Raw genomic sequence first — 128,120 nt, 5'->3', positions numbered from 1 at the left:
TGCCTGATCGGCCCCCGTCTAGTCTGCCCGTTTCTCCTGCTGTAAAGACTCAAACCTTCATCAGTCGTCGGTCTCGTCTTAGATTCAGGAGCCATATGTCTAAACCCCCTGACTGCCTCCTTAATCCTCTTTTGTCTCTTTTAGAGAGCACTAGTGCTTTTGCCTATAGCACATATTTGGGAAGGAGGTATGCAAAATATGTTTAAATTAATTAACTCCCAAAGTACCAGCGGTCAGGTTAAAGTACTTTTCAAACCTACACTCGTATGTTCATGTTGAGCTTTAATGTTAGTGGGGTCCTCGGCACTATGTTAGCATGTCTCTCCCATTCTTCTCTCTTTTCACTCAACACCCAACTCCAAAAATCATTTATATACATAGCCCAGTCTCCGCACACACTCCCCCCTTCACCCACTCGCCCCTGCGCTGCCATCTTCTCATCTCTGTCATTTATTCTCAGCCTGAAAAAAAATTAAGGGTCCCCACTTATGCATTGGGGTCACTGTGCTGATAGGTGGGCACTTGCAGGACGAAATGTGCCGCTAAACAGACTGGACGAACGTGCCCCTATCTGCCCTATTCCCACCCATTTAAGAAGAAACAATGAAAATATGAATCCACTCCCTTGTGATTTCCCGTCTGGATTATTGCAGTTTATTGGTCGTTTGGAGCTTTTTGCTTAGTTTTTGTCCGATTCGTGCGGGGTCTGGCCTCGTTTTTCTGGGTTAGTGCGAATTGCCAAATCTACCAAAATTTGGTACATTTGCAACATAGTATCATTGGAATATAGTAACATAGCAATTTAGGTTGAAAAAATACCTTAATCTATAAAGTTCAACCCTTCTACATATCATTCCTGCTTCTGATCCAAAAGAAGGTAAAAAAAAACCCCTCCAATTAAGCTATTTTTCGAATTTTGCCACTTCTTGACTCCAAAAGGAGATCAGATTTATTCTTGGATCTGGAAGCTCTGAAATATTACTGTTTGTTCTCTCACTTCTAGCCCTGTCTCTTCTGCTTTTACCCATTTTGAAGGCATCCGTTGTATCTGATAGAACCTCCTCTCTTGGCGGTGGATTCCGTACCTTTACTGCCCTCACTGTAAAGAATCCCTTCCTTCGCTGTGTATGAAATCTTCATACGCATCCAATATCGCGAATGGACGTCTGATCTGGAATGTTCTGCTCCTGTCTCTCGGCCCCCGTCTTACGCCGGGTTCCTCGCTTCATCCCCTCCTCTGTGTCTCCGCAAATATCAACAAACGCTAGACAGATATTGATGAATTTATCAGCATTTACGTTTGGTTTATTTCATTTTGGGAAGAGGAGATTGGCCCTCAATGAATGAATTGATGTTTGAATTGGACTTTGATGAATTAACCGGCGTGGAGATTCGGTTTACCTTTCTTTATGGTTAGGTAAAGTGGGAGAATCATATGTATAAATATCATGACAGATATCCCAATCATGTATCATGTGATTAATATATATATATATCTATGAGCAGAATCTGTTTATGGTATAAGGGCAGAGGGATCTGTTTTTCTCCTATGGTTGACTAATCGGATACATAGTTAAATAATCTATTTTTGTATCCCATTACGGTTAGAATTAGCATATCTAGAGAATTCTAGCAATAAGATGTAATTTTCTTTCCCTCCTTTGGAACAAAAGGACCCGAAGGTTGCGCGTCTCCAACGGGAAAGGGAAAGAAAATAGCAACCGCAGAGCCAAGTGACTGAACGCGTGGAAAGACTTCATGATTTATTCATTTCAGTTCGCTCACTTTTTGATTTTTCTCTCTTTCCCACGAATAAGTCAAAAACATGCAAGAAATATAAATTCAGAAAGTTAGAACATACTTTTATCTGGTTATCGCTTTATGTCACCATCTTGGCAATCAACGACCATATATATAAATTATTAGGAACTTGTGCTTTGACGCGTTTTTTTCCCTTGCAGTTCTACATATAGCCACCAGGGTAAGAAACGTAGCGTTGTTACAATAGGGGACGGTGAAAATATTTAACATTTAATATTTAACTAACATTTACATGTACAGGCATTGTTTTCAGTGGGTTTAGGGACCGCCCATTGTCCTTAAGGGGTTAATGGACTATTCCCCGGGGTAGGGAACCCAGATCTCTCCATCTTCTGTGGGGAGTGTCTTTCTGAGGAGGCGTGGCCAGCAGCGAGCGGAGGCAGGCATAGCCATTAATGGGGCAGGGCAGCCTTTAGTGGGCGGGGAGTAGGAAGAAAAGTGGGCTCCTGGAGAAAGAGGAGGCTGACCTGGAGACTCAGGGAATCAGTGCTTCACCTAGAGACTCCGAGGCAAACCTTTCATCGGAAAGCAGCCATATCTCTAGATTGTAAGCTCCTGTGAGCCGGGCCCTCCTCACCTGTTGTCTCTGTTAGTCAATTTGTTATGTTACATACTACTTGTTATGTCCCGTCTACCCATTGTACAGCGCTACAGAATTTGATGGCGCTATATATAACAATAAATAATAATAATAATAATATAAGTGAAAGAGCAGCAAAACTCCTGCTGAGATTTCAATCAAAAAGAGATCAAAGACGCAAAAGAGACGCTGTACTGTTAATTAGAATTAACCCCTTAAGGACAATGGGCGGTTGAAAAACATTGGTCCCATCATCGCCATCGCTTTACAATGACGTCTCAATGTATGCCCCCATTGTCACTACCAGGAAGAAAAATGAATTCCAAGATAAACGGGCGACCCCCGAAGACGCTTCCCGTCCGTGTTTTTGGATGATCAGCGTGTGTTTGCGTAGTAATTGCTTAATTGGAGACGGGTAGAGTTAACGCCGTCTCGCAGAGTGACAGATTGCCATCCCGCCGTTCTCAGTACGTCGCAGGACCTCCTCGCGACTCGTTCCACGCAGAGCCACGAGAAACGAGTTGCCGAGTCCAATTTCTTGATGCCAGCGCGATATCTGAATCCTTCTCCTTTCCCACTGCTTAGAACAGAACTATTAGAAGAACAAGACATTAAAATCTCATTAAAAACAGCTGGAACGCGGCATCGGAAGCTTGCGTGCTTTATTTGGGTAATATGATACATTAACATTTCCCGTTCATCGCTTTGATGGGCGAGCGCGTGACAGACGACATCTTTGTTAGGTACCCTATGATGATATTCGTGGGAGATTTAAACACCTCTCTGCTTAGCTAAACATATTTGGCGCCGTATGTCTTCTGTTTGATTATTCCGGCAAGTTTGAGTCATGTTTGTTTCGTCTTTAAGATTAGAAACAAAGCAACTTCATTCAAACTGAGATGAATCGGCCTTCGCCTTATCATGAAATTCACTGCTGGTCGTTGATTGGTTCAGGTGGCATGTATCGGGGTGGAATAAGGGAAAAGGAGAGAAGTGCCGTGCGTCGGGAGCTTCGTGAAATGCGTTTCCGTGGCCGATTTGGCAATCTGCCCCCTGGTTTTTCAGCAGGGGGGATTGCCGCCCCCGGGAACCTGACGCCTTACTTGGCCTAGGCCAGGACACGTCCCTGGCTATACTCACACGTAATATACATATATGTTCCAGGTCTGTATAATGTTTCTAAGGGAATCGCGGACTGGTGGCCGTTTCTGCTTTTATAATTCCCGACCCCCCCTTTGCTTAAATTTCCGGTGACCGTTAAATGATCAGAAGCACGCGGACGCGCGTCCCACGGCACGAAGTGGAAATTTACTTGCACTCGCTCGAATAGCGAATTCGGATGAGCAGAAGGGCCTCCATTAGAAAGCGCGATGTAAACGGCGCACCTGGGTATCTTCCCAGCGTCGCCGGCGGTCTCTGTGTCTCTCGCTCCAGCACTTCTAATTTGGAAAGGAACGCTTCCATGGTGCGGGCGTCCTGAGGTTTCGAGGGGTCCCCTCCATCGGTCCTTAACGTCTTTAACCATCCAACTGCCAAAGAGCATGTGCTTCCCCTACGGCAATCAAACCATATGTTATTATCATTATTACTTTGTATTGTTTTATATAGCGCCATCATATTCCACAGCGCTGTGCAAATTATGAACAATACACCATATGCAGCAAAATGGAATCATAGTACCTCGCTCTAAAAAGAAACAAATGGAGAGGCAAAAATCCCAAGTAATTTCAAATAATAGATCCCAATGCGAAGCCGGGTGCTGAGCAGAACAGTACACTGTGCTGTACATATCGGGTACATCCAAATTAACCCCTTAATGACAAAGCCCGTACATGTACAGGCTCAAAATGCATTGTTTTCAATGGGTTTAGGGACTGCCCATTGTCCTTAAGGGGTTAAAACAATTCATTTATAAACATGGTGGCCACTTTTGTCCAAAAAATGTCACCCGTGTCTTTGTTTTGGGATGTAAGAGCGAGATGACCCTGACAATAGGCCAGTCGTGTGAAGACCTTGACTTGACCTTCAGTTGTGACCTTGCTTTGATCTTGTCACTATTTTTTTTTGCCTTTGACTCTGACCTTCAGGATCCCGCTTCTATGTTCCAAGACCCCCTGCGGCCAACCTCCGGGTGAAAAAGGCAAATTTCTGCGTCACGCCGGGAAACCACCCTTCATCTCGACAAATTGCTACAAAATAACTTTCTTTTCTAATGATATCTTTTTAAAATTATGTTAAAATGTTCAATGTTCTCAATTAATGAGGAGGAAAGTAGGAGTTACAATCATTATAAGGGGGGAGAGGAATGACACACGGGGGTCCAGCAGACATGTAGAGTAACCGAAAAGTTGGCACCAGGAGCAGATCCTATATTTGTCACCCCCTTCACTTTAAAAACATAAAAGCAGCCCCAAAAAATGTAATGTTTGCAAGAATATTTATTGCACAGATTTGTAAAGTGCTTTGTCCCAGATTTTCTTCTCCTTTCTGCACCCCCAGGACTCTCTTATCTGTTCCCTGGCACTGTGAACGCTGGCGCATGAAATCACCGGCACTCAGCGTGTTGCCCAGATCGCTCGTTGCCTGCCGTTCCGCAGCGTCAGCACAGACGTGGCACACCGACGGAGCTCGGGGGTCCGCAGCAGACGCAGACAGACCTGCAAGTCCGCAGCGGCAGGACTGGGGTTCACCATCCCGAGGATGCAGCCTGGTAGTCTGTGCCAGTTTGCCACCCCTCTGATGAGCGGCACCCGGGACGGACTAACCCCCCCCAAGTACACATTTGCTGGGCACAGAGATAAGCGGCCTGGAGCACTTCTGCTGTCGGTGGCAGCAAGGGGATAAGATTTGAATGACAGGAGCACGATTTGAGGCCAAAAGTAGACAACAATGGGTTAAGTGCTCCCTGTCGCTCACCTTGTTCGCTCTTTATGCTCTTATATGTGTGTGTGTATGTTTGTTTATGTGTGTGTTTGTATGTATGTGCATGTGTGTGTGCGTGTGTGTGTGTATGTGTGTGTGTGTGTGTGCGTGTGTGTATGTATGTATGTATGTGTGTGTGTATGTGTGCGTGTATATATGTGTATGTGTGCGTGTATATATGTGTGTGTGTGTGTGCGTGTGTATGTATGTATGTGTGTGTATGTGTGTGTATGTATGTGTATGTGTGTGTGCGTGTATATATGTGTATGTGTGTGTGTGTGTGTATGTATGTGTGTGTGTGTATGGGGTGCACAGAAACCTGTTTTGACATAGATGTTCACATCGTCCTCGTGTAAATTCTCCAGTCTATTTGCTTGTATAAAGCCGCTATTGTCAGCAAAAATTGTCATTCCATCAGAGGCTCATCTCTGCCCCGACGCCCCCTGTGACCGTACGTTCTCCTTTCAGACCACCCCACGGAGTTACGAGCCGCGTGTAACGGGATCATTAAACTCCTGCGCACAATCATAAGGTAGCCTGGAAAACACGGGGTGCAATTTCAAAACCGTCTCCGCTGTAAGCCTTTTAAGTCAGATCCAATCTACCTGTCTCGTAAATCAATTGAGCTACCCGCAATAAAACCCGTGTAACGGGGAAGGTTTGTAACGGCTACATTGTTCCTTCTTGCATTTGTTTCGTTCGGTTATTTTAATCTGGACACAAACACAAAGACCTTCTCATCCGGCTTTGGGATTAAAAAAAATAGAAAAACTGTCTTTATCACCCAGACTGGCCCGCTGACTCATTAAGGCCTATGGGGAAAGGGACTTCATTAGCATAAGTAGGACTTCATTAGCATAACTAAAAAGAATCAGCTCAGTGTGGTGTTTGCGTTTGGAATGTAACCAGAATATCATCAATTACAACTGCGACCTCCATATAAATCTATTGGATCAATATGAGCTCAAACCAGTTCTATCCAGTTATACACTAAGCTGCTTTACACCATACTGGTTTTTAAAATTAACCTCTTAATGACTAAGCCCGTACATGTACGGGCTCAAAATGCATTGTTTTCAACGGGTTTACGGACTGCCCATTGTCCTTAGGGGGTTAATGAAAAATCTAAAATTTATCATGAGACTTCCCCTGAAGCGAAAAAATGACAATGGAGGTAATATCAGATGTTGTGAGTGCTCTTTGCCTAAAAGTTTCCTGTTTCCAGTACATATAAAAATGCAATAATTTGGTAGAGTTTACTGGCAGAACGGCCCCATCCGGCCCCTGTCTAGTCGCCCGTTTCTCCTGCTGTAAAGACTGAAACCTTAATCAGTGGTTGGTCTCGTCTTAGATTCAGGAGCCATATGTCTATCCCATGCGTGTTTAATACCCTCACTGTATTACCCTCTAACACTTCTACTGGGAGGCTGTTCCACTAAGCTACCCCCCTTTATTGTAAAAGCTTCTTTCATCATGTACATGGAAAGCTGTAATGTTCAGAGTTGCGCTGAAATTAACAATTACACTCCAATGGAATGTTTCCAATAGCAATAATATCTACATTTTATTCATTTTAATACAATAGATATATTATTCATTTTAATATATTTTGGTTAAAATGGACTCAATAGATCTTTCTTCTTTGGCTCCCCAGAATCTCAGAGTTATTCTACTGCAAACTCATTCCTTAGTGAATAAAACCCAAGGTCACCAATTTAGGTTTATTGTGTAACAAGAATTATAATAATGGCATGGAAAAAATCTTTTTTTTTTTTAAAAAAAATGAATTTAACCCTCAAAGGGTTAATGATCAGTTCTGGGCCGTATAATCTAATAATCTGGTGCAGTGACTGTCCTGGCCGGCGGTGACATGCGCGGAAGGCAAGGTCAGCGGCGCCCTTGCAGATTACAGCACTTTGGGCGAATTTCCGAATCTTTCTATTCGTCTTCAGGCTGCACGTCAGCTTTCATCGCAATCCTCACAACGACGCGGCGTCATCTACAGAGTCCACGGGGACCATGCATATATAATAATAATAATACTATAACGTGATTATTTAAGGCAACATTACATCTCTATTCACTCCCACTGATGTTATTTATTAATAGAATCATGACTAGTTATTACTGTATACAGCGCTGGGGGTTATATTACTGTATACAGCGCTGGGGGGTTATATTACTGTATACAGTGCTGGGGGTTATTACTGTATACAGCGCTGGGGGTTATATTACTGTATACAGCGCTGGGGGGTTATATCACTGTATACAGTGCTGGGGGTTATATTACTGTATACAGCGCTGGGGGTTATATTGCTGTATACAGCGCTGGGGGGTATATTACTGTATACAGCGCTGGGGGTTATATTACTGTATACAGCGCTGGGGGGTTATATTACTGTATACAGTGCTGGGGGTTATATTACTGTATACAGTGCTGGGGGTTATATTACTGTATACAGCGCTGGGGGTTATATTACTGTATACAGCGCTGGGGGGTTATATTACTGTATACAGTGCTGGGGGTTATATTACTGTATACAGCGCTGGGGGGTATATTACTGTATACAGCGCTGGGGGTTATATTACTGTATACAGCGCTGGGGGTTATATTACTGTATACAGCGCTGGGGGGTTATATTACTGTATACAGTGCTGGGGGTTATATTACTGTATACAGCGCTGGGGGTTATATTACTGTATACAGCGCTGGGGGGTTATATTACTGTATACAGCGCTGGGGGGTTATTACTGTATACAGCGCTGGGGGGTTATATTACTGTATACAGTGCTGGGGGTTATTACTGTATACAGCGCTGGGGGTTATATTACTGTATACAGCGCTGGGGGGTTATATCACTGTATACAGTGCTGGGGGTTATATTACTGTATACAGCGCTGGGGGTTATATTGCTGTATACAGCGCTGGGGGGTATATTACTGTATACAGCGCTGGGGGTTATATTGCTGTATACAGCGCTGGGGGGGTATATTACTGTATACAGCGCTGGGGGTTATATTACTGTATACAGCGCTGGGGGTTATATTACTGTATACAGCGCTGGGGGGTTATATTACTGTATACAGTGCTGGGGGTTATATTACTGTATACAGCGCTGGGGGTTATATTACTGTATACAGGGCTGGGGGGGTTATATTGCTGTATACAGAGCTGGGGGTTATATTACTGTATACAGCGCTGGGGGTTATATTACTGTATACAGCACTGGGGGGTTATATTACTGTATACAGTGCTGGGGGGTTATATTACTGTATACAGTGCTGGGGTTATATTACTGTATACAGTGCTGGGGGTTATTACTGTATACAGCGCTGGGGGTTATATTACTGTATACAGCGCTGGGGGTTATATTACTGTATACAGCGCTGGGGGTTATATTACTGTATACAGTGCTGGGGGTTATATTACTGTATACAGTGCTGGGGGTTATATTACTGTATACAGCGCTGGGGGTTATACTACTGTATACAGCGCTGGGGGTTATATTACTGTATACAGTGCTGGGGGTTATATTACTGTATACAGCGCTGGGGGTTATATTACTGTATACAGTGCTGGGGGTTATATTACTGTATACAGCGCTGGGGGGTTATATTACTGTATACAGCGCTGAGGTTATATTACTGTATACAGTGCTGGGGGTTATATTACTGTATACAGCGCTGGGGGGTTATATTACTGTATACAGCGCTGAGGTTATATTACTGTATACAGTGCTGGGGGTTATATTACTGTATACAGCGCTGGGGGGTTATATTACTGTATACAGCGCTGAGGTTATATTACTGTATACAGTGCTGGGGGTTATTACTGTATACAGCGCTGGGGGTTATATTACTGTATACAGCGCTGGGGGTTATATTACTGTATACAGCGCTGGGGGTTATATTACTGTATACAGCGCTGGAGGGGTTATATTACTGTATACAGCGTTGGGGTTATATTACTGTATACAGCGCTGGGGGTTATATTACTGTATACAGCACTGGGGGTTATATTACTGTATACAGCGCTGGGGGTTATATTACTGTATACAGAGCTGGAGGTTATATTACTGTATACAGCGCTGGGGGTTATATTACTTTATACAGTGCTGGGGGTTATATTACTGTATACAGCGCTGGGGGTTATATTACTGTATACAGCGCTGGGGGGTTATATTACTGTATACAGCGCTGGGGGTTATATTACTGTATACAGCGCTGGGGGGTTATATTACTGTATACAGCACTGGGGGTATATTACTGTATACAGAGCTGGAGGTTATATTACTGTATACAGTGCTGGGGGTTATATTACTGTATACAGTGCTGGGGGTTATATTACTGTATACAGAGCTGGAGGTTATATTACTGTATACAGTGCTGGGGGTTATATTATTGTATATAGTGTGATCCAGAAGCCATATGCCTATCCCATGCACTATATTAACCTTTACCACTTCTGCTGGGAGGCCGTTCCATTTATCTATCACCCTCCCAGTAAAGTAAAACTCTCTTTCATTCCATCTAACCCTCTGACCCTCTGCTCCTAACATTTCCCCTCTGAAATAATATAAAAATATTTATAAATAATACAAATATCTCTGCATTAAATTCAGAAAGGCTGCGTTTCAAAGCAGTGCCTCCGGTGCTGAACAGGTTAAACCTGGGTGATTGACAACTCTGCACACACCCCCTGACCTCAGCTAAGAGTCCGAGATCCTGGGGAAGGAGGCGGGAATATGGAGGGGCTGCCACGCCCCCGGTCTCCAAGGCAACATTCGGAAGCGTCTGGGAGCAGGAACTGTGCAGAAATCACAACACAAGAGAAGCATATACTGTTTACACCTATAGAAAATATACATACCGAGCCCGGCTTTATGACACTGCCTCCTAATCCACTAGCAACCAGCATGGTAAGTAGGGTCCGATGATATATATATATATATATATATATATATATATATATATATATACCTATACATTAACAGGTTTATCTTTAGTGTTTCAAACTCTTTTTGTGTGTTTTTTATATATGCATTTATAAATATATTTATTGTATTGTATTGTAAGAACAATGGATGGAATCACATAAACTGATAAATTACATAAATAAAAAAAGTTACATAAACTTTCAAGACTTCTGAAGTCTCTTCCCAATATGAAGAAGAGACCTCTGAGCTTATGTAGCATGAGATATTTTTCTATGTTAGCCTGTCACATTTACATATAAAAGCAGCAATCAACTTCATGTTTGTGTATTATACAGAATGTATTTGCCAGATAAATAAGTGTACCCGACATAACAGAAATTCCTATTTATTTATTTTTATCTTTTATTAATAAATCATTTATTATAGGTATACAGCATATATATATATATTTATATATATATATATATATTTATATATATTAAACGAATATATATTAAAAGAATATATATTAAAAGAATAAATATTGCTTCTTGTTGAATTGGAATTATTTAGATGCCCCAGAAAGGTCCCTGATAACACGGCATACATTTAGGAATGCTATAGGAACTACGGTATATTGCTACCAGATTCCTTCCAGATCCTAAATATATATATTTAGGATCTGGAAGGAATCTGGTAGCAATATATATATATATATATATATATATATATATATATATATATATATATAGTCTTTGGTACCAGGAAGGTTTTTCCCCAATTAAAATAACACATGTTCATCAATAACACATTTTTTCACCCCAATAAATGCCTTATTAGCATAGTAGTCGGTAAAAGAAAATATAAGCTATAGCATGAAAGAAAGTAGAAGGTTTAAATGCTGGCATTGATTTATCTATTTTTTACAAAACGAATAAAGTATTTAAAATTGGGCAGGAAAGAGATTAATCGTGGTTTTCACAACGAGCTTTAAGATGGTAAAAAAACCCCCCATCTTAGTTGTTTCGAAAATACATTTGGGGAACATAAGACGCCGGGCAATTAAGAAATCGGCGGATAATACAGTAACGGCGTTTAAAATGATGCAGGAGTTGAGCGGATCGGCCTCGGCCAAGATAGTGAACTAAAGGCTTATTTTTATTGGGCCGATGACCCCCCCATCGTTTACAGAGGACACCCAGTTAACGTATGCATTAGATTTGAAGTAATAACCGTTTCTGTACTGCAGACCACAATTTTTTTTTCTTGTAGATATACAAATTTACCACCAGATTTGTAGAGAAGTAACTCGCACCTTCTTCACCGGCTCCCATTTCTTCCAAATCACCGGAGGACGGCCCCGGGGCTCGTTCTGTTTTATAGGATCTTTTATTTCTATGAAGGTTTGTCTGGTGACTTTAAGACGCGACGTTGGGTTTCCTTGGCGGTGTTAGAAATCCCCGTGTATTTGCCACGCGGATCCGCGAGAATTTAAAGGGACTCTCAGCTGTCCCCCGCATTAAAGGGCAGACAATGACCGGAGCGTCCCTTTATGTTGTGTTGTAAAGGCTTTAGATTCCCCCCCCTTATATCAACTGTCAAAAATACACGTATAAATGAATACTGTAAATCACCATAGCATCTAAAGCTAATATATTTATGCGTCTGTATGGGTTTTATACATAGAAACAAACAAAGGAGTTGATTTACCAATAAGAATGCCGGCTTGTTAAAAAGAACCCATATTGGATCAGAGATAAAAAAAAAAAGGATACAATCCGGCAACATTAATCGTCTGTTATGTGACATTCTGGAGATATATTCTGGAGATACATTCTGGCGATATATTCTGGATATATATATATTCTGGAGATATATTCTGGAGATATATTCTGGCGATATATTCTGGATATATATATATTCTGGAGATATATTCTGGAGATATATTCTGGCGATATATTCTGGAGATATATTCTGGAGATACATTCTGGAGATACATTCTGGAGATACATTCTGGAGATATATTCTGGATATATATATATTCTGGAGATATATTCTGGAGATATATTCTGGCGATATATTCTGGATATATATATATTCTGGAGATATATTCTGGAGATATATTCTGGCGATATATTCTGGAGATACATTCTGGAGATACATTCTGGAGATATATTCTGGAGATATATTCTGGATATATATATATTCTGGATGTATATTCTGGAGATATATTCTGGATGTATATTCTGGAGATATATTCTGGATATATATTCTGGAGATATAGTCTGGAGATATATTCTGGAGATATATTGATCGCCTTCTCTTGTCTAGGAACCAACACGCATGATGAACATCAACGAGCAGAACCCAACACGCGCAGCAGAACTTCTCTCCCGACTGCAGCTCCGACCGGAGAACTCTGATGCGCTCCAGATGGTCTCCAGAAAGAGTCTGACTCATAAACAAGCTGTCATCGCTAATGGAGTCAACAACGCTCCAGTGAGCAATCCTTTTGTGTCAAGACATAAAAATGTGTCCGTCTAGATAACATATTTGTTTGTGCCTAATAAACGAGGCAGAGAGGGAACAGTCTTTGCAGCTCTTTACTTATTTCAGTTATTGCATGAGAGAGAGATAGAGGGAGAGAGAGAGAGGGAGAGAGAGAGAGAGAAAGGAAGAGAGAGAGAGAGAGAGAGAGGGAGAGAGAGAGAGAGAGAGAGAGAGAGGGAGAAAGGAAGAAAGAAAGAAAGAGAGAGAAAGAAAGACAGAGAGAGAGAGAGAGGGAGAGAGAGAGGGAGAAAGGAAGAAAAAGAGAGAGAAATAGAGAGAGAGAGAGAGAGAGAATGAAAGAAAGAAAGAAAGAGAGAAATAGAGAAAGAGATATAGAGAGAGAAAAAAAGAGAGAGAGAGAGAGGAGGGTCTATTGGACGCTCGCTTTGATGCACTTGAGTGGAGCTTGACAGTCGTCTCTCGGTTATTGTTTGGCCACCATGGGTTCGCGCGTGGAAGACGTCTGAGTCCTTAGAAAATCCTCCGTAGAAGTTTGTGATACTTTTTACCTCGCAAAATATTCATAGAACAAGAAGCAGGGTCAGTGCTGAAGACCCCTCAGATGACAAACGTATCTGGAGAGGAGGACTCTGAGGTCTTGAAACCTTTTTTTGTGACTCTACGTTGTATTTGGAGAATATCACAAAGTATAACAGTCCTCAAAGGACCCCATTCTGCCCCGGGACTCATAGGACAAGGGTCAATTCTCATGTTTGTGGGATACAGGAGTAATGAAACAAGAATGTATTACATCAGAGTAAGACTCTGATATTGTTCTGATGTCATCACGACTGGAACGTTGTAGGTAGCACTCATGAGCTGTTAAAAGAACCAGGGTCCTCCAAAAAGATATATTGCCATAACATGAGAATTATAAAGCCTTTTCCTTCAAGTCTTTGATTCTGGAGCAAAGCTTCGAGAACGTAGTCTAGTTATCATATCGACCAATGGAATGGTCCGGTTAGTAAGAACGTTTCACTGGTTGCTATAGAGAGACGAGCATTTTTTTTGTAGCAGTCTGCGATAGAGAGCACTTTTTACACACTCACAGCACAACCTCTTCTTGTGTGCTGAAGACTCCCACCTACTGGTGGATGCTGGGTACTGCACTAGAACCTCAATATTTGCACATGTAGTGGATAAAGTCTGCCTTAGATTTAAAAGAGGAATAATTAACACGTTGGAGAAATCTTTCAAAGTACCGTGAAGGAAAACCAAATGAACAGGGATAACGCGGATATCATCGTCTAGGGGCATCATTATTTACTGATTTACATAGCACCAACATATTCCGCAGCGTTGTACAACAGGCAAACAGGACATAGTAAGTAATCACATATCCATTTGGATAAAAAGGATAGAAAAGGAGAGGAAGGCCCTGGGCATAGAATATATTAATGGTTTGCCAGGGATTGTGCAATCTCGTTGGGTCGCTGATTTGGAATTAGGGAATAAAGACGACATTCTAACGTATTTTCACACTTCTGTTTTTTTTTTCTTAAAGGTTTTTATCCCCAAACCACCATCTGGAAACCTGGCCAAGTTCCCCGACCCGATCGATACCTCCGTTTACAGAGGAGACCGGCGGAAAAAAGGGCTCGGGAGGGGAAAAGGGGAGAAAATAGAAACCAACGTGTAAGTCGGACTGTATTTTTAAAGACGAATCACAGGATGGGGTTATCTGAAAAGGCGTGTAGATACTCAGTACTGTTATATGCCCCCTCACCCAAATATAATGATCAACGAGGGTCTATCATATACGACCCGGGGTCAGCTTTCGGAGCGGTTGGTTTCCAGATGGGATTTTTCATATTCTTAAAAAAAAAACCTTTAGAGGGGGTAGTCTGAGTCCTTTGATATATTTATCATAAATCACTAATTTTACCATTTCCCAAAGTCCTATATATTTCACTTAGCCTTACAATGGCACAACTTGGCGGTATTGGTATCACAGTAAGTAGCTATGATGTAATAAAAAAAGGTAACAGGGTTTAGGTCCCCCCCCCATTAGGCCATCATAGAATGCTATCCCATACTAATTTAGGGGCCACCCCATCATCCCAGAAATATAGAAATGCTTAATTACATCACCTTTTATTCAGAAAGCACCACTGTGTTCCGTAGGTTTTAAAGACGCTGTTCCGCCTGCTCTGTTGAACCTAAAATTAAATTCAGCATTAGAAAAATTATTCCTAATAAATGTTAAATGCCAAACCCTTAGCAGGAGTAATTCTCCATAATAATTGTAATTACCCCAATTTTGCTTTATTTGTACTATTTCAAATATACTAACGAAGTGCAGATAAGGAAAAAAAAGCCTCTTTAATTACTTGATAATTGCGTAAATATTGATGTGTTCAGACTTACATTTTTCATTATGTTTTCACTAATCCTAGGAGGCATAAAAAAGGCCCGATAAGCAACACCGGCCCCGAGAATATAAAGCCAGACCCGGACAGAAGAACGAGAGACGTGATGGATAAAACAGAAGACAAAGCCCCCCCGAGACCGGCCCGGCTGGCCGGAGAAAGTCAACAAGATACTGATGGTGAGAACATGAAAGGGTTTATGGGTCATCCGATACAAAGCAAAGTCACTGACTACTAGCCATTTTCCAAACCTAATGTTATCCAAAATGCTTTCCTTTTGTGAGGCCCAGATCTCGTCATATCGTTACATTTTAGGTATAGCCAGATCTTATGCTTTAGAAAAGAAATGTCCGACGTTATCCCAGGACCAAACCTTTCTTTCTCCAAGTAGGGAATGTACCCATTCTTTACGGCAACTATTTGGTCAATAGCGGCTAGTATTATATGGGCTATCCCTTTAATTTCCTTTCTTTATTTAAAGAAGAGGTAGCCCTGGCATTGTTCCTTTAAACGCACTATTTGAGATTTAGTTGTGAAGGGTCTCCGCTGAGGGCCTACGATGGGGATGACCTGTATAGAAGAAGGATCTTTGGGGTATTTTGGTGGTCCTTACATGACTGCTAATTTATACTCAGTGGACAGAGGTCAGGGTGTAAATCCCACCTAAAGCCATTACTGCTTTAGTCTCTCCAGTGACTGCGCATGGAAATGCAGATATACATGAAGGGTTCTGCCAGTGGCCCAAAATCTTCAGAGCATCTTAGGGGACACTTGCCCTCCTATCCACCTTTCTAGCCTTTCTAGACCCAGACTGGGTTTAATGGCTGAAAATCCGGCTAATTTGAAAACTTCTTGTTTTTTTTTTGGATACACAAAGAAACTTAGTAATGTAGGGTATGTGTAAAATAAACCTTAATGTATCTGTTATACAAATGAACGTTTGGGAAATTAAAGGGATAGGCCATATAACACTAGCCGCTGTTAGACGCGATCACTTACAGTCCGTTTAACGTCTTGTCGTGCCAGATGACAGCGCCATATCCCACATCATTAAACTGAGAGCTAAGCTTGGATGGGATACAGAATTACACGAGGACATGTCGGAAACCCAGAGCGTGCCGGCTTACAAATACAAAAGGCTTGTAGAGGTAAGTTACATATTGGGCATATATCATTTTATATATATTTTAACAAACATATAAGCCATGGGACCCTATACCAAAGTGTAGTTATGAGACCACCTCAAAAGAGCATTTAAAGTCAAAGCCTTACGGACCGCCATTTACTCAGTGATGGCAAGTGAGTGTGATTGAGGGAGGTGTTCTGTGTGATAGGTGTGATGAGAGTGATTAGAAGATTTTTTTTTAAGAATCAGCTTATTTCTGATACATTCCATATTAGTACATAATAGTATAAAAATCTGGTAATGTTGGGAAAAACATCTATGTGGAACAGCACCTTTAAAGCACAGGCCGTGTTCACCAGCTTACCCGAGCTTTGAGTTTCCCCACTAGAGTGAGTTGAGTGTGCTGGTAGAATCCTCACAGCCTTTATATGTGTGTCCCTGAAGGTCACACTCAGTCTTGAGTTAATGATGATGATGACGGCATTAAGATAAATAAACAAACAAATAAATAAAAATTATTTCTGCAGGAGAAAAAATCCTTTCAAGAGGACAAAGGGGATTTTTTTTACTGCCTCCCCAGAGATTACGATAATCCTAGCGTTCGGTACGACCCGTATGATCTCCAGGTCGTTCCAGCGGCCACAGCTGTTGATTCCGGCTCGTACTGGACTATAAGCGCATCACACGTCTGTAAGGTAAACATCAACATCACTTTATTCCACCTTTAAGGCTTATTTGGACACATTCAGTGAAAACAAAATTATTGCAATAAAGCAATTTTATACAATTGTTGAATAGCCATTTTTATTACCTTACAATAACCATTTTAAGATCTTTTCTATTTCGTGAAGGTCCATTTTCCGTAGGAAGGGCAACCAGCTGTTTCTGCCAACTAACCACTTTGATTGATATATAGTATGGGCTGGGCATGCCAGTGAGTGACTCCACCCATCAGTATTGGCTCCGCCCCTTCTTGGATCCCATATGGTACAAGAGTGGGAAGGTCAACCAGGGACATTCGCTGGTTTGGTAATCATTTTATACATGGGTGCAGACAGTGGAAGACCCGCTCCAGATACAAATAATTATATTAAATATTCATGAGTCTATAGTTCTGTGTTTTGGCCAAAGCACCATAAACTCTTCTGCAAAGGGCAAGTCGCCACATATATAGTGATAAAAGAAGTGTAATGAAAAAGGATTTTTTCCAGGGGGGAGCAAAATGTTATCCCCACCAAAAAAGAGGGCATTTAGAGGGTAGTAAACAAGGGACATAAAGGCTTGGAACCCAAATATGACACTTGGTGGTCTTGCAGCAGTTTTGGTAACATTTGGCACTCAAAATGTCATTATTACATTTTTCATGATGCTCAGCCAACCAAAGGGATGGAATCATGAGATGCTATGAAAGCTAACCTTGGGCTCTCCAGCCGTTGAGTACTCATTTTACCATGATGCATACCAGACTGGCTGAGAGTCACGGGGAATGTAGTCTCAACAGCTGGAGTAATAACTAACCCTAGCTGCAATATATTTTTAAAATAAATTACCCTGTGTCTGCAGCCTGCAAGCTGTGTCTCTGTCCAGGTGGGGACTCTGTGCCTGGCAAGGAGCAGCTGCCAGAGTGAAAGAGAAGAGACCAACTAAAGGGGGGGGGAAGAGAGCAGACCAAACCACTCTGACAGCAGGGGTGTACTGAATTAAATAAAAGCTTTTTTGCTGCACTCTACTGACTACCAGGTGTTTTGTCTGCTCTCTATGTCTCGTTAACATATACTCCCTCCCCTGCTACTGCAAGTGCCCCCCCCCCCGGATGCCCATGGCACTTGGTAACTCCAGCTACAATGAACACAACAGAGAGAGATTACACCCACACTATGGTACATTGAGGGTTAAAACGTGATTCTCACAATGGAACAGAAAAGAGCATAGCCGGCGAGTTTTGTGCCAAACACAGGGTTTTACTGATTTTTCCATGTTTTCCACATTTGTTTTTTGGATACAGAAGTTGGCCCCATACATTCCTGCCACGACAAAACTACCAAGCCTGCCGTTTATATTAAGTACTCCCCATCTGCTTAGGCAATAGGCACCTGTACCTGTGTTTACCATATAATCCTGTGCGTCGTAGAACCAGAATCTCTAAAACTGAATTTAGTCTATTAATAAGTGTTAAATTAAAGAGTAGGTGGAACAGCACCTTTAACAGCTCCATACCTCTGCTTTTCCATTTAAACACGGTAAGTTTGTTGCCTGCTGTTGCTATACATTACAGAGACATTATGCTATATCCTTTAATTGAAGTTACGTCCGATAGCGTAAAAGCTTGAACGTCGATGGTTTGGTTGAATCCCGTATGAATTGTCCATCGTAATAATAATTTGCTGAAGTGGGGTTCACGTGTTGCTTTGAAGTACAGAGTATCTCGGCAGTGAATAACGTTTCAGACGTGACTCGTGAGTCACGTTCTTTCAATGATATGTGACGATAATCAAAAAGCTAAACCTCGCCGGGGATCGAGGGCTTGAGATGAAAAGCTTTCCATAATCTAGGAGGTTACATTTTGTTCGCGTCTCATCGACTAGGTACACACGGCGTCGGAGGGAGAGATTATGGACGTTGCGCCTCTCAACGAGTGGATACATGAAAGGGCAAATTACCACGCAATCAAGGATTTCAAAGTATTTTCGCAGTGCAGGTAAGAGGAGAGGATTACAAAGTTCCGCTTCACGTGCGCCGGATTTTCTTTCTCGATTAGGTCGAGCCGGCTGTGAGGTTTTATTTATTCTGTTAAGAAAAAAAGAAAAAAACGCCACCTGGACAGTTATTTTTCTTCTGATTTTTAAATAAGAAAAACGTGACGAAAAAAGTTTAAGGGTAGTGACGAAAAATGAGAAATTATTCAGAAAATGGTAAAGCAGTTGGCTTTGAAAATTCTGCTGGAATGGAAGGCAGTTAGGAGCTTCATTTAGACTTGGAGACGTATTCTATAAACCCTATTTGTGTGTTATAGAGTGGAGGGGTAGTTAGTGTGGATGGAGGGGGTAAATTAATCCCCGTGTCAAAAATTGCGAAATTGACAATAACACCGATAGATGTTAACTCATACTGAAGAGGGTCCTGCTCTCGAGAGCTTACACTTTATTATGGGGTTGGGGGGGCAAATAGAGAGGGGCTGCTTTGATTCTAGCGAGGATGCTGTGGAATAGTTACTTCTTCAGGCTGCAGGTTGAGGGTATTAGTAGTGCCGTGCATTACAATACATTTATTTACACCGATCAGCCATAATCTTCTGACCGCTGACAGGTGAAGTGAGTAACGCTGATAATCTCGTTATCATGGCACCTGTCGATGTGTGGGGGGTATATTAGGCAGTGAGAGAACATTTTGTCCCCAAAGTTGATGCGTTAGCAGCAGGAAAAATGGGCAGCGTAAGGATCTGAGCGACCCTGACGAGGGCCAAACTGACGGCGAGACAACCGGGTCAGAGCATCTCCAAAACTGCAGCTCTTGTGGGGGTCCCCGGTTTGCAGTGGTTGGTGCCTATCAAAAGTTCTCCAAGGAAGGAAAAACGGGGAACCTCATGGGCGGCCAAAGCTCATTGATGCACATGGGGGGTGAAGGCTGCCCATGGGGTCAAATCCAACAGACAAGCTACTGGAGCTCAAATTGCTGAAAAGGTTATTGCTGGTTCTGATAGGAAGGAGTCAGAATATGCAGTGCATCGCAGTTTGTTGTGTATGGGGGCCGCGTAGCCGCAGACCAGTCAGGGAGCCCATGCTGACCCCGGTCCTCTGCCGAAAGTGCCTACAATGGGCAGGTGAGTAAAAGAACCAGACCACAGAGCAACGAAAGAAGGTCCCTTACCAGGAGAACATGGTGCACCAGGATGCATCCATGGGGGCCGGGCCTCGATGGGTCAGGGCTGCTTGGTGGCAAAAAGGGGACCTACACAATATTAAGCAGGTGGTCATAATGTTATGGCTGATCGGTGTGTACATAATCAGCGGATTTAGTAACTTTATTACGACGGGGATAGTGGAGGCAGGGATGGAGCAAAACATTACCTACTTTTGCAGCCTCCTTGAGTTCTATAGAAGCAGAGAGCTAAGATATTATTGCATATCCCGGCGCTCTACTTTGAGGTGGCTGCGTGGGATAGAGGTCATCTACTCAATGGGACAGACTGGGAAGATCTCCTGATCTCCAGAGCAACCCAGGGTCACCACTGCTTGCCAAACCAGGACAATGGTAGAGCTTAGGGAGACAGTGCCCGACAACCAGGACTGTCCCTCTTAAACCGGGACACGTAGAAGGTATGTCTGTGTGTTCTCCTCAGCAAGACCCAGACCTTAGCGCCATCAGTAGAAAAAGTCTACAAATTGTTGAGTGACATCTCAAAATCTGTGCACACCATATATATTTCTAATCCCGTCCTGACTTTCAAACCATTAATAATTATTTAGGATTTAAAAAAAAATCCAATTATTAAATGTAATGTTTTATTATTTAAGTCATTGGGTACTATTTTGGGACAGAAAAAAAGTAAAATATACCAATATATTTAGTGGCAAATATATGTTAAATAATCTATGTCATTTATTTTTTTCATATCTGATTTTATCCCCACCCATTCATTTGATAAATTTTTTTTTCCTTTTTATTTTAATATTTTTAAACTATTTATTGTAATAAGTGAACATTAAAAGTAAATCATTTTAATAAAAAAACAGAAAATATAAAAAAATAGTCAACCGCTTATGAAGAACTTTGGATGTGAATTATGAATTCTAGAATTATAAATAATCTAATTACGTTTTTGGTTTTTTTTTTGTCCAAGGTTATGGAAGGCATTTGCAGTTTGGAAAAGAAACGTGCGCAGAACTAAGACGAATAACAGCAAGTATGTCGTATTGAGTATCTATTACAGATTATTAAACAATAATTCACACAATGGGTTTGTATTTCCTTTTGTTGACTGCCATGACGGTGAATAATTTATATTATGAGTTACCAAAGGGTCGCACACTGTTGTGATGTTTTATGTTATTACGTTTCACCCTAACCTCCCCGAGGGATTTATTCCCATACCAGGGAGTTGGATTAAGTTGGAAACTTTAGCTGGTCTCATTCCGCTTCCTCTTCTCCCAGGGCAGTGATGCTCCAGCGGCTGTATTTTGCAGACGAGATGTTTCAGGGATGTCTCCTGTATCTCCAGTCTATGTGCCAGGACGCTGTGACCATACGGGGTGACGATACGTGTGAGGATAAGAGGATTTTGTTAGTTAAGGTAATAACGTTTCAAAAAGATAGCAATACGTCATCTGACGGCAAAGTTTCCTGTGTTGTGGGATGAATGGGTTAAAGAAAAAAAAAACTAAAAAAAAAATCTAGCCCCTTACCTTGCAGTCCATCAGGTAGGTGAGATGAGGTCCATCCAATGCACCCTTGGACAGTGAAAATCACTTGTTATTGAGACTTTTAGTAATTAAAGTGACATTAACACTCAGATGCACAGAGGTTTTTATATAAAGGTGGGTTTTATACCCCAAGAAGGTGTTTATTTCATTTTCACCCCAATCACATGGGGAGAAACTGCAGAATGTTTTCTTCTATCGGTTTTATTAAATTTATTCCCATCATGTTAATGGGTTGTCAGAGGTTATTGGTGAGCTTTATGCCATCAAAGTATTATTAAACACTTTAAATAAACAGTATAACACGTTGAATCACTGTTTAACCCCTTAATGACAAAGCCTGCACACGTACAGGCTCAAAATGCATTGTTTTCAATGGGTTTAGGGACCGCCCATTGTCTTTAAGGGGTTAAGGATGATCCTCATGGGCGTGCAATACAGAAGCATTTTTTTTATTGTATCAATGGCCAGAATTGATTCCAGAATTGACAGAGGGACGTACAGAAGACCAACCATGGCCACTGGGGCTGGGAGGTATATTACATACAAACTACATGCAGATAAATCATTAACCTGTTCATTTCCAGCTTGATGAGTTCCGTACCTACTCCCTGGAAGAGTTCTGCGATGTCCAGTCCCAGTCCCAATTTATCGCTCTTGAAAAAATCCAAGCACTCAGAGAAAAAATTGTTCTTTTAATCGCCCAAACGTGTCTGAAGGTAAGATGGAAATCACGTGTAGAAAAGATGCAGTTTCATATCTCCCAGAAATTCAAATCGAATAAGAGGGATGCACTTATTTTAACCGTGCGGTTAGGGGGCTTTACCCAGTTTTTATGTGACATTGTGATGTATTGCTATCTACTTATGTAACCAAGTGTAATTTGAATGATTTCAATGATTTTTGGCTGTTTCTATACACATTGCAGTTTTTAGGTCTGTAGAACCCACTGATACCTTCATAACCAGCAAATATTCCATATTCCAAGCTTTTAGAAAAGAGGGTCATCAGAAGGAAAAAAGGGGTACAGAGATGAAAATGAAAGAAGGACTGTCCCTCCAAAACACAGACACTTGGGAGTTATGAAAGTTATAGTGTTTAGTGAAAATTTAATGGGTTGGATTTGGAAGTTCTGAGGATCTGATATTTTTTTGGCATCGGAACAATTCACATTTGTATCTGTGTGTATACATATATAATATATATATATATATTTATATACCGTATATATAATATATATATATATATATAATTTGAAAGCAGTAACTGTGTTTAACCTCAGCAAGTTGTTGGATATTTATCTGGTGCAATTTTTATTAATTATTATATGGCAGATAATACAGGGGCCGTGTATTGGCCCACGACATAGTAACTCAAGTCATATTTTTCTGTTTGCGTTATAGGTGGCTGAATTCGAAGGGATGGGACACCTCTTTTGTGTCGAAGGCGCCATCACCCCTAAATATACTGAGCTGTCCAACTGGCGAAGACTGCAGGAGCGGTTCGGGAGATTTTTTAACCTTACAGATGCCATCTTCCAGGAGATGCTTCGATCGCTGGTGATCAACTCTGTAAACACGCTGCTAGGATTCCTAGAAGCCTCCAATAATGTGACTTCAAAGGACGAGAAAAAGAATACAGAATCTGGGTAAATAACTGCTACTAATTAACGATTTCTTTTTGGATTGCCTTTTGAACAATCAGGCTGTTGTTGCGTTCAGCTAAGATGGAATTTGAGGTCAAACAGCAACCGATAGAGCATTCATAAAATAAAGCAGAATAAAAGGTTGGAACAGCAAAATACAAAAAATGTTATGTTTGACTTTTTTGCATCTATATTTCTTGAGTTTTGTTAAATTAATCGTACAATAATATTTGAGTCAAGACTAAAGTTGACTTGCAGACGTTGTTAGATTGAGTTGGCTTAAATGGAGTAACTAATAATCTATTCACAAAAGTCAACGTGACCAAATGTCAAGTTAACTTGGTTCTAATGCCAAATCAAGTTCCGTGGAAACCACATCCGAGATCGCAGGTGGGTTGAAAGATGCTCCAATTTGGTAATATCAGCTAGACTTCTCTGATAGCTGGGACCATAGTGAATAGACCTAGTTTTTTTATATTTCTAATCACTAAGAAGTTCAGTGGTCAGATGAGTTAACTCGACTGTAGTCACATGCCCTCACTCGTACAACGTACAAATTCACTTGACTGAGGTAGCGTCAATGTGGTGCCCTTCCTTCCCCCCAAATTATGACAAACCCAACACCTTAGAATTAGATTGTTAAACCCAACCACTAACTATATCGACCCAGCTGGCACAGACGTCAAACCGTAACACTATTGCAACCACCGACGTCCCATGCATGGCAGCCCTTGTCACCACCTGATTCACCAAGGCACAAGCCCAAGGAATGCCCTGCCCTTAAGCCGAGGGCCTGTGCACTATGGGTTGAACCAGACCTGAAGGTGGTTAACCCTTGCTCCATGCCAGCCAAAGAACCAACCTCAATTGTACAAGAAAAAAGGGGCAGGAGGGAGGGAATGCTGGCCAAGGCCTGTTAAGTTAATGCTCTAGGTGGGGGTGGGCTCACATATATATATATATATATATATATATATAATGTCCCCAACCCCCAAACTAAGGTGACAAGCTACATCTGCACCTATCACCCACTAGCCCTGACTGTCAATCACTCCCTGATTGACGGCTCTTTGTTAGTTAACCCCTCAGCCATGTGCCCCTTTTGCTCCATTCTTTCGCCCGGGGCTTTCTAAAATGAGAGTTGTTTATGATGTCATAGTAGTACTTGCAACTTAAAGTTTTGCAAGTTTTAGGCAAGGGCATGTGAGTTCAATTAACTAATACATATAAATACATATAAATGCATTTGAAGCAGATACAAATATAATAAATTAATTAAATGAAACAAAAATACTCATACCGTGGTCCTAAAGAGTGAAAAAGTGAAAATCCGTGCCCAGATCAGCAACCTATATATTCTGAGTTTTTAAATGTCAGACTCAAAGCACACATTGATCTCCTTGGTTTACAAATAATATTTTTTTTACAGTCAGGAACGAAAGCAAGAAGGTGGATATTCTTCATTGCTTATAAAGGAGGAGAAGCCCCCTGAAAAGAGAGCGCCACCGCACCCGGCCCTGTCTGAGTCTGATATTGTTAAGGTGGGCTTTTCATAGAGGAACATTCAATGCTCAGAAATAAAGAGAGTGCGCTGGGCCTGTTAGGGTCTCCCATGCTTCGTCACCGTACACATTTACAGGGGTTGGAACTTATTTAATTTCCATGGCATTTTCTATTTTGATTTGGGTTTTGGGGAGAAATCATGTTTTTGGGTGTTTTTGTGTTTTTACTGCCATATTTTGCTATGTGATATGCAGTTAGCCTTCAACTTGCCCTGAACAAAAATCTAGGTGTAAGTGTAAGCTCTTTCTAAGGCTGGCCCCTAGATGTAAATGTAGCAAACGATTTAAACAAAAATGTCCGGCCCTCCCTAAGGGAAAAATGTGCTCTGACCCCTGGCACTCGAAGCGTTAATAGGCTTTGCCACCAGCCGTCCTGAAACATATATTTTCGGGGTATTTTATGATAAAGAAATGTATAATAAGGCTGCTCTGGGTGATTCTAGGTGCTGAGTGACATCAAAAGGAACGTCGAAAATAAACAGGAGGCAGTGGCGGTGTTTGAAGTGAACCTAATCCTTAACTCTCATCATACCGAGCCAGGAGAGCTGTCTGTGCCATCCTCAGCTTCCAAAACCGACAAGCCAGACACGGAGGGGCACGCCGAGGAGCAACACGTAACTTTCACGCTAGAACCTGGCGAGTAACCACGTGTGATATTATCATTATTTCATATAAATGAATTTCGCTATAAAGAGGGGTTTTTTTGTAATTATGTGTTTTTTGATCTTTACAGTGTTCTCCACAAAACCAAATCTAATTTTCTATTTTTTTCTTAAAAAAAAAAAGAGAAAGAGTAGGAAATAACAGCGTATATTTCAAGTCTGGACAGCTTTTGGTTGTTGTTGCACTAGAACTCCTCCTATTCTACATGCTTGCGGAGTGTGATAGGTGTTGCAGATCAGCCAACGTTACCGGCAGGCATGGACTGGCCTTTTGGCACACTTGGCCAATGCGTCGGTGACTTACCTTTGACAGCGTGAATAGGAAACGTCTTCCACCGAGAGCTGATCACCCACTCTGTGATGAGCAGCGAGCATCTGCTTTTTGCCGCATGATAAATATCTATTCTGCCGGCAGCCAAACCACTCGTCGGCCCTTTGGTTCCCCAAACAGATTGGCATTTCTGATGGACCATTTGTTGCAGAGCCTGTTGGGAGATCGCTTTCCACCTCATTAAAAGATAAAAGAGAGCGCAGTCCTACAATCCCCAGCCTGCGCTGGAGCTGTCCAGGGCTTAATAAAGTACTTAAAGTATTTAGCATGTATTAGTATATAGAACAAACTTTATAATATCCCAAGGTATTGGCTGCCGGTAGAAGCACGTAGAGAACGACTGACTTTGCTGCCCTTTTTTAACCCAAATCTGCTTCCCTGGCGCCTGTCTATCCCTATTGTAACGGACTTCTTCCGTATATTCATCTTGCCAGACAGAGTGATCATTTGCACGGTGTGTGCGCACTGTAATGACTGCAGATCTTGGCTGTGTCTTAGAATTTGATTTATTATATATTTAGAATGCTTTATTCATTATAATTAATTATAGTTTTATTATTATTATGATATATTTATAAAAAAGAATGTTGAGAAAACTGTCCTCGTCAAGCTGATTCTCTAAACAGCAAAAGCCTTATAGATGTCTTAGGCGCATGGTTTTGACTATATGTACTAATAACTCAACATAGACTGTTAAACAGTGGGGTTTATTCATTAAAGCCGCAGTTCCAACATGTCTCCGAAGAAATTCGGAGGGATTTTTCTATTCATACACAAAATTAGCTGCACACGCTCTCACTCACATTCTCTCTCAGACTCATATTTACTCTCTCTCTCACATGCTTTCATTCACTCTCTCACACTCTCATTCCCGTACTCTCACACGCTCTCATTCACTCTCTCACACTCTCATTCCCGTACTCTCACACGCTCTCATTCACTCTCTCACACTCTCATTCCCGTACTCTCACATGCTCTCATTCACTCGTTCACACTCTCATTCCCGTACTCTCACACATTCTCATTCACTCTCACTCCCGTACTCTCACATGCTCTCATTCACTCTCTCACACTCTTATTCCTGTACTCTCACACGCTCTCATTCACTCGCTCACACTCTCATTCCCGTACTCTCCCACGCTCTCATTCACTCCCTCACAATTTTATTCCCGTTCTCTCACAGTCTTATTCTCTGTCTCTCATGCTCTCTCTCAAAGTCTCCCCACATACGATTCGAATCTCTGAATGCACCATTTTAGTGAATATACTCGTTCTGTCTAATGCAAGCTAGTTACATTCTTAATTCTGAGTTTTGTGCTTCTGGGTATTTTTTATATTAAATTGTAATTAATGAATATTTTAGGTTCGGAAGAATCTGTTGATGATTTGAACGATGGAGAAACGCCAGAAAGGTAAAACTCTGTATGCCGGACCCCCTCCTATTATGAGTGGAATTTGGCATCTTCAGATTTGCCCTCAAGTTCTAGGTCTCACTGATCATTACTGGGCCTCTAGCAACATCCCTAGAGAAGAATGTGGGGCAGTATTAAAATAGTAATTAACTAATTATATGTCTTCCTTGCAGATCATCGCCTGTCTGTGTACTCCCAACAAAAAGCGAGTTCGAAGCAGGCATGAAAGGCATTGTGAATGGAATGGAGCAAACAATAGGTACGACGACCTAAAATTAGAGATGTTTGTTCTTTTGATGATGTCATGTTCTGCCCTTTGATGTCGTAATTGCTTAAAATATTTCAAGTTTGTCTTAACCTTCTCTCGACGTTAAGGGACGATCTGCTGAACATGATGCTTTCCAAAGTACATAAACGCGCAGATTCTACTCTCTCCCGTACTTTAACAACCAAGGTCCTCGGAAACTCATAATTTGGGCAATTGGCAAGCAGGAATGTTCTCTCATTGAAACCAAAGGGAGCTTATAATGCGCATGTACTTGGGGATTTTGTTTAACCCTGCCATTTAGGAGACCCAGCCCTTTCAGCTGCCCTTTATTGGTTGATGCCAGACGAGCCCCCTGCCGGTGACCAATAGAGTCGCTCTTTATGGACCTTTAAATCCTGGCGCCATCCTACGGATTCCCGTTAACCCCCGAAGAGAACCGGCAAATATTTGTTCCCAACGTGCGTAGAGTTAAGATGTAGAATCGCATAAGCTTTCAAGATCTCAGAGGTCCCTTCTTCAGATGTTACCTCTGACATTTTACTCTGTGAACGCTGGCCAGGTAAAGAGTATTACGAACTGGATGTTCTCCCTCTGGGACCAGTATAGAAATATACCCCATTATGAACCCCATTTGTGGGGTTCATAGAGTGTAATATCGATATATAGTATCTGCCCCATACCGGACTGCATAACCCTGCTTAACACTCTACAGTGTGTCTCAGCCCTCTGGCGCTCACAGGGTTAAGACTTTGTTTTATGCTCTTTTGAGTCATTATTTTGAGAGATGTCTGCATTATATTTAATATAAAGTGTATGCGGTTTTGCCCTCCAGCCGGCTCACGGCAACCCCACCACATTCCTTTTTTTCCGGCATGGGTCTCTTCATCTTTGTTTTGACGTCGGGCCCCGGAGCCTGCAGTATTCATAATGTACGTGCCTCAGGATCCCTTTGTATTAGCCATAACAGTCTTTGCGTTGTCCTTTTTAATGTATAACTGATCACTAGTTTTATTTTCATACCTTTGTACTGCATTATATGCCGTCATTCCCACCGCTTACGCTGGGCGCTGCTGGGATTCAATATAACCCCCCAACATTTCAAATGGCCAAAGGTGGGCAGTTGTGTTTATTGGGGTGCCATTAGACGTACGGATGGGGTAGAGCCTTTTAATGTGACTTTTTAACACCCCAAAAGCTACTTTGCTCAAGTAAGACAGAATCATGGGTTTTATTGACACAATTTTACTTCTTTACACATTATCGGGGCTTTTAGGGCTGGAGAACCCTGTGAGACCCTCATACCCAGCAAAAGATTCCGAGCTGCTACCAAAGGGAGACAGAGGGGTGTGGGTCCCAAAGAGGGACTGCCCCTTCTAAATAGGGACACATGGGAGGTATGAGGTGGTGTATTAGGCTATTATTATTGCTTTGAAAGCAAGACTCTGGGTTTTTTTAGTTGAATCCTGAAGAGAGAGAGGGGCGGCGTGAACAAGAGCCTTAGTGGCACCTTGCTTTAAGATGGGGCGGAGTAACGGGTGACACCGAGGCGGTGAGCGTGTGGAGCCGGGGTAATGACTGCACCCTTTTCATACCCCACGTCTACGCGTTCAGTCACCTCGCCACCTGGGTCACTGTTGGGCACGCCAAGCGCCCAGTCGGGTATTTCAGCACTACCTAATACCACCCTAATACCATCTTCTGACCCAATTAGTTTACTATTAGGGGAAACACGATCACAACCACAAGGCAAAATCCCATGGAATATATCTTTCTTTCAGCATTAAATCCTGTTTTTTCTAATTTTGATCCAATAAATTCCCTTTATCTGCAGACCTGGAGCCGCCGTTGCTGTCAGTCATCTGATATTTTGGGTGACTTTCCCGGCTCAAACACCACACTGAGCTGATGCTTTATGACAATGCTAATGAAATCCTGTTCATTGAAAAAAAACCTCCATAGATTTTCATGAGTCAGAAGGTCCCTCTGGATGATTAAGACCAAGTCATTCTATTGTTTCCCCCAGGCAGTATCATAAGGAGTCGGGGTTTTTGTCTAGTAGATTGGGTCTCAGATAGTAGGAACTCGTACAATTGGCTGATATGCAGGCAAAAACTACAACTTAAAAAAAAAGTATTTTAATGCAAAATGACCACTGGTAAAATGTGTTGCGAGCTCTCCCTTAAAGTTCAGAATTTCTCTAATTTTCCCAATTTCCATAATCTCGTTCTTAAAAAAAAAGTATGCAAATACAACGCTCCTATCCCATTTTTTATTTTCACATTTAATCAACAAAAATGCTCGGATTCACAAAATGGTCGTAATTTTTTTATGCTGTCATTTGACAATATATCCCATCTGTTCATAAAACCTGTGAGTCATCAAAGTGTCGTCTGTTTGCGATCTGTATGGCTCATACCCGAGTAACGAGACGCCAAAGGCGAGATTCAGCCATCGACTCTCATGTTTTATGCTAAATCTGCCAAACTGAATACGATTTATTGGAAGAATCCCTGGATGTACACAATGGGTCTAGTAATAAAAGACAGAGAAAGATCCCGGTACCCCAGACTGTTGGTACGCCCAATAAAATGGCGGAGCTGGCGGCCTATGCTTGGGGTTGGACTACGAGCTCTTATTATATATATTTTTTTGTTTTGTATTAGGTAAGGTTGTTTCTCTTAGCAAGGAGCCTCGTCTTTCCATATTCGGCTGTCACATGACCAATATTAATAATGAAGGCTCTCCGAGGGACCCTAAATGGAGCTCAGCGAGTGGTCAACCTACCTGGCCTGACTGTGAGCTGCTTCTTGGGCTGGACTCAGAGTATCAAAGCAAGGTATGTATACACCGGCTAATGAGCTGGAACCATGTTTCTGTACTTCAAATGATATGCTGCACATCAAGTGGATACACAGAGCATGTAATGTTCTTGTTTTAGCTCGTAAACCCTGTATATGTATTTAGAAAATCTTCTGAAGTTATTTTTTCCTTGATGTATATACAATACTGTTCCAAAGTTTGGGATCCCTTAGCTGTGTTCATGGAAAACAAGGAAATTTCTGTCTGTAACATAATTACAAAAGGGTTTTCTAACCATAAATTAGCCTTTTAAACTTAAACTTGGATCAGCAAACACAACGTGCCATTGGAACGCAGGAGTGATGGGAGTGATAAAGGAGTGATGGGAGTGATATTGGGCCATTGGAACACAGGAGTGATGGGAGTGATAAAGGGCCACTGGAACACAGGAGTGATGGGAGTGATAAAGGGCCTCTGTACGCCTATGAAGAGATTCCATTAAAAATCAGCCGGTTCCAGCTACAATAGTCATTTAGAACATTAACCCCCTCTGCGCTGGATTTCTGTTATTTTAATGGACAAAATTGGCTTAAAAAAAGAGGAAATTTCTACATGACCCCACACTTTTTGATGGTAGCGTATATACCAACAAAATCAATGGATGTGGTTATTTTCTACTTTTCGCTCGCAGGTTAAGGACATTGTCTCAATCGTTTATCTTTCAATGAAAGATGTGGAAACCTACAGTGAACATTTTATCCAATATGGCGCCATGGTGGGCACAGCTCAGAAAGTGAAAATTAAAATTGGCTCACAACAAACAGCCTTGTCTCCCGACGATTTCCGGAACGTTCTCTCGATGCTTAAGGACTTTATCAGCGAATGTAAACGGATGAGTACGGACAGACGGATCCGCGTTTTTAGAGTTAAAAGTCTGGAATATCAGACGGAGTGCCTGCAACATCTGCAAGCTGCAGTGGATATGATTCGTGAATCCTTGCCTGATGTGGCGTATGCAAAGAATATTCAACTTTTGGACGTAAGTTTTGAGTTTTTTTCCCCCTCTTATTTCTTATTACTTGAAAACGATATATATATATAAAACTATAGAAGCCAAGGTATTAAAATCATTGGGTGTTATGTCCTGAATGCATTTCTGATGCAAAGATTAAAAAGGATTCTTGTCACCATAGAAACAATTGGTATGATCCCTTCCATTGGTATGATCCCTTCCATTGGTATGATCCCTTCCATTGGTACGATCCATTCCATTGGTATGATCCCTTCCATTGGTATGATCCCTTCCTTTGGTATGATCCATTCCATTGGTATGATCCATTCCTTTGGTATGATCCATTCCATTGGTATGATCCCTTCCATTGGTACGATCCCTTCCATTGGTACGATCCCTTCCATTGGTACGATCCCTTCCATTGGTATGATCCATTCCTTTGGTATGATCCATTCCATTGGTATGATCCCTTTCATTGGTATGATCCATTCCATTGGTATGATCCCTTCCATTGGTACGATCCATTCCATTGGTACTGCCATGGTGGAAAAACACCTTTGAAACTTTGTATCAGAATCACTTTTCTTATACATATTGCCCTTTGTCTAGCAACCTTTTGTGAAATCTTCAAGAGGCCTTAACCGTCCATAGTAATTTTGTTATTACATATATATATATTTCATTATTTATTATGTTGTTGTTCGAATTGCTTTGTTTATGTGTTTTAGGTCATCCACAAAGCACTGAGAAAGCTTAGCATTGACCTAACAGGTGTGGAGGACTTCGTCGAGCACCTGACGTTCCTTGGTCAAATATCTTCCGAGCTTCCATCTCTAGAGAAGATGTACAGCACCGTTATCCAGCTGTATTCTGTGGCAAAAGACTACAGCGTGCGCATTTCTTCTGAAGAGTTGGCCTTATATCAAAGCCTCATCCCGAGCTTCCAACACCTCAAATCATCTGTCCTATTCTGTGAAGCAAAAAAGGATGAGGGCATCGTCAAATTCAGTGGGGATTTGGACAAGTACATCTCAGACTTGCACTTTGAGTTAATGGAGCTTAAGACCAAGGTATGTACCCGTCTTCGGTGGCTCAGTTGACTGGTGTACTGTAATTCAACCTGTTCTAAAATGCATGCGCAATATCATTGTGTGGGGTGCTTTTTGTGCTTCTAGGTGAGGAACCCAGTACTGCTTCAGAGTGATACATTCCCACCGGAAGCTAAAGAAATAATCTTAATGCTCCTGGAAGAATTTGACGTTCTTGCCAGCAAAGCCCGGTGTTACTCGACCTACCAAGAGCGCTTTGGAAGTTCAATGACTCAGATGAAAGCTAAGTTAGCGGATGTGCTTCATTCCCAAAAGAGCTCAGCCGGGGAGGTCAGCAGCCACACGGTTAACGCAGAAATCACGGAAATCGAGTGCGACTTGAGTTTGAGAAAGCTCCTTTGGGAATCCGCGGAAGAATGGACCAAACTCTCCGCGGAATGGAAGCTTACTCCCTTCGATCAGCTCAACGTAGATGTCATACAGAGGGATGTTAGTCGATTCAGCCATACGTTATTTATGCTGGAGAAAGGTATGAACCCTCACAGATGTCAACCAGTCCGTTCCTCCATGTTGATATATCGGAAAGTCGGTGATCCTTTGTCATCCCGCACTGGAGGGTCATTGGAATTGTAGCTCCTGCTGTTACATTGTTACAGTTTAATGAAATGTTACTTTCTTTATGTGTTGTATATATTATTATTGTTTTAATAGAATTTTAACAAAGTGTCAATTCTTTTTATTCTACGCCAGGTTTGCCGGCAAATGACATTGGGTCAAGGTTGAGACAATCGCTTCTGGAGTTCAAACAAAGTTTACCTGTCGTGGTGGCTTTAAGGAACCCCTGCCTCCAGGACAGACATTGGGACGCGATTCATAACGCCATCGGACGGCTGATCACTCGGGATAAGGGCTTAACATTGGGAAGTCTTTTGGAGCTTAAGGTATATATATATATAAACATCTTTATCTAAAAACAGTGGATATATTGTATCTGTTTTACTCATTATGTATTTCCTACTGTAATTGCATTATTATTATTATTGATTTATAAAGCATGTGCCGCAGCTTTGTCCAATGGTCATCAGAATAATGAAGGTAGCTACACAATTAACATGTTAGAAAAAAATACGTTTTTAAATAAGTTTAAATAAGTCAATATAAACTGAATAATAAAAAATAATAATAAAATTTTTTTTAATTAATAATAATAATATTAATATTAAATAAATAATATATATTATAAATATATAATGTCGTCCTATTTTTTTGTCTTTTCTCTTGTTTCCTCCAGTGCCAAGCTATAATATTTTGGAAAATGCATTTAATTAACACAATTCTTTTTTTATTTTTTTTTTACATTTTTGGAAACTGCCTTTTGTCTAAATTATGAGCATTCCAAATGGCCCCAAATGACAAATTTTTGTTTACTTCCAAATTAATATTCCAGATCCAATTAAAATGTAACTATTCAGGCGTACTTTGTTGTGTCATATGCAAATTTCAACTCCCCTTCTTGTCACCTGATGTCCATTCAGTAACTTCATATATTTTGATGATGTCATTTTTCACTTCTTATATCCTTTTAAAACTATATCCTTGCGTTTAGTGTTCACTTCTGCTGATGACATCATTTTAATAATTTATTTTTGTAGATATTTCAGCATAAAGATAAAATTATTGAAACCTCTACAACTGCTACGAACGAAGCTACCCTGGAGGGGATGCTGAACAAAATCATTAGTCTTTGGAATAAAACCGATTTTAAGTTGACTGCGCACAAGTCTGAACTTTCCGAAGTACCGATTATTGCGTCCGCCGAAGACATAACGGCTCAGCTAGAGGAATCGCAAGTCATAATTTCAACATTAAAGGGCTCCCGCTACACCGGACCAATTAAGGTACTTGATTACTTATTTTTAAGTGTTCCTCAGCCCAGTATCATTGCCGCATGAAATTGAACTTTTACCATTCTGTACACAGAATAAATCCATATAACGGCGTTTACAGATTAAAAGAAGCAAAAGTACCGTATATACACACCCATTGCATGCAGGCATCGAGGGGGGTCTCGAAATTTGCATGAGGACATTAATTAGAGTCATGTGTGCAACCAATGAGAAGCCAGTATGTTAGAAGGATCATTTCCCATTGGTCAGACTTATAGAGAAGTAGTGTATGTGCCACCAAATGTGGCCAGAAAACTCTCCCCACTTTTCTCCCCCTCCTTACTCTTTCCTCCTATATCTCCCATCCCTCCTATCCCTTTTTCTTTCCTTCTCTCTTCCTCCTCTGCTCCTATTTACTCTCCCTGCATCTTTCTTCCCCCTTCTCTCTCTCTCTCTCCTCCCTCTTCTACTTGTCTCCTTTCTTCTCTCTCGCTCTCTCTATCTCTCTCTCTCTCTCTTTCTTTTGACTCCCTCTTCTACTTGTCTCCCCCCTCTCTTTTGACTCCCTCTCCTACTTGTTTTCTTTCTCCCCCCCTCTCTCTCTTTTGACTCCCTCTCCTACTTGTCTCCTTCCCCCCTCTCTCTCTCTTTTGACCCCCTCTTCTACTTGTCTCTTTTCTTCCTTCTCTCTCCCTAACCCCCTTTTCTCTGCCCTCCTCCTCTTTCTCCATCACTTCTTACCATCAGTCACCCATCCCTACCTCTTCCTAAACATTGCTAGTGAAGCCTCACCCGACATCAGTGACAATTTCCACACTTAGAGAGAGACGAGAAAAGGAGCGATTTGCATGAACTTTGCATCCGTCAGTTTCCCCAGAATTCGGAAATTGCCGGCTCATTAAACGGGGCGCTGAGAAATGTGACGTTCCCAAAAATGAATTTGTACTTTTCTCTTATTTTCCAGAACGCAGTTGCTGAATGGGATCGTAAGTTAAATCTCTTCTCTCGCACAATGGAGGAGTGGATGATTTGCCAAAAGAATTGGCTTTACCTGGAACAAATCTTTCTTGCATCTGACATTCAGAGGTTCGTCAATTCTCTTTATCTATAAAAATAACAATACTGAATACCGGGGGATGCATTTTCTACATGGCGTTTGTTTCTCTGAAAAAAAATCCTTTAGTAGCCCAAAGTAACATAGTAATTAAAAATAAAAAAACCCAACATCAAGTTCAACCCGTCTACCGATTCTTCCTGCTTTTTATCCAAAAGAAGGCAAACCCCCCAAAACTAAGCTATTTTTTCAAATGTCGCCACTTAGGGGGGAAATTTCCTTCTTGACTCCAAACACCAATCAGATTTCTCCCTGGATCCGTTCTCATCTATCAATGTTCACCCTATAGTTTATAGCCCTGTGTGCTCCGTATCACAGAGCTTCTATCGTGGTGACTCAGTAATGGTGGTCATTGCAATCCGCCAACAAGCAAAGAACTTTGGGTTATGTTGCGCTGATGACCCAAAGTCAATGACTTTACAAAGAATCCATAACAGCGGCAGAGATGCTTACATTTTGCATCCCCCCAACATTTCGGGGGTCCAAATAGTTGTTGGGGTTTGTGGCCGGAGGCAGGCAGAGTCACATGGAGAGGTGGGTATGGTTGGAGGCATGGCCACCTGCCCCCCTTACCCAAAAAGCCACCTCACAGCACCCGACCTCGGGCTCCATTGATTCTACTGATCCCTGGGCTGGTCATGGGAGATCGGAGGATCCCCCAACCGACCCATGATCCCCACTGCCTTCAAACTGCGGGACAGTTGGGCAGATACCTGGGACAGCAGGACACTGCCCAAAAATCATGACTGTCCATGTAAAACCGGACACTTGGGAAGTATGATAATGGTTTAATGCTATGTATGAAAAAAACATTAAACAAATGTCGGACATGAAGAGGACGGACAGCTGATTACATCAGAGAAAGAACATTGTGATGCTTAACTGTGATCTAAAAATGGTGATTTTTTTTTAAGTCATCTGAAATCTTTTAACTAAATATTACGTTTCTCTTCTAATTCGGTGCAGCTACCTCAAAAATCTCTTTTATATCTCTCCCTGATCCTGCATTTACTGTCAAAGATGTGTATCTTACTTTAAGCATTTTATTTATGTAAAATACAGATTGCCTGTCGGAGGGGGGGGGGTGTTACAGGCAGCCAGATTTCATTTTCCCTTTTCTTTTTTTGTGTTACATTGTAATTTTGCGAGATTGTTATCCATTAAGTCAGAGATGTCTTTTAAACTCGGATACGACGCGGAGTTAAAACCGACTATAACCCTCCAGCTGGATGGTGCAATTCCTCTAACACCGAATAAAATCCCCTGTCGGGGACACGATGATCGAGTCAAATGGCAGTGAATGATGTCATAATACATTCTGTGTCACATTTTACTCGAAATCGTGAAGACTGGAAGACAAAACTGATTCGGTGTCGTTTGATGCATTGCTCTGCCAGACACTTTACAGAAATCCACCCCGTCAAACGCAAAGCTGCCGCTGAGTCTTCGGTTTTAAAGAAAGACAAAAGGAAAAAAGGCTAGAGGGATTATTTACTAAGCCGTGAACTTGCCGATGAGTTGCGGTGAGATGAAACAACTCATAGACTTATCAGTGGATTATTCTGAGCCAAACGGTTAGCATTAGCCCTGTATAATGCATAATTAAATGATCTATAAAAAAATTGTGCACATACAGGGTCAGCTCAGCAGCCATGGACTGGCCACCTGGCACATTGGTTAAATGGCCAGTGGTCCTCTGACCTGATCTGCGCTCCAGCGGCTGCATTATTATAAAAATCTATCTATCTATCTATCTATTATCTATCTATAACTATTTATCTATCTATTTATTTATCATCATTCTATCTATCTATTATATAATCTATCGATAACTATTTATCTATCTATCTAATCTATACATCTATTATCAATCTATCTATTTATTTATCATCTATCTATCTATCTATCTATCTATTTTGAAAAATACTTCCACAAAACAGGGTTAAATTGACTCTTTGGATAATATGTGTGTGGGGGGTGGCATTTATGATTTGGAATACACCGCATTTATCATATATATAGCCTTAGGTAAAGCATTCATCATAATACAGAGTAACAACCGGCCTCCTCGCTTCTCGGTGATCCTCTTTGAGTTTATGTGTTCTGAAAAATGTAAAAATTATTTCGAATTCTCAGATTTTTGTTTTCTCCATGGGCGTTAGAGTGAATTACAGGAAAAAAAGCAATAAAGAAAAGTACGCGAGGTCGCGTGACACCCAGGGCTAAGCGGACATATTGTATATTTTAGTCTGCTTAATGGGGCAGTAAAGGCTGAGAACAAATCACCTGTGCTATAAATCACAATTCTTAAAGATTTCTGTGATATAATTCTATATAGTGTTTGCTATAAATCTCAATTTTATAGGTGATGTAATTCACCTATTTTTTTAATGTTTGGGAAAACTGAAAGCATGAAATTCTACAAAAAAAAACAACCCCACCACCACCACCACCACCACCGTGGACTTTCAGGATGCCCATATGGGCCAAACTTCTCCCACGTTGTATGGAAGGATATGTACCCGACTTAGTTTGGGTCACCATAGGCACAGCTCAATTTATTAAAGCCGCTCCTGACCTACAGAGCCCTTGACTACTTAGTACCCCCTTATATACATCCCTAACCGCCGTCTGTGACCTTTGTCTCTGTTCTACCATCATTACCTCTTCTCGCTCCCGTAATGAGGATTTGCCCCGTTCCATCAGACTTTCTCCCCCGTATGCTACTTTAAAAAGCTCTCTGACAGCCTAGCTTTCTTCCTAACACTCTCAGCCATCATCCTAATCAAGCCGTCTGGACGACCAACAGCCTCAAGAGGTCATCCTGACCCGACCAAGCCGTCCTCTCCTACTGTTACCCCTCAACCACCGACTAGATTGTAAGCTCACAAGAGCAGCCCCTCTTCTCCTTTTGCCCCAGTTTGTTAATGTCCGTGACATTAACAAATGGTGCGTTATAAATAAATGTAATGTAATGTATGATGTCATAGCTTGACGCTCCATGCGAAGCAGCACCATTTATAGATGTATACCTACCTGGGATCTCTCTGGATTTCATCCGTGGCCTTCAGAAGTATGTATTCTAATTATTCTAAATAACCAAGTGCTGGTTGGATAGATCAGCAGCTTACTCACCATCCCTTAATGAGAGCAACATACGACCAATGAAAAAATTGAGAGCTTCTAAGAAAATATATTAAAAAATGTTAAGCGAAGATCAAAGACCAAATAAGGTTTGATGTTTTTACAAAAAAAATGTGGGCCAAACGCTTCTTATGGGCTGTGAAATTCTACGCGTCTTTGTTTCTGTAACTTAACGATTGCATCCTGTCGACAGGCAACTCCCGGCCGAAGCAAAGCTGTTCTCCCAAGTAGATCGTTCTTGGAAAGAGATAATGAGCCGTACCATGGAGCGCCCAAATGCTCTTAGAGCAGCCACCGCTCCGGGCGTCCTGGAAGTTCTACAGAACAACAACGCTCATTTGGAGAAGATTCTAAAATGCCTGGAGGTAAAAGTTCTGATTGGACGAGATTTCTGCTCCCAACATTGTCATCTCCTTCCAAGTTGACTCATTCTTGCCTGTTTTCCATTTTAATTCTACACAACTGTCAACTCCTTGACTCGATTATTCAAAATGGAAATTCATTCATGATGAGGACTTCTTTCTGAGGTTACTTCTACAACATTGTTATAGAATGAAGAGTAAGAAGCCTTAATGTTGGATGGATTCCCTGAAATAATTTAATAGGGGTTTTGATAACTTTGGGGAAGTAGACTAAATAAAAAGTGTATAGCTATTTGTGGGCATCAACTCAAATATTAACTCAAAAGTATTGTCTCCATGCAGGTGACATGAAGGCTTCCTAACAGAAATGATCCTTTAAGGTCCTCCTCTATTTTGTGGGGACGCTGTTCCTTCTAGATGGGGAGTTGGGGGGGGATTTTTGTCCTCGCAGCTACATTGTAACAATCAGTAATGGAGATGATGAAGGCTCTTTAAATGCCGGCCACTATTGTGTTTTTTATACTTTGGAATCTTCTCGTTGGAACAGATAAATGACAGTGAGTTTCTCTCTCGCTTGGCAGGACTTTCTTGAAATTAAGCGCAAGGTTTTCCCAAGGTTTTACTTTCTCAGCAACGACGAACTTCTTTCCATTTTGGCCGAAAGCAAGAACCCCAACGTTGTCCAGGTAACATCTTTGGTGTCCGACAAACACTCAACACACTCAGCTGGGGACCATTGCGTTAAACGCATGTTGTCTTTTTCTTCCTTTTTTTGTGTCCTAGCCCCACCTGGTGAAGTGTTTCGAGAATATATGCCATCTAGATATTGAATACCCTCTAAAAAGCCCCCCAGAGGTGGTGTTGATTTCATCTGCGGAAGGAGAGAAAGTTCCCATGCCTAAGTATATTTCATTCCAGCTGTCTCATTAGAACGAGCCGTAGCTCTGTGTGAAATGTATAATTACTCGGGGGGTCTCTGTTGCAGGAATGTGCGGATAAGAGGTCCAGTAGAGCAATGGTTGGGCAATGTGGAGAGCAACATGTTTGACATGGTGAAAAGGTAGGTGGCCTTTCCTGGCTTGTAAGACTCTTTCAGACATCTGTATGTATAACACAGTAACATAGTATCCTAGGCTGAAAAAAGACACAACTCCACCAGGTTCTACTCTACTGTCGACCCAGAAGAAGGGAAAAAAACCCCCACATTGAAGCGATTTCCAATCATGCCTTAAAAAAGGGAAAATTCCTTCTTGACTCCAAAATGGCCTCTGATTTCCGGGCAAAGTGTTGTGTTTTCTCATAATAAAGTGGAATGTATTCACTAAATGCGGGGTTCATTGCAACTTAACAGCTGACATTCTATTAACAACAAATCCCCAAAATGAATCCAAGCCAAACACATGCTCTAGTAAAAAGAGTCCCATGTTATAAAAGATATTCCGTGCAAGCTCAGTGTACCCCCAATAGATTTATACAATTTCTGCCAGATTACTCAGTTAAAAATGTATTTGAATGAAACCAAGATTTTGCAAGACTTTTTTTTCCCCCCAGACTTGTAAAAATTGGAGTCGCGGAATGGGGTCAGTTGGAATTTAAGAAATGGGTTCTCGGTCACCCAGGTCAAGTTGTCCTCGTTGTGGTAAGTGGAGGGACAGAACATATTCTGAGTCTGATGTACATGTTATATAAAACGTGTGGACTGCTGAGACCTTACTACATCCCATATATTTATCATGCTCACTCACTTCTAAGCGCCATGCACTTACACTCAAGGAACAAGCTAGTGTTAGTTGGCTACTGCAAGAGTTATATTTTAGGTGGCATTTGTATGGGGGCATATCTATCATGGGCATCATACCTGCTCGACAGCTATTCCTATTATCCACCACCCTATATAAAACACATACATTTTAACCCGTTCACACACACTAATTTAAATACCGTATTTGCTCGATTATAAGACGAGGTTTTTTTCAGAGCAAATGCTCTGAAAAATACCCCTCGTCTTATAATCGGGGTCGTCTTCTAATCAGACCTCAAATAGAGGTCTGATTAGGAGACTAAGATCCAGATCCCCCGCACCGCTGCAGGGGACCTGGATCCTCCTGTCTCACCCCCCCCCCCATCATACACACACTTACCGGTGCTTCCTGCTGTGTTGCCGGGGCAGCGGGTTGACGTCTACGCGATCCGCGTAGACAACGTCCGCTGCAGCCGGAAGGAGGTGTGGCTAGCAGCGGGGGTTGTCTGCGTCCGTCGCGTAGACCTTCCCCGACTGTCAGATATCAGAGCTCCTCGCACCGGTGCCGCACCGGTGCAGGGAACTCTGATCTCTGACAGCGGGGGAAAGTATACGCGACGGACGCATACAAACCCCCGCTGCCAACTCCACCTCCTTCCGGCTGCAGCGGAAGGTGACGTCAACCCGCTGCCCCGGCTGGAAGCACCGGTATGAGAGGGGTGAGAGGGGAGAGCGGGGGGAGAGGGGAGAGAGGGGGGAGAGAGGGGGGAGAGAGGGGTGAGAGAGAGAGAGAGTGTGTGTGTTAGTTAAATGGGGGTATAGGGTGTGTGTTAAATGGGGGCATAGGGCATTTCTGGAGTGGCGTTAAGGGGGCATTTAATAGAGCACTCTGCCTCCTGAAATGCCTTATACCTCCCTATATGGCACTCTGCCCCATAATATGCCTTTTAACCCCCTAAATGCCAGAGTGGCATATAGGGGTATAAGGCATTTCTGGAGGCAGAGTGCTCTATACAATGCCTTTTAACTCCCTTAATGCCACTCTGCCTCCTGAAATGCCTTATACCTCCCTATATGCCACTCTGCCCCATAATATGCATTTTAACTCCCTAAATGCCAGAATGGGATATAGGGGTATAAGGCATTTCTGGAGGCAGAGTGGCACATAGGGGGTCAAAAGGCATACCATGGGGCACAGTGGCATATAGAGGGTTAAAAGGCATATCATGGGCCACAGTGCCATATTGGAGTGGCAAGCCTGGGGGCAGATGTGCGTAACTGGGGGACAGGTTGGAAAATACAAGAAATAAAAACAAAAAAAATATTTTTCTCAATCATAGCTTTTATTAAAAAAAATAGTTTACATGAATTAACATTTACTGGTAAAACTTTTTTCCTTTGGGGTCGTCTTATATTCAGGCTTTTTCTTTTTTTCCTAAGTTAATATTCGGATTTTGGGGGGTCGTCTTATAATCGAGCAAATACGGTATTTACTTGATATGTAGTCATCTTCTTACATTAGAGAGCCTTGAACGCAGCCTTGACATTTTTTTGACGATGCACAATATTCAAAAATACTAATTATTTTGTAATAAAATGCTATTTATTTTCCTTCAGAGTCAAATAATGTTCAACAAAAACTGTGTGAGGGGCTTTGGCTGCGCCGAGCCAGAGAAAGCATTACGCAATGTTCATGCCGACATGGTGAACCAGCTGGGGGAGCTGGCCGAGATGGCAGCGGACATCCCTCTCCTCCACCAGAAGACCACCGTAGAAGCCTTACTCACCCTGTATGTGCACTGCCGGGATGTTCTAGAGGAAATACAGAAGAAGAAAGTCTTTGATCCAGAAGACTTTGAATGGATAAGGTAGAGTTGCTCTGGCTGTTCCACCTCGTGATGCCGTATAGTGTATTATATGGAGGGGATATCTTTTCAAGTATATATTATTCCAGCTAATATTACCGCCGATCAGTGTGAAAGCATTGCAGGTAATTCCGTAATATACAAATCAGGATGACCTTTCATTTTTGTTCTAGGCTGACATAACGCCTCCATTTAAATGTTTGAATTTTACATTATTGGTTATCGGGAGGTGAATACAAATTGGCATTCGTGTGCCTCTTTAGCATATTATTTGCATCTTATTTTATACCGTAGTTTGCACTCCTCTGATGTCAAATTCATCGTTTGTAACATAACTTTAGCTCATAGAAGGCATTGCTGAGTTTCGCTTATTGCACGCTAAGGGAGCTGGACCTGGAATCCCATTATAACTGCCAAAAAAAAGGATATGGTCAGTGCACTTAAAGGGTTAAACACATGATTTAAGCTGAAAATGAACCTATTTTGAAGGTGTCGGTCAGCCAAGCCTTTTTGCACAAAGCCTGACCGGTATAAAGAGCACTGAATAATGTATAGAGAGATCACTAAAGGGTCTCATGCGGAATCTGCCCCAATATTGTTTGGGCAAATGTAGGTTCTCTTCCATTTGTTTTCCTCCTTCTTTATGTGCAATTGCCCCCCCCCCCAAAACAGATACTGGCTTCTTGCACGATGCTTCCTTAAAGGGTTAATCTAGTCATGCTACACAAATGCTGGTAGAGCTTCGCGTATATTAAAATGATGGAGCTGATGTGTTTCAGACGGCTCCGGTACGAGTGGAACGAGCACAACAACTCGTGCTACGTACGCCAAGGACGTGCCTCGTTCTTCTACGGCTATGAGTATTTGGGCTGTTCCTCCCGCCTGGTTATTACGCCCCTCACCGACCGCTGCTGGTTGACTCTGACCACCGCTCTTGACCTACATCTCGGAGGATCACCGGCAGGACCTGCTGGTACGGGGAAAACGGAAACCGTCAAAGATCTAGCCAAGGTGAACCACTGGCCAATGTACTGTCACTACCATCCCCAGGTGGGGAAAGCGGTACTTGGTTCTTTCCATTCCCCTATAGGACCTGCCCCTATGCCATGCCAAGAAGCAGGAGAGGGAGATCTCCAAAAAAAGTTCCCTTAAAAATATCAGTCGCTAGCCTGCGGTAAAAGTTAGTAGTCAAACTGAGAACAGTGTTTAGCCCATCAGATGTTTCTTCCTGTTTTTCTTATTTGTTCCATATTAGAACGTTGTGTGGAAACATCTCATCTCCACCTGGCTTCATTTAGTTTCTCCAATCAAACCCAATCAAAGATATTAAGTTATAAAGTAAAGCTACAAAAAGAAAAATATAATAAGAAAAGGAAACATTGTATACTAATGCAAAATGTATCTCAGGGATATGTAAACCATGGCAACCAGTACAGACCAGTAGATGCCTGCAGGAGGTCCCATTAAGCATTAGAACTGCAAAGAAAAGAGGTTTAATGTGTTGGATCAAAAATATATATTTTTCTAGGCAGACATATTTAATCCTGAAATAAAGCTTCTTAAAAATGTGAAACCTTCCTAGATTTTTATTGGCTGTTTAGCAATACAATATATATATTTTTTACAGAATTTTTTATCACTCACATCCACATTTTTTAATATAATGCAGTGACCTTATTTCTATTTTATATTTTATATTTTATATTGCAGGCTTTAGGGAAACAGTGTGTCGTTTTTAATTGTTCAGAAGGCTTGGATTACAAGGTAATGTAACATTGCATATACGTATATATTAAACTAAGGACATTAACCCCTAAAGACAATGACTCCACAAACCATAATTAATAATTCTAATTATAATATTCAAGTGATGTTAGCAGTATTCGTTGCCTGCTCCGACTCCCCGACAGTACGGGCACCGGCAGCGTCCATGTCTCTCGGTGGGATTCTGTTGTAAGTGACGCTCCAGATAATACTCAAAGGCTTAAGATAATAATTAAGCAAACGTTACTAAGTAAGACAGCCCATTGCTTGTTATGAGGTTAGCTGTGAGTGAACTCCATTGCTGGGTTGGATTTCCACCTACGCAGCTGCTGGAGCGTCAGCTCTGTGGGCAATCCGTAGGAGTGGGCACAGATTCCGTAACATTTCTAGATACTATGAGTTACAGCAGCCTATAAACCTGCTACATTCATGTGATTCTCTTCCCCAGGGCCGGCCCTACAATGGAGCCGAGTGGCGGTTTGCCGCCCCAACTGCTTTTTTTTTTTTTTTAAACGGAGGAGAGAGAGGGGCGCCGAGTGTTTTTCGCTTACCCGCTCGGCGCCCCTCTCTCTCCTCTGCGAGCCCTCTAGCTCGGTCCCGGTGCCGGCTTGCAATGCTGAGCGCCGGAAGTGACGCCAATGTCCGGTGCTCAGCATTACAAGCCGGCACCGTGGCAGAGCAGGGAGACTCGCCGCAGGACTGTGTAAAGGTAAGTACAAAATGGGGGGATAGATAATGGAGTCGGCGAAGTTTAAAATGCCGCCCCCCCCCGGCGTCGGCGGGGGGGCGGCATTTTAAACTTCGCCCCAGGCAGCATTAAGTCTTGGGCCGGCCCTGCTCTTCCTTCCTTTGATTAAATCTGATTGGATCAATCAGCTTTTGTAATATAATTCATATTCTAGGTTTACGAATTATCCCTTACTTTTCATTATCTCCAAACTGTCTGGTGGCCATTACACTTCTGCATTCGGATTCGTACAATCTTCGCTTTTAACTAATTTTGCCTAATTCTTGCATTTGTACGAACCTTTGAAAACAAGGAGCTAAACCTTCAGAATACTCGCTTATTCGTTTGTCTGTACAAGAACCAACACCGCACAACATAATCCCTCTCAGTAGAGGTCAATCAAAAAAAAATATTTCGAGACATATTTATAATATCATATAATATTTATAATCTGAGACCCCAGAGTACTGCGGAGAGCCCGTTAAAAATATTGCACCCAACTTTGGGTTGAAACGGAAAAACCCTCCGAATTTTCATTGTCCAAAAAGGAACGTGCCAGAAAAAGGAAAGGAAACGTTTGTCCGAATGGATTTTGCTCGCCGTGCGGCCGTCACACTAATAATATTATACGTTCCGTAAAACTTGCATTAGTATGAGATTTTTTACAGAAAAAAAAAAGCTTCCTGCAGGGAATTTTGTAAGTTTTAAGAAACTTTATCGTGCCGATGCCGACATCCCCAGGAGGGATGTCTGGAAGAATTTCTTCATTCTGCGTCTAGTTGGGAGAATAATATCATACATTCTCCAATATCACATCGTTCATAATATATAAATACATTTGTAATTTTATATTTTAATGTGACGAGTCCTGCCCCAGTTCCGAACTGCACTCTGTATCATTAAGTATCAGACATTGAACTTGGAATGAATTAGTTATTAAAGTTTGATTATTAATTAAAAGAGGAACTGTCAATTTCACAGCTTTTGGAATGGCAGAATTTAATTATATTATATATATTTTTTAATTTTTAATCAGTATAAATGGAAAGTATTTTTTTTTTGTATTTTGTCATTTAAGATGATGGGCAAGTTTTTCTCGGGAATAGCTCAGTCGGGAGCCTGGTGTTGCTTTGATGAATTTAACCGGATTGATATGGAAGTTCTTTCAGTAACCGCATCACAGATCCACGCAATTAAAGCAGCTAAGGACAGTCAAGCCATGAGGTAGACAACCGGTTTCCTGGAATATACATTGAATTAAATGTAGAATTTCACTTATAAGATTATTTAATGGACAGGCATATGTGTTTTTCCAGGTATCCATAAAACAAGTACATTTAGTTTAAAAATAAGCTTGTTTTCTTTACTGGTGTCGGCTGCTCATCAGCCGGAAAATAACAGACTGTAAGTTCGAAAGAACAGGGCCCTCTTCTCCAGTATGTCTTAAAGTGTTTTAATGTTATTGTCATTTTAAATTGTCTGTTAAATATTGTCATAATCATAATAATAATAGTATTATTATTATTATTAATAATAATAATTATTATTATTATTATTATTAATGTATTATTATTTTATTATTATTATTATTTTATTAATTTATTATTATTATTTTATTATTATTATTATTATTATTATTATTATTATTAAAAAAAAACCTCCAGTGATAGCATCATGACTTCATAATGGGTTCCCTTTAGTTTCAAGAAGAACAGAAAAAAATAATTTTCATAATAATAATTCATTAATAATAAGTTAGAAAAAACCTAAAAAAAAAAATAAATTAAAGTAAACCTTTAATAAAAATAGAAATAATATGTAAAAAAAATAAATAAATAAAAGTTAATACTAAAAGAGGATCATCAGAGTTTCCTAGTTTGGAGATAGATCCCTATGGTGTAGGAATTTCTAAAAAAAAAAATAAAAAAATCTAATAAAATACAGTTAATTTTTTATATCAATTATAAACTATACATTATTTATAAAAACAGCCTCACAAATTATCTTGCACTTGGATCCTAGGACCAGCAAGCCTGGCTCCATCTACAACAATTTTTACTTATTTTATATGAAATTTACTGAAATCATTGCTTTTCCGCAGGTTTGTATTTGAAGGAAGAGAAATCCGTCTGAATCCGTCTTGCGGAGTCTTTATTACCATGAATCCGGGGTAAGCGCTGGAGAATATAATCTCCTGCCATAGAGAATTATAAATGCTTCTCAAAATAAATTATGCATTATGGATTTGAAATTCTGCTCTAATGACGAGTGTACCGTTATCCCTTGGGTAAAGCGGAATATTCTTTTCCGTGACGCTTTCATTATTTTTACCATTCAGGTCAGATGTTTAGATCAAAACTACGTTCGTGAGTGACAGATATTTTAAGTGGAAGAGTGAGTAAAAAAATCTAAGCGCGTAGGCCTTTCACTCGGGATTGGTGGAATCCTGCCGTATTTTAGGAGTTTCTCACTAGATATTTAGTGACTGACTTTTAATGAAATGCAATTCTAAGCCTGTGCTCGTTCTGTCTGATGACATTATCATAATGTTTGGGTCTAGGCTCAAAAGTTTTTTTTCTATTAGGTCACGTTTTACTGGAAAAGTGGGCCACGAGAAAGTTATAAAGTTTGAGGTCTCTCCTGATTCAATCAGTGGTGATATTTGAAAAGTGCAACTTTTAACAAGTAGACTTCTTACCATGGCAACCAATGGAATGTGTATACTGTTGGATTATTCAGTTGGTTTCTATGGTAAATGTGAACATTTCAAAGGTTTCCATAGTGATTGCTCCAATCAGAACACACATTTAGCTCTTTTCATGAAATTTATGCCTTTTAAAGAAATTCAACATGAGCATCCAGTTGGGATGTTGGGAAATTTGCTCTACAGACAATGGATAAATCAAAACAATTTGAACTCTCTGTTCATTTGGGGCTAGTCCCACCCCTGCCTGCTGTTGTTCCCGCCTTCCCTACTCCGCCCTGTACCGCCCATGAGGAACAGCAGATTGGGTAGCGCACTCGGGAAACATCTCTGAGACCTAACCAGTTATGATAATTGGAAAGGGCATCAAATGCAAGGAATTTCTCTAATATCTGGGTACATCTGTAAAATACTACCGGTATTTTGTGTCACATTTTAAAACCTGGAGCAATTTCCATGGAAACCAACAGAATTTGTGCTACATTTAGCACCTCATTTTTGTAAGTATGAGCCTAACATTAACATTAGAATATAGAAAATAGGGAATTCTAGCCATTTTTATTACTTTGCCCAAACTGTGCCCTGTCAGATAAATCATTGTGGCTAAATTACAATCCATATTCCTCGGGATATTTTACATATAGATTGAACGTTCTTTCGAAAACTTATAGCGTTTTTTTAAACAAGTCTATCCTGCTTCATATTTCATTGTGTTTTACATTTCTCATTCTATTTCCTCAAGTACATTTGATGATACCTATTACAGCTGTAACACACTATTCCCCGTTATAACGGCATATATATATAAACCAGCATTTTAAAGGGATTTTTTTCTGTCTTCTCTATAGATATGAAGGTCGTGTTGAGCTTCCGGATAACCTGAAGTCACTGTTTAGACCCGTCGCGATGATGGTTCCGGACTACCAGCTCATTGCAGAAATCATGCTCTTCTCGGAAGGTTTCAAGGCTGCAAAGTCCCTGTCTGGAAAACTGGTTAATCTGTATCAGCTGGCCAGCAAACAGCTCTCCCAGCAGGTACACCTTCAAGGACCCATTACCGAAAAATTACAATCACCTACAACTCTTAAATTAATAAATACTGCATTAAAGACGAGAAAACATTTCTCTTATTGTTTGCACCTGGTCCAACCATTGACATGGTCCAATGAACAGGAACTATCCACTTATAAAGACACCTTTTAAACGGTACCCCCAAATTGTTCTCTATAAATAACCTTCAGTCGGACTCATTACAGTTTATTTTGCAATGGAGTAAGAGTCAGGTGTGGTTAACCTGTCAGGTTGGTTAAGACTTGAATCGGCTGTCGAATTGTCTGACTTGGCTCGTAATTTGATGTGAGTGCCAAGCACGACAAAGCCTGCATTGCAGTCAGGGCCAGGCCTAGCCGGCTGTGGGGTCCTGAACAACTTGGCTTTTGTAGCGCCACCCGTTGGCAGCGCCCTCACGTAAGCTCTGCGGTTTCTCAAGGTGACTTCACTCCTGGTCCCAAATTTGCCCTTTAAAAAGGTCAGCCCTGCATGCAGTTGTCCTAATTGTGGTTCTTCATACCTGGACAGGTAGCAAAGAGGATAAAACCGATGTGAAGAAGACTGAGAAATGTTTCCTTGTTTGGCTTGACTTGTGGTCTGGCACTTAGAGGCAAACCGTACATTTTCTTTGGTTGTCTCTTTTTATAAAATCTTTTCCTGGCGCGATGACTTCCATGGGACCTTGGTAGACATTAAAATAGATACAGGGAACATGATTGTGTTGCTTATGGCAAATAAATACATACAACTAAATCTATCTTACATTTTGCAGAAACATTATGATTTTGGAATGAGAGCCATAAAGACGGTTTTAGTAATGGCCGGGAAGAAGAAGCAAGAATTTGGATCCAGGTGTGTATTGGAGATGTTTCTCTAAACACCGGAGCTGTCAGAATTCCCCAAAACAGCATTTTACTGATTAAAAATGTAATAACTGGAACCCAATACCCTACAGGTCCAACCTAAATATATTTACCGTATTGGCTCGAATATAGGCCGCACTTTTTTCCCCCACTTTAAGTTTTTAAAGTGGGGGTGCGGCCTATATTCGGGGTCTAGCGCCCGACGCCCGGGACATGCAGTCCCGGGCGCCGGGCAGGCAGCGGGGTTAAGATACAGATCCCCCGCAGCGGTGCAGGGGACCCGTATCCTTCTCCCCGATACGCTCAGACAGCCTCCCCTGCCAGCACTTCCCACTGTGCCGGCACGGGAGGTTATCTAAGCGTTTTACCTCTGCCCACCCCCGACATACCGGAGCAGACTCCCGGGTGTCTTGCGGGGCCGGCGGGAGACATCTACGCAATACGCGTATGCAACTTCCGGTACCGGTACCGGAAGTTGCATACGCGTATTGCGTAGATGTCCCTCGCCGGCCCCGCAAGACACCCGGGAGTCTGCTCCGGTAAGTCGAGGAGGGGGGGGCAGAGGAGGACAGCGGCAGCGTATCGCGGGGAGGGAGGACAGCGGCAGCGTATCGCGGGGAGGGAGGACAGCGGCAGCGTATCGCGGGGAGGGAGGACAGCGGCAGCGTATCGCGGGGAGGGAAGACAGCGGCAGCGTATCTCGGGGAGGGAGGACAGAGTGGCAGCATGTTTTTTTGGTGCTTTTTTAAAGAAAAAAAACTTTTTCTTTAAAAAAGCACCAAACTTTCAGGGTGCGGCCTATATACGGGGGCGGCCTATATCCGAGCCAATACGGTACTTTTTACCGCGACCCGTGTGGAACTATAGAATTTTGCGCCTATGGTCCTTGTGGGCACCATGAAGGGGTCCTTGCACCTAACACTTGCATGAGAAAGGAGAAGACAAGAAACCCTATTCTTCCTTTATTTTAGCACTTTTTGATACAGGTTTTCAGATTCAGGGTGAAACATAAGCTGATACGGCACTAAAACCGAAATGTGCAAAGGCAGCAAATGATTAATGTGGAGAGTGTGTACGGCACTGCCTAAAATAACCTCCAAATCCCCAAAACCAACTTTAAGGATTAACTCAGAAAGGAATTTTATCGGCTTTGTCATTTTGTATCACTAAGTATTTTTTGCGATGTGTTTGCAATATAGACTTCACTAAATATCACTTCACCTTTTTTAATGGATAGAAATGCTGAATTCGTCCAAAATTTATTTTTTCTGCTTTGAACTTACACCAGGCATTTATTAAGAAAACATATTTTTTTTAGACGTTATGTGGTTTTTTTTAAGCCTATTAATTGGAGTTTGAAGATGGATACATTTTTAACAAACTAAGTGAGGTATATTCACTAAAACTTGGGTTGCAAATGTGAGTTAGAACTCCAGGAACAGGCGACTTAATACCCCCTACATCCTCGTTTATGTACCATTAAAAAATAATATTAAAATAATAGTAATTTTGTATAATTAAACTGAATAACTTAATAAAACACCTCTTACCCCACACAGTATGCAGTGGGATAGTGGGTAATAATAATATAATTTCATCCTGTGTCCTTTAGGATGGGGGGGGGACGTCAGGGTTTAAGCAAAATTAACCTTTTTGGATAGGCAGGACACCATTGATCCTAATTTTGAGCCCAAGGAAATCCAGTTCAAAAATAAAACGTAAAGAAAAAGACCCAAGGAAGATCATAAATATATATTTATATCTGATAAAGGCAGAGAGCACGGTTATATACTCCCTTCCATCAGTGCCCCCAGGTGGTTAGAAGAAGAACTGCATCCTTTGTTGGCTTGACTTGAGGTACAGTATATAAACACGTATGGCGCGGTTAGGAATCAGTTTCTATACACCTTGTTCTTGTAAGGGATCTTTTCCTTGGGTCAAAAATGATTGATCCACCGTAACTCCTCCATCCACGGGGACGGGAGATGGAAGAAGGGAAAGCTGTATGGGTGGGCTTCTTGCCTCTCTGAAAAGTTATACTGTGGTTTAGCTTCCCCATCTGAATGGACATGAAATTGAGGTGGAGAACATAGGTTGACTCACCCATCCCACATGAGACTGAATGGGTGTAAGGGAAGAGGAATTGGAGCCATACTTCCCAGTGGATCATTTTATTATTTCCCATTGAGAACAAGATGGGGAATGAGAGGAGGAGGTGGATCCAATGCCCTCGATGGTAATTATATTGTTACCCTATACCCACTTAGTTAGCAGGTTGTCTTTTCTTAAAAACACATTATTATTTAAATACCGGTATATATTTTACTTCTTTCATTTTTTTTCTAGCAACATTTTGAGTGTGTCAACTCACATGACCTCGTCTGCAACTCGCAAAATGTAAAGTTGCATGCACTGGAATGTCTCTGCCAACCACCTTTATATTAGCAGAAAAGTTAATTGCCTTGTTAGTGTTAGGATGGCATCTTAGTGCCAGACGTGTCAGGCAGCAGCCTGGAGTTCCTGGACCAAGGGGGTGCCGACAGTCATCTCAGAAACTGCCCAAAAGTCTGTCTGCTTCCTGACAGGGGTAAAATAGAAGTCTCCACGCTGTGTGGAGAACACGCACAAGAGACCGGTGCCCACAATAAAGTATAAAGCAGAACATGGAGTGTACTGATGGGGGCTTCTTGGCAGGGGTGCTCTTTGGTTTAGGACCGGCCCTGACTGAGTTGAGTATGGTCAATCAAGTTAAACTTCAACTGACCACCTGATTTAGTAAAGCCTCTGGCACTGTTCCTAGGGGGTTCTGGGCTGTTATTTTAAGCAGTATAAAGAAGTTAAGCTTCTTTATGTTTCTAGGGTTACCTCCTGAGAAAGTTTTGTTTTCCGGGAACTTCCACGCGGTATCTCATGTGGAAACACAGTGAATACAATGCATCCTTTCTCTTTACTTTCAGACAAACTGGTGTGAGGCTGACCGCCACAGAAGAGTCACTTGTAATAATGAACGCCTTAAAAGAAGCAAACTTGCCTAAATTTTTGGCTGAAGATGTCCCGCTTTTTGAAAACATTATGGCGGATCTGTTTCCTGGAATAACAAGTGAAAAAACAAACACCGAGAGATTAGAGGTAACGTTTGGGGCATTGACTGGGTTTTGGTGATTGATTTGTCTATTAAATTGATGGTCACACCTGGTTCTATCACAGTTTATCCAAATACACTTCCTTTATCTGTTGACGCTTTATGGCAATGCTAATGAAGTCCCTTCCCCCATAAAATCGCTGGAGGTCTTCCTGCAGCCCCACCCTTTACCCGTCTCCAGCCACACCCACCAAAACTTTTATCCTTATATGGACACCCGAAACGTTCTGGAGTAAGCCCTTAAGCACCATTCTAGCCCGACGAGCCCAAGGACTGATTAAGGTTTGAGTCTTTACAGCAGGAAAAACGAGCGACTAGACGGGGGCCGAATGGGGCCGATCTGCCATCAAATTCTATGCTACCATGTATTTGTTAAGCACACCATATTTAAATTGTACAGCGCTGCCGAATATGTTACTGCGTAATAAATAAAAAATAATAAACAATAAAAATACCAGGACATGGATCCACATTCCAGACAAACAACATATAATGAAATAGACAATGTATCCCAGCATGCCGCTGACTTCTTCTTGCCGATTAAATGTTAATTTCACAGAATTTTAAATAGCATGGTTTTTAATCGGTGCAAACAATGGTAAATGGGAAGAGGGCTAGATCACTGCACATTGTGCCAAAAGGCACTAGATAAGTGGAACAGCCTCCTGGCAGAAGTGGTAGACATTAATACAGCGAGGGGATTTAAACATGCGTGGGATAGGCATACGGCTCCTGAATCTAAGACGAGACCAACGACTGATTAAGGTTTGGAACTTTAGGTTTCGTTTTGATTTATTAAAATGTTAGTGTTAAAAATTGGCAATTTTTGATGCACTATTTAGTAGGTAAGTTTTTTGGGGGGGCAGGGTAACTGTAAGAGCAGTTGATGCCTAGAAAGAGAGACGCATCAAATTATAATTGCCCTTCAAATATCGGGGATGATTGATCTCTGAATGGACCTCTGTTATCTCTACCAGGAAAGGTTTTCAGAAGATCAGAATCTATACTTTTATCACTATCTTTCAGATCTCTTTGTTATCAAAATGTTACGTTTTCTTTTCCTTCACACAAACAGCATATCTTAAAAAGAAAAAAAAAACATCTTCAACCATAATTTCTTGTATTCCGAAGCAGAGAAGCTCCCGTGGCTGTTTTCCGTCGGACATTACCACTAAATATATAAAAGAAATCTAATATTATCATTTATCTTACATTCTGCTTTTATTCTACCTGCGGGGGACGGAATGGGATTTTGGAACAGAATGGAACACGGCTTTATTTAAATATCTTGCAGTTTTTTGCCTCTAATTGGTTCCCCCGGCCTCATTAATAGAGTTTCAGGTGAAGCTGGATTTACGAGCGTAAGCATTTACAGGATCGTCCTCCTTGAGGTTTTTTTAAGTGGTTTTAGTGTTTTTTTCTCTCTCTCGTAGAAAGCAATATCCTTAGCCACGCGTGAATTAGGCTTGCAGCCCTGGGACAGTCAGCGGCAGAAGGTCATACAGCTCTATAATCAGATCGGGGTAAGTTCGGAACTTACAGCCTGCTCTGTTTTATGGGTTTTGTGCGAAATGCGTTGGGCATTAACCCTTTCTGCACCAAGAGCTGTGGAATTAGTATTAAATGAGAACACTTTTTCTGATCGACTTCCCGAATGGACTATTCAGAGACCTTTCAGACCTCTCCTACAATCCATGTCCTGTGACATGCGCTATCAGGGCAGGACCGGTGATTTAAGGCCAGCAGCCGCCTGATGACATAACTACTACCGCCGGCTGGATATGTGCGGTCGGTCGTTATGTTTTTATGCCCACGTAGTGTGCGGCCGGGCATATCCAGCAAGTGGCCGCTCACTGCAGCAACTGATCTCCCACGGGTGAGTATGGAGTGCTGTCCACCAGTGGCCAACCAGTATTTGCCCAGTGTCCCAGATGGCCGGTCCAGGTCTGTGTGCTATCCATAAGGGAATAGCATTAACTTACCATTATACCAACCCTTGCTGGGTAATAGGAACTTACCTCGAAGTGACATTCATAGGATCTTTCTTAAACTGATCTCGATTCTTCTGATCAAAGCGGAATGGAGGAGAACTTTTGTCTCATTTACGGCTTCGTACTGTGATAGATGAAATTAGAGCCCAAAACAAGGGATGTAGCCTTCGGATCCATAATGTGATCTTACCGCACGCTGCGTCCTTCCCCAAATCCTCTGGAACGTCTGAAGAAATACACTTAGACTAACGTATTCCATAGAAGATAACATATCACATAACCCATACAGAGCTAAATATGTGCTTAAAACAGGAATTCTCAGCTGATCTCACGTCATGTACTCGTGAATTCTAGGCTCGTCATGGTGTCATGTTGGTTGGCCCCACCGGAGGAGGAAAGACGGCTGTCAGAAGGATTTTGGAGAAAGCGTTGATATACTTGCCTTCAATGTCCAACGGAAGCACCGCTTCATTTGTAATTATCACCATTTTTTCTTTCATTTATTAATTAATATATGACCAGGACCAAGCTGCACCCAAGATTATATTCAAGGGCTTTGTCCTTTTTATATGTGTAATACTTTCTATGCCTAATCTACTTGTGTGATGATGGGACAGGTAATGGTCAGCCAAATTTTTGATACTTCTCCATATTTTTTTTGAAGAACATGTCTAAGAAAGGAAAGGTGGAAACCTTCATCATCAATCCAAAGTGCGTGACTCTCGGAGAACTGTATGGCGATATCAACCCCAACACCATGGAGTGGTCGGACGGGCTCCTGGCATCAGCCGTCAGAACCTTTGCTCAGGAGGCATCCAAGGACAGCACCAAGGAGAGTTTACAGGTATCCACGAGAGGTGACAGCGCCATCCCTGGTGTGGAGGATCTTATTTCAAAGAGAAAATTCTCTAATGGGCTTTCCAGTCTCACGTGTAATAGCTACATTCTTACATCTTCACGAGAAAAATAATTGTAGTCACACTTGTATTGTTTGTACATTCAACAGTCTGTTAGCAAAGACAATTTGGAGAAATTAACTGAAGATTCCAGACGTAGCAACACAAGAACAAATGAAGATTCTGTATCACATCACTTTAAAAGTAAGTCTGCCCCGAACCAGACGCAAACCACATACAATGTATGCTGTCTCCGGGGTCGCCTCACGATACTATAACCCCCCCAGCTCTGTATACAGTAAAATAACCCCCAGCGCTGTATACAGTAATATAACCCCCAGTGCTGTATACAGTAATATAACCCCCAGTGCTGTATACAGTAATATCACCCCCCCAGCGCTGTATACAGTAATATAACCCCCAGTGCTGTATACAGTAATATAACCCCCAGCGCTGTATACAGTAATATAACCCCCAGTGCTGTATACAATAATATAACCCCCAGCACTGTATACAGTAATATTACCCCAGTGCTGTATGCAGTAATATAACCCCTAGCGCTGTATACAGTAATATAACCCCCCAGCGCTGTATACAGTAATATAACCCCCAGCGCTGTATACAGTGATATAACCCCCAGCGCTATATACAGTAATATAACCCCCCTGCGCTGTATACAGTAATATAACCCCCCGCGCTGTATACAGTAATATAACCCAGTGCTGTATACAGTAATATAACCCCCCAGTGCTGTATACAGTAATATAACCCCCCAGCGCTGTATACAGTAATATAACCCCGAGCGCTGTATACAGTAATATAACCCCCAGCGCTGTATACAGTAATATAACCCCCAGCACTCTATACAGTAATATAACCCCCAGCGCTATATACGGTAATATAACCCCCAGCGCTATATACGGTAATATAACCCCCAGCGCTATATACAGTAATATAACCCCCAGCGCTGTATACAGTAATATAACCCCAGCGCTGTATACAGTAATATAACCCCCCCAGCGCTGTATACAGTAATATAACCCCCAGCGCTGTATACATTGATATAACCCCCAGCGCTATATACAGTAATATAAACCCCCTGCGCTGTATACAGTAATATAACCCCCCCGCGCTGTATACAGTAATATAACCCAGTGCTGTATACAGTAATATAACCCCCAGCGCTGTATACAGTAATATAACCCCCCAGTGCTGTGTACAGTAATATAACCCCCCAGCGCTGTATACAGTAATATAACCCCCAGCGCTGTATACAGTAATATAACCCCCAGCGCTATATACAGTAATATAACCCCAGGGCTGTATACAGTAATATAACCCTCAGCGCTGTATACAGTAATATAACCCCCAGCGCTGTATACAGTAATATAACCCCCTAATGCTGTATACAGTAATATAACCCCCAGCGCTGTATACAGTAATATAACCCCCTAATGCTGTATACAGTAATATAACCCCCAGTGCTGTATACAGTAATATAACCCCCAGCACTGTATACAGTAATATAACCCCCCAGCGCTGTATACAGTAATATAACCCCCCATGCTGTATACAGTAATATAACCTCCCAGCGCTGTATACAGTAATATAACCCCCCAGCGCTGTATACAGTAACATAACCCCCAGCGCTGTATACAGTAATAACCCCCAGCGCTGTATACAGTAATATAACCCCCTAATGCTGTATACAGTAATATAACCCCCAGCGCTGTATACAGTAATATAACCCCCCACAGTTCACTAAAATTATTGAACTGGGGCTTCGGGTATTTTCTGGCACTTAATAAAGAAGGAATGGTGAGGAATGGTAAGCTAGGACTTATTACTCTGTTGGTGCAAATAATAATATATGTTCTCCGAATAATTATTTAATGTGAGCATTTAAACATTTTTTTTATTCCTTGGGGGTCTAACATATTTTAATTCAGAACAAGGAGTGGGATAATTCTAACTTAATAAGCAAAAAACTCCCTAGTTTGGTGGCCAGTGGCTAGTAACGACCCATGCTCCTCCACCAAAAACAGACTAAATGGGTGGAACGGTTCTTATCCGCCGTAGAATTCCATGTCATGTAGAAATGGGCTTATGTTATTACAGGGACAGGATTGTATTATAAGACTACTAAGACATAACTTCGTGATTGCTCAGGTGAGAGCCCTCCTGACTGGTACTGGGTCATTTTGGACGGTCCCGTTGACACAGCGTGGGTAGAAAACCTAAACACGGTTCTAGATGATACAAGAACGCTCTGTCTGGCCAACGGTCAGCGGATCCGACTACCGCACACAATGAGAATGATATTTGAGGTCGACAGCTTGTCGCAGGCGAGCCCGGCCACCGTCAGCAGATGTGCCATGGTGTATATGGTAAGAGACGTGGAAATAAACACGGCAAGGCTGATCGGTAATAATATATATATATAATATAAGAGCCCCATGGGAAGTGTCAGCCATACTGCACCTGCTGATATAGCGCACGCTCCAAAGCCTGACCGGCTAAATAATTCGCAGGGCAAGCTACAAGTCGCCGATGCAGTTTCAGGCGTCATTGGGGTAGAGCTACATTTGTAGGGTACAAGAAAAGGAGAGGGAGTCATGCGGAGGCAAAAACTTCATAACATGGTGTGGAGAGGAACAGGAGAGGAGGAAAGGGACAGGAGAGGAGGAGAGGGGCAGGAGGGGGGAGAGGAACTGCAGGGGAGGAGAGGGGCAGGAGGGGAGTGTATGTATATATATATATATATATATACTGTATGTACTGTATGTATGTGTATTTTTATGTATATATATCCTGTATGTACTGTATGTATGTGTATGTATGTATATATATATATACTGTATGTACTGTATGTATGTGTATGTATATATATATATTCTGTATGTACTGTATGTATGTGTATGTATGTATATATATATATTCTGTATGTACTGTATGTATGTGTATGTATGTATATATATATATTCTGTATGTACTGTATGTATGTGTATGTATATATATATGTGTGTGTGTTTGTGTGTGCAGGATCCAGTTGATCTGGGGTGGAAGCCCTTCGCTAAGACCTGGATGGCTCAGCTATCTTCCAAAGTACCAGCGCGGGGTGTGCAGTACCTGGGCAGCTTACTGGAAAGGAGTGCGGAAGAAGGACTCAGGTTCATCCGCAAGCGCAAGACAAGTCTGCCGTTCCCTGTGCAGGACATCGGGATCGTGATGAACCTCTGCAAAATTCTAAACGCTTTCATTGACTTCATGAGCACAAACGGCGGCTTCGGACGCGGTAAGCCGGCGCAGCTTCACACGTTCTGATACGTGCGATCTGAAATATGATGTCATTGGTGTTACCTGGCAATCTAAACCTCAATTTGTCTAAAATCTGCATTATCCCAACACCTTGAATATATTACAGATAATGAGGATCTCGCCGAACAACATTGCGCGTCTCCAAATACTCCATACTCTGGAGCCGGGCATCGAGCCGCAAGTGCAAGAGCATACACTCCAAGTGTGAGCGAGAGCCTGAAAAAGAGGTTAGCAAGAAAAATCTTTATTTACCTGAATTATCTGGATTTTTGAAAACTTTAATAATGAAAATAAATGGAATCCAAGCAGTAAAACAATAACACAAAATGGTAAATGAACGCAAGCCAATACTTAAGCAACCATGATGTATACAAAGTTTGTCGCCGTGTGTTTCTTTTTTTATTTATTAAAAACGTATAATTTGACAACAGGTAAGAATCCTTTATCTCATCTATTGTGCCCCATTTTTTTTTGTTATTAAAGTTGTAACTGCCGACAAGATGGAGACGAAAAACGTGACAGCAATTTAATAACTTTTATGAAAAACACAATAAGTTGCTCCTTGAGGGCCGTTCTTGGCAGGTGGGGGCCACACGAGCAGTCATTGTACTAGCTTGTGAAGCCGGATATGTAGTAATATAGCCCTTTACCTTCAGGAATATAACCTTTAACCTTTTGAGTGAGTGGCATAGGTTACTGCGGAGAGTTTTCCCCTTAGATGGTGTAGAAGCCCAAATTATCGTTTTCCTGCCCTTCTCATTTTTCTCCATTAGCCCAATATTTTGTTTCCCATTTTAATTTGTTTCCGCTATTTAATTCCCTTTCTTCACGTTTATTTCTGTCCTACTGGTATCTGAAGCTGCTCACTCCCCAACGGCCCTTAAAGCGGACCCTGGTGGGACGAGAACGGGAGGGGGGGTACAAAACTTTTGGAACGTAACGGAACTTTACTTCTAGGGAGGACTCAAGATGGTTCCTGGAAAAACATCCGGATCGACTGACCTCACTCCTAGGAAAGCTCTACGTGTTCGCATTCACTTGGGCTTTTGGAGGAGTCTTAAGAAGAGAGGATGAACAAGAGGGGGATTTGCTCATCGGACTGAAGGCCAAGGATGAGTCCTTAGTCAACATAACTTACGACTTCAGCAGCTTTGTCCACGACTTGTTTGAGGGCGATCAGGCCGATGGTAAGTCCGTCAGCAACCATCGAGTTGAGCGCTCTGCCGAATGTTGTGCTTTATTAACTAAATGCAGCGTTAGAAACATTGTTCCAATTACTGCAAAATGCCCCAAACGCTTTCTCAGAAATGATCCGGGGCGGCTTATTTCTCATACGACTGATTAAACCTTTAGAGGAAAGAAGAAAACGACAGATCTGCTAAGTTGTATTTGGTTCACATGATAGAAAATGGAATTTTTTTTTTGGCTAAGTGGCACGGCACCTTTAATTGAGTTGAATTTTAGGTTATAATCGGTTATTCTCATACTAGTTATATCTAAACTGATGATTTCTGTCCCCGTTTGCACCCTGCGTCACCCTCCTTTAGTGTTTCATTAGTAAACTCCTTCTATCTTTCCAGGAGTTCAGATGCCTTTGGGCGAAAATTCAATCTTCAGCTATTTTGTCGATCTGCAAACTGGAAACTTTGTGCTTTGGGAGAATTTAATCCCCGCCACGGACTCTTTAATTCGGAAAGGTAATAAAGGCGCGTGATGCTGAGACCCTGCGGGGGTCAATGTCCGGCTTTCAGATTTTTCCGAAGATGCGGGACGTCAGCTTTAATTTTATTGTGCGAGAATTCCTGGGTCTGAAATCCATCTTTTGGGAGCAAAATGAAAACAAAAAACCCCCTGTTTTTATATATTATAAAGAGATGCTGGCGTTTAGAATCTTTGCGTAGAATTTTATATATCAGTAGGAGACACAAAGCATAAGATTAAGTGCCGGTGAGAGCGGATCACAGCCCAAACGAGAGCGGTGACATCTTCCGATGACATCAGACGCCCCATGCGCGAAGCTGCATATTGCCTAAAAGAAAGGTCACAATTTCCTGCAATATGCGGCTTCCGTATGGGTCATTGGATGCAATTGGCGGCTGATGACATCATGTGGCCCTTGTGTGAAGTCATGTTTTTGCCCAAAGTCTTTTCGGCAATCTGCATCTTCCTTACGTAGGCGATGGCGTCGCAGGGTATGTTGAGCGCAGCCTTCTCTGGAGCCTTCTTCTGCCCCTTTTTGCCCCAGAGAAGCATTCCCGTTAGCACCGGTTTAATGCGACTGCATGCAGGGTGTTGCGTGTCCTGCAGAAGCCGCGCGTTTGCATGGATCAGCGCCTCCCTGCGTGGATTTACGGGGACAGAGGCTTTCGCAGCGTCTTGCAGTATGTATTCCGTGGCCGACGGGATTTCTCCGGGCTGATACAGCACAGATCATCATCAGATGTGACAGAAATCTCTCCAGTTACTAAAAATATGGAGGAGTATTTTTGGATTCCACGTTCTGGAGAGCAGTAACTCGTCACTGTAACTACTTTCCTCTCTGTCTCCTCCTAGTCATTTGTTTTCTCCCACAGCCATCTTTATTTCAGCCACTTCTCTCCCCCATTTCATTTTACCCACATTTGTTCTCATCCTCCATCAGTCACCCTCCTTGTAATTTACTTCCCGACTGGCAAATGCCCAACGGGCCGGTGGCCGACAGCGCCCTATACTCCAGCGGCAGATCGGCCTCTACACTGAGCGTCCACCAGCTGGATATACCCGGCCACGCGCTACGTGATCATAAAAACACAGTGTGCGGCCGCGCATATCCAGCCGTCTTCCTCGATTACGTCATCAGGCGGCTGCCGGCCTTAAAGTGCCAGGGCTGCCTCGTTATCGCTAGCCCAGTCCTGCTTCCCCATCTCTATAAATTGCCCAAAAATGTTTTTTTCGATACGAAATGCATTCAGGGTTAGCACGAGTAAAAGTACGGTTATGTTGAAGTCTGAAGGCACTTTTTCTCCTTCGCGATGACATCACTGTCTCGATGGGGTTTGTTTTTGCCTTCTTCTCGATCAACTAATATGGGTTTGTAGAATGGTGGAACTTGATGGACTAGATGTCATTTTTCTCTTCTTGATCGCCCAGTTGAAGTATATATTTTATTGAAAGAGTTAACCGTCCCCCACATTCACATAGTGTCAGGATCTATATGAATCGGCTTGGCTGACCGGACGCCGATTAAATCCATTGTGGAAGACGACGCATTATGGGGACAGTAAGAAAGGCAGGTGCTCGATCTGCGCGACGGAGCTGTCCTCCTTAATGTGATTTCAAATGGCAGACGAGATCTTAGACTCAGACATCTTTCTTCCAACTCCGAATACTACAGCTTTCAAAATGTCAGCTCGCGTGACTGTCATCTGTGACAGCCTGCGATGAAACGCGCCGCCGACATCTGTGCTCGCTTCATTTTATTTATTATTTTTTACCATATCCATATCCGTACAATAAAATATTTTATGGGTATAAGTTTAAAATTCTTCTAATGAGAAGTTTGCAATAATTACTAATCTTTAAATAATGAATAACATTCCCAAAAAATAAAATAAAAAAATAAAATATTTAACCATTTAAAGAGGCTTCTATCAGAAACTACTAGTATCCATAATCTTATATTTTGAGGTCTTATTTATAAATCTACATATTCCAAATGCTGGAACTTTGTCTGATTTATTTTGGGACATTATACCTCTTTCCATCGCTAATTGGAATAACATCCGTGATCTCACATGCTAATAATAATGTTAATGTTATTAATAATAATAATAATAATAATAACAATGATAATACTGCAAAAAATAATGTTAATAATATTATTAATAATAACAACAACGATAATAATGCTAATAATAATAATAAAAATATTAATAATAATAACAATGATAATAATGCTAAAAATAATGTTAATATTATTAATAATAACAACGATAATAATGCTAATAATAATAAAATATTATTATTATTAATAATAATAATAACATATTCAGAACGTGCTAAAATTGCACTCTTCAAAGCATTCCCTGGCTCTGCAGAGGGTTAAGGAAATTATATGTAAATTTATTGCATTGGAAGGTAGGAAATTCCATCTTTAGCATTAAAGATATAAAAGTATTTTGTAGAATACATTAAGATATAGCATTTGTGTTATTTTAGTGCGAGCGCGGTGGTCTTCCATACAGCGAAGCCGTGAATGCTGTCTCGGTGAATGCGTTCTGACAGCATACGGAATGTTATTGTTGTTTTTTTCTAGTTGTGAGAAAATGCCATTTGGAATTCCGATACGTCTCAAAATGTAGTTCATGGGTCTTTGAAATGGAGAGAGATTTCAATACGGATTTAGAGCAGGATAGAGAGAGAGGAGGACATGTTAGTAGATACCGGAGCTAATCACTGGGGTCCACGCTGACCATGTTGGGCTGCGAGAGTCGGATAGGGTTGATACATTATGTTGGGTTGGGTTGATCTGGTAATGTTGGCAGTTGAGATGGTATTAATGAATCCATAAATTCCTCCATACATGTTGGCATCACCTTGACTGCCAACTTGCTTCTACTCAAGCTTTGGTGAACAGACTCCATAGACCTTCAGATGCGTCTATTACTTTTCTCGAATGCTACATTTTAAGGTTCCATTCATATTAAAAATCAGCAATATATAAAAACCCGCCGTATCTTAAATTCCTTTTCTGAGGATCTGCATGATAATTCCTCCCCGTTAAGTTATCAGTCTTCTATTGTTAAGTTGCTGATTGTGGTTGATTGGTTCAGGCAGCCTTTGTAATGGTGGGGAGGAGAAGGGAGAGAACTTCGGGTCAGCTAAGGGTCCCCATCGGATAAACACCCACAACTAACGCATTGTTAGATGAATTCTGTTCATTTTCTCATCTGTTTAGAGACGCTGTTGTTCTCGGAAGACGGTGCGGCAGGCGGGATTCCACGCGATCGCAGCCAAGGTCCGGCACTCCCGGAGTTCATTCCCACCGTGGACAGCGTGAAGTATTCTTTTCTAACCAGCCTGCTGCTAACGAATAACCACCCGGTGCTCATCGCAGGTGAGGAACCGCTTTAAGCGCCACATTTCCCCAGCGCTCAGTAACTAGACCTATGATCCATAGGCGTTCCGTGATGCCTGATATTACGCTTGTCACATCGTAACACCGTATTTATAAACCAGGACTACAAGATACTTTATGTGGCTGGTTTGGGCTCTTTTTCTTTGTTTTGACCCAGAATCATTTATACAATTTTATCGTAATTTTGCCCTTTTTATCCCCGTCTTTCCCCATCAGACAATTTTATCAATCAGAGCGCATGGTATCTTGGCTCGTAGACAGATAGATCCGGTCTACATGATTCAACATTTTTAGGGTTCCGTGATATCCGAAGCTCCGTGGTACAGCTTTATACGCTGCCTATTGGCATCAAGGAGAAAGATCACAAGGAGACCGAGATACTCAAGGAATCGTCATAACTGCCCTGGCGGTTATCATTGTTGCTACAATGTCGCACAGATTTTATATTAAGTCTTTCAGTCTTTTTCTTACCGCTAAGCTTTAAGAGATATGCCTGACTTCATTACATGTCTGATCAGGTCTATGATTAATATTAACCTGAACGGCTATCCATGAAGAAGTTTTGTCGTAAGAAATTGTGTTATCTCACCAGGTGGCTCATTGACTTGGAAATGGAACGCAGGCCAACCTCTACCCCAATAAGTGGCCATAAGTCCGATTAAGTTACCCATAGTCTTCGGTTATCAACTGTTACAATGAATTCATGTAGCGATTGTGTTGCACTGGAGTTGTATGGCGATGCTAAATCAGAAACGTGTGATCTTCGTTAACAATGTTAAGATATTTAATGGTAACGCTAGACGAAATAAATCCTAACAGCATCTTCTCTAAGACTCTCTAAGTGCTGAGTTGCTGTCGGATGCCTTTGGGTTGCACTTGGTGTCTGTTTGCCAGTTGGGTTATGAGCAGCAGACATGGATGAGTTGGCTGTCGAGGTGGTCATCTGGGCTGCTACATGAGTTCATCAGTTGATACATTAATTGCCTGAGAAGTTCCTGGTCAGTTCACCTCCTCCGGGGGGACTTGAGATGATATCGTTGAGTTGGAGCACCTTATTCATGTTGACCGTATTGTTTCCATCCCCATCATCCTGAAATATATTATAAGTTGCTGTTGGAAGCCAACCTCAGCCCCGATTCACTCAATAACCAGGTGCAGATCACTACCATTTTTATGGTGGTTATTAACTAAACAGTGGGTATTATTTAGATGAAAAAGGAAGGGCCAAGCTGGCCCTGTATAAAGCATCACTCAATGGATAAGAAGGCTTGGAAGAAATATCACTTATTTAATTATACATTATACAGGGCAACCAAGCTCTTCCTGCAGCAGAAGCTTATTGGGGATGGACTCTCACAATGAATACTGAATTCATGGAGCTGAAACATTCCCTTTAGTGAATAAACCCCTATAATGCATAATTCATGTATGCAACCGACGCACAACGCACTGATTAGTGAATAAGCCCCCATTGCCTTGGTGACTGCAAGGCTGGCTATTATGAGGCTACCTAGTGGTTCAGGACATTGAATATTTAGTGAATAGAGGCTCTTATAAACCGAAGACACCCTGAAGTTAAAGCAGTTATGATGTCATACATTTCTCGCAGTAAGATGTTGGTATAATATTGATTTATTCTTCCAGCCTGAACATGCAAATAGCAGCGGCAGCGTGATTGCTCTGTTTCTGCATATATTAGATATGTGCGGCGGGTGACTTCCAGACGCATCAGGAGGAATAATAACATTTTTATCACCTGCGAGCGCTCATCTGTCCCGGTGAAAGATGCCGAGTATAAAATCAGATTATGCACTTGCTGTGAGTTATCGCGTCTGGCCTTTATGATAAATTATTACATCTTAATGCCAACTTTTCCGCGTGACCTCATTTTCCACGCCGGCTATTAGATTATCGGCCGACGGAGGTTAACCTATTACCGTCACATAAAAAAAAAACAACGTGACAAATGAAGCCGGCAACTCTTAGCGTTTTTAATATTTGGACCTCTTTTTTTCTTTTTTTTAGGCGATTCTGGAGTTGGAAAATCGATGTTAATCCAGAACATGCTCAGGAAGCTCCAGAAACCCGGCGGCCTGTCCGTGAAACCTGGCACAATACTAGGGGACATTTTTCTGTTTAACGAATCCAGAAAAATAAGGTGAAACTTTTTTTTTACATTTTTTTATTTTTACTGAAAAAATCCAAGCAAAATAGTAATTTCAGCCGATTTTCAGTCTTTTGCAGAATATCACATCTTTAACGGCGAGTAGAGGAAGCGATGACAGTTTAGCTCTCGGTTTAGATATCGGTAAGGTTATGTATGTTATGTTTTTCCTGAATCCTATATTTTATGCTTCTATACAATAGATTAGTTAACTGCCCTTTACTCCGTGTTCTCTGGATCTTCAGAAGCGGTAGCGGGTAATACAGCGAGGGTATTAAACATGCGCGGGAAAGACAAACGGCTCCTGAATCTAAGACGAGACTAACGACTGATTAAGGTCTAAATCTTTACAGCAGGAGAAACGGGTGACTAGATGGGGGCCGGATGAATCTGATCCCCTTTAACATCGAAAAAAGTTTTGTTATTTCACAGTTCCTATTTCAGCAGCAAGATCACTTCATTAAACCCGGGTGGCCCAAACGTAGCTCAAATATTTTCATCAAAGGAACATCAATACCGAGCGATGTAATTGGGGGGAAAAAAGTCACAGCGGTCCCTTGTCACGTCAAGCCGTAGCCAGCTCAATATCAGCTCCGTACGTTTCAGCGAGTCGTTGAAATCACCAGAGACTCCCGAAAGGTTGCAGAAGCTTTAATTCCATTAGAACCCCAGCATGTGATATCACTGGCAACGCACCCGGAAGGGTTAAAATAAGATGGCTTATTCTACAGAGACGTGTTTAGATGGGCTCTGTGCCATGGTGCTATGAATGTGTAGATAAAAAAGCAATTGTTTTAGGTTTTTAATCCCTAAAATCGTCACAATATCAGCGGTTTATATAATCTTTGTATCCCGGTCTCTCCAAATGTCAGCCTCTGGCTAATGTCCCACCAGCTCGGCCCTTAAAATGTCTGGGGGTGATCTACAGGTGAGTAGGGAGACCTGTGTCGTGGTGAGATCCGAGGTCTCCTGCTCCCACCGGCCCTCAAGGTGATGAATAATGAACCTGCTTGCGATGAGAAATCCACCGGTAGGATTTGGGGATTGGGGAATTGTTAATAACCGAGTTGTTCCGACGTAGATGGACACCTTGTCGGAACGGCACCAGATGAACGATTGTCTGCCGCGGAGAGAAGATCTCGGAAGACGAAGCAATTGATCGTTTCGACCGTGCAGTTAGGAGCGCAGAGCACCGCTGCCCGACTCCAGAGCCAGATCCTCAATAAACTCATGAAAAAAGGCAGAGATGTCCTCGGAGTTCCGAAGTCTAAAACGGTAAGAGCAATAAAGTTCAGCGTCCTGGAAACAGGAGACAGACCCGTCTTTCTACAAGTCCTACCAACCCAGCCCGATTCAAATTGGCATCTGTTCCAAAGGAGGTGAATCAGTGGGACTGCACCGCATTTTAACCCACAAGAGACTCTCATACAATTTAAAGCCTTCTCTGGACACCATTAACGAGGCTCCTGGCAGGAGGGGGCCGCCCGACCAGCCAAAAAGTACAGAAAAGAAAACACGCGGTTTTGTGCATATTTGCAGGTTATGACCAAACCTTAGGGTTGAGCAGCCGCTCCGGCCACTCAGGAGCCTCATTAAAAAAAGGGGCAATTCTCGATAAATAAGTAAAAAAGATTACCGTACAAATTCCAACAAGTGTCTTTGAAGAGATGTAAACTTGTATGGAATGTTCAGAGACGTTTATGTCTCTTTAAAGACTCTTAGAAGTTGGTGACTATAACTGAATTGCTACACAAACTCTTTGTAAATTGTTATTTACTTTTAGGGTCGCAGAGAAGCTCCTAAAAACAAAAATACTTTGTATCATATATATATATATATATATATATATATATATATATATATATATATATTATCATTAATAATATATCATTTATCATTTATATATATATATATATATATATATATATATATTTTAGATTTGTATAATTTCTGTCTTAATTATAGTTACGTTGATAATACGTTGTTCTCCAAAGGTGGCTGTATTTATCGATGACCTAAACATGCCAAATACTGAAGCGTACGGAGCCCAGCCGCCGCTGGAGTTGATACGGCAGTTTTTAGAGCTCGGGGGGTTTTATGACACCAAGACTCTTACCTGGAAGGTGCGTATTAATGGTCGCGTGTCTCTGAACAGAGAAGCACAATGCCAAATCACATTTAATATTATCAATTTGTTTAAACGGGCAACACATTTATCTGTTGATGACCTCGGAAAAGGTTAGGTTACCATAGAGATGAGCCACGCTCCATATGACTCCAAAAGACTGTAAATGTTTAGTAGACCTCGTTAACATCAAATGACTATGTCCCACAGAATGTTCAGGATGTCTCTATGATCGGCGCCTGCGCTCCCCCTGGTGGAGGGAGGAATGAGATCAGCCCTCGTCTCCTGAAACACTTCTGTATGATCGTCCTTCCTCACCCCTCGGTGCAGGCTCTGCAGCATATTTTCCAGGTAATGTCCGTATCTTTAAATCCTCGGTATAATTCATGATTAATTCTAGATGACTACAACTTGTACTGAGAAATAACGTATCATTGAAAGCGTTTTCAAGCTGGCGGCAGGCATCCTTTCTTATAGAATGTTAGAAAGGTTATCGTAACAACCCATCTCATTCCTATTCACTCTCTCACACTCACATTCTCATTCACTCTCTCACACTCACATTCAGTGATGAATTAGCCCCGTACTTAACAAAAATAAAATGCATTTTCATGGTTATAAGAATCCAGTGACGTTTAGAAGGTACTTTGCTGAATTGGCTGCTTAGGCGAGTACAGAAATCCTGTAAAATCCAGGAGTGGAGAATTCTGATTTGATTTATCGATCTGCTAAAAAAGCAGGTATTTTAGAAACCTTTGATTCACGGATCCGCTGGTATTATATAGTTCATTGACGCAGCCTGTAAAGGCTACCTGAAAGAAAATGTATCCATCCATGATAAATCACTTTATTATTATTATTATTACTGTATTCCTTTCTTCCCTGCAGGTCCAGTTGGGTTCCTTTCTGCAACACAATAATTTTTTAGCTGAAATCCAGAAGTGTCGAGATATTTTATCTTCTTGCGCAATAGCCATTTATTACAAGATGTGCCAGAGCATGCTGCCAACGCCAGCCAAATGCCACTACACCTTTAATTTAAGAGATCTCTTTAAGGTAATATCTTACATTCTGTAGCTCCCAAGTGTCCATGTTTGAGGAGGCTCAGTCCCTCTTTAGGACAAATATCCCTCTTTCCCTCCATTGATGCCCCATCAGGGGTTGCCACGCCGGCACACAGAGATCCCAAGTCTCCCGGAAATTCCATCTCTCTCATTGTCTCTCTACCTTCTCCGCCGACCGCATCCCTGTCTGCTTTCCTGCAGCTCCACTTCTTCTCTTGCCTCTTCATGTCCTTCTATGCTCTTTCTTCTTCCTCTTCTCCCCAGGTCTTCTTTCTTCATTCGCTTCTCTATGAACCAGCCCTCCTGGAGCACTTCTACGAAAAGGCGGAGCCTTCAGGCACACCCTCTCCCCTGATTGAGGTGGAGCCAAGGGGGATGACCCCTCCCCTGTACCTTCCAATCAGAGAGAGGGTGTGTCCAGAGGAAGGTGGGGAGACATTGTGTGAGAGAGTTAGTGTGTGACAGAGTGTGTGAGTGAGCGAGTGAGTATTAGTAAGACTGAGTGAGAGTGTGAAAGAGTGAATCAGAATGTGAGAGAGTGAGAGAACATGAGTAATAGGGAGTAAGTAGGAGCATGAGTAAGAGTCAGTGTGGGTGTTTCTACATTTTAAGGTAGGGTGCAAAATATAGGAACTCCCGGTGCCAAATACTCAAAGGTAGAGATTGTGTATTTTGAGAGAGTAGTTGTGGGTTTGAATCGAATTATTATTATTATTATTATTATTATTACTGGTTCTTGGGCCCAGATGGCTGTTAAATGAGAAATTAATATCGTGTGCAGGTCCTGCAAGGACTTCTTCAGGGCAACAAGTCGGTTATTGTCACAAAGGAACACGCAGCTCAGTTACTGTCACATGAAGCCACACGTGTGTTCCATGACCGTCTCGTGGAAGACAAAGACAGGGAAGTCTTTTATCAGTGTCTGTCGGATGAGCTTCATAATTATTTCAAGGTAAACCTGGGAACATTTCCTTCCTTGGGCCAGCATCATGTTCATCGCTGACATAAATAAATAAATCTGTGTTTTTTCATCTGAATTTCCTATAACTCAGAGAAGAAATGCCACATTAAAGACACACGCATGGTTATATCTAAGAATGTTTCACAAAATTTCTGCCTTATTGTACCCCAAAAAAAATAAAAACTGCTGTCTGATACATTGAGCCAAAAATTCCAAAAAGCAAAAAAAAAATATTAAAAAAAATTGATTGGATGTCGCAAGCCCTGGAGACTCAGATTCCGTTTTTGGACAGAATTCTAAGTGCTCGGAATTCTAGTGGATACTCAGGTCTTGAGTCTAAAGGAAGAGTAAGCTGACATAGAATTCTATGTTAAAAAAAACCTTTGTGGGGTAGATTTTATAAAATAATCTACCCACTGGAGAGATTTCTCTCACCTACGAGACATAGGTGGCAGCCTACGGGGATTGTCCTGGAACTGTTGGCCGACTCCATAGCATGGTCTTCTATAGGTAACAGGTGTGGTATACGGGGTCATTAAGAAAATGTTGAAGCCCCACTAGTTCGGACAGCAGATACAGGATTAATCCAGTGGAGACGGCACGTGTCACCCAAAGGGCATTTCGTCTACCAATGAATATTGTCCAGTATGAGCTTCTGAAAATGCTCGGCGATGACACCAGGTCCACGATTCATGGTCATGTTATAACTGAAGTGATGGCAGTTCAGTAAAGCGATTTGAGTTCTCATCCCATTCATTTCCCCAGATTTCTTGGTCTAAGGAGAAGCTCATGAGAGAGCCCGTCCAGTTCGCGGACTTCGTAGAGATGAATACATCCAACAAATCCAGGATTTACCGACCCGTCACCAACCAGAAGCTGCTGGTATCCAGACTAGAAGAATATCGCATTAAAATGAAAATCGGTTCCGCAAACTCAGGAGTATGTATATAAAAGATGCAGAATGCCGTTATATATTGTAACGGTCATTTTTGCACCCACAAGGCATTGCCAGAATAATTTTTTTTATTTTTTAGTACTTTTTAGATTTTTTTAGTACTTATATATATACAAAAATATAAAAAAAATAGCCTCTTCACCCAATACTTGTCATTTGGGTTCTTTCGCCAGGGTCCTTGGTGCACGACCTCTCATATGATACTCATCACGTCACATCTCCGCTCCCTTGGGAGACTGGCCGTGACAGCCCTTAGCTGGGGAACTAGTCCCATCTAACTTGAGATTGTTGGTAACTATGCCACATAAAGCTTAAGAAGTGTCTGTAGAGGCAGATAGTACATAATGTATGCATAACGTAAGCCTCTACATCCTACCAAGTGTATTAACGCCATGCTAAAGATAATCTGGTTATTTTTCTAGAGCGCGTGGGTGTTCTTTAAAGAAGCCGTCGAGCATATTATAAGAGCGGCCAGAGTCTTCAGACAGCCGGGAGGTCACATGATGCTGGTGAGAGTATTGTAGCAAGCTGGCTACCGAACATTTAAACGCATTAATAATATTTAGTAATAATATGTTTGGGTATTTTATAGTAATATGTAGTAAAAAAAAAAAAAAAAAAAGGGGGCAAAACGGGGTAAATTCCCATCTTTCTCTCTGCCTTCTTGCGTCACGTGACAATTAGTTGTTCTCAGCCAAAAATTATGAATAAGATAATTTTATGTGCTTAAGAATTATTTCTGGGAAGGGGTCGGGTTTTCAGCGCTACTGGGTAGGATTTTTTAATGTGGAATTTAGTTATAAAGGTGTTACATTCAGTAGAGTAGTTCAGTTGTTGTGTATATTGTTGTCCATATTTCAGACAACAAACATATCTAAATATATAGAAAAGCGGGTATTTAAACAACTAGAGCACCACCTGCTGGTCATAAAGGAAGCTACAGCCAGAAAAGTTGATCCCGAATGTAACTGTTTTCAAAGTTATTGATCAATAATAGATAACTTTCAGCTATTTTAAACCTTTGCATTATTTTACAGCCTGGAGTATTATCTCTGCTGCTTCCAATAGTCAATTAGATTAGTATTATTTATTTATGGAGGTTTATAGTAATCAATGTGTTGTTTAATCTTCTAGTTTTATTAATATAAATATATATTTACTGATACTTATATTGACATCTATGGCTGTTTTTTCATGAGAAACTGAATTTCCATAGTGATGAAAAAACATCATTGTAGCAAGTTGTGCAATAAAAACCTTCTGAAGTGTTTGGTTGAATTCATAATGGCTACAGCTGCTGGCATTAGTACTAGAAGTCAATTAATACACAGTCAGTTAACCCTACGAGGAGATAAAAAATATTTTAACACAGTAAAACATGAATTCTTTCAATTTAACCCTTGCAATAATACGTCTATTTTAATTAGCCGAGCACTATATAATCTACTAAATAGTTTGGTCTGATTATTGACAATTTTTTTTATTTTTTTTGCATTATCTATTTCTTTCTCCTGTTGCTGTCATGGTTTTTTTTTACTTCTGTCTCTGAGAACCGGTGCTGTGATTTTAGCAAAGTGTTATATTCACAGGTTGGCCTGGATGGCACGGGAAAAATAACCAGTGCAGCCATGGCTTGCTACATCTCAGAGTGCGAGCTCTTCCGGTTGTCCCTAACTCAAAATTATGGCCAATCAGAATTCAGGGAAGAGCTGAAGAAAGTTTACAAGCGGACGGGAGTTCTAGGAAAGAACACGGTTTTCCTCATCACCGACGCTGACTTGGTTAAGGTAACAACACAGAAATGAAACTATTAAATAAAACTGTCCCAAAAACAACTTAAATTGTAAAATATACCCATTGCCAGTCACTACCCGCATTTAGCTGTTTCTGCTCCCAATCCTCTCACGTGGTTTGTTTGTGCAGTTGAAATGATTTAGATGTATATGTTTGGGATCTGTTGTAGGATTCATTTTTAGAAGATATAAACTGTATCCTGACCTCCGGAGAGGTTCCAGACCTTTTCGACAAGGAAGAGCTGGACGGGATATTTGTGGATCTGAAGGCAGAGGCATTAGAAGCCGACGTGTCGGACAGCGCGCATTCAATGCTGGACTTCTTCCTGCAGGTAGCGTCGAATTCTCACCATGTGATGTTTGCGATACGAAGACTCGCTCCTTATAGCTGCTTCTGATCCAGAACGCCCTGCCAAGACATTGGTGTCTACTCACTGATAATAATAGAGTTATTGTATGAACCTGAGGGCAGGCTTGTCCCAACACAGACCTTCACACCGGCCCTTCTTAGTACAATGTGACCTCCCAGCAGGCCCAGTGCCATGCAGGCTCCTGGCATCGGTGCCCCCAGCTGCTTAGCGCCCTAGGAGATTTCTGAATTTGCCTGTTTGGTGGGACCGGCCCTGGTGATGGACTCCATATTGCGGAGTCCATCACGTTCAGGTTAATTTACTCCTGCCAAGTTTCTCTCAAGCTCCTCTCTCACTCAGTTCCACCTGTGTTCGGCTTTGACGGAGAGTCTCTTCTGAACTCGCTGGAACTTAATTCCGCTTTTAAAGCGGCGTGGAGTGAAGTTACCAAGTTCTCTGCTGTGAATTCAGACTTGATGTCCTCCCAGCGGTCTCAAGCTTTAGCTTCCTAATTTGTTGCCCAAATCTTGGGAATTTAGTTAATATGTAGAAGACATTCGTGGAGAACAATGCTAACGGGTAATACGTCGGAAAGCTTTCTCTAAAGGAAATTCTTTGGGTTCCTTCATATTCTCCATAGTGGCCAAATTCATAGCTATGGAGTCACTACATACTTAAAACAATCAGGGTTCCTTGTTTAGATTGTAAGGTGAGTTCTATTTCTGTTTGTTGACCTAGAGAGTCCGTTGCAAGCTTCACCTGGTCCTCGCGTTGAGCCCCGCTGGACACGCTTTCCGCGAGCGCTGCCGCTCACATCCTTCCATCGTCAACTGCTGCACAATCGATTGGTACGACGAGTGGCCCCAGGAGGCTCTCTTGGACGTTGCCACCAACCACGTCACACAACAGGATCTGGCGCAGGATGACAAGGTGAGTCCTCTTCCCTCCCGCTAAAAACCAGCGGAGTCCGGTGTAACCTAAAGTTATGAGGGGTTAGTAACCTAAAAGTAAGATCTATTTTCAGTATTTTCCTAATAATGCTCCATGGTTGCGGTAGGAGAAACGTCTAATAATTGTAGCAGGAGAAGGCAGGGTTCCACGATCATTCAGAATATCTAATTCAGATATCCTTGTTCTATACAATTAAAAAAAGGCAATTGCACCATGTTTGTCCCTCTTGAGCATCCTGAGTAAGTGTGAGAGGGATGGTTGGAAGAGATCAATGCCCAGAATCAACCAAATCTTCAGATTCTGAGCGTATGATCAGCATTGTTTCCAAACGTTGGTGAAAACACCGTTTATTTTTGGGGGGAAGTCTTATCGTCTCTTTGATTAAATTTGCTTCCCAGGAACTCCAGAATAATATCGCCAAAGCGTGCGTTGAAATTCACAAGAGCGTCTCGATAAAAGTGTCTCAATTTCACGAAGAGACGAGAAGACGTTATTACATCACACCTCAGAACTACCTGGGCTTCATCGGCGCGTTTTCCCACATCTTAAAGACGAGGAAAGAAAAGCTTCTGACAGACAGGTAATGGGATGAGGAATATCGCAGCGCATGGGGACTCATTTCAATCATTGGATGTATTCAGGCCGGCGGTGACCAGCAGCCTTCATCCTTACTCTCTTTTAATTTAGGAACCGCTTTTTCACTGGTTTATCTAAGCTTTTGGAGGCAGCGGCATCCGTTGAAATCATGCAACAAGAACTCGTGGCTCTGGGACCCCAAATAGAACAAAAAACAAAGGTATGACCCAAAAGAGAATGTAGACCCTGTGAATGCCCACCTTGGGATATCTCAATCCATTGGTGCCTAAATCACTGTTGTGCTCTTACATCATATGACATCACAGCATCATGTGATTGGCTTTACACAGCCCCTCTAGAATAATCTCGAGTTTTTCTACTAGTTTTCATCCGCCACCTTCTAGACTCCAGTAAAACATACCGTATTCCATTTTTACCTTTATTTATTGTTTTCTTTACTGCAGGAGATAGAAGTCCTGATGGAGAAGCTCCGGAAGGACTCTGTGGTGGTGGAGCAGGTCCGAGCTATTGTTAAACAGGAGGAAGAAGTTATGGCCGAGGAGACAAGAATCGTTGAACAGTATGCCGAGGTAATCCAGGAGTCCTGTTCGAAACTTTCAGTTTCGGATACAATGTATTGGAGCGTTAGTCCAGAATGAGTTTACCCAGGAGCTCCGAGGGCTTCCCTGTACCTCCCTACATCATTTGGAGCGAGCGGGGCGCCTGTGTGTGTGTCGTCTCTGTTCTCTGTCTGTATCGCTCTGTAGTGTCATGTTATAGAATATGTAGTGGTTGTAATAGTACATATAATAAAATCGGGATTATCCTTCCGTAGAACGCCCTGCGTGAGCTCAGTGACGTCCTCCCGGCCTTGCAGCAAGCAGTGACCGCGCTTGATTCTTTGGACAAAGCTGACATCTCCGAAGTAAAGTGAGTGGCTGCCAGAAGTACATAAATAATATGAATGAATTAATTAATAATTAATACATTATTAACATGCATTGCTCAATGCTTGGCCAAAATTTTGATTTACCTAAAAATAATGATTAATAAACCTGAATTATTGTATTAAAAAACCCTCCACAGAGGTAGTAGTTACTGACCCCTACATGATTATAACCGCTACTCTTCATTAAAGCAAATCCTACATTCTTCATTTCCTTTACAGATTAAATTAAGCAATTGGGATTAGCAGCAGCCACCAATCATTATGTTCTGCATGAACACTAAATTATAGTATGATGCAAACATTTTTCTAAGCTTTGTTTTTTTGTATTTTCAGAGTTTATACGCACCCCCCCTTTCTGGTGCTGACCGTCATGAATGCAGTTTGCGTTCTTCTGCAGAAGAAAGCAGATTGGGCTACGGCCAAACTCTTACTCGGAGATCCGGGGTTTCTAAAAAGATTGGTGAACCTTGACAAGGACAGTATCCCAGATAAGGTAATATAACCCCCCAGCGCTGTATACAGTAACAACCCCCAGCGCTGTATACAGTAATATAACCCCCCAGCGCTGTATACAGTAATATAACCCCCAGCGCTGTATACAGTAATATAACCCCCAGCGCTGTATACAGTAACAACCCCCAGTGCTGTATACAGTAATATAACCCCCCAGCGCTGTATACAGTAATATAACCCCCAGCGCTGTATACAGTAATATAACCCCCAGCGCTGTATACAGTAACAACCCCCAGTGCAGTATACAGTAATATAACCCCCAGCGCTGTATACAGTAACAACCCCCAGCGCTGTATATAGTAATATAACCCCCAGTTCTGTATACAGTAATATAACCCCCCAGCGCTGTATACAGTAATAACCCCCAGCGCTGTATACAGTAATATAACCCCAGCAATGTATACAGTAATATACCCCCCAGCGCTGTATACAGTAATATAACCCCAGAGCTGTATACAGTAATATAACCCCAGTGCTGTATACAGTAACAACCCCCAGCGCTGTATACAGTAATATAACCCCCCAGCGCTGTATACAGTAACAACCCCCAGTGCTATATACAGTAATATAACCCCCCAGCCCTGTATACAGTAACAACCCCCAGCGCTGTATATAGTAATATAACCCCCAGTTCTGTATACAGTAATATAACCCCCCAGCGCTGTATACAGTAATAACCCCAGCGCTGTATACAGTAATATAACCCCCCAGCACTGTATACAGTAATATACCCCCAGTGCTGTATACAGTAATATAACCCCCCAGCACTGTATACAGTAACAACCCCCAGCGCTGTATATAGTAATATAACCCCCAGTTCTGTATACAGTAATATAACCCCCCAGCGCTGTATACAGTAATAACCCCCAGCGCTGTATACAGTAATATAACCCCCCAGCGCTGTATACAGTAATATAACCCCCCAGTGCTGTATACAGTAACAACCCCCAGCACTGTATACAGTAATATAACCCCCAGCGCTGTATACAGTAATATAACCCCCAGCGCTGTATACAGTAATATAACCCCCAGCGCTGTATACAGTAATATAACCCCCAGCGCTGTGTACAGTAATATAACCCCCAGCGCTGTATACAGTAATATAACCCCAGTGCTGTATACAGTAACAACCCCCAGCGCTGTATACAGTAATATAACCCCCAGCGCTGTATACAGTAACAACCCCCAGTGCTGTATACAGTAATATAACCCCCAGCGCTGTATACAGTAACAACCCCCAGCGCTGTATATAGTAATATAACCCCCAGTTCTGTATACAGTAATATAACCCCCCAGCGCTGTATACAGTAATAACCCCCGGCGCTGTATACAGTAATATAACCCCCCAGCAATGTATACAGTAATATACCCCCCACCGCTGTATACAGTAATATAACCCCAGTGCTGTATACAGTAACAACCCCCAGCGCTGTATACAGTAATATAACCCCCAGCGCTGTATACAGTAACAACCCCCAGTGCTGTATACAGTAATATAACCCCCAGCGCTGTATACAGTAACAACCCCCAGCGCTGTATATAGTAATATAACCCCCAGTTCTGTATACAGTAATATAACCCCCCAGCGCTGTATACAGTAATAACCCCCAGCGCTGTATACAGTAATATAACCCCCAGCAATGTATACAGTAATATACCCCCCAGCGCTGTATACAGTAATATAACCCCAGTGCTGTATACAGTAATATAACCCCAGTGCTGTATACAGTAACAACCCCCAGCGCTGTATACAGTAATATAACCCCCCAGCGCTGTATACAGTAACAACCCCCAGTGCTATATACAGTAATATAACCCCCTAGCCCTGTATACAGTAACAACCCCCAGCGCTGTATATAGTAATATAACCCCCAGTTCTGTATACAGTAATATAACCCCCCAGCGCTGTATACAGTAATAACCCCCAGCGCTGTATACAGTAATATAACCCCCAGCACTGTATACAGTAATATACCCCCAGTGCTGTATACAGTAATATAACCCCCCAGCGCTGTATACAGTAACAACCCCCAGCGCTGTATATAGTAATATAACCCCCAGTTCTGTATACAGTAATATAACCCCCAGCGCTGTATACAGTAATATAACCCCCAGCGCTGTATACAGTAATATAACCCCCAGCGCTGTATACAGTAATATAACCCCCAGCGCTGTATACAGTAATATAACCCCCCAGCGCTGTATACAGTAATAACCCCCAGCGCTGTATACAGTAATATAACCCCCCAGCGCTGTATACAGTAATATAACCCCCCAGTGCTGTATACAGTAACAACCCCCAGCACTGTATACAGTAATATAACCCCCAGCGCTGTATACAGTAATATAACCCCCAGCGCTGTATACAGTAATATAACCCCCAGCGCTGTATACAGTAATATAACCCCCAGCGCTGTGTACAGTAATATAACCCCCAGCGCTGTATACAGTAATATAACCCCAGTGCTGTATACAGTAACAACCCCCAGCGCTGTATACAGTAATATAACCCCCAGCGCTGTATACAGTAACAACCCCCAGCGCTGTATATAGTAATATAACCCCCAGTTCTGTATACAGTAATATAACCCCCCAGCGCTGTATAGAGTAATAACCCCCGGCGCTGTATACAGTAATATAACCCCCCAGCAATGTATACAGTAATATACCCCCCACCGCTGTATACAGTAACAACCCCCAGCGCTGTATACAGTAATATAACCCCCAGCGCTGTATACAGTAATATAACCCCCAGCGCTGTATACAGTAATATAACCCCCAGCGCTGTATACAGTAATATAACCCCCAGCGCTGTGTACAGTAATATAACCCCCAGCGCTGTATACAGTAATATAACCCCAGTGCTGTATACAGTAACAACCCCCAGCGCTGTATACAGTAATATAACCCCCAGCGCTGTATACAGTAACAACCCCCAGTGCTGTATACAGTAATATAACCCCCAGCGCTGTATACAGTAACAACCCCCAGCGCTGTATATAGTAATATAACCCCCAGTTCTGTATACAGTAATATAACCCCCCAGCAGTGTATACAGTAATAACCCCCAGCGCTGTATACAGTAATATAACCCCCAGCAATGTATACAGTAATATACCCCCCAGCGCTGTATACAGTAATATAACCCCAGTGCTGTATACAGTAATATAACCCCAGTGCTGTATACAGTAACAACCCCCAGCGCTGTATACAGTAATATAACCCCCCAGCGCTGTATACAGTAACAACCCCCAGTGCTATATACAGTAATATAACCCCCCAGCCCTGTATACAGTAACAACCCCCAGCGCTGTATATAGTAATATAACCCCCAGTTCTGTATACAGTAATATAACCCCCAGCGCTGTATACAGTAATAACCCCCAGCGCTGTATACAGTAATATAACCCCCCAGCACTGTATACAGTAATATACCCCCAGTGCTGTATACAGTAATATAACCCCCCAGCGCTGTATACAGTAACAACCCCCAGCGCTGTATACAGTAATATAACCCCCCAGTTCTGTATACAGTAATATAACCCCCCAGCGCTGTATACAGTAATATAACCCCCAGCGCTGTATACAGTAATATAACCCCCCAGCACTGTATACAGTAATATACCCCCAGTGCTGTATACAGTAATATAACCCCCCAGCGCTGTATACAGTAATAACCCCCAGCGCTGTATACAGTAAAATAACCCCCAGTTCTGTATACAGTAATATAACCCCCCAGCGCTGTATACAGTAATAACCCCCAGCGCTGTATACAGTAATATAACCCCCCAGTGCTGTATACAGTAACAACCCCCAGCACTGTATACAGTAATATAACCCCCAGCGCTGTATACAGTAATATAACCCCCAGCGCTGTATACAGTAATATAACCCCCAGCGCTGTATACAGTAATATAACCCCCAGCGCTGTATACAGTAATATAACCCCAGTGCTGTATACAGTAACAACCCCCAGCGCTGTATACAGTAACAACCCCCAGTGCTGTATACAGTAATATAACCCCCCAGCGCTGTATACAGTAACAACCCCCAGCGCTGTATATAGTAATATAACCCCCAGTTCTGTATACAGTAATATAACCCCCCAGCGCTGTATACAGTAATAACCCCCGGCGCTGTATACAGTAATATAACCCCCCAGCAATGTATACAGTAATATACCCCCCACCGCTGTATACAGTAATATAACCCCAGTGCTGTATACAGTAACAACCCCCAGCGCTGTATACAGTAATATAACCCCCCAGCACTGTATACAGTAATATACCCCCCAGTTCTGTATACATTAATATAACCCCCCAGTGCTGTATACAGTAATATACCCCCAGTGCTGTATACAGTAATATAACCCCCCAGCGCTGTATACAGTAATAACCCCCAGCGCTGTATACAGTAATATAACCCCCCAGCGCTGTATACAGTAATATAACCCCCAGCGCTGTATGCAGTAATATAACCCCCCGCGCTGTATACAGTAATATAACCCCCAGTTCTGTATACAGTAATATAACCCCCAGCGCTGTATACAGTAATATAACCCCCCAGCGCTGTATACAGTAATATAACCCCCAGTTCTGTATACAGTAATATAACCCCCAGTGCTGTATACAGTAATATAACCCCCAGTTCTGTATACAGTAATATAACCCCCAGCACTGTATATAGTAATATAACCCCCAGTTCTGTATACAGTAATATAATCCCCAGTTCTGTATACAGTAATATAACCCCCAGCACTGTATACAGTAATAACCCCCAGCGCTGTATACAGTAATATAACCCCCAGCGCTGTATACAGTAATATAACCCCCCAGCGCTGTATACAGTAATATAACCCCCAGCGCTGTATACAGTAATATAACCCCCAGCGCTGTATACAGTAATATAACCCCCCCAGCGCTGTATACAGTAATATAACCCCCCAGCGCTGTATACAGTAATATAACCCCCAGTTCTGTATACAGTAATATAACCCCCAGCGCTGTATACAGTAATATAACCCCCCAGCGCTGTATACAGTAATATAACCCCCAGCACTGTGTACAGTAACAATGCTAATGAAGTCCGTTCCTCCATAGACTTCCATTAGCCAAAGTGTCTGGTGAAGTGATTAAGACCAAGTTATTCTATTGTGTCCCACGTGTAGTATGATAAGGAGTCGGGGTATTTGTCTAGTAGATCAGGGTCAGATAAGAGTGAGAATCATACAATATTTTTCTTTCTAGAAGACTGCTCTGATGGTTGCTGTTTTGTGAGATAGAATCTTATGACCTAGTAATTTCCAGATCTTCTTCCTAATATTCTCTACGTGGAAGCGACATTTATTGCGATTTTCAGCTAACTGAATTACTGTATCTATTTCCAGGTCTTTACAAAATTACGACAATATTCACAGAAACCAGAGTTTAACCCCAAGATTGTCGGCTCCGTATCGAACGCCTGCCGTTCCCTGTGCCAGTGGGTATTGGCTCTGGAGCATTATCATCAAGTACAGAAGGTATGTTTGTTGCGCATGGTGAGTAAATGGGAAGGATAGGAGAGCGCAGACTAATTTTTTTGTTTACCCCAGACGGTGGAGCCAAAGCAGCGTCGCGTGGCAGAGGCCAAGGAAGCCCTGAAACTTGCGCAGGAACGGCTGAAACAAAAACAGAAAAGTTTAGCAGCAGTAAGTGACCCAGCCCTTTGCAAAACGGGGAGTAAATCCGAATCGCAGGGGTACATAGCCCGTTCCCCGCCGCCCCGTTATCATTTAATAGGCCAAGTGATGTTTGCCAAAGTATACAAGTGTGTTTTTATGGAAGATAATTTAAAACTTACAAACAAGTTAGTGATTGCGGAGCCGGTCACCAGTTCTATGACCGAATTCTAAATCCAGAGCGTAAGAGTCATAATATTTTTGGCCAAAAACTATTCGGACAAATTTTTCCGTTCGTTTTTTTTACCCATTTATTTTCTGACAACGAATTTCGTTTCCTGCCCGTTTTGGACAAAAATCGTGGAGGCATTTTAGATTCAGAAATTAAATCGGGGGAGAGGACGTCACTGTTAGTGACACGGTTAGAGGATACACGTAAAACACTACCTCCCACAGTCAGCAATTGGACTGTAGGATGACGTAAATATACTGCTATTATATGTTTTTCAATGATTCGGGGACTTTGTGTCAGAAATGCCCTCTTCTGCACCAGTATGCCTTGTGTTTCTTCATGTTATTGTTCATTGTGTATATTCCTCTTATTGCATTAGTTTTGTGAGATCTGTACTCTCTAAACGAAATGTTATACTGATTTCAGGTTGAAGAACATCAGCAGTTATTGCAGAGGCAGTACAGGGAAAGCGTGTCCGAGAAGGAACGTCTGGCACATCGTAAGCGCCTAACCGCAGACCGCTTGAAGACTGCCGGCATGTTAATAACAGCTCTGGATGAAGAGAAGGTGAATATAACTTTACATTTACTGAACAATGTCATGGGTTGGATATCTTGGTACATGGCATCACACTTGATGGCCCTTAAAGACATATAATTAATTAATTGCTCAAACCCACCATCTACACCACTTTACATGTTTCATGGTATGTAATAACACATTTAAAGCTCAGGGTGGACCTAGCAATGTTCTTACTGCCCACAGGTGAGATGGAAGGAGTCAGTCGACAAGTTAGACCTGAGGCTGAAAGGCATCATGGGGACGGCCTTGGTTTCCGCCGCGTTTATTATGTACTGCGGGGCGTTCACATCCGAGTATCGGGAGAAGCTCGTGGACGAATGGCTGCGTTTGTGTAAATTGCACGAGATCCCGGTGTCTGATGACTACTCGATTATTAAAGCGATGGCTTCCGAGAATGAGGTAAAGAATCCGATGATCTTATGGATGGAGTCATTATCTGTGCCGCACATTTCAACATCTCGACCAGTGTCATAGATCTTATTGTGTCCGTTGTGTAAGACAAGAACACCTTCTCAAAACTCTGGGCTAGTGATCGCTCTTGATATCAGTCATTTTAAACCAAATTATTCTTCATGACATGAGCTTCCACAATCCAAAGTCTCTGGCCTGGCGTCATCTGTTCCAAGCATGTCATGTCATTTTGCAAACATAGTATGGACTCAGTTGAGGAACACTTTTATTGTGTAAGGAGCACTCGACAACCTGTTTCACCTGCTGACCAACTACTCCGCTCACGGTGGGCAATTGAGATGTAGCTTCTTAATAATTTAGGAAATAGAAGTGTTCCTTTAAACAAGTTTCTGAATGACATTGTATCGATTGCCTTTCAAGGTCCAAACGTGGGAAACAGAAGGTCTTCCACCTGACCCATATTCAACCGAAAATGCAATTCTGGTAAAGCACGGGCAACGTTGGCCGCTCTTGATTGACTCTCATGGTCAGGCGGAGAAGTGGATCTGTCAGATGGAGGGCGGCAGGCTGCAGATAGTCCAAGCTTCTGATCCTGGCTACATGAAGGCCATAGAAAATGCAATGCGGCTCGGAGAACCCGTCCTTCTGCAGGTAACTCATTGCACAAGCATCATTACGATTATTGAGATCAAGGCGTATTGATTGCTGGTGGACCTCATAAAAACATTAAAGGTCTACATACTTTCTTATTTTAGGATGTCCCGGAAAACCTGGACCCAAGTCTGAAGCCTGTTTTAGGTAAACAAACTCACAGAAGAGCTGGACAAGACTTTATAAAGATCGGTGATTCTGAAATAGAATACAACCACAATTTTAGGTACGTATAGCTTGGCCCATTATTGATTGTCGTCAGTATGTATTTAACGGATACAAGGTTGCTTTCCATACTCTCTCACACTCTCTAACACTTTCTCACGCTGCCTCTCAATGTCTCCCTACCTTCTCCGCTTCCGTGTCCCTGTCTCCTTTCCCACAGCTCTTCTTCTCTTGCCTCTGCTTTTTCTTCTGTCTTTCTTTCTTAGTTTTCCTCTCCATGTACCTGGCCTCCTGATCCACTTCCGCAAAACTTCTGTACACACCCTCTTTCCTGATTGGAGGAACAGGGGAGAGGCTGTCCCCGTGGCCCCGCCCTTTTGCAGAAGTGCAGATAGATTCACGGAGAAAGAGAAGTGCAGAAACGCTTCCCTTCCTCCATGGATCTATCCTGAAGGAACAGCGGTGAATTCCATGTAAGGGTCGTCTCTGATCAATATCTCCTCAATCCCATCTATTCATGTATTCCTGTGTGTAATTCTCACCAAAAACTCAGTAACAGTCTTCAATATCTATACGGTCTGGAGAATTTTTCTACAATCTTCTTTCCTCGTTATCAGCAAACATTTTCTTAATTTTATCAATCACATCCTCAACATGTATCCAATGGAGAAATCCAACAACTATAACAAGCTATCCTTAAAATCAACTCTGGCCCCAAGGGTCATCTCTCCTTGAGGAATTCACAATGGTCTCCAAAAAACGGTCCCTCAATATATCTGTCTTGGAGAAACTCAACATTCTAATTCCTTCCCCCAACATTCTCCTCTGGAGAAACGAGTCGCCTTTATTGTATCTCACAGATAAACGTAGAGCATTCTTTGAATTGTCTTTAGCCAGGTAGAGGAGTCTTCAGACTGTAACGTAGGTCATTGCATTGTGTACTATCAGCATGAATTGATTTATGATGTCATCAATAGCCAGTTTGGTCTTTTTTTTTCTGTTTTGATAAGATTGGTTAATTTTCTTTATTTTAGGCTGTATATGACGACGTCGTCTCCTAACCCGCACTTCCTACCAGCGGTTTGTATAATGGTCACTATGATCAACTTCACTGTGACATTTAAAGGTCTCCAGGACCAGCTTCTGTCCACAGTTGTTGCGCATGAGCAACCAGAACTAGAGCAACAGCGCATTCAGTTACTTGAGAGCATCGCCGCCAATGAGTTCACACTCCATGAGCTGGAGGAGAAGTCGCTCACCCTGCTACAGAAAACGGAAGGTTTGTTGGCACGTATAAGTGATGGAGAAAATGAGCAAAGCCCATGGGATTTTGGGGAAGGAGTGAACAATAATAACCCCCCCCCAGCGCTGTATGGAGTTATATGGGCCGGCATTGACTAAAGGAAATACAACATACTGTAAAATATGTCAATATAATGGCATTTACATGAAAGAGAAGGGTTAACTCTCTAGAACCATGGATTTCAAAGCCAGTACACAGTCACCCAGCATGGCAGGTATACGCACTACACGTTCTGCGCATGTTTTGTAACAATGTCTTTTATATACAGGCCACTTGCTGGATGATTTGGACCTGATTGACACTTTGCAGAAATCCAAAATGACTTCAAGGGCGATAGCTCAGCGGATCGACGAATCTAGGAGAACCGAAGCTACCATCGAGGCGGCTCGTGGAGTCTACCTCCCAGTCGCCAAGCGGGGGGCTGTTCTGTACTTTGTGGTGGCCGATCTCATTCACCTGAATTATATGTACCAGTTTTCCCTGCACTGGTTTCGCCGGGTCTTTGTGGAGTCCATGGGAGCTGTGAACATACCCCAACCACGGATATCGTCTTCTGGAGCTATTCGTCCCCGGAGCCGGGAGAGGGGGGCACCGGAAGCGTCACGTGTCCGAAATGAGGACATCCAGAGCCACCTTCAAAACATTATGGATACATTAACAGGAAACGTCTACAAGGTGTGTTCATGTCGGTGGTGTACATACAGGGCTGGTCTGCCTACAAGGCGGTGGTAGAGTTGGTGGCCATTACTGTGTAAAGGTATGTAAAGTTAAGGTTCAGAGGCGCACGTGATTTGTAATGGATGGGTGGGATGCTCTTTGCTTCCATTGGCAAACATGTCCATGGCTGTCTGAGGGTCTGAGGGTCTGGCTGAGATCTCCCTGCTTCACCCAGCTACACCACTGGGGATCATTGGCCCCAAACCGTGCATGAAGATACGGGGACCCCAAATCTGCTAGACAACAGGGGGTGCGCTATTGCATAAATATACTACAGGACATAGTGCTGCCTGCACCATAAATGACACAATATATTTGTGATACCTTCTCAATCCTGTAACACAGTCTTGTGTTTTCCTGTTGTTTTGTTCAGATTGTATCGTCCGGGCTTTTCACCAAACACCAGCTCTGCTTCGCGTTCATGCTAAGCACCGGCATCATGAGGAGCAGCGATGGCGCAGAACCAGCGGGGAATACCCAGGAACCGCTGCCCAATACAGAGTGGGAGTTCTTCTTGCACTCCATGACACTGGCGGCCAGCATGATGGACAAAAAGCCGCACGCCAAAATCAAAGGTAAAGACAAACAGCATAAAAAAAGCCATGGGCGCTGAAAAGTATATGTTTCTCCCAGAAAATAATAAATAATAATAATAAATAATGTTATTTTTATTACAATATTCCATGCTGGCCATAACATTTTCCAGTGTTCAGATACCAAATCGGACATAACTAATTCCCACTAATCTACCATTTTCAGAGAGTGAAGGAGTATCGGAGGACTCAACAATTACCGACGACAAAGAGCAAAGCAGACGTACGTCTAAAGATATAGGTAAATTAACCCAGGTGGATATAACATCGATCCCTCTCATACTAATCTCTCACGTCACACAAAAGTGTCGAGAAATTATCAATGAACATTTCACATGATTAAATAATTCTGCAGCACCGGGGCTGATGCTTCTAATGCTGCTTTACTTACAAAAGGGTTAAATGTAGCAGACTAAATAGAACAGCAACAGAAAATAATTACCCGCGTTAAATTATATACGTTATATTTTAAAGGGGCAGCGAACTCAGGAGAGGGTGTAATATATACAGAAATATTACGGAATGAGAAGAATGTAAGGAAATGTTTCTGCGATTGTCCTTCGTCTATGCGCAGGTTCTTGCGACAGACCCCCAGAACCTTGGACGGAGTCCATGTGGAGACAGTGTGAATACATGAGCTCAAACCTGGAGTCCTTCTCATCGCTATGCGAGTCTCTGTCATCCAACCCCGGGCAGTGGGGAGCGTTCTCAGAGGCGGACGATGCGTATCGGTTTCTACACAAGCCGTACCGAGGTAATTGGACAGAACGCTCCACCGGATTCCAGTATTATTACATCCGTCCGGTATTATTACATCCGTCCGGTATTATTACATACGTCCGGTATTATTACATGCGTCCGGTATTATTACATACGTCCGGTATTATTACATGCGTCCGGTATTATTACATAGGTCCGGTATTATTACATACGTCCGGTATTATTACATACGTCCGGTATTATTACATGTGTCCGGTATTATTACATAGTCCGGTATTATTACATGCGTCCGGTATTATTACATGTGTCCGGTATTATTACATGCGTCCGGTATTATTACATGCGTCCGGTATTATTACATGTGTCTGGTATTATTACATGCGTCTGGTATTATTACATGCGTCCGTTATTATTACATGTGTCCGGTATTATTACATGCGTCTGGTATTATTACATGCGTCTGGTATTATTACATGCGTCCGTTATTATTACATGTGTCCGGTATTATTACATGTGTCCGGTATTATTACGTGTCCGGTATTATTACGTGTCCGGTATTGATTACATAGTCCGGTATTATTACATGCGTCTGGTATTATTACATGCGTCCGTTATTATTACATGCGTCTGTTATTATTACATGCGTTGTTACGCTGAATATAGAGAATATCGAGAATATATGTAATTACAGCTGTGTGGTTCCCATCCGGTTTATAATTTAATATAAGCAATAACTATGTTTTAAAAACAGCCAGATTACCACAGGAGCAGCCATCTTAACTTCCTGCTCTCGGGATCTGCATGATTATTCCTCCCCATTAACTTATCTTTAGTGTTAAGTTGCTGATTGACGTCTATGAAGAGTTTGAGAACAGTTAATACATTTATGCACTTTTCATTTTTTAAGATGTTACGGTCACCGAGGAGACCTCATCCAGAGCAGAAATAATATTTAAATGGGAGGAACTTTCCTCTTTTCAGAAACTTATTTTGGTAAGGAAAATATTCTAAAATTTGCATTATTATTTATTATTATTATTATCTTTTATTTATATAGCACCAACAGTTTACGCAGCGCTTCATACAATACATAAATTCAAGGGGTCTGACAAGACGAGAATTAACAGACTAAGACAAAACGATACATTAGGTGGAGAGGCTCGGCTCGCAAGCTTACAATCCTGACAGTGTTCTACACGATGAGTTTGTAAATGTGTGATATATATCAGGTCGGCCGCACTTAAGTGCCAGGATCATCTCGTCATGGCTGGCCCTGGATTCCCGTGTCTTTCTAGTAATAACCACTGAGCTTTATTCACATTCAGATTAAGGTCCTTCGGCCGGAGTGTTTAATAAGTGCTGTCCGCGAGTTTGTTGTTGAGAAGATGGGACCTCGGTATGTTCAGGGCAGGAGGATGAACCTTAAACAAGCTTTTGAAGCGTCTACACCCTGCTCCCCACTAATCTTCATTCTCTCCTCGGGTGAGTAACAATCACGTACCAGTCAGCGACCAATGTTTGTTAACCAGCTGCTGTTTTTCTTGTTGTGTCTGAATTAATTAATTTTCAGCTACTAATAATGAGTAGACTGATCCTCAACTTTTAATTTAATGAGTGGTAACGTCCCTACATATAAAAGCCTTGCAGCCGTGGGAATTGTCGGTCACCCTGGGCGGGGCCTAAAGCAAAGTAGATTATGATTGGACCTTTGCTGTATACTCCACCCAGTGTGAGAATCTGTGTGCACAGAGGAGCCGCTGGATAGTGTTGTGTGCTGTGAGAGTCTGCTTGTGTTCAGGTAGGTGAGGGGCTGCTTTATCAAGTTGTGTGCGGTGTAGGGACTGCCAGTCCATGTTGGATGCAGGGTGTAGAGGGGCTGCCGAGTAGTGTTGTGTGCGAGGGAAGAAGGGGCTTCAGCCCAGAGCAGTCACCAATTCCCATGGTGACTAGGCTATTGTATGTCTAGATATGTAAAAGACCTGATTGAGCACGTGCACTAGGTTGAGTCCATATTTTGGGAGTTTTTAAGGCGAGAAATGGCTTCACTTGGTAATATTTGGAAGTAACAGACCAATAGTCACAAATATAAAGAGGGATTAAATAAAGCAATATAATAACAAATAAAAAAAATCAGTACACAGAAATATTGCAGCTTAGGTTATACAGGTTCCAATTTCCAATCCGAGGGTAGTTTCTTAGGCGTTGGAGAGTTAGAGATTTATTAATCGTATGTCGTTATGCGGTGTAATTCCTTTTGAATCTCTCAGTGATGATATATTTGATTTTTGACAGGTACGGATCCGGTCGGTCAGCTGGAACGGCTCGCTCTGGAGACGCGGGGCAGCACAATGCATTTGGACATGATTTCCCTGGGACGTGGTCAGGGAACCAAAGCCGAGGAACTCATCATCAAGGCCCAGAGACTGAAAGGCCGCTGGGTGTTCCTTCAGAACTGCCACCTGGCGGCTTCCTTTATGCCCAGACTGCAGGAAATTGTCAACAGGTATGGCGGGCGTCACTTCACTGAAGACTCTGATAACAAACTACAAACAGGGCCACATCTACAACTCAAGTGTGTCTTGGCGGGCACCCTAACCAGAAAAACATAAACCGGAAATACATGGCGTATGCACAAAACGGGTCTTGTACTGTGATCTGTATGAGGCTTACCATCCAGGATCATCTCAAATGCTTAACCCCTGATTGTCCTCGTCCGTTTCCCAAACCGACCCTTCCTATGGTGAACAAACCCCACTACATATAAATATATTTATTTATTTCAGATTCGAAGTTAATAGCGCTTCCACAGACCCACAGTTTAGGCTCTGGTTAAGTTCCAAGCCTGACGCCGCCTTTCCAGTTTCCATTCTACAGAAAGGTTTTAAGGTAAGACCTGTGAGTTTAATAGAAGTCAGGGTTTGGAGGCTTGGTGTATTTTTAACGTAAACCTATTATCCAAACATGACATGAAAGCTCCTCCTACAGTAACATGCTTACACACGCTAACATATTTACACACATACAGTAACATACCCACACACACTGTACCATACTTACACGCCCACAGTAACATACTTAGACACGCCAACATACTTAGACACGCCAACATACTTGCACGCATATACTAACATACACACACATACTTGTGTCACGCTCCCCTGCGGCCAACTGTGATCCTGGAAATCTGCGCACCTTCCCAAAATGTCCCGGGGATCTCTATAACCAGCACATTTAGTCTGAAACCATATATGACAAATGGTAAAGCAGATATAATGGGCAGGCTACATGGCTGAGTGGTTCTTATCTGCCGTCAGGTTCAATGCTTCTGTTAAAAGCTGCCCATTTACCCCCATAATACACACATTTACCCTGAGAATCTTTCCTGTATCAACCATAACTCGTCTTCTTGTAGGTGGCCGTTGAACCCCCTCAAGGCCTCAAAGGAAAGCTGCTACAGACTTTTGACAGCAGCGGAACCGGGGTGGTGACAGAAAAGATCTTCGAGAAAGAAGAGAGGGAACCGCACTGGAAAAAGCTGCTGTTCAGCCTGTGTTTCTTTAACGCCGTAGTAAATGAAAGACGAAAGTATGGAGCCCTGGGTTGGAACATCCCATACGAGTTTACATCGTCGGACCTTGAGGTTAGTTGGGTCGCTTTTAACGAGAACAGCAGAACTCGGAGCCGAGTTATTTCAGGTTCCGCATTTGCCAGCCAGCCGGTGACGATGGCTCTTGGATCGCCTCTCTCTGGATAGATGGTGTAGGAGAAACTATGAGGTTAGGCCAGTAGACGTGTGGCTGAAGGGTGCATCTCTTTGCAGGTCTCGGTTCAGATGCTTGGACTGTTTATGGAGGGGCAGAGAGACGTCCCGTGGCAGGCCGTGCGATATCTCACCGGGGAAGTCGTGTACGGAGGCCGTGTGACCGACTCCTGGGACCGCCGCTGTCTTTTGACCATCTTGGACAACTTCTATAATCCGGACGTGTTACAGGAAGACCACTCTTTCTCCAGTGATAATGTAAGATCAGCAAGACTTCGGTAGAATCAGGCCTGGATTGGCCATCTGGCACGCTGGGCAGATACCCGGTGGGCCAGTGGCCGGCTGGGCTACATATTACCAATACTGGGCCCTGCCAGCAGCCGCATTTATGTTATTTGTCGTAGGGGATATGATATCAAAACCAGGGTTTCTGATCGGGATAGTAGGAGGAAAGAGATGTGCCCTCTGGGGAGGTACATGGTGGGCAGGAGAGGTGAGGAATCACATCTGTGTAAAAGTACACAGGTTGCAGTCTACATGCTAAAGCCACGCTGCCGCTCATCCAGTCCTGAGGGACACTTGCTGCAGGTCTGAGGTTTTTGCAGCAGGAATGAATGGGTCGGGCGGTTGTTACCTGCCATCCCGTACTTTGTTACAGGGTTCTTATCTGTGTCTGCACAGGTGTATCGATCACTGCCAGACGGGGCCACACTACAAGATTACATAGATTACCTGGGGTCTCTCCCTGACGCCGACTCCCCTGAGATCTTTGGGATGCATCCCAAGGCAGAGAGAGCCTACCAGGAATCTGAGGCCGACGCGTTCCTAGAGCTGGCGATCCGCTCGCAGTCCAGGATCAGCGTGGAGCACACAGCAGACAGGTTGGTATTTAAACCTAAGGGTATTTATAATGGGGTATTTAATGCTGCCCCATACACCCGAGATAGTCCTGGGGTGTAACGAATGGACCGGCACATTGTTACCCTACACAACAATATCTGAGCCTATATTACTTACATAAAAACATAAGATCTGTCAGCAGATCAGACACATTCTAGTTCTTGGTCTTTTTGGTCATTTTGTATTTTTATTGCTAATTATGTCAATATTTTTTACAGAGCTGAAAAAAGCAACGACCAGATAGTCCTGGAGATTATTTTGCATATTCTTAATGTATTGGGACAGACAGTGGAAGGGAAAAGCACAGAGAATGCCCCCGTTAATGCATCCGGGGACCGGGTTACTCTGGCTTCGCTGTTAGCGGATCCTGCCTGGGAAGAACTTGTCAGATCAGCCAAAGGTTTGAACTCAAAACATAAAAACAGAAACTGTATATTTAATTTATCTTTGTAACCAAAGGCTGATGTTGTCAATCATGATCAATAATATTTTTACATTGTACATTGTGCATGAGTGACCTCATTAGTCTCCCGATTGGGTGAAGCTCCAAGTCTTTAGTTCTCCGGGTCATGGCGCTAAATCCCCAGGTCACAGGAGCAGCGTTTAGGCAGCTTAGACCCCACCCTGTTCCCCTCCCACCCCATACAAATTTAAGGTGTTTGGGGCTAGACTAGCCCATGTTTGTGGGTAAACACGCACATGTGCATGGCTTGCCCCACCCCTCATGAAGCCGCTCCCCCAAAGAGGAAGGGCTCCGGTTAGCCGCAGCCTGGAAGTTTCCGAGTATGATGTCATAGCCCGGCCTTCACCTCATTAGACCACACCACATGAGAAAATATATAGATCTGGCTTCTGCAGCGTAAATCAGCCAACAATCTGAAGATACCGTTTAGTAGACCAGTGCTCATACGGCGTCACATGGTCTTCTTGCTGTAACATTGGTTTCTGCTGATGCTCTTCTTCCCAGCTACTATGCCCTAAATCAGGGCTGCCCAACTCCAGCCCTCGAGGGCCACAAACATCGCATATGAATGTTACAACGTATCGCCTGGGGGATCACTGCTTTCTCAGTATCTGTATAGCTTTAGTGTTCTGTTTCTTTCAGGATTTGATCCGCTGATTAACTCTGCGTTAGTGACAGTTCTACATCAGGAAATTGACCGCTTTAACCATCTGTTGTCCGTCATCCACGTTTCGCTTCGCTCTCTACAACAAGCGATCAGAGGAGAGATTATACTCAACAAAGACCTCGAGGAGGTTTATAACTCTCTGCTGAGCCTTAAAGTGCCGGTGCGCTGGCAGGTGAGCCGCCTGTCATTTCATGTACAGATTGTAACCGTCTCTCCTCTCCAACAAAGAGCTCTCATCCGATGGGTAATGAAGCCTTTTCAGGCTGTCTCGGTAGGATCCCCATTCTATCCAATCGTGTTACCCTGTTTAGGGAACCCCCAATTATTATTCATTATTCCTGATGCTGTAATTTAATATTCCAGAAATGTGCGTATGAGTCCTGTAAACTGCTGGGTTCCTGGGTGGACGATCTTGTGCAACGACTTGAGTTTTTTGCAACATGGGCCAAGAATTTCCTCGAGCGCGTTCAGGAGAGGTGAGAGCTGCACGTACTGGAACGTTTCTATGCATAATATCCGGCACGTGTGTGTAAATCTCTGTAGGCACGTGAATCTGTGGATGGTTACCCCCTCAATGGTTACCAATTTGAAAGCGGGTGACTCCGTGAGGTTTAGATGATTTTTATTTTCCTTTAGGCTTGGACACATTTTGGGGCTTCAGAGGAGATTTAAATACTCCAGACCAAACTCTTCGCAGAACCAAGAGAATCTCGACGTTCCCAGCTCGTTCCTCATGGAGCAACCAAGCGCCTTTTGGCTCTCAGCGTTTTTTTTCCCACAAGGTAAGAAGGCATTTGTTTTCAATAAAATAATGCTTTTTAACAAAAAAAGCAGATGCTTCATCAGACATGTGGTAGGTTCCAAGCCTTACTGCCGAATTCCCAGTAGAACCCAATACGTTGAGCTCAATCCAAATCTCAGCTCTGATGAAAAGAATAGAATGCTCACAAAATACGTTACGCCTCATAACAACACGACGTCACCCGTTCTGCTCGTTTTATTTCTGTCATCATCTGCCCAGGGTTCTTGACGGCCGTTTTGCAGAACTACGGCCGGGTGAAAGGATTATCAGTCGATTCTCTGTCCTTTAAACACCTCGTCCAGGCATCACCAAGCGACTCTCCGGAAGCAACTAGAAGGCAAAATCTACTCTCTACAGCTTTTAGCGTAAGTCGCATACGGCCTGCATCAGTAACGGATCTTCCCTGCCATTATGCAAACAATTGCCTGAGTTCCACGGTGGTGTCATGGGGTATTAGCGTGTGCACGTGCGTGAGTTTGAAATGTCTGTGTAATAAAAACACAGAAGTAAAAAAAAAAAAAAAAAAAAAAACACGAGCAAAATGTTATGAAGGGTTTAATTAGGGCGACAGGATCAGTTGGCGTCACCTGTTTAGCTCTGTGTATTCAGCAAACAGATGATCCCATTAGTTTATCAGAACTCCTGGAAACTGTAACAATAGAAATAGAATATTTTTTTTATATATAAAAAAAACCCAGACTGCGATATATAACTTTTATATATCACATCCCCTGCTTAAAGGAAACGCTGCAGCTTAAGACTATACATTTATATACATGCTGCAAATTAAGGTACAGTGAGTAGTGTCCCAATGTGCTTTTATCATGAAAAAGTGATTTATTTGAAGAAAATTTTTTTTTTAAAATTTTTTAAGAAAAGCATACTTTATGTTCTATGAATTCAGACAATACAATGCCAAAGGGATAAAGGTCTCTGCTCATATATACATTGTACAGCGCCACTGAATATGATGGCGCTATATAAAAGAATACATAACATAAAAGCTTTTACTGGCTTTAGCAGGCGTCCCCGACACCCAGCGAAGGAGTTCGTGTTTTCGGTTTATTTCTGGACGGAGCCAAGTGGGACATTGAGAAGCAGACACTGGCAGAATCAGACCTTCAGCGCAGGTTTTACCAAATGCCTCAAATACACTTCATCCCGCAGAGTAATGTAAGTATATAAATACATACTCAGGGGCTGGCTACAGCAAACGTAAACATCCACCTACGACTTAGGAATTTCCTTGTTTTTGATAGAAAAGCAGATTTTGTCCATTAAAATAACATGAAATAGATCAGAAATCCAGCGCAGCCAGGGTTAACGTTGCAAATTACTATTGTAGGTGGAAATGGCTGATTTTTGATGGAATCTCTTCATAGGCGCAGAGACCCTTTATCACTCCTGAGTTCCAATGGCCCTTTATCACTCCCATCACGCCTGTGTTCCACGTTGTGTTCGCTGATCCAATAATAAGTTTAAAAGGCTAATTGATGGTTAGAAAACCCCCTTTTGCAATTATGTTACAGCCAGAAATGTCCTTGTTTTCCATGAAAACAGCGAGTGACCCCAAACTTTTGAACAGTAATGTGAATATAATGTTAGTTTTCATTTTTAATGTTTAGTTTTTAGCTTAGGTGTGATGTTCTCCTTAATGCAGAAATAAATGCAATCCCAAAAACAGTGATTTAACAGAATGCTTACGTCACTGAAGGCTTTAGCACACGAGTGACAGAACCCCAGACTATTATTGATTTCATCTTTTTTTCCCCACCCCACTAGATCGATGGAGGGACAGAGACTGAATCACGTAATGAGGAGCCGTTTTACACGTATGAGTGTCCGTTATACAGGACCCCAAAGAGAGCCGGAACACTTTCCTCAACGGGGCTTTCCACTAATTTTGTCACCGCTGTTAAGTTGCCCACTCGGGGCAAATCTAAGCACTGGATCCAACGGGGGGCGGCTCTCCTGTGCCAAATAAATGACTAGGAGAAAACTAGAAACCTGATCTTACTCTGTTATACAGGCCAACTGTAACATCGTCTAAATGTAATTAAAAATCTGCATATCTCATCATACAAAAGTTATGTTTGTTAGTATTGATGTTTAATTTTTTTTTTTTTATTGGCTACAAAAACACAAACAAAACAGTGGGGTGTCAGGTTGAATGTTAAGTTCTGTTTTTTTTTTTTTTTGTTTTTTTTTTTTAATACCCTTCAGGATAAGGACATCAGAAAACCCCATATCCAGTTAGACTCACAGGTTTAAATGCCCGAGCCTGCAGCTGCAGCCGTTTGACCAGTGATGTCATGAACGATGTCACCAAGATTACCCATCAGCAGGAGCCATTTTATAGAAACGTTACCGCTCGATATCCGACTAAAGCCGGCACCCATCCAATCAAGTAAAAAACAAAAAAAATCCCTACCTCCAGCTCCAGGAGAGAAATTCACGATTGGAAATTAGCCGGATAATTCTGGCTTTGTCGCAAACCGCCATCGACCTTGGCTTTCATAAATATATGTACTCGTGATAAAGCCCACCCATTGTCCCCCTTTAAAAATACACTTTGCACCCGACAGTAGAAATAAGATTTATTCTTAGCATATAATCTTTAGCATTTCATATAAACAGCTGAAAACTTTTTTTTATACTGTACAAAAATGAATGCTTTACAATATACCCTACAATTCAAAAGTTTGGGTCACTCAGAAATGTTCTTGTTTTTGAAAGAAAAGCAGATTTTGTCAATTAAAATAACATGAAATGGATGAGAAATCCAGCACAGACGGGGTTAATGTAGCTGGAAATGGCTGATTTTTTTTATGGAATCTCTTCATAGGCGTACAGAGGCCCTTTATCACTCCCTTCACTCCTGTGCTCCAATGGCCCTTTATCACTCCCATCACTCCTGTGTTCCAATGGTACATTGGGTTCGCCGATTAAAAGGCTAATTGATAGTCAGAAAACCCTTTTGTAATTATATTACAACCAGAAATGTCCTTGTTTTCCATTAAAAAAAAAACCAAAAAAAAAAACAGATGAGTGACCCCAAATTTTTGAACGGTTCCGCATATAACATCAACAAAATATTGTAATATGGCAACTGATACAGCTGACCCGTTATGTGAAATACTGAAAATATTAAGATATCAAAACATGATTGCTTTAATACAATTTATTCAGCTGTAAGACGTCTGCCTCGTACAGCCCTGTCAAGCCGTTAACATATACTTCGCTGTGCGTTTAAAGACTTTTTATAACAAATGATCCAGGCCTGGTGTTCTTGTCCAAATAATTAAAGTCCAGATACATTTATCCACAAGTTTACTTAATACATTTATGCGCATTTTCAAAAATTCACTTCAGAGGCGTCAGATCGGCAGGCTAAGCAGAGCAGAGCTAGCAGATTGGGTTCAGCGAGGATTTAAGAGTTCCCGTAGGAAATTATCTGCACAGCAAATTGTAGACAAACGGCAGTGTCTTTTCAAAACAAGAGTCAGCATATTTAGCAGCATACAGGAGAGGAACAGAATCATGTAAGGAGTTAAACTAATGGGTGGAACAGCACCTCTAAAGGGTCTCCACGTTTACAAATGACACAAATTCCTCAAATATCCATCTCGACAAAAACAAAATCACTGCGCCAATGAACATGCATGATATGAAAATCTTATATCTGCATGCTACAGCAAGCAGCTTGCGTGCACACGCGATCACACGCCGCATATTCCAATCACAAAAGGAAAAAACAAAACTTTAATAAACCCTCTAATAATGTAAACGGCTGCGGCCACTGTGGCTACAGCCATATGCTGTTACCCACCGGGCTCCAGACTGCCTATATATACAGATATTAAAAGCAACAACAAATTAAAAATCCTGAGAAGGTGTCTACATTTCTCACACAAAAAAAAAAAAGTGTACAACATAAACACAATGTACAATATAATACAATAAAACCAAGAAATTCTTACAATATTGTTTCAGCTCAACATACAACCAATTCATTCATAGCAGGCACTGGCCCCTGATAGTGGTGAATCTACCCCAAATTAGCACCCAGTGCTAGACAAAGAGAAAGCCAATGGTTATGTTGGACTATCTGCATTTACGCGTTCTGACAAGGCTTGTTACATTGTAGCAAGACGCACCAGAAGTCACAAAAAACTTAAGTTGAAGTGTAGCTAAATAAATGAAAGCAAATGTGCCATCGCCCACTCGTTATAGAAATAGACGTTTTTGGTGAAAGTTTTTCCAATGACATGCCTGTAAACTTATATTTTACCTATAATACACATAAGATGTACGTATAAATATATATATTATCACAAAAAGATTTTTTTTTTTTTAAACAGTCGTCTAAATGCCTTTCAAATTTAAAAGTGAACGTCTTACGCTCATTAGGAGAAAAGGGGGTCTTCCTTCTAAAACCTCTGGAACGAGTCTGATTTATATTTAAAGGGACACATTGTAGAAACCACAGGGCCCTGAACACATCCCGCGGTGTAGTCGTTCATTAGGAACTCGTTCTGCCTTCTCCACGTGACTGATGAAGCACTACGTATTTATGAGCAGTCTTCCTTAGTCCATAGATCTCCTATGCACTAAAGTCTTAATGTAAACACTGTCTAGGTGACAGGAGTACCTCTTAACTTCATTGACTTCAAGAACGAGAGAATAAAAGAATTCTGACACTCTCTGGAATCATTAAAAATAGCAATGGAATGTTACCATGTAAAACCCTCCTTTTCTAGCACTTGTTATCAATTCTATAAAATGCTATTTTTAAAAACAAAAATTTGCACGTATGAATAACGGAACACGAACTGAAGAAAGGAATCCATCTTCACACAAAAAAGCGCGGCAAACTAACTTGCGTTAACGCCAACCTCAAGCGTTAACCAGAGCAAATATAATGCGAGTAAACATCGCTTTAAAAATAGCTTTTAAAAGCATTATACGGAGAACATTTCATATGATCGTTTGCAGAAAATCATTTTAAAAAAAAACAAACTGTAGAAAAGCTTTAAAAATATATTTAAAAAAATTTCCCTGATAAGGAATTAAATGCATTATTTTTTTTAGTAGATATAAGGGATTATGCGATACGGCACTCGCTCACAGTACTTGTCCCAGTCGGGCCCATATTTCATCCTGCATAGAGTCTCATCTCTGATTTCGCGGTGAATAAGGAGGCCCGTTAAGAAAATGCCATAGAAATATGGCAAAATATGAGTAAAGCCTAAAAATATATAAAGAAAATTAATTAGTGTGGGAAAAAAAAAAAAAGGTTTTCAGCTGAGCAGCAGCACAATGGACAGGATTGATTGTGATCACAGAAGGGGGGAGGGGGAACGACTAAGAACGTGCGCGACTTAAACAGGAAAGGTAAGCCTTATGTAAAGTTGATTCGACCGTTCCAAGTTCTTACTGGGAAACTTACCACAGGGCAAACACCACGTCCAGGCCATGATGAGGTCCCCCAAATAATTTGGATGACGAACAAATCCCCACCAACCAGACACCAGCAATTTCTTTCCAGACAAAGTCAGAATGGTTTTTAGGTCTAGAGAAAGACAAAGCGCACAACGTATGGAGATCTAGCTATGTACGGCTTGGCGGAGAGGAAAGAGGGGATGTGATGGAAACATTTAAGACACAAAGGGATGGAAGTTTATTTTAGAGCAAGAGGCCGTAATCTAAAACTTGGGGGTCAGAGGGTTAGATGTAAAGAGGTTTTACTTTAATGAGAAGTTGTAGAGGTTAACAGTGAAGGCATTTAAACATGCATGGGATAGGCATACAGACCAATGACTGATTAACTGACGGAATAAATGAGCCGAAAAAGGTCTCATCTGCTGTCACACACTGTAGGTAACATGGGAAGGGATGGCCACAGAGGTTACATTTTAGCTGTCCTCACGTAAATTTACTCACAAGCAAGCTTTGGATCATCAGGACTTTTCCGGAAGGCGTACTTCTGGTTATTTGCACTGAAGAATATGAAGTATCCGAGCACTAAAGGAAACAGAAAGCCCCATATTAATACCAGGTCTTTGCAAACGCATTCTTCGTGAAGAAAGTGACCAAATGGGAAACTTATTTATAGAATCAGATTAAAAATAAGTTATTTTATAAACATGTTTTCAGGCAGATGCAGATCAGCCACATATATGAGTTCTTGCTTTGTTTTTGAGTCCAATTTACTAAACAAACACCGTGACTCCTTATACTGCATGTGGGGAACGAAAGAAGGGCATAGTCCCAATGAACCAAATGGACATTAAGTAATGAAAGTCTATAGAGGAAATTACTTAATTAGCATTGCCATAAAGCATCAGCTCAGTGTGGTGTTTGAGCTGGAAAAGTCACAATGACAACAATGGCGGCCTCCAGGTCTGCAGATAAAGGGAGTTTATTGGAGCAAAATTAGATAAAATCAGGTTTTTCTCAATGACGACAGACATTAGCACACAGTGCAGGGGGGGTTATGCTCAAGAAAACTTTTCGTGCAAAACATCCACATGGGAAGCCCCCGTGAACATGTTTCCGCCCTGCTTCCTTTGAGGAGTGTAGAAGACTTACTGTTTAATGCAACAATGGCTGTAGCCATAGGCCAAGAAACGTCCATAGGATGATTGACCAAATAGAAGGCCTGCAGGCTATAAACGAAAGGCACCCACACCAAGTTTCCAAAGGCAAGCATAAAGCCGAACCCATCATGTACAATATCCATACACGTTAAGGCACTTTCCTAAAAAGAAACACAAGTTAATTATTTAGACAATTGATAGGCAAGTCACAGCATCATAAGCCTTTTGAATCCCTCACTGGACCATAAGGCAGACGACTTAATATGGTTAGGATGAAAAGATTACAGACAAAGAGCAGTCTCTACTAACATCCCTCAACTGTTACGGTTAGTTGGGGATGGAGCTTTAATGACTGGAGCATATTCCAGGAAGCCATAAGAGTAGATTTAGATGCAGTCAGATGGGGAGTATAAAATCTGCCCCGGTGTAATGCATGATTTAGTTAGAAGTTCCCTCTTACACTGTCAGTACGCTGATGTTTCACTGTATGGACTCAGAAGTGCTTTTAACTTCATTTTCTTTTAATGTAAACTGGTGCAATCACAGTTGCTGTAATTAGGCGAATGTAATTGCTCTGAAGAGCAATGACAAGATGCCTCTACATAGGTTGATCGGTACATTTTTATCTTAATCATAACCCTCATATTTCAGAAGTTGATTCCAGAGATGCGGTTACAAGTTTGTTACTCCAAATTTCAGGAGACAATGAAAAACAAAATGAGGGTCTTAAGTGCCAGCAAGGATGTATCCAAGATTTGCATAGCCCGTAATCCTAAAGTTTGCACCAACAAAATAGAAAACATATAATCACCTCATTCCACAGGGCATGGGCGACATACAACAGCTGGAGGCTGTTTACCAGGATCATAGACACCGACGGTACATCTCTTTTCTGTATGTGCATTTCAGCTAAGAGCATTATAAAATTGATCAAAGTCTGGGAACAAGAAGGAATATTAGTAACTTGAATATATGACAGGTACCACTAGAAAGGGTAAACAATTAAAAAAACTGACCGTTCCACATAAAAATGCATTTGAAAACTTTAAAAGCAGAAACTATTGCTAAGCACATGTTTTAGAACAAAAAGGCAACTGGCCATACTTTATCCACGCAGTGTGGAACACATTAGGGTAGTGCACAATTTAGGAGCCAATATCGGGTTCCTTTATAAACAAGGAGCAAAGCAATTTCTAGGAAATACTTCGGAACATTTGTCCATCACCCTACTGTAACTAAATAAATCTATTTGATCCCTCTTTCATCTTACATATTATGCTTGTGATATACCCTAGTAATGATATTCCATACACATGAATGAGTAAAGAGATAAATACCACTTACCCAGCCGATTAACCCTGGGCGCAGCTCAAAGAAATACTTAAGGTCAAAGCTTCCAATGCGAGGGTTTAATTCACGGCCCATGAAAAATTTATATATAAGAGTTCCTGCAATGAAAACAAACTGTTTTGTAATGGATTTATCATTTAAAAACTATAAGCACGTAACTGATGAGTCTAACAGAGAAAGGAAAGATCCTCTTACCGGTGTTCCCGGCTGCAGAAAGGTCCTCCTCTGGGGTTCTGAGAGAACGTGCGTAGAGATAGATGCTTAGAAGTATAGAGATCAGAGTAGCAGAAGCCACAAACTGAAGATAGTGCTCGTATACATAGAGAAGATTTATCTTGTAGTAACGCATCACTGCTACTGATGCAGAAGTCAGTAGTAAAGCCATAAATCCTGCAAAAGCATACAAATAAACATTAAATAAAACTGACATTATAAAGACTACATTTTTAGGAGAGTCAAAAAAACACTAAATAGGGGGCTAATTCAACTACTTTTAACCATGTAAACAAAGGCAGTGAAAAAGAAGTTACCTGACCGTAAGTTTGACAACATAATCCTTTTTTTTTTTTTTGTATTGGGTCTGGGCTACTATGAGGCATTTCAGCAAATACAATGTAGTCATTGGCTCTGTCTCCAGCTAACAGACTCCATACTAAGAATTATTCATGTCAAGTTTCCCCAATATGTATTCTTTACATGGCATCAAACCTCAGGTTTATAGAAGTTTAAATGTAGGAAATTAAAAGTGAATACACATAGAAGTAACTAGGAATTCGCCTAAATACACTTTTACTACAAAGTCTGATTTTCCTGCAAAAACCATACCATTAATTCTGTACGGCAGCCTTTTTCCATTTGCAAGAAGCACACCATCAGCAACCTGGAAATATGAAATTCAGAATTACCAGGTATATTTTAAATTTAAACAAACTTTTGTAAAATTTAAAAAAATAGTCATATTAAAGGTTGACTTAAGGGAAATGCTAAAAGGGGCATTTACAGATACTAGCGTGTGTTGCTTATATTTGAAGGGCATACAATGTTCATGCTAATGAAGCGCGTTTATTAAAAGTTATAGTCCTGCCATCATATGGACTCTAGTGCCAGGTGCCCCCCTTGAAGTTAAATGTATGGAGGGATTTAAATGTATTCCCCTTATGCATCTACGCTCTCTCCCAGGCCCTGCATTCCTTCTTTAGCCTTCAGGAAATTTCATTAGCGGAACACATCTGCTGCATATGGGCTCGATATTCACAGCCAACTCTGGCCTTCATGAAAGTTACAGGGGGTCTAAGGAGACCCCAGTGCAGATGTGAAGAAAGCTCTCCCATTAATTTAAATTGCAGCTTCAAGCAACCAGAACTGGCATGGAAAGTGCACCATGCAGGTAATGTCACACTCTGCGTTACCTTCTCCTAAAGGTATGTGGTTTTTATTTTTTTTTCTTTCAGCAAATTTCTACAAAACACTTTCACAAGCAATCTTTGCTGAACTGTAAGAGCAGGATGCTATGAGTCCATAATTTGTTTTACCTTCCCAATAGGAAGCATGTAGATCAGTGCGTGCAGAATCAGCCAGAGGATGTAAAACCCCAGAACAGCCGGATCCCATAAACTGGTAAACTGTATTCTTGGAACAAAAAATAAGTTGTCTGGATCTTGCTGCTGACATTTTGTCAGCAAGTAGAACAGGGCAGGAGGCATGGACAACATCATGAGAAAAGTCCCTGAAAGACAAACATTTACAAATTCTAAAAGTACCGTTTTTAAATAAGGAAGATATACTCCAGGCAAGCGAGTTACAGCTGCCCAAGGGTAGAATGTTTTCTTTTCAATCAGTCTATAGAATAAGGGGTGAAACACAAATCTTAGAAAACAGTACACAGTTACATGCAAAATCATTTCAATACACAATCACACAAACTGTGAATATAGAAAATGCCAGAAGATCAGACCAATCCCCTTCCCCATCTAGTAAGCCAGTTAATCCAGCTGTAAAGAGAAACCTAAATCAGTCGTTGGTCTCGTCTTAGATTCAGGAGACAGGCAAGTGACCCAAGTATTACAAATCAATACACAGACGGAAGCGTTTACCTATTGTCCCACCAAACTCCAGCTGCTTTGCGCTTACTGCAACAGGTTCTCTCTCTACAACCTTTTCTTCTAAGACTTCTTTTGGCACGATCTCCTCTCTTTTTGGTGGCAGACTATAACGCAACACCTTTTCACTTCTCTCAATCTCTTCTTCATTTTTGGCCTACAGAAGTTCAAGAATTAAATCATAAACACTTAAAATTAGCGTTGATGGGTTTCTGTAAAACGCCAGAGCATTCTCAGAATGGGGTTATTTAGCAAGGAACTCTACAGAATGAATAAGAAACATGCGTAACAAAGCAGAGATACTTTACACATTAAAACTTCACCACTGTATTGTATGGGTCGGCGGGTAGGAGTGGAGGGGACATCCATAGTTCAGGTGCAACTAGAACTACTAAACGTAACATATTAAATCACTTTTTGGCCAAATATAGGGATCATTCCTGCAATTGATTTGATACGTGCATGCGATAGATCATAAAAAAAGGGATGCACACAACGATCAGAAGGGTATTTGTAGGACTCCCCTGACTGTTGAACATGGGAACAACCCGATTGCTATGCAGGGGACCACAGAAGACCCCAAAGTGGATTTTTATACATTGTGCACTGCTCTCCGATACAATGCACAATAGAGAGCGACATTAAAAAGAAGTCTCATCTCCAGTGCTCCCCAAGTACCTTAAAATAGAAAATTATATTACAAAAAAAAAGTGTACTAATTTGAACTAAGGTATTATTGAGGGGATATTACGGAAGAAAAGATTTTTTATATAGCTTATTTGGGGGCAACAAAAAAAGGCAGAATTACAAAGAATCAGTGAAAATGGGGAATAAGCTTCATGCCTACTTTCAAAATGGCCCTAGTAAAATACCCTGGTGTCTCTTTTCATTAACATTTGGTTTAAGGGATCGTTTTGATATTTGTGACAAATAAGCAGTCCTACCATGCTATGTTTAGGGAAAAAATGGACTTTGATGCACCTGATCGTAAACCACAAGGACTATTTGCTCATGTGCACGTTGCTTTGTTGGCATGCAAAACAGGCACAGGGGAGCCGCCTTACACAAGTTGGGCAGCTGCAGATAAATATTTAATCACATTTGTATTGCTAGATATGCTTTAATTCTAAGCTTAGAAATAGTTATACAAATGCAACGGTATTCACACCGTTTGTTATTTCAAACTACAGTGAATGTCAAAAGTTACCTGAGTCACTCTGTGATGTATAACAGGTCTTAGAAGCCCCTCAGGCTCACCGTTGCGTTTTCCAATATTATAGTCATTAAACTTCTGAAATAAAAGAAAAGCAAGGACACAAGCATTAATTTCATTGCAGTTAATAGATGGCAAATTTAACAGACAGATTTGTCATTTGTTTCCTTCTAAATATTTAATCAATTTCTAAAGGTTTAATCATACAAAAATTAAAGGATGGCTTTTATTATACTTTTATTTCATTTTATTTATATGTTCCATGCAAGTGCTCAGCTACCTATTTGAAAGCCTCTTGGCGATCAGATCACTATTTGCATCACGATGTGTACTGTAATCAAGTAAATATTTAAGCCAAAGAGTGTTAAAACACCCTAAACACAATTCACATACTGGCTCTACTGCAGGTAAGCGACACGGTAAAATAAGAGCTAATGACATTCTGTAAATTAATTTTCTGCTCTTATGCATCAAAATAAAAAAGGTACAAACTATTAATAAGCTTTGTAAAATACAATCGTCCTTCTAACAAAATTACCAGGGGCGTAAGATGAACTTTTAATACTTCCTTTCGGATCTCTCGGAGTAAGGAGGATGCCGGGTTCTCATTTTTTGGGGTACGAGTAGGAGACTTTGAGGGCCGTCCGGGTGACCGAGACCTTGATCGGCTTCTGCGTCTAGAAGGAGAAGCCGAGCTTCTTTTGTTACGAAAGAAGTTTAGGGTCTATCAAGAAACAAAGAATTCCAAATGATTTTGAAAATTCATGTTGATATTAATACCTTCGATAACTAAAATCACAGAAGAAACGCGTCACAAAGAGCAAACAGATAGGAAAGCGAGATTCCATTGATTGCCAGGATTCCAAAACATACGGCTTCATTCATTAAGTCACAAGCTGTGACTTCATGAATTAATGAATTAAGATGTGGTAAAACATTAAGCAGCGAGAAGATGCAATGAAAAAGCCATAGAGTAGCCCCCCCAAAAAATGGCAATGTCTCAGGTCTATTGACATTAAAAGGGCTTTATATTTCAGCCTCAGATTCAGAGACAGAGCTAAAGACTAAAGAAAGAAATTCCCTGATAGTGGAGTTCACTAAATTAAATTTAGATCAACTTGTAAAGAAGTTGATATTAAAATAATAAATCGTAATATGCTGAAGAATTGGTAACCGCGCACTTACACAGATAATCTAAATATTAATAAATATACACTCGGTTTCACATAAGATACATAAAAAATTATCAGTGTGGAATTGGATTTTAACATTCAGGCAAAACTTTAAACCAGGGTGTGAAATTTATTTATATTATTTTTGAAGCCTACTTCACGCTAAACCTACAAAAGTTTGCATTATTTTATTGTATTTTTTACTGACTTGGACTATGCCTTTTGTTGCCATGACAATAGGAAAGTTTGATTCGTTTTTTATTCGTTATATTTTCAAATTTTGATTTTAATTACCGATTTTTAATTGAGAATTACTTTTTATTACTACAATAAGGCCGTTGTCGTCAGGTGAGAAACTGATGATGTAAAAAAAAAATGGATCGCAGGTGACAAGGCCATTGCAAGGTGACATTACCTGCTCCTTACCTTAATATCGCTCTCCCTTAGCTCGAGTTCAGTGCCATCCTTATAACGCACTGTGTACAGCTGGTCCGCATCATCAAACGATACAACTCTGACTTCATAGTAAAGGCTGCTTCCCGGCCACCGACCCATCACATCCTCACCATCTTCATATTTTCGACCGGGCATTTTCAAAAGTTCTGTAGCTGCGCAATAAAAAAATGTATGTTTAAAACCAAATTACATCAAAATTCATTGTATAAAGATTCAATAAGGGTGTTTCAGTTTGTAGCAGAAAAAAAGGGAAATATACATGAAATTATCAGCTAACAAGGCGTCCGAAGATAATTATTTCCAAACGCATTAGAGTTATAAGAAGAATATAATGTAACATGTAACATATTCCATGCACTGGAGCACATTAAGAAACACTCCAGCCATCATACACACTTTAACTCTCACTTCAGACCACTGTCTTCTGCCATAGCAGCATTTCCCTGCCACTGATTGGCTGCTTCCGTGTTTATAAGTGGACTAAACAGATAGGTCAGGGTCTGTAACGCCCATTCTTAGTTCAGTCATATCAGTTGAGGAGCAGTTATTCAACACGTCTTCCAACCACGTGTTAACCCCTTCTCTCTTGGTAAACACTTTGCGCTGCAGAGGATTCGATCCAAACAGCTCTGTGGATGTATGTACGCAAGTAAATAAGCGGCACAACAAGAACACACGTGTCAAGGAAAGTGAACACGACCTGTTGCATTCATGTTACGTTTAGACTTTCATTCTAAATACGGTAATACCGGGGATTCTCTCTACTCTCACTTTATGATACAAAAAAAAACAAAGCAATGCTACACAGGATGCAGCTGTGACAATATCCTTAGTTACACACAAAGTTACATCTCTACTAATGATACAGTCGTGCCAATAGTGATACGCGAGTGTAGGAGTCCATTACACGATCCGTATTATACCGCACTTTGTATAAATGTTACGCCTGGTCAGGAGACATAATGAGGGAGGAGTACAGTACGCAGACTGATATTTATCCACTTAGTAGATCTATCCCTGACTTATGTGATACGGTACCATCGCAAACCCACCTGCTTCTCTACTAACGCAGCCCAAGGATCTGCATTATAATTAAAATTATAAAATAAATAAGGATTGTTGAACCGCATTCAGGATGTATTTAGCCACTGATTGGGCTAATAATATATATATATACACACACACACACCTTTTACCTGCAGTCATTTATCTGCCATGAATTAAGAGCGAAATATCCTGGAACAATTTCTTTTAAGCAAACAGTTCATTGACACAAATCTGGGGCCACATCAGACAGAAGCCAACGATGTGCAGGAAACTACGAACCAACATGTGTGTGTATGTGTATATCTATGTATGTATTTATATGTGTATATCTATGTATGTATTTATATGTGCATATCTATGTAGCTATTGATCTATACATATATAGATCTATACCTAAAGCATGCGAGGCGGACCCCCTTTATCTAATGTCTCAGGCTGTCTTAGTCAGTTCTAATTTTTCCAGACCCTTGGAATGTTAAGGACAGTAAGAATTGTTGCCGTTATATAAAAAAAAAGAAATAGAAAGAGAAACTAGTTTTGCAACAAATGCCCAAAACGCCCAACAAATGCCCAAAAGCAATATTTAATTGCATTAATACTAAATCAGGAATTTAATTAAAGAAAAAAAAGGTCCGAATTCACACAATTAACTCCAAGTGTCTGATCTTTTTAAAAATTTTTTTTATAGGCAGCCCCATTTAACCCTTTTAGTGCCAGAATAGCAATAACTTTGAATGCAAGGCTTTTACCCTTCAAGCGTCAGAGGGGGAATACAATTAAAGTTTTTAACCCTTTAAGGTCCAAGTTTTACGGGTTTTTTTTTCTTCAAATACACTTTTAGTAACAGAGAGTAATTTAGGTGACTTTAACACCAAGCTTTTAACCAACTAATTGCCTGGGCCTCTAGCAGAGTAAAGGCCCGTAACATGACCCCCGCGCATGCACATGACGCACGGACCCCGCTAGGGCGCAAGGAAAAAGTTTGGCCGAGAGCAGGGGCATCTCCCGCCGCCATTGTCACCCCTCCTCACCGCTGCCGCTGGCTTCTCCAAACACAGCCGGTGTCTAGATACTCCGCTCCGGAATACGCCACCCACAGGACGCCCTCTACGCTGCCGCCTGAAAGTTCGGACGCACTCAACCTCCCGAGCCCGCTTCCTCACAAAGTTCTGTAAAAAAAACGCTCTGGGCGCGAAGCTTTGTGATTGGCTGCTAGGAGAGATTTCAAACGTGCCTCCCGGTTCCGATTGGCCGAAGCAGGTGGGTGCAGGCGGATGAGTCCCTGTGACCCAGCCTTCTTCCAATCTGACAGAAACGCGATGAAATGAAGGCGGGAGATGTGGGCGGGGTCAGCTGTGTTTACCGGCTGTCAGAAGCGGTGAGTGACGTAACCAACAATTAAACGTATATCCATTAACCCCTTAAGTCGCAGGGGGTTTGGGTACCGTAAGCCCCGGAGATATTTTGCCGTTTTTACCACATGTGGTTTCATTAAGATTCTTCTTCGTCTTTTATGAACTCACAGAAAATATACATCCTTTCAGAACAAATGGGGCTCAGAAACCATAGAAATGTGCCAAAAATAATAATATTTATACATATATTTGTATGTTCTGGAGGGCCACATCCCCATAGGGAACTAATTTGAATAATTATGGCTTAACGGGTTTGGTGGTAGTGAACGGGGGGGGTTTGGAGGTCGGGCAATTGGATGTGAGGGCTATTTTTAATTATTATTTTATTTTAAATTTTTGCAGTTATCATAGTAATGTGGATAGAGATCCCTCTAGTGGCCTCTGCAACATGTTTATATGCGGGTGATGTCACAATTATATCATGTAGCTCAATTTATTGTTTATTTTATTATTTTTAGTGATTTTTGTAAAAATACATTTTTTCTTTATTTTTTTTTATTTTACTTTTTCCACTTGCGGGAAGAGGGAGAAGCGTAATATCTCACTCTGTTCCCTGCGATCCCCCGGTGATCACCTAGCAACCTGATGCGTTTCGCTGGGAGGATGCTGATTCAGTTATGCTCACGAATTTAAACCGCCTGTTTTTCTTCTGCTCTTTGGCGCTCAGTGTAACTGTCATGCAGCTTTTTAGTTTAAACATTAGCCTCACGGAAGCTGGGATCAGTGGCAGCCTGTGGCAGAACCAACATTATCCAATCAATTTGCTGCTGGAGTTTTCCCCCTCATTTTTCTCCCTACCGGCCTCCTGCAACCAGCAACCGCCCTGATCCAGGTCATAAGGGCCCTTTCTAAACCAATTTTAACTGGCACGGGGAGACGGGAGTGTATCGGGGGCATGTGACCCCGCGGTGAAACACTGTGCGTGAGCAGCCACAGGGAAAGCTGCAGGAGCGGTGAGAGGAGGGAGGTTGGGATGTATGTATATGTGTTCACAGGGCCGGCCCTATAATGGAGCCGACTGGGGCAATTGCCCCAGGCGGCACTTTAGAAGGGGCGGCACTTTGCCGCCCCAAGCGTTTTTTTTGGTTGTTTGTTTTGAAGCGGAGGAGAGAGAGGGGCGCCGAGTAGTTTTCGCTTACCCGCTCGGCGCCCCTCTCTCTCTCCTCTGCGGCAAGTCTCCCTGTTCAGTCTCGGTGCCGGCTTGTAATGATGAGCGCCGGAAGTGGCGTCAATTTCCGGCGCTCAGCATTACAAACCCGCACCGTGGCAGAGCAGGGAGACTCGCCGGCAGGACTCTTTAAAGGTAAGTACCGCCGGGGGTGGGGAATAATGGCGTCAGCGAAGTTTAAAATGGCGTCAGCAAAGTTTAAAATGCCGCCCCCCCCCCGGCGGGGCGGCATTTTAAACTTCGCCCCAGGCGGCGTTAAGTCTTCGGGCGGCCCTGTGTGTTCATATATATATGTATGTAAACTTGGATGGGTAATTGTGTGTGTGAGCATGGGTGTGTACTTTTGTGTGTGTGTGTGTGAGAATGGATGTGTACTTGTGTGTGTGAGCATGGATGTGTAAGTGTAGTGTGTGTTAGTGAGTAAGAGTGTGTAATTTGTGTGTTTGCATATTGGAAGGGGGGGCAAAGAAGGCACAGACCAGTTGTGTGGGGGCAATGATGGCACAGACTAGCTGTTGAAGTTCGGGGGACCTGGGGGAATTTTCGCACCCCGTGGTTTCTAGTTACGCCCCTGCCTGGAGTCTTATTACAACTCACAGGAGCTCATCCTGTTATCAAATATCCCGAGAAGTCCCACTTTTGCTTACCTCTTGTCACCCAGTGTCTCTGTGCATGTGCAGTCTATGTGCTGTTCAGCGACTGTCTACCTCTGCAGCCTCCAAGGGAGCAAAGTTCAGCATAAGAAATGCTGATAACCTTCTGACTGTTTCATTTTATGAATCTATTAAATTAAAGTTCAGCTTTGAGGCAGTTTCTAAATCACAAACAGGGAGGCAGAGGCTCCTTTCCTTCATGTGGTTTAACTGTCCGTTCTGTAGACCTCTACCTTTTCTGTAAGCATCTCTGCCGGATGCTTTCCCTACTGCGTGAAATCTATAGCTTTTTATAACGTATCAACCAAGTTAAGAACAAAAATTACACAAAGAATAACATCTGAAATCAATACAACAAATGGGAATGTTAAGTTATTAAAGATGTATTCGTTATGGAATCTTAGCATCATCTGCCATATTTTACCAACATAGTGATAAATTAACAAAAACGTGTTCTTATATCTATTGCCATGACAAATGTGTAACGTGGTGCAGTCATCCAAACACACATGTGTGTGCAGTAGAAGAACAGGTATGTATCAATTTACATTTGCAACGCCTGAATAATAAAACCTTCTGCCAAAGTGTTTTTCGTGCTACCCTATCAGTAGCTTTCAGAACTACCAGGGAGGATTCTAGACATGAGCAAGTGGGCTTGTTTTTGGCCCATTCATTTTCGGACAACGAATTCCATTTTCTTCCTGTTCGTTTCGGACAAAAATCTGGGGTTATTTTAAATTCGGAAACAAAATTTGTTTTCTGGTGCCCAGATTTACTCCTACTCACTCCCTCAGACACTCATTCTCTCACACTCTCATTTTCATTCACTCCCTCTCATGCTCTCATGTCTCCCTACCTTTTTTACCCACCACTTCCGTTTCCGTGTCTCACTCTCACGGCTCCACTTCCATGTCCTGCATTTTCTTGTTCTGCATCTTCTAGTCCTCTTTTCTTTCTTCTCTCTTCTTTCTTCGTCTGCATCTCCACGGACATAACCTCCTGCCAAACTTTTGCCAAATTAAAGGGGCCGATAAACAAGTAACAGGTGCATATGGTCAGCACGTGACTGCAAGCCAAAAGACATAAAAGACAAGGTAATTATCTGCAATAATTGACTGAGAAGCTGCTTATAGCTATGAGATCCTAGGTTCACCTCCTGTGCCAGGCATGACCCCAACGAGCTGTCTGCGGATTTTGTATACATGCTGGATTGTAACCCTGACACACACCATACAGTAACATGCACACACATACTCTCACATGCTCTCATATGCTCACAAACCCATACTAGCGTGTGTTGAGGACTGGCTGGGCTGAACGGTTCTTATCTGAAGTAAACTTCTATGTTGTTGCCATTCTAACTTGCTGACTTGCAGAATGCATAGGCAAGAAGGTGGCTTCCACGTCATGTCATCGATTAATCAACGCATTTTGCAGAACCACGTTAGCTGTGTTTATTGTGAGAACATGGATTGTTCAACCTATATTCTCACAATTCATCATGTTTAGCTGGGCTGCACAGCTGGACAACTCAGCTGCCTAAAGCAGGAAATACTTATAGTTCTGTTTCCTTGATTTGGTTCAGTGACATCGGATAAGAAGTAACCACACAGTGAAAATGTCTGATATCTAAAAGAATATGTAATCGTGAAAAAGAAACATAAATGAATTATTTAAAATATTGAAATTATTTCAATTAACAAAATAAAATGTATTTAAATAGAAACATAAACAATGAGAAAAGGGGGATAAAGGGAGAGATAAAGAGAAATGAAAAAGATGAGATAAAAGAAAAGCGAAAACATAACGAGAAAGAGACATCAAAGAAAAAGTCCACGTTCGCTTTCTGCACCCAAATGATATGGCTGTAATGCCTCGTCATGTCTGGCCCCTCCCTGGGCCGTCAAAGTCTGCCATACAGTGTATGGCGGCAGACGCCCGTTTTAAAAGAGTTTAGGAGGCGATGAATGATCGCCTGCAAAACTTCAAACTCCCACCCCAGGATGCCAGGGACCGCTCCGGAGAGCAGTCACAACTGCCACTTGGTGATTTCGCCACTTGCAAGATGGCGGCGCGTCCTTTCAAAAAAGCTCTCTCCAGACCCTCATGGGAACTCTGGCTCCACTTGCAGGTTGAATACAGGTACCGCATTCAACCATGCAAATCAATGGAGCCCAGGTTGTGATTAGTAAAATAAATTAAAACAAAACCAAAAAAAGAATAAAAAATAAAAATAGTTAAAAAAGGCTAACATGTAAAACGACCTTCCAGTTCCCCAAAAAAGTAAAAAAATGTAAAAAAAATAAAATACATATATATATATATGTATTTAAATATATTTTTATGAGCAAGTACTAAAATTAGCGCTTTATCTTAAAACAATTTTCACATGAAAAGAGTTAAAATACTGGCATGTTAAATGCCCATGGGGTGTCTACTTTTAAAAAATGTCTGATTTGATGGGGTAAATTGCATTGGCCGGGTTCAACAATGTCCCAATTAATAGACGGGGAAAGATGACTAATTTCCAATTAGAAAAAGGCCCAAATGTGGCCCTTTAGCCCCCAAAATACCGACAGGGGTGCCACTGTACTCAGGAGACGTTACTGAACACATATTGGGGTGTTGTGTGACGACATATACCAGAACCTTTTAATTCATACCTGAAGTAAAATATGTGTGGAAAAAAACGCAAAAAAATGACTACCACAAAGTTTGATAAAGAATGGTGGTAGAATTAATGCATTTGAAATACCCTGGGGTATGGTTTCGGGCGGCTTCAAAGATACCCGAAATAGCACATGGGGGGGGAATTACCAGATTTGGAAAAAATGGTTTTTAAATTGCAAAACGCTACTTGTAATTATTGCCCCGCAACGTGCAGAAAAACATAAAAACATTGGGTACAAATAGTAGAATCTATTTAGCAGTTTTTTCATTAGCTTTTTTAGATGAGTAAAAGATATTTCTAAGTAAAAGTCAGAAAAAGTAATTTTGTTCTGTATTTTCCACCATATTTTATACTTTTTTTGAGTAAATGATATGATACAATCAAAATAATGGCATCTAAAGAAAGCCCTTCTTACCTTGAAAAAACCCCACTATATAGCTTGTGTGGGTTCAGCAAACGAATCTAAGACAAGAGGAAGGGCAGATTATGGTCGGAGTCTTTACTGTGGGAATAATGGGCAGATGAGACGGGTCAAATGTCAAACTCTATGTTTCTATGTAAATTTTAGCACGTGCAACAATTTACAACAAAATTGTGAGAGTAAAAGTGGGAAGTTTGAACAGCTAAAACAGGCACTAAAATTGGTAAATTACGTTGGTAAACCTATGATAGGAAGAAACGCTCTGCATGTAGAGATGTTATAAAAACAACCTGCGGATGGCGCTGTAGAGCAGAGCACTCAAGCACTCATTTTTCAGCTTAGTTTCCCAGAGGGCAGTTGTATGTCTTAAAGCTGTTTAACCCTAAACTGAGAGTCCATCAATCTACGCATAAGAGGTATCCAAACACTGCAGAGCACGGCACTTGAATATTTAATATATTATTTATTCATTTATAGGGCACTACCATATTCTGCAGCCCTGTACAATGGGATAAAACAACAGCATGAATATATACACATTTATCCTGGATATTTCATTCGTTATTCATCTCTATACAATGACTATATATCTCCAAGCACACGTGTGAACGTTAAACCCTAATACTGTATACAGTAATTTAACCCCCAGTGCTGTATACAGTAATAACCCTCAGCGCTGGATACAGTAATATAACCCCCAGTGCTGTATACAGTAATATAACCCCAGCGCTGAATACAGTAATATAACCCCAGCGCTGTATACAGTAATATCACCCCCAGTGCTGTATACAGTAATATAACCCCCAGCACTGTATACAGTAATAACCCCCAGCGCTGTATACAGTAATATAACACCCAGTGCTGTATACAGTAATATAACCCCCCAGCGCTGTATACAGTAATATAACCCCCAGTGCTGTATACAGTAATAACCCCCAGCGCTGTATACAGTAATATAACCCCCAGTGCTGTATACAGTAATAACCCCCAGTGCTGTATACAGTAATATAACCCCCAGCGCTGTATATAGTAATATAACCCCCAGCACTGTATACAGTAATTACCCCCAGCGCTGTATACAGTAATATAACCCCCAGCGCTGTATACAGTAATATACCCCCCAGCACTGTATACAGTAATATAACCCCCAGTGCTGTATACAGTAATATAACCCCCAGCGCTGTATACAGTAATATAACCCCCCAGCGCTGTATACAGTAATATAACCCCCCAGCGCTGTATACAGTAATAACCCTCAGCACTGTATACAGTAATATAACCCCCAGCCCTGTATATGGTAATACACCCCTCAGGGCTGTATACAGTAGTAACCCCAAGGGCTGTTTATAGTAATATAACCCCCAGTGCTGTATACAGTAATATTGTTCGGTGTTCAAAAAACCTGCTTTTTACAGCATTTTGTTCCAGTCTGCAAAACTGGAGGCCACCATTTTTGTCAGTCGTGATATTTTGGGTGACTTTCCCGGCTCAAACACCACACTGAGCTGATTCTTCATTACAATGTACAATAGACTTTCATTAGTGTCTGGCTGGGTGATTAAGACTGAGCCATTCTATTTTTTTCCACAGGCAGTATGATAAGGAGTCGGGGTGGTGGTTGATGGCTCAGATAACAGATAGCTTATGCAAATGGCTAATATGCAGCTGCCTAGAACATTTTATTATAGGGCAAAAGCTAGGACTGTTTTAATAAAAAAACAGTGCAACTATTTTTGGAAATATATTTTCATTTGATATCATCGCAATATTTTAAAAACTAACTTAATTCTAGGACGAGCTCCCTTGGAGTTCCCTTTAAACATTGCCTATTTTATAAGCTACACGAAACGGTTGGTGCATTTAAAAAACAGACCATGAAATATATATATATAAGACAACCATATTCATATATTTCCTCATCAGCAGGTGCGGCACACATTACGTTATCACGAACATATTGTTTAAATTTGAATATAAATACAGTTTTATTCTTTTGCATTTTGTGCGGGTTTCTGTTTCCGGAAATATTTCCTGTTTTAAGAAAATCTTGCAACATTTCTTGTTGTGTGCTGCTGTAAAAGCACAAAAACCCCGTTGTCCATTTGGGACACTTAAAATTAGGAGCAATGCTTTATTTGAACTGAAAGTAAAAATGTTCGGTGGAAATGAATATACAGGAAAATAATTTCTGTGAATGGATAAATAATATTAGTTAATATTAAACAAAAAATAGGTAATTTTGATTAGAGGAACTGACAAGCTTTTCAAAATAGAAGCTTTAAGGGACCGTCTCATGTCCCTGACACCCCTGATATAAGAGAATGCATAATCCTGTAAACTCTGTGAGTGACCCTCAGTACTTTAATACACATTCTTCCAAAATGAAAAAACACCTGACCAAGAAGTTGCTGCCCTGCTGGAAAAGCAGCTCTCCTCCTCCGTGGTCGGACATTTGTTGACATTGATTGGTTGCTTAAAGGGCCAGTTAGTAGCAGGACACCTGCAGTGTTCACCAAGCCAGCGCTAGAGCTAACTGGCTGTAGATATATCACGTGCGGGGAGACGGGTTTTTCTGAGAACATCTGCTGCACTGCAAATAGCAATGTGTGTGTTTGAGTATGTTATTGTGTGTGTATTTACTGTGTGCTAGTGTGTGTGTTTTTAAATAAGTGTGTTAGCATGGGTGTAAGATGTTACTATGTGTCTAAATACAGTATGTTACTGTGTTTAAGTATGTTAGTATGTAGGTGTGTGTGTGTATGTTAGTATCTGTGTAAATATGTTGCTGTGTGTATTAGTGTGTGTGTAAGTATGTTAGCTTGTAACAACGTGTGTGTAAATACGTGTGTGAGTATGTTACTATGTAAGTGTGTGTAAGTATAGTGCTGTGTGTTAGTGTGTGTGAGTACGTTGCTGTGTGTGCGTAGGAGAAGCTTGGGGGCCTCCTCCATAAGTCTTGCGGGGGCTCCGGTATTTTTTGTTAAGCCACTCCTATCACTATTGTCAAAAATTAACAAAAACATTCACGTTCTGCTTGTATCAACTTTGAATTCAGTTTTGTTCGGGCAAATGCGTCGTTCAATAATCCAGCAGCTTCTGAAAATCCGGTTTCACTTCCCCCCGCACAGAATGGCGGATGTTGACGCCCCGGGGAGGGGCCTGAGATGGCCCCTTTGTGCCGATCATGGCGTTGCTGAATGCCTCGAGGTCGAAGCATTACAGCAACGCCGTTTCGGTCCAGAAAGCGAAAATAAATCGCTTTCTGCACCCGTTTAAAGACATGCCGTTCCTGGCACGTCATTTGTCGTTAAGGCCTTGATTTTCCGCGACGTGCCCGGACCGGCAATTGTCATCAAGGGGTTAAAATGACTTTTGAATGATAGTAAAGAGAGCAGTCCCTCTTTAAAATAAAATTTTAAAAAAAAATTCTAAATTCTAAATGTTTCCCCATGTACATAGATCATCATCAATAGGCCACTGAATCAAAATTCATGTTAAAGCCCAACCCCTGTTTTATAGACTGCATCTGGGCAGAGATTAAGGATAACCGCTAACGATGAGCCGTGTTCATTCTGTTTGGCGATTGTAAGCTATTGGTGTAAAGTGCAACAGCAAGAGGTTGTGATTTAATAAGGTTGAAAGTACGTTGTTACTGGCTGGCACGGCTTTCAGGGTAATGACATTAATGTCGAGTGGATGTTATTTCTAATCCATAATTTGTTAATTAGGAAAAAATAAATGCTTTACAAATGAAGAATTATAGTGTATATAGCATCACATGAATTAGGTTAGATTGGGGCCACATAAAGTGGATTACATAAAATTCAGTTTTATTTGGGAAATTACAATACACATCTGTGTATGATGTCATAAAAGCAGATGTTCTATTGTGAGGTCATAGCCATGTATTGTACCTGTAGTTATACAACACGAAGGAAACGATAACAAAAATGTAGGTGTTTCTCAAATTTATTCTGATTTTATGATGTTAATTGGAAACCACCGATTTTGATACACTTGGCCAGGGCTCCGTCCATCCTTCAGGCCATCCAGTCTGAAGTGAAAAAGGAAAAGCCAGAGAGACTCTGGCCGCCCGATGAAGAGGACGTGTAAGATGCAGAGGACATGTCACATGAAGAGGACATGTCACATGAAGAGGACATGTCACATGAAGAGGACGTGTCACATGAAGAGTCCTCTGTGGGTTCCAAAACTAATGGAATGTCCTGTAGTGTCTGCAAGCGGAGATTTGGTGTTGGTGGCTGGTACGGGGGAGTTGAACGGCGGCTCTCTAAATCCTCCCACTCAATGTTCTGGAAGAATGGATGCCGCCTAATACACCCTGCGATCCAGAGGCGATCCTGAGGATCTTTACTCAAAAGATGATTCAAGATGTCACCAGCTTCTTCAGAGAGCTGATTGATATACCGCGGGCTTTCATATACAATGGAACGCAACTCTTCACTATCGCTGGTACTGTGATTGAATGGTAAAGCCCCGTTAAGCATCTGGAATAGAATCACCCCAAAGGACCACCAGTCCACAGCAACACCGTATGCTTTGTTCATATGTATTTCCGGGGCCATGTAACGGAATGTTCCACATTCTCCTTTTATTTTTGCTGTTCCAAAAATGCCTTCTGCAACAAGACCGAAATCGCAGATCTTGGCATGGCCCTCTCCGTCAAGCAAGATGTTGTCCGGCTTCAGGTCTCGATGTATAACGCCCCGAGAGTGGAGGAACTGGATGCCACAGATGATTTCAGCTGAATAAAATGCAGCTGTGGTGTCGGCGAGGCAGCCCACCCTCTTCATATATGACTGAAGGCTTCCACCAGCCATATATTCCATCACTAATGATACGCAGGTCTCGGCTTGGAAGGCTGCATATCCGTGACACAGGAACGGGCTGTCTCGAGCCATCTCCAGGATCCTCCTCTCTTTCAGTAAGTACCGGGGCTTGATGGCTGTCTTGCGGATGGTTTTGACCGCTACCAGGGAATCTCTTCCAGGGACAGAAGCCAACATGACCTTTCCAAACGATCCTTCTCCCAGCACTGAATGGAAGGTGAAGCCGGAGAGCGTCATGGGTAGAAGGCTCCGAAATCTTTTCGCAGTAAGACTGTGTTCCTCCATACTCCTGCGTCTTTTCATGGGAACCTTTCCCCTTCTGCGCTCCTCCAGATGTTCCTCTGCTCTTTCTTTCTCCTGCTGCCTCAGATTCTGGCTGCTTTTCTCGCTGTATCTACTCCGCTTCTTCTCATGTTCGGAGCTGCCCATGCTGGTTCTGGGGCCTTTTGTTGTGTCCTTTGCCCTCACATGCAGGCTGCTCTCCTCCCTCTCTTTAGGAGTACATTTGGTCCTCTTCCTCTCGCTCCCTCTTTCTTCACGAATATTGCTACTCTCTTTCTTCTTTTTGAGGACAGGGACTCTACTGGCCAAGTGCTTTTTGTTCTGATCCTTACTCCTTTTTGCGGTGTTAGTAAAAGCTGTTTTCAGTCTGTTGAAAAACTTGCACAGTTTTCTGGGGCAGCATCTCCCTACAATCCACCTCAGTCCATGGAGTAGACAGCAGTCCCCCATAGCTCTCCTTTTAAAAGGTTCTCCTTTTAAATCTCAACAATCTCTGATGTTGTTGGTAACAACACTTCAAGTCTGCTACGAATAGCTGCTTACAAGTGCCGGGCGCCCAACTACACTGAGAGAGCAGGTGAACGTTCTCCAGCTTTATAGTGGTAGTGATGTCACAATTCACTGCTTCACATTGTGAGGTCACAATGATGACTCTTCCACTTTACTGCTTTATGGATGTAAATACCCTAGTGGATTTTGTTTTAAATTATTGATAGGGCATCTTTGTATTAATCATAGAAAATGACCAGGGTGTCAATGTTTGGTGAATTTATATGAGACTTGGGCGCCGGTGGTAAGTTTGTGTTCGTTTCTGGGGAAAATAATGTTCTTCATATTGAGTGAAATTTAGCCAACGTTTTTTGTAAATCCCATTCGTCCATCCAGGTTGGAAACAAGAAATAAACGCGTAGAAGTTGAATTAAGGACAACTGTGTTGGGGGGGGGAGTATTTCTTTAAATTCTTGAAACTCTAATAATAACATCCGAGCTGCTGTAAAACTCATCCGCTCAGCTATTCACATGTAACAAAGTAACTGGGAATATCCATGTTTGTATACCTTGTTTAGCAGAGAAAATATTCCTGCGCATATTTATAATATTACATTAATAAAACAAGTCATTTGGCTTCAACATGCGTGCAGGTGCAATTTATGGAGGAACAAAGTCTTTTTTTTTCATTATGGGTGCAAAATGTGTACAAAGTGGGTGCAGTAGGAAGCCGGTGGGTTTTGCTCTGGCTGCGCTTTAGCTTGTTTTTTGCAAAATATCCATAACAGGAGGTTAAATTCAAACACAACAAGACTTCAATGTTCTTTAATAATAAAATAATAAAACCAGATACTTTCCGTCGGGTAAAATGCATTACTGTTTGGTCTTTCTTGCGCCTCTTATGATATTTAACAAAGAACGTATGGAATTTACTCAGCAGTAACCTATGATCACCCAAGTAAAATATATGTTAAAGGAGCGATCAACTGAATGTCTCTTTCTTACATTCTTTATATTGTAGCTTATGGTATCATCAGATATAACAAAATGCACGATGATCTAGCCGGTCAAACATTTAGGTCTCTATGTGCGCTATTGGACATTCCAAGCATCAGAACATAGGCCACCATCAGTCAAAAAAACAAAGTGGCCTATTTACTAAGTCTCTAACGTGAGAAGAGGCAGATACCACCGGCAGGTTGCCCTACACGTGTGGGCAGTTTAATTCTTGCTCAATCTATGTCATGTTCTGCCGGGATAAATGTGAGAACTTTTTCCAGGGACAGATCAAAGTTATAAACTCTCTGACTCTGTAGTGCATTATTACTTGTCTCCTCTGTTTTTTTCTTTTCCTATTTTCTTCCTTGCTTCCTATTGTGTTCATCGAATGTTTTGTATGTTTCCAGTGCTGAGAAAATTACATTTTAATAGGTTTTATTTAATAAATGTTTTTTAAAACATAATTATCTTTAATAAAAGTCAGTCTTGGGTATAATATTTACGTTTGCTTCCCATGTATTTCATGTTTCCCCTGAGCCATTTATCTGGTTTTTACCCCTATCTCTTATTTTCAGCCTCATTAATCCTTCCCCATTCCCCAAGTTATCCAGCTCCGCTCCTCAGTTTTTGCCCACTTGGTCTGGTTTCACACACCCTCTGGTGTGAATAGAATATACCGCTGCAAAATGTAGTAGATCATCCTGGGGTAACTAAACAAATGTATCTTAACTGTTTTAGAAGGCCATTCAACTTTGCTGTGTGTTCTGCTGTGAACCTATAAAGAAAGAAATGCTTTATATTTCCTCTTTACATGAAATAATTAAGCCAAGTAATTCATTGCTGTACTACAGAAGGTGATTACAAAAGTATATCTTGGCAAATCTGGTAATTCTTCCCCCCATGTGCCATTTCGGGTATATTTGAAGCCAGCCAATGCAATTTACCCCATCAAGTCATATATTTTTGAAAACTAGACAGCCCAGGGTATTCCAAATGCTAGTATTTTAACCCTTTCAAAGCACTAATTCTACCATCAGCCTATGTCAAACTTTATGGTAGTAATTTTTTTTGCATTTGTTTTTCCACACACATTTTACTTCAGGTATGAATTAAAAGGTTCTCGTATATGTCACTATCACAAAACACCCCAATATGTGTTCGGCAACATCTCCTGAGTACAGCGATACCTCACATGAATGATTTTGCCTGGCTGTTTGGGGGCAAAAGGGCCACATTTGGGGCATGCGCATTTTTCAATGTTGAACTTTGGCATTTGGGGATCCACTGCCCATGCCCTATTTGGTACATCTTGGAGCCGGGCCATTTCAGTGTGCCCAATAAAGCTATATATTTTTGAAAACTAGACACCCCAGGGTATTTTAAATGCTGGTATTTTAATTCTTTGCATGCACACATTTTACCACCAGAATTTTTTCAAAGTTTGCAGTTGTATTTTTTTGTGTGTATTTTTCCCACACACACCTACTTTATGTATGAATTTACAGCTCCTGGTTTATGCCGCTGTCACGCGACACCCCAATATGTGTTCAGCAACATCTCCTGAGCGCAGTGATAACCCACATGCATGGGTTTGTCATTTTTGGGGGGAACTAAAAGGCCACATTTGGTACGTGTGCATTTTTCTAATTGGAAATTAGATGTGTGGCCATCCTTCCCCCCGTGTTATTTGGGACATTGTTGAACCCGGCCAATTCAATTTACCCCATCAAATCATACATTTTTTAAAAGTAGACACCCCATGGGCATTTAATATGCCAGTATTTTAACTCTTTCCATGCGAGAATTGTTTTAAGCTAATATGCCAATTTTAGGACTTGCTCACCAAAATATATTTTTTTTATATATATATATATATATTTTTTTTTTTTCCTTTTAAAAAAGAAAAAAATTAGCATTTTTTTTCAACTTGAAGGTTCCCCTGGTAGTGACATCAGTGGGAAATTATTTTTACATTTTACTGTTTTTTTACTATTTTTTTCTAATTATTATTAATTTTATTTTATTTTTTAATTTATTTTTACTAATCACACTGTGATTAGAAAGCTGGGCTCCATTGTGCTTGCATGGTGAATGCGGTACCTGTATTCAACCTGCAAGTAGAGCCAGAGTTCTCTAGAGGGTCTGGAGACCGTCTAGCGAACTTTTTCACCTTTATTGGTTTTTTTTTCCCGGGCCGCCGCCATCTTGTGGATGGCGAATATCACCGGCAGCTGCGGCTTTGACCGCTCTCCGGATCGCCTCCTAAACGCTTTTAAAACGGGCGTCCGTCGCCATACAAAGTATGGCGGATGTTGACGCGTCGGGGAGGGGCCAGAGATGACGTTGCAGAGATGATCATGGCGTTGCTGAATGCCTCGAGGTCGAAGCATTACAGCAACGCCGTTACGCCATGTACATAGATCATCATCATCAATAGGCCACTGAATCAAAATTCATGTTAAAGCCCAACCCCTGTTTTATAGACTGCATCTGGGCAGAGATTAAGGATAACCCTCCACTCTGCCTCCAGAAATGCCTTATACCCCCTATATGCCGCTCTTTCCCATGATATGCCTTTTGACCCCTATATGGCAGAGTGGCATACAGGGGGTTGAAAGGCATATCATGGGACAGAGTGGCATATAGGGGGTATAAGGCATTTCTGGAGGCAGAGTGGCATATAGGGGGTTAGAACGCACATCAGGGGAGCAGAGTGGCAAGCCTGGGGGCAGATGTGCATAACTCGGGGGTAGGTTGGCAAATAAAAGGAAAGAAAAACAAACATGTCTCAATCATAGCTTATATTAAATATGAAAAAAATAGTCTACATGAATTAATAAAGAAACAAAAGTTTCTTACCAGAATATCGTGAAGAATAATGTGGTCACTGTTTTGTTCCACTGAACTTTTTCATCTAAAATGTTCGCTGTAGCAAATGTTTTGATCTCATTATGTGTAATGTATTTCATTTATTAGGGCCTTTTAACACTTTTGCTTTCTGGCATTTTAATACAAATAATGAGATAAAAAGAATGGCGAATAGTGTGAGTTGGGTATGTATAAGGGGTGCGTGTGGTTAAAGAGCGCGACCGTGAGATAAACTATATGGGGCTGGTCTCCAAATTTTTCCAGGGCTGCTTTTCAGTCCCAGTCCGGCCCTGATTATAGTGTATATAGCGTCACATGAATAAGGTTAGATTGGGGCCACATAAAGTGGATTACATAAAATTCAGTTTTATTTGGGAAATTACAATACACATCTGTGTATGATGTCATAAAAGCAGATATTCTATTGTGAGGTCATAGCCATGTATTGTACGTGTAGTTATACAACACGAAGGAAACGATAACAAAAATGTAGGTGTTTCTCAAATTTATTCTGATTTTATGATGTTAATTGGAAACCACCGATCTTGATACACTTGGCCAGGGCTCCGTCCATCCTTCAGGCCATCCAGTCTGAAGTGAAAAAGGAAAAGCCAGAGAGACTCTGGCCGCCCGATGAAGAGGACGTGTAAGATGCAGAGGACATGTCACATGCAGAGAACATGTCACATGAAGAGGACATGTCACATGCAGAGAACATGTCACATGAAGAGGACATGTCACATGAAGAGGACGTGTCACATGAAGAGTCCTCTGTGGGTTCCAAAACTAATGGAATGTCCTGTAGTGTCTGCAAGCGGAGATTTGGTGTTGGTGGCTGGTACGGGGGAGTTGAACGGCGGCTCTCTAAATCCTCCCACTCAATGTTCTGGAAGAATGGATGCCGCCTAATACACCCTGCGATCCAGAGGCGATCCTGAGGATCTTTACTCAAAAGATGATTCAAGATGTCACCAGCTTCTTCAGAGAGCTGTTTGATATACTGCGGGCTTTCATATACAATGGAACGCAACTCTTCACTATCGCTGGTACTGTGATTGAATGGTAAAGCCCCGTTAAGCATCTGGAATAGAATCACCCCAAAGGACCACCAGTCCACAGCAACACCGTATGCTTTGTTCATATGTATTTCCGGGGCCATGTAACGGAATGTTCCACATTCTCCTTTTATTTTTGCTGTTCCAAAAATGCCTTCTGCAACAAGACCGAAATCGCAGATCTTGGCATGGCCCTCTCCGTCAAGCAAGATGTTGTCCGGCTTCAGGTCTCGATGTATAACGCCCCGAGAGTGGAGGAACTGGATGCCACAGATGATTTCAGCTGAATAAAATGCAGCTGTGGTGTCGGCGAGGCAGCCCACCCTCTTCATATATGACTGAAGGCTTCCACCAGCCATATATTCCATCACTAATGATACGCAGGTCTCGGCTTGGAAGGCTGCATATCCGTGACACAGGAACGGGCTGTCTCGAGCCATCTCCAGGATCCTCCTCTCTTTCAGTAAGTACCGGGGCTTGATGGCTGTCTTGCGGATGGTTTTGACCGCTACCAGGGAATCTCTTCCAGGGACAGAAGCCAACATGACCTTTCCAAACGATCCTTCTCCCAGCACTGAATGGAAGGTGAAGCCGGAGGGCGTCATGGGTAGAAGGCTCCGAAATCTTTTCGCAGTAAGACTGTGTTCCTCCATACTCCTGCGTCTTTTCATGGGAACCTTTCCCCTTCTGCGCTCCTCCAGATGTTCCTCTGCTCTTTCTTTCTCCTGCTGCCTCAGATTCTGGCTGCTTTTCTCGCTGTATCTACTCCGCTTCTTCTCATGTTCGGAGCTGCCCATGCTGGTTCTGGGGCCTTTTGTTGTGTCCTTTGCCCTCACATGCAGGCTGCTCTCCTCCCTCTCTTTAGGAGTACGTTTGGTCCTCTTCCTCTCGCTCCCTCTTTCTTTACGAGTATTGCTACTCTCTTTCTTCTTTTTGAGGACAGGGACTCTACTGGCCAAGTGCTTTTTGTTCTGATCCTTACTCCTTTTTGCGGTGTTAGTAAAAGCTGTTTTCAGTCTGTTGAAAAACTTGCACAGTTTTCTGGGGCAGCATCTCCCTACAATCCACCTCAGTCCATGGAGTAGACAGCAGTCCCCCATAGCTCTCCTTTTAAAAGGTTCTCCTTTTAAATCTCAACAATCTCTGATGTTGTTGGTAACAACACTTCAAGTCTGCTACGAATAGCTGCTTACAAGTGCCGGGCGCCCAACTACACTGAGAGAGCAGGTGAACGTTCTCCAGCTTTATAGTGGTAGTGATGTCACAATTCACTGCTTCACATTGTGAGGTCACAATGATGACTCTTCCACTTTACTGCTTTATGGATGTAAACACCCTAGTAGATTTTGTTTTAAATTATTGATAGGCCATCTTTGTATTAATCATAGAAAATGACCAGGGTGTCAATGTTTGGTGAATTTATATGAGACTTGGGCGCCGGCGGTAAGTTTGTGTTCGTTTCTGGGGAAAATAATGTTCTTCATATTTAGTGAAATTTAGCCAACGTTTTTTGTAAATCCCATTCGTCCATCCAGGTTGGAAACAAGAAATAAACGCGTAGAAGTTGGATTAAGGACAACTGTGTTGGGGGGGGGAGTATTTCTTTAAATTCTTGAAACTCTAATAATAACATCCGAGCTGCTGTAAAACTCATCCGCTCAGCTATTCACATGTAACAAAGTAACTGGGAATATCCATGTTTGTATACCTTGTTTAGCAGAGAAAATATTCCTGCGCATATTTATAATATTACATTAATAAAACAAGTCATTTGGCTTCAACATGCGTGCAGGTGCAATTTATGGAGGAACAAAGTCTTTTTTTTTTCATTATGGGTGCAAAATGTGTACAAAGTGGGTGCAGTAGGAAGCCGGTGGGTTTTGCTCTGGCTGCGCTTTAGCTTGTTTTTTTGCAAAATATCCATAACAGGAGGTTAAATTCAAACACAACAAGACTTCAATGTTCTTTAATAATAAAATAATTTATTAATGAAAATTAATTTAGCAGTGTAACTCTTGTACCTTGGAGGAATTAATAGCTTTACTGTTTCATAGAAGTGGATACCCCTGCTATACTATGAAGACTTAAGATAGGCTAGAGGCAGTGACTTGTTTGGGGGGGGGCAGGGAGATTAGCTTGGAGATATTTACGAAGACGATTACAAAGAAACATTCGTGTTTGTTTTCATGCTCTCCCGAATACGAATGCACAAGTCTATTAGTCAATATTCTCTAAAATAAGGAACATTTTGATTAGGGGAGCTGACAAGGGACAGTCTCATGTCCCTGACACCCCTTATATAAGAGAATGCATAATCCTGTAAACTCTGTGAGTGACCCTCAGTGCTTTAATACACATTCTTCCAAAATGAAAAAAAACATCTGACCAAGAAGTTGCTGCCCTGCTGGAACAGCAGGTCCCCTCCTCCGTGGTCAGACATTTGTTGACACTGATTGGTTGCTTAAAGGGCCAATTAGTAGCAGGAATGCGCTCCTATTGAAATCAGTGAGAACACTTGCCGCGCATGCGCTTGGGAGTCTGAACAGACAGACACCTACCTGCAGCGTTCACAGAAACAGTGCTAGAGCTTACTGGCTGTAGATATATCACGTACAGGGAGACGGGTTTTTCTGAACACATCTGCTGCACTGCAATGTGTGTGTTTGAGTATGTTATTGTGTGTGTATTTACTGTGTGCTAGTGTGTGCGTTTTTAAGGAAGTATGTTAGCATGTGTCTAAATACAGTATGTTACTGTGTTTAAGTATGTTAGTATGCTAGTATGTAGGTATTATTGTGTGTAAGTATGTTACTTTGTAAGTATGTGAGTATCTGTGAAAGTATGTTACTGTGTGTGTAAATCTGTTACTGTGTATATTAGTATGTTAGTATCTGTGTAACTATGGTGCTGTGTGTATTAGTGTGTGTGTAAGTATGTTAGCTTCTAACAACGTATGTGTAAATATGTCACTATGTGTGAGTATGTTACTATGTAAGTGTGTGTAAGTATAGTGCTGTGTGTTAGTGTGTGTAAGTATAGTGCTGCGTGTTAGTGTGTGTAAGTATAGTGCTGCGTGTTAGTGTGTGTAAGTATAGTGCTGCGTGTTAGTGTATGTAAGTATAGTGCTGCGTGTTAGTGTGTGTAAGTATAGTGCTGTGTGTTAGTG

General features: G+C 41.7%; 2 protein-coding genes across 4 annotated transcripts; one reads left to right on the top strand and one right to left on the bottom strand.

The window, feature by feature from the left end:
- The first annotated feature begins 12,585 nt into the window (after positions 1-12,585).
- On the top strand, positions 12,586-96,233 carry DNAH14 (dynein axonemal heavy chain 14). Its single transcript, XM_053459139.1, is given in 85 exon segments — positions 12,586-12,738; positions 14,294-14,424; positions 15,186-15,337; positions 16,185-16,306; positions 16,812-16,979; positions 18,870-18,982; positions 21,125-21,187; positions 21,436-21,574; positions 22,289-22,420; positions 23,105-23,349; positions 24,776-24,887; positions 25,352-25,548; positions 27,487-27,572; positions 30,245-30,417; positions 31,072-31,419; positions 32,121-32,462; positions 32,568-32,970; positions 33,192-33,382; positions 34,094-34,339; positions 35,292-35,413; positions 38,779-38,950; positions 39,529-39,633; positions 39,731-39,849; positions 39,933-40,007; positions 40,499-40,586; positions 42,306-42,556; positions 43,333-43,564; positions 44,264-44,317; positions 46,123-46,268; positions 47,146-47,214; positions 48,597-48,783; positions 49,571-49,650; positions 52,619-52,790; positions 54,237-54,326; positions 55,149-55,268; positions 55,459-55,638; positions 55,801-55,894; positions 57,860-58,077; positions 58,733-58,993; positions 59,895-60,195; positions 60,589-60,705; positions 63,945-64,103; positions 66,150-66,282; positions 66,359-66,432; positions 67,370-67,563; positions 68,283-68,411; positions 68,624-68,764; positions 69,302-69,469; positions 70,259-70,429; positions 71,204-71,377; positions 71,816-71,902; positions 72,983-73,180; positions 73,357-73,518; positions 74,275-74,466; positions 74,886-75,067; positions 75,175-75,283; positions 75,528-75,653; positions 75,899-75,993; positions 76,346-76,505; positions 81,912-82,043; positions 82,116-82,211; positions 82,840-82,980; positions 83,179-83,394; positions 83,827-84,057; positions 84,162-84,283; positions 85,257-85,501; positions 85,794-86,200; positions 86,616-86,817; positions 87,002-87,076; positions 87,410-87,589; positions 88,463-88,548; positions 88,881-89,037; positions 89,848-90,058; positions 90,339-90,441; positions 90,968-91,195; positions 91,376-91,573; positions 91,997-92,196; positions 92,434-92,615; positions 93,321-93,517; positions 93,709-93,821; positions 94,012-94,127; positions 94,367-94,512; positions 95,168-95,315; positions 95,832-95,845; positions 95,930-96,233. Coding segments are annotated over 85 exon segments (13,779 nt in total). The 3' UTR covers positions 96,140-96,233.
- Positions 96,234-97,302: 1,069 nt separating this feature from the next.
- LBR (lamin B receptor) lies at positions 97,303-109,247 on the bottom strand. Of its 3 annotated transcripts, none has more exons than XM_053459607.1 (14): positions 109,115-109,247; positions 107,007-107,188; positions 105,947-106,132; positions 105,403-105,486; positions 104,190-104,352; positions 103,629-103,822; positions 102,922-102,976; positions 102,292-102,486; positions 102,091-102,194; positions 101,558-101,683; positions 100,739-100,907; positions 100,091-100,171; positions 99,597-99,719; positions 97,303-99,395 (listed from the first exon to the last, which is right to left on the bottom strand). In XM_053459607.1, exons 2-14 carry the CDS (start codon positions 107,169-107,171, stop codon positions 99,235-99,237), a joined length of 1,806 nt encoding a protein of 601 aa, XP_053315582.1. In that variant the 5' UTR covers positions 107,172-107,188; positions 109,115-109,247; the 3' UTR covers positions 97,303-99,234. The 3 variants fall into 3 exon arrangements, with proteins under 3 accessions (XP_053315582.1, XP_053315581.1, XP_053315584.1); XM_053459606.1 differs by having other exon boundaries at positions 107,007-107,182; XM_053459609.1 differs by lacking the exon at positions 105,947-106,132 and having other exon boundaries at positions 107,007-107,182.
- Between the last annotated feature and the right edge of the window lie 18,873 nt (positions 109,248-128,120).

Source organism: Spea bombifrons, chromosome 3 (assembly GCF_027358695.1).
Source record: "Spea bombifrons isolate aSpeBom1 chromosome 3, aSpeBom1.2.pri, whole genome shotgun sequence".
NCBI lineage: Eukaryota > Metazoa > Chordata > Amphibia > Anura > Pelobatidae > Spea > Spea bombifrons.
Note: the sequence above shows the minus strand (reverse complement) of the source record. Positions and strands in the feature narration are given on the sequence as shown.

What these genes read in the sequence shown, in the direction of transcription:
- LBR (XM_053459607.1), bottom strand. Translation starts at nt 107,171, where the DNA reads ATGCCCGGTCGAAAATATGAAGATGGTGAGGATGTGATGGGTCGGTGG. An exon ending in AAGTTCATCTTACGCCCCTG is followed by an intron (nt 105,487 to 105,946) that starts GTAATTTTGTTA and finishes CTTTTATTTCAG; the next exon opens with AAGTTTAATGACTATAATAT. An exon ending in TTCTGCAGCCGGGAACACCG is followed by an intron (nt 102,195 to 102,291) that starts GTAAGAGGATCT and finishes TTTTCATTGCAG; the next exon opens with GAACTCTTATATATAAATTT.